Source organism: Engystomops pustulosus, chromosome 3 (genome assembly GCF_040894005.1).
Source record: "Engystomops pustulosus chromosome 3, aEngPut4.maternal, whole genome shotgun sequence".
Lineage (NCBI taxonomy): Eukaryota > Metazoa > Chordata > Amphibia > Anura > Leptodactylidae > Engystomops > Engystomops pustulosus.
In genome coordinates this window covers 173870379-174014557 of record NC_092413.1, presented here as the reverse complement: position 1 = coordinate 174014557, position 144179 = coordinate 173870379, and the positions used below count along the sequence as shown (strand labels likewise).

Here is a 144179-nt window from a genome sequence, read left to right as displayed (position 1 = left end):
GCTTTTCTTTTCCTCTCTGCACCTCTTGCACCTTAATTTATGAAGTCACGGCGTCACAATACTGGTGTTTTCCGACACTCGACTTGTTCTATTTTTTTTATGTAAAATTGTGGCGCCACTTCTGAATCCAACAGTTTTCTGGCACTTTTATTAGACCAACTTGTTTTTGGCGCAATTTGTGGCGCAAAAAGAGAGCAGCTAAAAGCTGGTCTAGGGAGTTCTAAACCTTTTAGTCCATGCACCAATTTATTAATCACTTGTGCCCCAAACTTACATCCCACTGAAAAATATAACAGGGTTCCAATGCCGACCTGCGCCATAATTAATAAATGAACCTCATAGTGTCTAAAAGGTTAGATATGAGAAAACGTATAGTCTATAGCAGTGATGGCTAACCTATGGCACTGGTGCCAGAGGTGGCACTCGGAGCCCTTTCTGTGGGCACTCAGGCCATCACCAGAGATGACTCCAGGTATAGTCCTGCAGTCCCAGACAGCCCAGGACTTGCTGTGCACAGAGGTATTTATAGTGACAGCTCTACCTGGGACTATTTTCTGCTTTATTGGTGTCCTCAGGTGCAGGTATCAATGAAAGCTGTTACAGAGAAGGGAGTATAAATCACAAATTAAATTTCTGTGTTGGCACTTTGCGATAAATAAGCGGGTCTTTGTTGTAGTTTGGGCACTCGGCCTCTAAAAAGTTTGCCATCACTGGTCTATAGTATGATCACAGCAGTTATCATCAGGTGTCTTCTGTATAGTGTTTTTGCACAATAGGGTAATGAGAAATGGTCTTTATAAAGTGTTTGACCCTAGCATAATGGTATCATTTGAAAACCATTATTTATTGTGCTGGAACAGGGAAGTATTTCGGCACTTGTTACAGCGTCATATGAATTGGCTGATCTGTAAGTACAGTCTTTCAGTATTAGAGACTCGTATCTCCAATTTACCCAGTTCCCCACTGTATCTAAAACCGGAGCTGACTACATATAGTACACAATTGATAAGCAGTCAATAAACAGTAGAAGGAATAAGGTACAATAAATCTGCCACCGGTGGTATATCTCTTTAAACAGTAATCTGTCATTGCTCGTGCAATACTCGGCATGTGGCACAGATTAATTATTTAAAGTGACGGCCCAGAATAGCACAGCTAAGACGAAACCCCGCAACACAACAACATAATTTGTCTGACTGGTTTAAATGAGGCAAAACATGAAAAATGAATTATCATAGAGCTTAGCCAGAAACTGGAAAAGTGCAGCAGGTTCAGAATCAAATCATGTCATGTTCTGCTAGGCAGAGATCAAAGGCCATGGGCAGCTGACAGCTGGCTTCAGGATTAATATGTTTATACACAACTATCCCTGGTTTTGTCCGGAGCAGTTTAGAAATGATACAAAATATTGTGAATCCAGAAAAAAGAATCTTCTAATATAATTCTTTATCTATACAACTTTGAAAATCCACAGCGACAAATTTTTTTTGCCTGAAACTACAATTATAAAATATACCAGTTCCGACTAAAATACAAATTCAACTTAAGTAAAAACCTAAAGAACCTATAATTGATGTAACCCAGGGACTGACTGTATACATACATAACACAACATGTCACCATCAGAATACATTCCTATCCATCCCTATCAACTAGTGCCGGCCCACTCCAGAAGGACACCCTCCCCCCTTTACGCTCCTGGCATGGCACAGAAGGTTTGATAAATATCCCCATGTGCCCCAAGCTGCAACTCAATACGCACATTGTACCAACATGGCAATTTAAGAGGTTACTGCTCAGATTATCAATGTAGCTTCTCTCCAGGAGGAATCAAAGGGACAAGGGCCGGCGCCAGCACTGGGCATGCCTGGGAAAGTGCCGAGCCCAGAGCTTCTGGGGCCACACATTTTTGGGCGCAACATTTTAGCACTGCTTGTGAATCCAACTGTTTTCTGGTGCTTCTATTTTTTTGGCTCGCTTTGTGTGGTACAAGAATATCCCAGCTAAAAGCAAGTCTAGGGAGTTCTGAACCTTCCAGTCCTTGCACCAATTCATTAATCCATTCTGCCACAAACATGGATCACTCTAAAAAATATAGAACGGCTCTAGCATCACTCTGCGCTAAAAATAATAAATGCCCCTCTCTGTGTCATGAGTGAAAGGCTAAAACTACTGAATCTATAACCTGAACTTCTTGCGATCTCCATAAGCAATAAGAAAGGACGGGCTTATGCTTAGCAGCTCTTTCATGTTCTCCTTTGTGTCCTGGTATGAGACAAGTGATTATGGTCACAATGTCTATTTTATTTGCTGCTCTCAACACAAAAAGTGGAATGCATTATAAAAATAGCTTTAAGCGTGAGGTCATGTGGTCTGCATCTCGACTGAAGCTACACCATGACATTTCCATTAGAAATATGATTAAAGACTTGGAGTGCAGCCAGGAAATCTCATTTTAAAGCTGGCCGCAGAAGCAAATCCATTTACATTTTTTAAACATTCAGATTCAATAAATACATTAAAATAATATATCGAATTTGGATAGGTGGGCCGCAGATTGTGTCTCCATATATCAGATGCTAATCCTGTAAAATGGCTGTACACACCAGCAATTAACATTGGACTAGACCTTTGCGTTACATCAGTTTATTTCAGGACACCGGGAAGTAATTCATTGTACAGTAGATGGATTTTTATTGTATCGCTGAGAGTCTTGATAAAATAATGTATTGGGACAAAAGAGCAGAAAAGAAACAAAAATAATGAATATTTCCGGTTTTGGTGAATTATTTCATACATTTAAGCTATAATTGTCTGACATAGCATACAGGCTACATAGCAAGATCTTCAGTATATGTTGCATGTTATCTCTCTGGAAATGTTTAAGGCTCAGTTCACATCTGTTAGGTCTTCAGTTATTATGAGCCAAAACCTGGAGTGGGGGAATACACAGGACAGGTGCACGTCTTTCCATTATACCATACCTTTGTATAGTCCCTGTAAAGACGTGCGCCTCTTCTGTGGGTTTTACCACACCTAGTTTTAGCTCACAATAACAAGAGATGTAGGTATGTGTATAACCTATCACAAAACAGCTATAAGACACCTTTTTACTAGTGGTCTGTATTGTATTGGTCTTGAATAAACTGACAATTGCATCTTATATAGAAATTTCCTTTGTCAATGGGGTGAAGAAATTATTCTGCAGATTTCATATACACATGCTAAGATTGTTGACAGGTCATCTTTAAAAGGATATTCTCCCTTAGAAAACGCCATGCTTACAGAACTACGCCTTCTGATACCTGCAGTTCGGCATATGTGACTCATGTCCATACCCTTGCCTTGACAACTGGGGGACTGAAATACTTGTTGTCCCGAGGATCCTTGAAAGATGTTGTATCCACTCAATATTCTGTGTTCCTTAATGAACATCTGCATATATCCCCCCCGTACAGCTATCAGCATTTCATAGGGAGATGGGGTCCTATATCAGACACCTAGTGTGGCTCCCTACTACGTACGGTGTATAAAACACCAGTGCTCCTGACTAAGGTTTGGGCTAGACTCCCATTGTCCGCACGGTAATCTCTGTGAGGCAGATTAAATGTGCATATTTTGGGTGTGCATTAAACTGGGAAACTTTTGGAATAAAGTACTAGGTCCTGTCTTCTAGGTGTACGGTATGCGGCTTGAGGCCTCATCGCAAATTCGTATCATGGGCCTACTGGGGGGACCTCCTCCCCACTAATATTGGCATTTCCCGGATTCTGTACCAAGCAGATTTGTTTGTGCTTTTGTTTCTGTATATAAAAATGGAAAATTTGTTGGTAGTGTTAAAGGGAACTAGGTGAATACTGGCAAGGTTGGCGGGGGAAGCTTGCAGTTCATATGGCACAAGTCATCTTCTCCTCAATGCTACCTCCCTTCTCCTCACTCATCACCCTTCCCCTCCCTCAGCCTTTCCCCTGCTCCCTCCCCCTCTTACATCAGCTCACTGCTGTAAGCAATTCTCATTTGAACTCACCACACGGTGCTGGCCGTGAGTCAGGTAATTTTAAAGAAACAATTAGAAAATGTTTTTCAGATGCACGACAAAGGTTTTTTTTAAAAATAAGGTATTCTCAACTGAGACATTTACAGTTATGTGCATGAGGCCTACTATATGTACTACTATATGGGTAACCCACATTGGGGTCTTATACTTACTCTGGTTTTGTATTAGTGGTCAACCCCTTTATCCTTTTAATGCTGCAGACCTTTTCCGTTTTTTGGTTTCCATTTTTAACCCCCCACCTTTTTTTCTATTAATAGAGTTCTGAAAAGGCTTGTTACCTGTTGGACATATGGTACTTCCTGGCACCATTTAATATTCTATGCAACCTACTGGTGTGCTGGAGAAACTATTCCAAAAAAATGGCTTTGTTTTTACAGCTGTACAACTTGTTATGGGTGATAGGCAAAAAGTGGCAATTTGGATGCTTTTTTCATGTTTGGGAACGGATGGTGATTTGAAATTTTAGTTTTTAACTATTTTTTCAGGCCTTCGAGCGTGTTTGAATGTACTGTTTCTATATTGCAACTTGCCTCCGGCTATCATAGTGGCTGATTGGAGCTCCCCAATGACTACCAACGTTCATATCAAAGATGGTGTTTGATGTTGTTTGGGTTTTATTACAAAATGTACGTCCTAATGGCACGTGTCAGCTATATAATACAGCAGTCACCCACCTTGTATGAAGAGGGCTCTACCCATGTACCCTCTGTACATAGCCGGAATGTTCTCTATTGTATAGTCAGTCGCACAACCTATTTTTCCCGTCTGCTTTATGATTACATGTTCCTACATCAAAGCCATCTTATGCTTGTCTCGTTGTAACAATGTTACCCAGGTTTTATGTGTTGAATTATTTATGTTGGAGAGCATATCCAATATTAAGTGTTTTTGGGTCAGACAGCAGTATTAGCTTCAAAGTAGACATTACTGAATTCCCTTTACACTACTGTATGTTAGCTGCGCCTTACTTTATAAGTGTTTTGTCTACTATACATAAAAATAGAATTTATTAAGTGCTTAGCTTTATTCTCTGTTATAATGGCTGGACCATTGTGTAAAGCAAGCTCTTTTATCTCATAGATTGTAAGCTCCTGTAGGACAAGGGCCACAGTCATGTTGTGTTGTGTTAATATTATTGTGTTAATATTATTGATGACCAAAGGATATAAAAATAGGTCATCAATATTGGATTGCTAATGTACCAACATTGTACACCCTGTCATATGTGCTGTATTCATCAGCCAATAAACATAGACGTAAACATGAAGCAAATAGCTCCATTCTCTGTGTAGTGGCCAGAGCAGGGTACCACAGTTCAGCTCTCTCCTCTCCTTTAGTGGACGATGCAGTGACTCAACTGTATTGAGAAATGAGCTGTCTGATTTATTTTCTATTCTTGGTTACTTAAAGGGGTTGTACATTTTCAGCAAATAATTGATATTGTTTGTGCAATAAAAACTTATACCATTTTCCAATATACTTTCTGTTCCAATTCCTCACGGTTTTCTAGATCTCTGCTTGCTTTCCTGCCATAGAAAGCTATGTTTTCTTCCAGTGCACAGAAATCTGTCCTCATGTGATGAACAAACATGTGCACGGCTCGTTATATCGCACGCCTCTGATTACTCTCAGTGAAATTAACAGTTCATGCACCCATGTGTCCATCACATGACCACGGACAGATTTATATATATATAAAAATGTGTGACCCAGTAGAGAAATAAGAATACCTTCAGTAAATGTAGCATCATGTTCATCTTTCATTTTATATTCCTTTATCAAGATGTCTCAGGCATGAAGATTTGTTGGAAAAGTTGTGTTTTCAATCCAAAAGTATACTTTTTATTTTTGTTCTTTCGGAAGGTAGAATATATTGCCTGTGGTCCTGTAGTAATGTGGAGAACGGTATCTGAAAGCATTTGCAAAGTTCTTGAGATACCAATGTACTCTGCAGTAATTTAATAAACCCAACCACAATTCTTTCAGGTTATTCATGAGCGAGAAGTATAAAAATTGCAAAACCTCAACCACTAGAAGAATGGAGATAAATGAATGAATACTATAGCACATTTCATGGTTGCTTTACTTGGCATCTTTATGATTGTTATTTATCTACAGGTTCACAAGGCATCCTTCTGAAGGTGTATATAGGATATCAGTGGGGATGATTTACCTGTGTAAGGACAAAATTTCTTGCCTTATACCGAACAATATTATACATTTAATAATTTATCTGGAAGTAAATTTTGTAACTTTTTTTTCTTCAGGAAATATTGTCTAGCCTATGCCACAATAATCAAGATGGTGACAACCCATCACATCTCACCTCATTAGTCCCGTTACAATACTGGCTTAAAGGTCATATAGTAACTGATAGAGTTGTTATCCCCAATATATGTCACTAGAGAGACAATCAGAGGCATTCATTATCATCTTCACAACAGTTTTTTGGTGGTCTTGGGTCCATACCTGGTGTTTGGAATGCCTGCTTCATATTTATGAACTGTCGGCCCCACAAAAAGCTGTTTTCCATGACTCTCACCCCATTTATTTTGGTTCCACTATTTTGGCACGGCTTTGGAATCCCAACATTCTTGCGCTTTTAGGTTCCCGACAATTCCCGGTGCAATTTTTGGCGCACATTTAGACTAACTAAAAGCTACCAAGTTCTATTTCACCTTCATGAAGTTGGAATTAGTTCAGACCATTTTTGGTTGTGCCAAAAACCCAATTCATTAATTCCTTGCACCACAATCTAACATCCCAGTGTTAATTAATGCACAGTTCGTGTGCCAAAAAAAACCAACGCTACACCACAATTGCCCTCTAATGCTCCTTTGTCCTGGAGGAGGGCTACTCTACATATAGTTGCCAATGTTTAAACATTTGAACAGTGGACACATTAATATTTGTCTTCTATATTTGACTTGTTTTTTTTTACTAGCATCAATCATCGTAACATAGGGAGTACAGGCAGATGATTCACTAAGATCATGTGCCCGATATCCTGCATCTGTCAATTCCCCGCTTAGTTCCACCGGAGTTCATCTTCTTCTTCCCGGTGTATGTAAGGGCTTGATCTTCCGACACAATTTTGAAGCTAAATCTCGCGCTCAGTCCGAATCCCTCAGATCGTCTGAAGGCCTGTCCCCCGGTTTCTGTTGGATGAAAGCTATCGTGATTGCGCCAAAATAGCGTGTGATACAATCCCCTTCTAAACACCTGTCCCAGCTGTGCAATCCCCAAAAACATTGAGAAGTCCGACAGAAATGCGATCCGCGGACCCTTAGAAAATAAGCACCTATCACTGTGCCTCCTATCCTGTGCTAGAGGGTACCATCATCAGCAATGGTCACAGGGTGCTACTCCAATTTGTGCATTCATGTATTAATAGTGGGGCTGCACCCTGCGTTGTCTGACAGACTATGGATAGAATGTATAGATGATGATATTGCGTTTCTATCTATATTTGTGCACCTATAAGTAGGTGAATGAGTATGCATAACCCAGGAAGCAGTTACATATACAAGTCATTTGTGCATCAGTCACTGCTCTAATAACAGATAATGGGATTCATTCTTTCCACTGAGTGCAGCCTCTTATGAGGATTAAAACCCAGCCCTGAACCAGCACTCTGCATGATATTCAGCTCTGCTGCATTAGCCCCCCTACGGAAAGTGCCTTCTAAAATAGGCTAATTGTGATTAGCTCAAGAAGGTGGCACCATAACCGTATAAAACAAATGAACGCGCTACTGCTCGCCCTCGGCCCATGCAGTTTTGGTAAAGAAAAATCTGGGTTTTCTTTCTCCATTTACTTTCCAAAAGTTACATCAAGTCTAAAATTCATGTATCATTTCCCAACAATATTAAGACGAGCAATATATTTACGGTAAATATAAATATGTATTCAGTAACATCATTATACTATTATTTAGCTACAACCATACAGCATTTAATGTATAAACAGCATAGAAGGTAGTTATAGGGTTGTGCCATTATAGATACTTCCCTGTATCCCCAATTCCAGGTTTAAAAACTGCTGGGACCCCCCGCTACATCAAAAATGATGGACTGAAAATCCTTTCTTAGGCTGGTTTCACATTGGCGTGTGCATACGTTGTGCTTTTATTGCGTTTTGTCTTTGTTTTGTTTCCATGATGCTTCTGTTTTGTCACTGCATCTGCAAAAAAAATGATGATTTGATGTTGGTTTGGAAACATAATACCTGGTTTCTCAGCCTCATCAGGGAAAAAAACTGACCTGTCATCAGTTTGTTTGGCGCACCAATAGCTTTCTATTGCCTTCCATGATCTGCATACGGAAAAATCTAAATTTTTTGTGAAAACAGCCATAGAAAACAATGGCTCTATGAGGCATCCGTGAAAATCACTGAACCATAGATGTGAAAAACGAGTCCTTATACTTAATGTCCTAGAGAGGCTACACATGTGCACTTAAGAATACATTTCTATACTGGCACAACCACTTTTAACACTTTAGTAATGGACATTTAAGTATTGTAATTGACACACATATTAGTTAATATGAAGCTTTGGAGAGGTCAAAGGCCCACAAATACCAAGCTCAAGTGCCAGTTTTCTATCGGACTTTGCACGTTCTTTCTAGTGTAAACTGCTTGCACAGATATTTAACTATTGTGGCGCACGCAACCCTTTTCTGGTGCAGCTTCACAACGCAAATTTCTGTACTGATGCTCATTCGAACCGTGCACCACATTTATCATGCCAAGTCCAACAGAATTGAGTTGTACACCCTATGTTAAAGGTACACCAAAAAAAAAAAAGTTTGTGCACCTGTGTGCCCCAATATCTTTTTAAATTTGCAGAAATGTATTTTGCACAGACTTACATAGCAAATTCCATGCTCCTATATTTCATATAAAATTATATAAAACACATTAAATGAAAATAAATTTGGGCTAACTACACATTTGTGTCCAGGGATTCTAGGGGAGCCTCTGTTAGAGATTTGTTCACATTTCATAGAACAATTATCCCTGCATTAACCACTTTTTTGATACAATGATTGAACCAAATGGACCTCATGAGAAGTATAAAATGTCTAAAAGGAACGGCAGCATGATTTTTCTGTATATTCCATTTGGCTTATTAATTGCCACAAATATTATAATATATTACTGCATTTAAATATCTGATGTTTTCAAACGTTCTTCTAATGTAGGTCTTAGAACAGTTACACTTACATTTTAACTAGATTATTCCTCCATATCCTGCTTCTAAGTATGAAGCATCAAACACACTCAAATCCAACATTGTCAGACTTTATTGTGATAGAAACTTTTGAGCATTTAAAAAAAAAATAAATGTTATATTGTATTCCTCTACAGAAAAATATTATCAGAATGGCACAATGTAATGTTTCACAATCAAATGGCAAACCACAATTACTAATATTGGGAGTAAGGGAAAATCATTACGATTGTAATCAATACGATGATTATTTCAGGAATATGAATGTCTGATACAAAACCCATAATGCTATAAATAAATGGATACAACTCAATGTCATTAATCACCGAACAGAGGCTTATGATTCACAACATTTTATGGGCTTTCTAAAGTAAGCGTAGTTATTTTAAAGATGTCCACCATCTACAACTACAACTCCCATGATCCCTCAGTTTTTAGTAACAGCTTCTTCCTCTTATGTTCTGCTCCCAGTGATGATCTAACAGACAGTCCTGCTCTTTTACCATAGTAATTATGTAACTGCTATCACTGCACACTGCATCACTGTTCCACTGAAATGATACCTCACCACGACTCTAGCCATCCTGGATGCACTGCAAGCAACTGACTACAGCCAAACAAAGTGATGATCACATGACCTGCCCAGACATGTGATGTGGACATGTGACTAGCAGCCAATCGTTCATTATAGTGTATGTGCACATAATGTTTTTTTGTTAAGTTGAGCAACATTTTAAATAACAACTAATTAAGTATTTTCTTTTATTTTAATGACCCAAACTTTACAATTAGACTGAGCTGGCCTTCTCTGTAACAACTACAGTCATGAGGAATGTAATATCTATCATGATATATCAACCTAATGTCGGAATTCCAACTCACTGCCTATGCTTGTGTAGCTCCAGTACTGGACTCCCAATTCACTGCCTACTCTACTGCGACTCCAGTGTGGACATCCAATGCAATTCCTACTTTTTTACAGCTCCAGTGTTGGACTTTCAACGCACTGCCTACATTACTACCTCTTCAGAGCTAGAGTTTCAACTGGCTGTCTAATGTATTGTAGCTCCAGTGCTGGACTTACAACCAACTGTCTACTCTGCTGCAGCTCCAATGCTGGACCAATCCACTGTCAATCCACAATGTTTTATGGGCTATCCAAGCTCCACCACTGAGGGTCATTATTCTCACACACTTATAAGTTTTATTGTTATTCACCTGTATGGTGTCCCCTAAATGAGTGTGGCAAACATGTAACTAAGACATGACCTACTACTAAGCTCCTGGAACCTACATCTAGACTTTGCCATACACCATGCAAAAGACAATAATATATTACAGATAACACACACAATATCAACTGTTACGTTTTCATTCATTATAGAACTGGTTAATTGTCGGACCTACTGGCTGCCGTAGAGGTAGTAGCAATCATTCTCATAGGTTGAGTAGTAGTGTAGTGGCAGCAAACATCTGCTACCAAGCTGCTCCTCAATTTCCCATATATTTCAGATTTCCCAAATCTATACAAGCAGATATTCCATTTACTGTACTGCTTATGAAATATTTTCCATATGCTACATATTGATGCCTTTACAAAGGCAATTCCCAGAATTTTAGCCCAGCCACAGTTTAGATACAATCAGGGTATGTATTTGCTTTGGCTTACAGTTTATATCTGCGTTCAATGAGAAACCCAATGTTATAATTGAGTTGATAGTAGTGAAGGTCCCTAGGGGCCCCCAGTGTCCCATGTCCCATCATAAGATATGAGCAGTGTGTCTACAGCCTTTTATCAGCTTAGTAACCATCAGCGGACAACCAGCATTGTGTATTATGGAATAATAGGAACACGGGGTCCTCCATCTGGAAGCAGAGAACTTGGTAGCGGCGGAGCAGTAACAATAACTCTCATATTGGAGTATTCAATCTTATAGCATTTATAGAAATCACACTGTGACATACTGTACTGCCAGCATTTCACACACAGTTTAATTCCACTGCTATTGTTAATGGTACATTATGACTGTTCTGTATTGTTATTGCCATAATACATTTGCATTGGATATTTTCCTAGTTTATGCTTTATCCATCTAGTCATTAACATTTAAAAAAATATATGTATACGAAATTGCTAACTAGTGATAATGAGGATGGAAAACGTGGAAAAATGGGGGCTGTAACATGTCCTTACTCTTTTCTATATCCTGGTTCTTACAGGGTAAATACACTGGCTAGTTTTTTTGTTCCACATGTCCAGGGGATTTTCCATTAAAGGGCTCTTCAGAGGTTAAGACTTTTACTTAAAGGGGTATTCCAGGAATAAGCATAATTCGTATACAAATGGGTACTCAATATATAAGCTAGGGTGTAATAAGTTGTTATTTAAAATTGTGCTCCCCTTAGCAGAAAATTAGAATTAGCAGAAGAAATAAAATACTACTGGCCCTTTAATCAGTCCGTTAATTTCCCCCGCGCGGTCCGTTGTGAATTAGACACAGAACAGAAGATGGCCGCTGGTCACATGTCCACATCACATGTCCTGCACCTGCCTGGGCAGGTCATGTGATCCACCACTATATTTGGCTGTAGTCGGTTGGTTGCAGTGCATCCAGTATGGCCGGTGTGTGGTGACGGCAGTTGCACATCATTACTATGGTAACAGAGCAAGAAAACCTGTTACATCATCACTGGGAGCAGAGCATAAGAGGGAGGAGGAGTTACTGAGAACTAAAGGATCATGGAACTTGTAGTTTCCAGTGGCAGCCATCTTAGTGATAACTCCACCTACTTTAGAGAGGCCATACATTTTGAAAATCATAAAATCAAACTATCTAAGCTCAGTTTTGTGACGAATGACATTGAGTATTGTTGTACTCATTTATTTATATCATCATGGGTTTTTGTGTCAGACGTTCATATTCCCGGAATACCCCTTTAAGAACCAACCTACAGAACCTATCTTGTACGTAACCCGGGGACTGCCTGTCTATATTGAAATCCATTTGTAATACAATTGAACCATGGACATTTACGGTTCCCAATAACGTGTAGTGCAGTCTCACCCAGCTTTGCGAAACACTATTTCTTCTTCATATTTTCTCGAGGAAAAACTGCAGACAACAATAATGTATTTACACCCCAGGACTTAACATCTCAAAGTAAGTCTGCAGCAATTGTCTACGCTATCCAGCCATGCAAAGCAGACGTCCAACAATCTCTTTGGAACAGCATTCTGTCAATGATATGTGTTTGATTAAATAACTCATTTTAGCAGATGGCCGTCATAGCCCAGCCATGAACCAGGCACAATAAGAGACACATTCAGAGCCCTATAATTTATAGCGTAATACACAGAAGGCAACATTTTTACTCCAATATTTGACTTTTTACTGCTTAATCTACTCCATGCTTGTTGATTTTTTTTTATCTCTGTGGATTCTGAAATAATTCATAGACATTATGCTTGGTGCCAACTATAGTTGTAGATAGGCTCTTACTAGATACGTTTAACTCCTTAAAGAAAAATTTGCAAAAAACCAAATAATCTTTCAGATTTAAATTTTTTTTGTTGCAGATATCCTGCAAAATAAGTCTTGCTAAATAATCTAAAAAAAAAAAAATATTATTTTTAAATAATATTTTCTATTACCAAATTTTCCTGATGAGGCTTAAAGAGAACCTTTTACCACCTCACACATGTGGATATTAGCATACCATGCTGTAGGGGTTGCTACACAGATTCAGAAGCACTTTGAATTTTCCTTCTAGCCCTCACGATCTAGTCTTGAATTCTGACCATTATAATCTACACTCACCGGCCACTTTATTAGGTACACCTGTCCAACTGCTCGTTAACACTTAATTTCTAATCAGCCAATCACATGGCGGCAACTCAGTGCATTTAGGCATGGAGACATTGTCAAGACAATCTCCTGCAGTTCAAACCGAGCATCAGTATGGGGAAGAAAGGTGATTTGAGTGCCTTTGAACGTGGCATGGTTGTTGGTGCCAGAAGGGCTGGTCTGAGTATTTCAGAAACTGCTGATCTACTGGGATTTTCACGCACAACCATCTAATAGGGTTTACAGAGAATGGTCCGAAAAAGAAAAAACATCCAGTGAGCAGCAGTTATGTGGGCGGAAATGCCTTGTTGATGCCAGAGGTCAGAGGAGAATGGGCAGACTGGTTCGAGCTGATAGAAAGGCAACAGTGACTCAAATCACCAACCGTTACAACCAAGGTAGGCAGAAGAGCATCTCTGAACACACAGTACGTCGAACTTTGAGGCAGATGGGCTACAGCAGCAGAAGACCACACCGGGTGCCACTCCTTTCAGCTAAGAACAGGAAGCTGAGGCTACAATTTGCACAAGCTCATCGAAATTGGACAGTAGAAGATTGTAAAAATGTTGCCTGGTCTGATGAGTCACGATTTCTGCTGCGACATTCGGATGGTAGGGTCAGAATTTGGCGTCAATAACATGAAAGCATGGATCCATCCTGCCTTGTATCAACGGTTCAGGCTGGTGGTGGTGGTGTCATGGTGTGGGGAATATTTTCTTGGCACTCTTTGGGCCCCTTGGTACCAATTGAGCATCGTTGCAATGCCACAGCCTACCTGAGTATTGTTGCTGACCATGTCCATCCCTTTATGACCACAATGTACCCTGTAACATCTGATGGCTACTTTCAGCAGGATAATGCGCCATGTCATAAAGCTGGAATCATCTCAGACTGGTTTCTTGAACATGACAATGAGTTCACTGTACTCAAATGGCCTCCACAGTCACCAGATCTCAATCCAATAGAGCATCTTTGGGATGTGGTGGAACGGGAGATTCGCATCATGCATGTGCAGCCGACAAATCAGCGGCAACTATGTGATGCCATCATGTCAATATGGACCAAAATCTCTGAGGAATGCTTCCAGGACCTTGATGAATCTATGCCACGAAGAATTGAGGCAGTTCTGAAGGCAAAAGGGGGTCCAACCCGTTACTAGCATGGTGTACCTAATAAAGTGTCCGGTGAGTGTATATTTGGTCAGAGAGGAGGAGCTGGGGCTCAAGGCATGTGTTATGTTAATCTTCTCTTGTACTGTCAAATTAGTGGCAAGCAATGTCAGAGAAGCTATGTTCAATGTTCATCTGAAGGCTGTGTTCACACACATTTCGCTAATATTCTGTTGACATTGGATTTACATCGGGATGCAAACACAGTGGAAACAAGAGCACACTGTAAACACAAACGCATTGTAAACACACATGCAATGTAAACGGAAATGCAATGTAAAAGCATATATGATGCAAGTGCAATATAAACAGAAGGTAAACGCCATGTAAATGTAAATGCATCAGGAAAAGCTTGTCTCGAATAACGAGCACTCGAGCATTTTAGTTTTCGCTCATCTCTAGTGCCAATAAAACCACCTTAAGATAAATGCTGATAAATGCCACCTTACGGTGGTGGACTTCTGTAAGGCCAGTTATCCTTTTCAATCAGTGGTCATCCAGGGTATGGACATTGAGGTAGTGAAGTCCTATAAGTACTTGGGTGTCCTCCTCAACAATTAACTGGAATGGGAAGAGAACATAAACACACTTCACAGGAAGGGTCAGAGCAGGCTATACCTGTTGAGGAGGCTGAGGGCATTTGGAGTGCAGCGGAATGGTCTTGCTGCGGCGGGAACCAAAAGGTTGTTTCATAGGTGCGACTAGCCCGCGGTGTCAGCCGAGGTCAAGGTACCTTAGCGGAAGACAGTCTCGTAGTCAGGTCCAGGTACAGGGTCAGGGCAGGCGGCAGAGATGCAATGTCAAGTCCACTCCAGGTTCAGCAACGGGAGGTCCAGGCAGATGGGGATGGGAACACAGACACACAGAAACGCAGGACACGGGAACTCAGGACCAGGAACACATGGGAACAGGAACGCAGGATACATGGGTACACAGAGGAATGGAGGAGACACAGGAACGCAGGAATATTGCTGGGAAGCTTTTTCTATCTTATCTTATTTCTAAAATTCTCTGATTTCTAAGTCTGGTGTGATCATAGTCAATCCTTACCCCGTTTCTCCCATATTAAACCTACATGGGTCAAGATGACAGAAAGATAGTAATTTCCCCCCCCTCCCCCTTAAACAGCAAATAGGGTTTTTGGATTCACAGCATTCACTCCTGATTGAACCAGTTCGGAAAGGCAAAACACAAAGAGGCTTATTTACTAAGTGTCCCGCAGATCGCACTTTCGTCAGCTTTTAGAAATTTTCAGGATTTGTGCTGCTGTGACAGCTATTTGGAAGAGGATTGTGTTGCTCGTGATTGGATTTTGCCGCAATCGCGCTGACTTCCATGCAACAGAAATTGGGGGGGGGACTGAGCGCAAGATTTAACTTTAAAATTCTGTTGCAAGACATGCACTGGGAACAAGAAGGGTGAACTCCGGCAGACCTGAGAGAGGCGGCAAACTTAATTCTCTTCGGACAACGCACAGCGGGGATCGCACAGGACGGGGTAAGTAAATGTGCCCCAAAATTTTTCATCTTTAACAGAGTTATTTTCTTTGCTGCTTTAAGAATTTTATTCTATTTTTTTATTCACAAATGTTGTAGAATGACGTTACTATGAAGAGTATAGTAATGTATTGAAAAGAACAAATATATGTTGGGGCATTTATCACGCAGGGTACGTGCTTTTGGTGCACAAATCATGCTGGGATGTTACATTGCGGTGTAAGGGGTGAATAAAGAGGTGCTGGATCAAAAAGGGTTGGAACTGCCTCCACATGCACGATGGTAATATGGATCTCCATAGACCAGCTTTTTGCAGGATTAAGTGTGTGCCAAAAATTGCGCCAAAAACAGTGTTGGGAGACTAAAAAATGTCACCGGCTCTTAGGAGGCAGAAAGTGAGGGTGGCAAGGCTGCCTGACGCAGCCTATGGGCGTGCATAATTATGCTAGCAGCGAATCGCTTAGCACCCTGTGTTCCAAACACAGGAGCACTGAAGACTCATAAGCATAATTTGAAAAAAAAAAAATTTTACACTGAAACTGCTAACTTCCTGACCTTCACAAGACCTGAATAAGCTTTACAACACTTGTCTAAAGGTACATTTGGCTAATAACTTCGGTTTCTAAGTGGCAGATTTTCTTTTAAGGCAATGTACCCTATGTATGTTATTCTCAAGTGTTCTTCTTTTTGGCTTTTCAGGGCTTTTCTTGAAGTACCGTATATATACTCGTGTATAAGCCGAGTTTTTCAGCACAAAAAATGTGCTGAAAAACGTCCCCTCGGCTTATACATGAGTCTATTGTGAAAAAAAAATTACCCAGTTAAAAAAAATAAACTTAAATACTCACCCTCCGACGTCAACGTGACTCTCCGACGTCGGCGCGGCTTACCGATGTCCCCGATGTCAGCGCGCCCCGTCTTCTTTCTTCTCCGCGGCTCCTCTTCTCTCTTCTTTCTCTCAGCATGGACGCGGCCATGTTTTCTTCATGGGCGCGCATACTATGACGTCAGCAGCGGCCGCGTCATAGTATGCGCATGCTAGAAGAAAACATGGCCGCGTGCATGCTGGAAGAAAGAAGAGGAGCCGCGGAGAAGAAAGAAGGCGGGGCGCGCTGACATCGGGGACATCGGTAAGTTGCGCCGACATCGGGGAGCCGCGCTGACAGGAGGGTGAGTATTTAAGTTTATTTTTTTAAGGTCCGTGGGGGTAGGCTGCTGTATACTACTAGGGGCTGCTGTATACTACTAGGGGCAGTGCTGTATACTACTAGGGGCTGCTGTATACTACTAGGGGCAGCTATATACTACTAGGGGCTTGCTGTATACTATTAGGGGCTGCTGTATACTACAAGGGGCTTGCTGTTTACTACTAGGGGCTGCTGTATACTACTAGGGGCTTGCTGTATACTACTAGAGGCTGCTGTATACTAATAGGGGCTTGCTGTATACTACTAGGGGCTTGCTGTATACTACTAGGGGCTACTGTATACTACTAGGGACTGCTGTATACTACTGGTGGCTGATGTATAGTACTAGGGGCTTGCTGTATACTACTAGGGGCTGCTGTATACTACTAGGGGCTGCTAAATACTACATGGGGGCTGGCAGGCTGTATTCTTCTGGGGGCTGGCAAGCTGTATACTACTGGGGGCTGGCAGGCTGTATACTATTGGGGGGGGGTTGACCAATTCATTTCCCACCCTCGGCTTATACTCGAGTCAGTAGTTTTTCCCAGTTTTGTTGGTAAAATTAGGGGTCTCGGCTTATACTCGGGTCGGCTTATACTCGAGTATATACGGTAAACCATCAGAAATTTTAGTAAAAGACATTAAAAAACATTTATTTTTCATATAAGTTTGAAGGCTTTATATACCCAGTGCATTGATTTCTGTATGTGTTTCCTATGCTCTTTACATAAAGTAGACGTTATGTATTCACACCTGCCTGCTCATTCCTCCTGCAGTACAGCTATAAATAAGGGTTACTGATATCCCTGAGGATCTTTTTAGTGAATTATTAAAATTAATTTTATAATTACTATTTCTGTGTGTACTGTTACTTAAGGACTTTTCCATTGTAGTCAAAGGAATATAATAAAGCTGGATCTGTAAAATCTTTAGAGGAGAGTGTACAGCCACTTTACACCCATTATTTCTTCTATTGCAAATACTGGACTTATTAAATATATTGCAGGCATGTTGGAAAACTGAGTCAATTTGGCAGTGTCCAGTGTATTACTAATCACAATTCATCATATCACTTTGCAGAAGCTTCTATCTGCAAAAGATCTGCAGCGAGAAATACTGCACCAAAATCAAATGTTTAAATCCACTTCATGGATGTTTCAGGTGTCCCTCGTCTGTCCACTTGGGGCTGATGTGAACAATACTGGCTCCGTGTGCCAGTCTTAAAGGAAATCTACCATCAAAAATCCATCATGATAAACCAGTGGCACTCACTCATAGATCCAGGCACTGACTAAATATATGACACCCTTGGCCTTCCTTCTAAAATCAAATATTCAGATTGTGCTACTGGGTCAGCAGTAGTCTGAGGGGTGTTACCAGAGCCTCTCCTTCCTCTGTAGTTACCATGCTCTGGCTACCATGATGAAGTCCTTTTGGACGAAACACTATGGTTTGCTGTGTTCATACCCATGAAGTGATGTTATATGTGGATTTTGAAATGGAACCAAGAAATTGAGAAGTGTTTTATGAGTCCAGTGGACGTGCTGGAGTATCCTTTCCATTGTATGCTGAGTGGTAGAAGTGACAACGTCTTCTTTGTGCACCTAGGGATTCATGACTGTAGCGGTAACTTTTTTTTTCTTATAATCATTTAAAGTTCTTACTACTTTTAGTGCTATTTTCCCTTGTGTTATTATAAAGCTCTTATATGCTGCTGTTATATTTGCATTAGGTTAGTATTAAACAAAACTTGAAAGAATATGGTACAAAAAAGCAATGATCGGGGACCTGGTCCATCTGAAGCAATTGGCCACTTATGACGTAGTATGACCATGATACAGAAAGCTGAAAAATCTCACCTCGGCTTATACATGAGTCAATTAAAAAAAATAAACTTACATACTCACCATCTGGCGTTTCTGATGCTCGACGCGGATTTTCGATGCTTGGCACGGCTCCTCTTCTGTCTTCTCTCCGCTGTAACAGCCAGCAGAGCCGTGGCCATGATGATGTCATAGTATGCGCCGGCCGTGTCTCTGTCGCCTGTTACAGTGGAGAGAAGACAGAAGAGGAGTCGTTACGAGCATTGAAAAGCCACTCCGAGCATCGGGGACTGACGGAAGGTGAGTATGTAAGTTTATTTTTTTAGTTCACTTTTTTATGTGCTTGGCAAACTGCGGGCTGGCAGGCTATATACTAAAGGGGGCTGGCTGGCTGTAGAGTAAAGGGGACTGGCTGGCTGTAGAGTAAAGGGGGCTAGCTGACTGACTGGCTGTAGAGTAAATGTGGCTGGATGGCTGTATACTTAAGGGGGCTGGCTGGCTGTATACTACAGCAGGCTGGGTGGCTATATACTACTGGGGGTTGGCTGACTATGTTCTACTGGAGGCTGGCTATGTACTACAGGGGGCTTGCTGGCTATATACTACTGGGGACTGGCTGGATAAATATTACAGGGAGCTGGCAGGCTATATACTGGGAGGCTGTGACCAATGCATTTCCCACCCTTGGCTTATACTCGAGTCAATAGGTTTTCCTAGTTTTGGGTGATAAAATTTGGTGTGGCGGCTTATACTCGATTATATACGGTACATTTATATTTGAGGAGTGTCTATCACATATGACACATTTCCTTTTTCTGTCTTTTTCAGGTATTGCACTTAAAGATTACTGATTTCTCTAATTCAAAAAGGTGTTGGCCATTGATCAAAGCCAAATTGTCTGTCTGCCTCTAAAGAGAAATAAGACTACCCTGTCTCCAATATATATTATTTTGGTGGAAGAGGGAGAAAATAAAATATCTTGGATCCTATGTAGAGATGAGCGAACATACTCGTCCGAGCTTGATGCTCGATCGAGCATTAGCGTACTCGTAACTGCTTGTTGCTCGGACGAGTATTTCGCCCGCTCGAGAAAATGGCAGCTCCCGCCGTTTTGCTTTTTGGCGGCCAGAAACAGAGCCAATCACAAGCCAGGAGACTCTGCACTCCACCCAGCATGACGTGGTACCCTTACACGTAGATAGCAGTGGTTGGCTGGCCAGATCAGGTGACCCTGGGATAGACTAGCCGCTGCCCGCGCTGCTCGGATCATTCTCTGTCTGGATGCCGCTAGGGAGAGAGCTGCTGCTGGTCAGGGAAAGCGTTAGGGTGTTCTATTAGCTTACTGTTAGGCAGGAGTGATTCTAAAAGAACCCAACAGCCCTTCTTAGGGCTACAATAACGTTATAATTTTTTTTTTTTTTATTTGCAGCTAGTACCATATTGTGAGGAATTAGCAGGGGGACTTGCTACCGTTGTGTTTAGCTCTTAGTGACACACATATCCACCTCAAACACCAAAGTGGGAAAATTTATTAGGGGTTTGAGTAGAATTAGGCACAGTCTGCCAGTTTCTTTTTATTTTACGTTTATTTTTTTCATAACTCAGCATCATCTCATCTGGCATAGTAGTGTGCTGTAATACTTGGCTAGAAAATAGCCATAGGAGAATACAAACGTCTTAATTACGCCTACAGTAGCGTTATATATATTTGATTTCTGGTTGATCTGCTGGTGGCTGTACTTGCTGCAGTGCATCTACTATCAAATTGGGAGCAATTTGGAGTCAGACTTGCGACCACTGTGTTTTAGTGACGCACATATCCATCGCAAAGACCGAAGTGGGAAAATTTATTAGGGCCCGGGGTTGTATTTCAATTAGGCACAGTCTGCCAGTTTCTTTTTATTTTACGTTTATTTTTTTCATAACTCAGCGTCATCTCATCTGGCATAGTAGTGTGCTGTAATACTTGGCTAGAAAATAGCCATAGGAGAATACAAACGTCTTAATTACGCCTGCAGTAGCGTTATATATATTTGATTTCTGGTTGATCTGCTGGTGGCTGTACTTGCTGCAGTGCATCTACTATCAAATTGGGAGCAATTTGGAGTCAGACTTGCGACCACTGTGTTTTAGTGACGCACATATCCATCGCAAAGACCGAAGTGGGAAAATTTATTAGGGCCCGGGGTTGTATTTCAATTAGGCACAGTCTGCCAGTTTCTTTTTATTTTACGTTTATTTTTTTCATAACTCAGCGTCATCTCATCTGGCATAGTAGTGTGCTGTAATACTTGGCTAGAAAATAGCCATAGGAGAATACAAACGTCTTAATTACGCCTGCAGTAGCGTTATATATATTTGATTTCTGGTTGATCTGCTGGTGGCTGTACTTGCTGCAGTGCATCTACTATCAAATTGGGAGCAATTTGGAGTCAGACTTGCGACCACTGTGTTTTAGTGACGCACATATCCATCGCAAAGACCGAAGTGGGAAAATTTATTAGGGCCCGGGGTTGTATTTCAATTAGGCACAGTCTGCCAGTTTCTTTTTATTTTACGTTTATTTTTTTCATAACTCAGCGTCATCTCATCTGGCATAGTAGTGTGCTGTAATACTCGGCTAGAAAATAGCCATAGGAGAATACAAACGTCTTAATTACGCCTACAGTAGCGTTATATATATTTGATTTCTGGTTGATCTGCTGGTGGCTGTACTTGCTGCAGTGCATCTACTATCAAATTGGGAACAATTTGGAGTCAGACTTGCGACCACTATGTTTTAGTGACGCACATATCCATCGCAAAGACCGAAGTAGGAAAATTTATTAGGGCCCGGGGTTGTATTTCAATTAGGCACAGTCTGCCAGTTTCTTTTTATTTTACGTTTATTTTTTTCATAACTCAGCGTCATCTCATCTGGCATAGTAGTGTGCTGTAATACTTGGCTAGAAAATAGCCATAGGAGAATACAAACGTCTTAATTACGCCTACAGTAGCGTTATATATATTTGATTTCTGGTTGATCTGCTGGTGGCTGTACTTGCTGCAGTGCATCTACTATCAAATTGGGAGCAATTTGGAGTCAGACTTGCGACCACTGTGTTTTAGTGACGCACATATCCATCGCAAAGACCGAAGTGGGAAAATTTATTAGGGCCCGGGGTTGTATTTCAATTAGGCACAGTCTGCCAGTTTCTTTTTATTTTACGTTTATTTTTTTCATAACTCAGCGTCATCTCATCTGGCATAGTAGTGTGCTGTAATACTTGGCTAGAAAATAGCCATAGGAGAATACAAACGTCTTAATTACGCCTGCAGTAGCGTTATATATATTTGATTTCTGGTTGATCTGCTGGTGGCTGTACTTGCTGCAGTGCATCTACTATCAAATTGGGAGCAATTTGGAGTCAGACTTGCGACCACTGTGTTTTAGTGACGCACATATCCATCGCAAAGACCGAAGTGGGAAAATTTATTAGGGCCCGGGGTTGTATTTCAATTAGGCACAGTCTGCCAGTTTCTTTTTATTTTACGTTTATTTTTTTCATAACTCAGCGTCATCTCATCTGGCATAGTAGTGTGCTGTAATACTTGGCTAGAAAATAGCCATAGGAGAATACAAACGTCTTAATTACGCCTACAGTAGCGTTATATATATTTGATTTCTGGTTGATCTGCTGGTGGCTGTACTTGCTGCAGTGCATCTACTATCAAATTGGGAGCAATTTGGAGTCAGACTTGCGACCACTGTGTTTTAGTGACGCACATATCCATCGCAAAGACCGAAGTGGGAAAATTTATTAGGGCCCGGGGTTGTATTTCAATTAGGCACAGTCTGCCAGTTTCTTTTTATTTTACGTTTATTTTTTTCATAACTCAGTGTCATCTCATCTGGCATAGTAGTGTGCTGTAATACTTGGCTAGAAAATAGCCATAGGAGAATACAAATGTCTTAATTACGCCTACAGTAGCGTTATATATATTTGATTTCTGGTTGATCTGCTGGTGGCTGTACTTGCTGCAGTGCATCTACTATCAAATTGGGAGCAATTTGGAGTCAGACTTGCGACCACTGTGTTTTAGTGACGCACATATCCATCGCAAAGACCGAAGTGGGAAAATTTATTAGGGCCCGGGGTTGTATTTCAATTAGGCACAGTCTGCCAGTTTCTTTTTATTTTACGTTTATTTTTTTCATAACTCAGCGTCATCTCATCTGGCATAGTAGTGTGCTGTAATACTTGGCTAGAAAATAGCCATAGGAGAATACAAACGTCTTAATTACGCCTGCAGTAGCGTTATATATATTTGATTTCTGGTTGATCTGCTGGTGGCTGTACTTGCTGCAGTGCATCTACTATCAAATTGGGAGCAATTTGGAGTCAGACTTGCGACCACTGTGTTTTAGTGACGCACATATCCATCGCAAAGACCGAAGTGGGAATATTTATTAGGGCCCGGGGTTGTATTTCAACTAGGCACAGTCTGCCATTTCCTTTTTTATTTTACGTTTATTTTTTTCATAACTCAGCGTCATCTCATCTGGCATAGTAGTGTGCTGTAATACTTGGCTAGAAAATAGCCATAGCAATAGGATAGCATCGTTTGGTTTTAAAAACTAAAAAACACAAAAAAAAAAAAAAACAAAAAAAAAAAAAGGTAAAAAAAAAATACAAGTTATAACTCTCATTTTCAAAATGTTTAACCCGAGGGCTAGGGGTAGAGGACGAGGGCGGGGACGTGGGCGTCCAACTACTGCAGGGGTCAGAGGCCGTGGTCCTGGGCGGGGTGAGACACCACCTGCTTATGAGGGAGCAGGGGAACGCCGCAGAGCTACACTCCCTAGGTTCATGTCTGAAGTTACTGGGAATCGTGGTAGAGCACTGTTGAGGCCAGAACAGTGCGAACAGGTGATGTCGTGGATTGCCGACAATGCTTCGAGCAATTTGTCCACCAGTCAGTCTTCCACGCAGTCCACCCATGTCACCGAAATCGGCATTCCTCCAGCTCCTGCACCTCAGCCTCCTCCCCCCCAGTCTGCCCCCTCCCAGCAAAATTTGCCATTTGAACCGGCATACTCTGAGGAACTGTTTTCTGGACCCTTCCCACAGTCACAAACCACTTGTCCGGTTGCTGATGAGCAATTTTCCGATGCCCAGGTTTTCCACCAGTCGCAGTCTGTGGGTGATGATGACCTTGTTGACGTAGTGGAAGAAGTGTGTAAAGAGGTGTCCGACGATGAGGAGACACGGTTGTCAGACAGTGGGGAAGTTGTTGTCAGGGCAGGAAGTCCGAGGGGGGAGCAGACTGAGGGATCGGAGGATGATGAGGTGACAGACCCAAGCTGGGTTGAGAGGCCGGGTGAACACAGTGCTTCTGAGACGGAGGAGAGTCCTCGACCAGAACAGGTTGGAAGAGGCAGTGGTGGGGCCAGACGGAGAGGCAGGGCCAGAGCTGGTGCATCAGCGCCAAATGTGTCAACTAGTGAAGCTCCCGTGGCGAGGGCTCCTGCGGCGAGGGCTAGATTTTCAGAAGTCTGGAGGTTCTTTAAGGAAACACCGGATGACCGACGGACTGTGGTGTGCCACATTTGCCAAACCAGGATCAGCAGGGGTTCCACCACTACTAGCTTAACTACCACCAGTATGCGCAGGCATATGAATGCTAAACACCCCACTCAGTGGCAACAAGCGCGTTCACCTCTGGCCGTGCACACCACTGCTCCTTCCCCTGTGTCAGCTGATAGTCAGCCCCCTGCCCAGGACCCTGCCACAAAAACCCCATCGTCACCTCCACGATCCTCCACAGCATCCACCAGCGTTCAGCTCTCCATACCCCAGACGCTGGAGCGGAAACGCAAATATAGTGCAACCCACCCGCACGCCCAAGCCCTTAATGTGCACATCTCCAGATTGCTAAGCCTGGAGATGCTGCCCTATAGGCTAGTAGAGACCGAGGCCTTTCGCAGCCTCATGGCGGCGGCCGCCCCTCGGTATTCGGTCCCCAGCCGCCACTACTTTTCCCGATGTGCCGTCCCAGCCCTGCACCAGCACGTGTCAGACAACATAATCCGTGCCCTGACCAACGCCGTTTCTGACAAGGTCCACCTGACCACGGACACGTGGACGAGTGCTGCCGGGCAGGGCCACTATATATCTCTGACGGCACATTGGGTTAACTTGGTGGAGGCTGGGACCGAGTGTGACCCTGCGGCTGGTCATATACTGCCGACGCCGAGGATTGCGGGGCCTACCTCGGTCCAGGTGTTTGAGGCCTACTATGCCTCCTCCTCCTCCCACCCCTCCTCCACCTCCTCCTCCGAACGACCATCCGTGGGCATGGCGCCATCAGTCGGTAGCTCTAGGCACAGCAGCAGTGCCGTCGCTAAGCGACAGCAGGCGGTGCTCAAACTGCTGAGCCTAGGCGATAAAAGGCACACCGCCCAAGAACTATTACAGGGCATCACGGCGCAGACTGATCTGTGGCTGGCACCGCTGAACCTGAAGCCAGGCATGGTTGTGTGTGACAACGGCCGTAACCTGGTGGCGGCTCTGCAACTCGGCAGACTGACACATGTGCCATGCCTGGCCCATGTGTTAAATCTGATAGTTCAGCGTTTCCTCAAGACATACCCCAATCTGTCTGATTTGCTCACGAAGGTGCGCCGCATCTGTACGCATTTCAGGAAGTCCAGCACAGATGCTGCCACTCTCAGGGCAGCGCAGCGCCGCCTCCAACTGCCCGCTCACCGACTGTTGTGCGACGTGCCCACGAGGTGGAATTCAACACTGACCATGTTATCCAGAGTTTACCAGCAGCGCAGAGCGATTGTAGACTGCCAGATGTCAACTTCCACCAGAACTGGTAGTCAGGTCAGTCAGCTTCCTCAAGTCTACAATGAGGAGTGGACGTGGATGTCTGATATCTGTCAGGTGCTGAGTAACTTTGAGGAGTCAACACAGATGGTCAGTGGCGATGCCGCCATCATCAGCCTCACCATCCCGCTGCTTGGCCTGTTGAAAAACTCTCTGGTCAGCATGAAGTCGGAAGCTTTGCGCTCCTCACAAGAGACAGGGGAAGAAGATTCCCTTGTTGATAGCCAAAGCACCCTTAGGTCTGTTTCTCAGCGCATATCGGAGGAGGTGGAGGTGGAGGAGGATGAGGAGGAAGAGGAGGAGAATGTTGGCGAGACACAAGAGGGGACCATTGTTGAGTCCTACACTGTTGAGCGTGTATGGGCAGAAGAAGAGGAGTTGGAGGAGTTGGAGGAGGAGGAAATGGACAGTCAGGCCAGTGAGGGGAGTGAATTCTTACGCGTTGGTACTCTGGCGCATATGGCAGATTTCATGCTAGGCTGCCTATCCCGTGACCCTCGCGTTCAAAGAATTTATTCCAGCACCGATTACTGGGTGTTCACTCTCCTGGACCCACGGTACAAGCAAAATCTTTCCACTCTCATCCCTGGAGAGGAAAGGAGTGTGAGAATGCATGAATACCAGCAGGCCCTGGTGCACAAGCTGAAACAGTATTTCCCTTCTGACAGCGCTAGCGGCAGAGTGCGTAGTTCTGCGGGACAAGTAGCGAGGGAGAGTAGGCGAGCAGGCAGCTTGTCCAGCACTGGCAAGGGTACGCTTTACAAGGCTTTTGCCAGCTTTATGTCACCCCAGCAAGACACTGTCACCTGTCCCCAGTCTCGGCAGAGTAGGGCTGATCTTTACAGAAAGATGGTGAGGGAGTACGTAGCTGACCATACCATCGTCCTAAATGATCACACAGCTCCCTACAACTACTGGGTTTCAAAGCTGGACATGTGGCACGAACTGGCGCTCTACGCCTTGGAGGTTCTTGCCTGCCCTGCCGCTAGCGTCTTGTCAGAGCGGGTTTTCAGTGCAGCTGGTGGCATCATCACCGATAAGCGTACACGCCTGTCGACTGACAGCTGACGCTGTGGCAGTCCAAAAAAGTTTTTAAACCAGAGGAGCAGGTAGGTGGCCCTCCAGAAAAATGGAATAGATTGAGTGCCTGTATGTGGCAGTCCAAAAAAGTTTTTAAACCAGAGGAGCAGGTAGGTGGCCCTCCAGAAAAATGGAATAGATTGAGTGCCTGTATGTGGCAGTCCCAAAAAATTGTTTAAAACAGAGGACCGGAAAGGTGGCCCTCCAGAAAAATTGAATAGATTGAGTGCCTGTATGTGGCACTCCCAAAAATTGTTTAAAACAGAGGACCGTGTCGGTGGCCCTCCAGAAAAATTAAATGCATAAAGTACTATACCTAGAGCCAGTGGGCCCTGTCAAAAAACAGCCAGTTTCCTCTGCTTTACTGTAGAAAGAGGAGGAGAAGGAGGAAAATGAGGAGGAGGAGGAGTGGATAAATTATTCAGGTTGAGCTTCCTTCACCTGCTGGAGATTTGAAATTAGGAGAAATCCATGCTTTATTCATCTTGATAAGCGTCAGCCTACTACACTTGATCTTATCCGAAAGGTTCTTAGAAGTGCTGTTTGGGGAGTAGCCTAGAGACAGGGGCTTGGATTGGCGAAAGCTCGCCTGGCAGCGGAGCGCCAGCTCCATGCCAAGAACCAACTAACATAGTTTTAACTGCAGCACCTTTAATCTACTACTAGTTCACTGCCTCCATACATCGTCCCCTTATCAAACGAGCTGTGTCAGGCAGAATTTTGGATTGTTTTCATGGCTTCCATGTTAACTTTGTCGCCACCCTGCTGTGTAATCCACAAAATATACTGGCAAACTTTTATCATGTACCAATATTATTTGAGCGCTTCTTGCTCACCTCCTTTGGTTCCTCTCTGCTACCCATTGGTTTGAAGCCTGAGTCCATTTAGGGTATGTCGCCATGCCACTCTCTAGCCTTCCGCTGCTGCCGCTGCCTCTGCATGCCGTCCCCTATAGTGTCAGGGTCAATTATTGGATGTTTTAGATGCTATCTAGCTTCATTCTGTCACTCTGTCATGGCCATGCTGTTGGCCATAATTTTGGCATAATGGTGCATTTAAGCAGCCTCAGAGGCATCCATGCATGCTGCCCCTGCTGTTTCCTGTCCATTTCCGTGGTGTTTCCATCCTTTTCTGAGGTTCCCAGGTGTTTGGCCAAGCTTCCCTGTGCAGAGCCTTGGTCCCCTTGAAAAATGCTCGAGTCTCCCATTGACTTCAATGGGGCTCGTTACTCGAAACGAGCACTCGAGCATCGGGAAAAGTTTGTCTCGAATAACGAGTACCCGAGCATTTTAGTGCTCGCTCATCTCTAATCCTATGCCTTTTGCTGTTTAGGATACCAGCAATGAACCTGACTGCGAGTTCTGCACGCATTCGTAGGTTATGTCACCTGCTTGGAGGCCATTGCTGACCGATGTGAGGTGGAGTGGTATAGGTGGACCATGCTTCGCACAAGTCATGTCCAAACCTTCCATCATCCTGCTTTTTCCATAGAGGAAGGCTGGGTAATACGTGAAGAGCTTCTTGGTTTGTATATTGTCCATACCTTCAACAACTCATATATTTGCTGTTTGATGCAAACATTATAGGATAGGTGACGGAGGTGTATTCCTTCAGTCTATCTATGATCGACACTACGCTCACAAGCTTGTGTGGGTTTTTTTGTGTCCAGAATAATGACTTTTCAGTATAAGAAACGTTATTATTCTGTTTGTGTGACAAAATTGCCATCTGTATGTGTTTTGTCTCTGTATATATAATGACTAAAGAATAGTAAAAAGAAGGATCCCTAATCCTCTGTGGTTTATAGAACAGCTGCGCTGACATACATTCTATAGAACAACTGTTCACTGCAGAGAGTAATTACTAAAATAATACAGGACATTATATAAGCTACTTAGTTCTTGGATTTTGGCACTATGAATGGGTTATGCGTTGTCTTTATTCTATGGAACTCAAATTTTAGAATCTAAATAGCATTTTCATACATAGATAACAGCTCTCTGAAATATGAAAAAGCATCACAACATTGCTACTTACAAAAGTGTGACAACAAGGCTCCTACATACAACTCATTGGCATGGATGCCTTAAGTCAGACCACTATGAACCCAATATTGACAGCTGTCAGTTTCTTAAACAGAAAAATGACCCCATAAGCTCACTGCTCTCTGTCAACTATAGCATGAAAATGACCATCTCAGTTTGCTGGCACATTCTCCACAGGAAGATGGTAGTAAGGTATTTTCCTTACTTAAAGGGAACCTGTAACCAGGGACCTCATTTTCTCTAAAGACAGGTTACAGAAGCCAATTACACCTGCATTGCTAATTTGCCTTTCTGCTTTCTCCAAGCATTTGCATTACAATATAATTGTGTGTTATAACCTAAATTGCATCCTGATAGAATCAACTGGTTAGTACTAAGGGTTGGGCTTTGGTATGGATCCATTTTAAAAAACAACATGTGACTTGTTTGTCCTGCAGACTCCTCAGCTCTTGGCCCCCACCTTTGTGCTCCTGTACAGCCCCTTCCTCCCCCACTGATGTTACCAGGCTGTGATCTCTGTGTAGGAGAAGGAGGGAGGGGCTGTACAGGAGCACAAATGTGGGGGCTGAGAGCTGAGGAGTCTGCAGCACAAACAAGTCAAATGTTGTATTTTTAAATGGATCTAAACCAAAGCCCAGCCCCTGGGATTACACAGAGGATTCTGTCAGGATGCAAGGTAAGTTATATCACACAATTATATTGTAATGCAAAGGCTTAGAGAAAGCAGAAAGACATATATGCAATGCAGTTATAATGGGCTTCTACAACCTGTCTATAGAGAAAATGAAAACTGGAGGCCATCTCGTTTTAACATTACAATGTGCAATTTGTACAGTATATGATAGGATTGATCAGACAACCTAGAGTTAAAGTACCCTAAAGGAAGTCTGATAAATAGTAAAAAAAACTATTAAAATTTTTTTTAAAAATTATAATAAAATAACTTAAAAATTCAAATCACCTCCCCCTTTTCCTAGAACTGATCTAAATATAAGTAAACAGTAAAAATCATAAACACTTTAGGTATCGCCGCATCTGAAAATGCCCGTTCTATCAAAATATAATAACAGTTTTCCACTGTGTTTAACCCCGTAACAGTAACCAAACTTGAAAATGGTACTTTTTACCATTTTGAAAATATTAAAAATTCTATAAAAAGTGATCAAAAGGTTGTACATTCCTAAACATGGTAGCTTTGAAAATGTAATCAAAAGTCGCACAAAATGACACCACCCACAGCTATGTACACCGAAGTATGAAAAACTTATGAGTGCAGAAGATGGCAAAATCAAAAAAGAAAATTTCGTACAGGTTTTAATCTTTGTAAATGTGTGAAAACATTATAAAACCTATACAAATTTGGTATCCACGTGATCACACGCACCCAAAGAATAAAGTAGAAATATAATTTGGGGCGCACAGTGAAAGGTGTAAAATCAAAGCCCAGAACAAAGTGACGCAAATGTGTTTTTTCACCTTTTTCACTGCATTCGGAATTTTTTTCTCGCTTCCCAGTACACGACATGGAATATTCAATGCTACATCTATGAAGTGTGATTTGTTATGCAGAAAACAAGCCATCACACAGCTTTTTATGTGTAAATATAAAAAAGTTATAGATTTTTGAAGGTGGAGAGTGAAAAATGGGAATCCTCTGCCTCTTCCTTGCAGATCCTGTTTCCTCAGGTTGGATGGTGAACGTCGGTGGACAGACATTTTCAAGCCTCTCAGATGCTCAATTGGGTTTAGGTCAGGGCTCTGGCTGGACCAGTCAAGATTTCTGGCACACATTTTTCATGAATCTGGCGCTCCCTGCACTGCTCAGACAGCACCTTTAACATGGTGCTTATGACCCAATTCTGCCTGACTTTGCATGATAAATCTGGCGCATGGTCCAACTGAGCACCGTAACGTCCCCTAATTTGCGCCACATGATGCCTAGAGCACAAATGTGGCGCAGGGACATCTTAAATACCTATGCAAGCAGTTTGCACCTAAAAGAATGTGCAAAATCTGCCAGAAAACTGGAGCACTGCCCTTAGTAAATGTGGCTTATTGTCTTCTTAGAAGGTGAACCTTTGGCACAGTCTGAGCCCCAGAGCTCTCTGGAAGAGGTGTTCATCCAGGATATCCTGTCTCTGCAGCTAAAAAACATCCCCATAGCATGATGCTGCCACCACCATGTGTCACTGTTGGGATTGTAATGAGCAATGCCTGGCTTTTTCTTTGGGGTTGTACTGGACTCTGACCTTTCCTTTGCACTGTATAGTCAAACTGTCGCTCACTCTTGCTGGATGCACATTAAAAGCATTTTTAGAAACCGACCATTTCTTACAACTGAAACCTCCCTACTACTTGGTCTTCCCCTTACTGAACTCTCTCCTCTACAATCCATTCCCAATGCAGCAGCTAGGTTCTTCCTTTAGACCAAACGCTGAATCTGAACAAGACAGGAAAAGGTTGCTTAGTTGGCTAACTCACTTTCCAAGTCAAGAAAAATACATCAAAAAATCGGTAAAAAATCCAGCAGAATGTACCAGTACCATAAATAAAATGTAACTTTTAACAATTACTGATAAAATAAGTTCACAGTGAACCACAATAATATGCACATCAACCATCTAGTCAGCAAAAACACATCAGAAAGGGAGCTCATTCAGACCTCCAATAAGTCTCGTCTGACAAAAGTCCCCATTAATACCTCGCCGTGTCTTAGTCCATTCCTGTATAGCATATGACATGGTGCATCATCTCAAAACCACGGACCAACATTAATCCAGACAGTGGGGGTCATTTACTAAGGTGTGTTACCAGAATATTTCCGATTTGCGCCGATTTTCCCTGAATTGCCCCGGGATTTTGGCGCACGGGATCGGATTGTGGTGCATCGTCGCTGGCATGCACGCGGCGGAAATCGGGGTGTGTGGCTGAACAAAAACCCGACGGATTCGGAAAAACCGCAGCATTTTAAAAAAAAGGGTTGCGGGCCTCGCGCTTACCTTCACTCGGTCCGGCTTGGTGAAGATCAGTGCATTCCTTGGAACTTCAGCGCAGCAGCGCCACCTGGTGGACATCGGGGGAACTACCTTAGTGAATCCTGTCCGGAACGGAATCCACCGTAGAGAACGCGCGCTGGATCGCGAATGGACCAGGTAAGTAAATCTGCCCCAGTATGTCCAAGCCCATGCCACCATACTTGGGTAACCTGTATTATGCGGGCCACTGCTCGTTTTTGATTCATATTAACCCCTTGATCTGGAACTTTTACAGCCATATTTAATATCAAGGCTGCACAGTCCACTATATTACTTTATTCCCCTGATGAGTGTTTCACACTACGTATGAAATATGTAGGGATTACATTTTAGGGACTAACAGGGTCTGTAAGGGACAGTACTGAGACTGTCCTTGTTAGGGTCGGAGCAATATTGCGGGGTCAGGATACTAACCGATTGTAGGGCTTAATAGGTCCTGTACCTCCGGACTATTACCCCTTAACCAGGAGACGGCGCATCGAAGACTGGTGAGATCCACCCTATTATTCCTTACTGTCCGGATTAATGTTGGTCCGTGGTTTTGAGATGATGCACCGTGTCATATGCTATACAGGAATGGAGTAAGACACGGTGAGGTATTAATGGGGGCCGTGTCAGATGAGACTTATTGGAGGTGTGAATGAGCTCCCTTTCTGAGTTGTTTTTGCTGACTAGATGGTTGATGTGCATACTATTGTGGTTCACTGTGAACTTATTTTATCAGTAATTATTAAAAGCTATGTTTTATTTATGGTACTGGTACATTCTGCTGGATTTCTTTCTTTTAGACCAAACACTGCATGAATTCCTCCAGTCTCCTTCTGAATACAGTTTAAATGAATAACCCTCATCCACAAAGCTCTGCTATAATGCTCCATCCCCTACCTCTCTATCTATCGCCCAATCTGTCTGTTATGCGTAAAATGCCACTGACTATGGACTTTCTATATAATATGGTGGATGATGGCTGGTTAAGCAGCAGCATTTTTAGATCTTAAATTATTTTTATTGCGTTCCATGAAAGTGGCTGGACCATTATACAAGCTTTTGTGTCACCCCTTCTTCTTCTAAGCTCTTGTGCACAGGGTGCTCCCTCCTTTTGTTTTACATGACTGTTTTTACTCTTTAATGTCTTTTTTTAATTTTTATATGTTCCCCAGAATCCGTAAAACACTACAGAATTTGATAGCGCAATATAAATAAAGATTATTATTAATGATTTGCAATAAATACAAATGAGTTATTTAGAACTCATACCATGTGATTTTCCTTTTTTTTGGAGAGTCCTTTTTTCCCAGTGCACACACACACTTATATATGAAGAGATAATCTATTTATAATTTAATTTGAGCTTATTCAGTGGGTTATGTTAGGATAAGTAAAAATATATCATGCTTTATTTGTCAAATTAAACTATATATATATATTCTCACTTATTGCAACATAAGCCCCTGAATAAGGTAGAATTCAATTATTTAACTTGGAAAGTGCCAAGTTAAACTTTGCTGCTGTAAATAGATGTATATTATCTGGGTGCTATGGAAACTATTTAAAGTATTCACACGGGAATAGTTCCTTGTAATAAAATGAAATACATTTTCTTTCATTTCACTGCTACTAATAGAAACAGACATATTAAGATATGCGTTTTAGAAAACTATACAGACCGTCCACTACTTAAGAACAACCGACTTACATACGACCCATAGTTACAAACGGACCTCTGGATATTGGTAATTTATTGTACTTTAGCCTTGGGCTACACTGATCAGCTGTAACAGTTATCAATGGTGCCTGTAATTAAGATTTATTGTTAATCTTGGTTCTTATGACAATCCAACATTTTTAAAATCCAATTGTCAAAAAATTCTGTCTGGGATTACAATTATAAAATATACAGTTCCTATTTACATACAAATTCAACTTAAAAACACACCTACAGAACCTATCTTCTGTGTAACCCGGGGACTGCCTGTATTATTCTGGAAAATGGGCTTTAAAGTCACAGTAACTGCATGAAGCATATCCAGTCACTGGTCACTTGTGTGAATAGTCACAGAAAGATGTCACTTGAAAGCTTGAAATCAGTGTCTGGCCTGAGAGCATTGATGTCTTTTTTGTCTACAGAAGTATCTCCACTATTTGTGTCTTTGTTATTGAGAAGTGTTTAGACCCCCGGGATAATCTATGCAGCTTTATTCTGTATTTATGCAGTGGGAGCAGGTGGTGGGGGGTTGTTTTGACGAGGTTAATGCGCTCCTCCCATCTCTACCCCAGCAGCAGCAGCAACCTGATATACGTCAGCATGAATTGTATGCATCTGACTGCTGTACAATGAGGAAGAGAGTGCAAAAGCTGTGCCAGGAAGGCCGGCGAGCGCTCTGAGCCTCAGACATGCTTCTCCCATCTCATGGCTGGCTTGTCTTCTATAGGAGCATCATGGGCTAAGGGTTTCGCTTGCACTGCAGTCTTTGTTCTACCTTACACATATTGTTCTGGGAGGGGGAATGAGAGAATCACTTGCCTTTTCTAATGTGTCTTCTGCGTTATTTGACCCCTAACTGAGCAGACGTGTGATCTGGGATGGCTTACTGAGGATGACGGGGAAAGGTGGAATGATGGTGCTCCGTTCAGTGGCTTATTTCTCCGCTTGCTTGTTCTGCACACATTTCCAATGGGCCTGACTAGCAGGAGCTGTCCAAGGTGCTGGAATGCTCACTGCTCTCTGTGGTGGAAGAGAACGGATTGCAAAGCGAAAGAAGAGACTGCTGAGAATTTTTTTGGGGAGGAAGGTAGGCACTCTCTTTGTTCCACTATCCCTGATTAATCTACACTACAAAAGCATCAACAGACTAAAGCAGCCAGAAAGGGAGAGGGAGTGCAAGTCTGCCGGCAGTCACAGGGGAGGGAGTACACCATGAGCCAGACTGCCTAAACCCATTGGTATATCTAAGCAGGAATGAAACACACATCATTTCCCCAGGAATAAGCCATTTTCAATGGATTACCAGCTCCGCTGTAACATTTTCTATGTATTTTTGCCTCCTCAGAGTACATTCAAATGAGGCACCGCAGACAGCCAAGTGTGATTGCATTTGATGGTGCTGCAATTTTCTGTGTAGTAAAGTGGAGCGATATTATCCACGCTCTCCTCTGTTGGACCACAGAACAGGGTGTCATTGGCACACACCCATTATCTATCTGCTCATATTTGTTGCATCCGGATTTAAAGAGGAAACATTCTTTTCTTTTGCTTTTATTTTTATGTCCACTCTAACCTTGTAGTCAACTTTAAAGGCCAAAGCCTGGATGGTGAAGATTAAACGGAGACTGAGGATGCAATATATAACACTGTGGACTACTTCATCATAAAATGCACTTTATCTGAAGAAAGACAGTCCAAATCCAAGTCTGTTTTATGGTGCTGAAATATCCTTTCAGATTGCACTGAGACCAAACCCTGAGGAAGGGCTTCTGCTACGAAAGTCCCATTATTCTGCGTTGTTTCTTGGGTATGTACATGGAATTTATATAAAACATATAATTCTACTGAGAAAGTCACATTATTTTGCGTTGTTTCTTGGGTATGTACATGGAATTTATATACTACATACAATTCTGCTGAGAAAGTCCCATTATTCTGTGTTGTTTCTTGGACGTGTACATGGAATGTATATACTATAAATACTTCAGCTGAGAAAGTCATATTATTCTTTGTTGTTTCTTGGGTATATACATGGAATAATATACTATATATATATAATTCTGCTGAGAAAGTCACATTATTCTGTGCTGTTTCTTGACATGTACATGGAATGTATTTACTATAAATACTTCAGCTGAGAAAGTCACATTATTCTATGTTGTTTCTTGGGTATGTACATGGCATTTATATACTATATATGTTTATAATTCTGCTGAGAAAGTCACATTATTCTGTGCTGTTTCTTGACATGTACATGGAATTTATATACTATAAATACTTCAGCTGAGAAAGTCACATTATTCTATGTTGTGTCTTGGGTATGTATATGGAATTTATATACTGTGTACTAATTATTTCTGTATATAATATAGGCTTCCATGCTACATATACATATATAAGTGTATGTCCCTTTAACAACTGCATTTCACTGACAAATTTCTTTTGGCACATAGAGAGTAATGCGCTTGATAAATTTAACTTAAAGCATAACTAAAGCAGAGTGATACCACTTGTCTATGCCCATAAAAGAGCCTAGTATTTCATCAAAGCTTTGCTATAAGATTTTCTCTTCTTCTATTACAGTAGCCAGCTGCTAAGTTGTTTAGCTTTGGGATATTATGAATAATAGATTGTGGAAACATATGTGTTCGCTTCAGTCCTGTATGACTCAGAGAATGGAACTTTTTAGGCAAATCTATATATATTTGTACATAATATCTACATACATAAACATATTATGAGATAGAAAAGAGACAGAGATTCTCCAGTGAACTGGGGGCTTGACATAAATGATGGTTTCAGAAGGAGCAACACTAATGTGAAGTCAGCACAGGTCAAGGATGAATTATTTACCCTTTATATTCATTGTGCACTTGTGGCTATGGACAAAAGCGGATGATCTGGCTGGTGAATGGTGGGATTGGCAAGGAAGGCTTTGATTTGGACTAACATGGTGTTGCAGATTTGTTTATGCTAATAAAAGGCATAACACATGTAACACAAATCTTAGTAACCATGGCACCCTGAGGCATCTTAGTATTTCGCTTCAGGTCTGCAAGTCTGGATGCAGAAACTATATATATTATGTGATGACTATATTTATATAATAAACATATGTCTATAAATAAGAGTCATTGTTTACTAGAAAATGTCCTAAAATAATATGGTAAAATTTGATATGTGCCTAACCATACTATGATATTTGGGTACATGGAGTTTTTAGGGTGATGACCTGCTCCCATTTTCCTGGGGGACATGGTCTCTTTTTCATCCCACTGACATTGTAATCATCATATTCTGACCAGCCCTTTTATTACTTTTCTCATTGGGTGGACCTTCTGGAAAAAGTGTCAATCCCAATACTTGTAGTGTGACAAATCTTTTGCCTGGTTGTGTATTATCTTTACATAGTAAATAGACAGAAAGCCTTTGCATTGCCCTGTTAGTTTTTATATATTTATTCTATAAAGGAAAGAGGGTGACAGCTAATGTTATCACCAATTAGGTTTTCTCAGAAGCTTTCACTAAGCACATGTTTACTTATCTTCTATCCACAAGATGTTACTGGTGATGACACTTCTATGGGACTTCTGACATCCACCACTATGTTATAGAAGTGAAAAATTTGCTGGTTGAGTATTCACATGAGACCTCCATATATATGGATCATCCCCTGGCAGACCTCCATTTATATGGAGCATCCCCTGGTAGACCTCCAAACAGTTGGGAGTCCCTGCTTTCAGACCCCTACCTCAGATCTATCTATTAAGGTAGATCCGGTGGTAGGTTCAGCTAATAAATGCCATCATAGCCCCTTTTAAGGCTAATATTTTAGTGGCCACTACAATGGCATTTATTAGCTGAAACTACCATCGGATCTACCTTAATAGATAGCTTGAAGAATGTGCCCCACATGGAAATTCTTTCCATGCACTGATAGATCCTTTGCTTTAGTTTCATTGACTGGCTAGTCAAATTTGGCATTATGAAGTCTATGGCCATATTCATCATTACCACCTAACTTTCACGTAGACAAGAGCTGAATGTAATTTTAAACAGTTCGATATGAGAAGCCTTATGGATTTACTTGGGAATTTCAATTTAGGGAAGTGCTCTTTAACGTGATTAAATCTCTCGGATGCTCAGGAGAAACCTTGCATTTTGCACGTTATGTGCCGCAGCTTTTTACAACTTTACCTTTCTACTTATGACTCTAGAAAGCCCCCGGCCGCTGTTCATCAGGAGCGTTATTTTACTGCAAACCTGGAGCAGAGACTCGGAGACAGGTGCACAGATGGGAATGCAGATGCATGACCTTAAAAAGGAAACACAATTGGGTCTGCACTGTTATTATTCTCAACTGTAAGTTATAGTATGTGTTTTGTGCTGCAGACATCCATTAGTGGAAGATCTTTGTATAAGCAGTGAGTAATATGGAAATATTTGGGAAATTACCACCAAATTACTACATTTTACAAGCTGTAGATGTGCAGAGGTCCATTAGCTCTATTCTGCCATATGACAAGACATTTTAAGATAACTTTTTCAAATATATTTGTAGTATTTTGAAAGACTCTATGATAATATAACCTATAAGGAAGGAAAGATACACATAACGGCCCACATTCATCAAAATCTATGTGCAGTTTGCCTATGCAGTGCACAGAGGGTGCAGATTTATGAATTATGGGGCATGTTCTTCATGAATCTGGCACCCCCTGCACTTCCCTGACAAAGTGCACCAAATTCTTATGGTGAACCTTTAACACTTCTGTTGGGCGCTGCATAATAAATGTGGCGCATGGTCCGACTGTGGCTCTTTGATAACACCTATGTTTTCATTGGCTTTATTGTGTGCATTATATGGGCCCCAAAAACATTATATATCAGATTTTGGCTTGCCTTTTTCTTCAATTTTTTTTAAAAGACTCTTCATGGTACTTGTTCTCATTTGTGACTTTTTTTGCGTCAATGTTTTCTGCAGTGTTCCCCGAGTTATTACCAGAATCCAGAAGTTGCAAATTTTGGAGCAAATCCATGGCTGCCCCTGGCCAGGAGTAGAAATTAGCTTAGAGTTGATTGTGACTTTTGAGGACTTTTTGCGACTTTTGTTGTAAAAAGACCACTAAAAACCAAATGCCACATGTACTAATAAGGAAAAAACTGCTAAGATACATCTGACAAGCAGACAGGCCAAGAAATGTCCCCAAAAAAAGATGGACAAAGCCAAACTTATGGTACATGTGCCCCAATGTTTATAGTAAAATAGTAAATATATAGAACAGTTTAGTTTATCTACTAGTTCCCGGGGACATTTTTCAGCATTCATGCGCCCATAGTGCAGCCAATTTCACAGTTATTTTGGAGAAAATATTATTTGCTCATATTTGGGAAGCACATGCCCCTTGTTAGCTATTACTTGCCCCTTGTGAGCTATTGTGATATCCTTGTTTAGTATCAAATCTACTTTAGAATGAACTTGTCATGTAAAAATAAAAACAGATGCAAATGAAAAATAACTCATACGCACTGTTTCTTTCCCTGGAGGTCCAGCACGGATGCTTAGGGACTCCGCTCAGTCTTTGTTTACTAGTGGAAGTATTTGATAGCTGAGTTCAAAGCGACATCAGTTATGTACTGTATTTCTGCCAAAATGGCTGCCATTGATGAGCATTGATGCTATTACAAGGTATATAACCCCACTGGTCACTGACACTGGTCATTTACCTTAGGCTCTTTTACTTTCTCTTTTAAATTTGTGAGTTTTTTTGGTGCATTTGCATATTTGCAACTTTCCCACTGGTCTAGCAAAGTTAGACGAACAAGAATTTTTCTTGCACCTGATATATCTTTAAAATCCAGATGTGTGCATATAAAAAGTCACAATTTTGGAATGGTAAAATAGTGCAAATAAACTCAAAATCAGCCAAATTTTACAAGTGGGTTATAGAAATAGTTGCCATTTGTTAAAAGCAGAAAAAAAATACATAAAACAGACACACATGCCTGATATATCACCCTTGAAAATGCAGTGCAACCTGTGAAAAAGTAGGGGAAGATGAACAGCTTGTACATAGTGGCCATTCTGCAGATGAGCTTCTAATAGAGCAGGAGGAGCTGAGCAGATTGAGCATAGTGTCCTATCTCCGGGCAGCATGTTATACAGCAAGAAGAGCTGAGAAGATTGTACTTAGTGTCCTGACAGTAGGCAGCATGTTATAGAGCAGGAGGAGTTGAGCAGATTTAGCACAGTGTCCTATCTCCAGGCAGCATGGTGGCTTAGTGGTTAGCATTACAGCCTTGCAGCGCTGAGGACCTTGGTTCAAGTCCCAGGGTCAACATCTGCAAAGAGTTTGTATGTTCTCTTCATGTTTGTGTGGGATTCGTCCGGGTTTCCTGCCACACTCCAAAACATACTGGTAGGCTGATTAGATTGTTAGCTCCATTGAGGACAGAGACTGATTTGGCAAGCACTGTGTCATTTGTGTGCGTTATTTAAATAAAAGAATGATTATTATTAGTGTCCTATCTCTAGGCAGCATGTTATAGAGCAGGAGCAATAGAGCAGACTGTAAAAAGTGTCCTGTCAGAAGGCAGCATGTTTTAGAGCAGAAGGAGCTGAGCAGATTGAGCATAGTGTCCTATCTCCAGGCAGCATGTAATAGAGCAGGAGGAGATGATAAGATTATACTTAGTTCCTGGTGGGTAGGCGGCATGTTATAGAGCAGGAGGAGTTAAGCAGACTGTAAATAGTGTCCTACTTACAGGCAGCATATTATAGAGCAGAAGTAGCCTTATATATTGTTGGTGAATTATTATGAATCCTCATTTATTATTATAGGAAGCTGAAACTACAACATAATGTAACTCTATGGACCAGTTTCCACTTGTGTATTGTAGACCAGACCACAAGCATTAGACTGCTTTCTACCTTGATTAGATTTTTTTTACCACTAATGAAGTTACATTTAAAGGGTTACACAGCGAGGGCCTGAAGATGTTATTGAATGATACATGTACAGTATATTGTATCTGGAGGCTCGTCTCCTGATGTATTTACATATATTTCTGTAGAGTCTGATTTGCATCTTATCTTTGACTGTGAAATCAGCAGCTGAACACTTGGAGATGGGGCCACAAGGGATGGACTACATGCTCTAACATGTAAAGATAGGACATGTCTCTAATGAGCAGCATCTGGGCCTCCTCCTCTAGTGCTCAGCATTGTGGCTAGACAGCTACTTCAGCCTGGGCATTTACTGCATGAGAACAGTCACACAAATAAAGCAAGACATAAGTATTCCCCTTGCTCTTCTCTCATTTTGGTTTAAAATATTGCAAAGAATGAACCATCTGTGTTCTGCTTTGGGTCAAGTATAAGATGCCAGAACCACACACACATCTATTGCCTTTGTTGTACATCGGATGCACTCATCAGGAAGGATTGCTTGGTTTCTTGACTTTTTTTTATAAGACTTTTTGTCTCAGTTGAGACAAATAAGTCTCAAAAAGTAGCAAAAAGAAACCAGACAATGGGGGCACATGTATCATCGTTTTTCGGTTGTCACTTTTTCAAGTTTCCTGAAGTCGGCCTACTTAATCATTGCAATGTTTCGTAAGTATTTCCCCTTTGTGATCCATGTGATGAGTTGCCTGTTTAGTCTCACTTTTGCAGCTTTGATTCGGTGTGCAATGTTTTAGTCCCAAATAGTAACTACAAAAGTAAGTCTGGATCTAGCATGATCTGTTTTGAAACTTATTGGGCACAAGAATGGGACAATTACAAGCCCCAAAGTTGCACATGTTGAACAATAATCTGGTCCACAAAGATTAATATGGTACACCCCATTAACCCCTTAAGGTCTAAGCCTATTGTGACCTTATGGACACGGCCCCATTTGTCAAATCTGACATTTGTCAATTTAAAACACTTTAACATTCCAGGTTGATTTTGGGATTGTGTTTTTGTGACTCAATGTTAGTTGAAACATATGAGTGATATTTTTTAAATTTACTTATTAAATAAACTGGCAAAAATTGGTAAAAAACATCTCTATTTTGAACTGTTTTGAAATGACTTAATAACATTCACTATGGGGAAGATTTACTTACCCGTCCATGCACGATCCCTGATTTCATAGTATAGTATATCATAGTATCATAGTATATAAGGCTGGAAGGAGACGCAAGTCCATCAAGTCCAACCTTTAAGAATTAAATAAATGTTTTATCCCCATAACCCGTGATATTTTTTCTCTCCAGAAAGTCATCCAGGCCCCTCTTGAACATGTACATAGAGTCCGCCATAACAACCTCCTTCGGCAGAGAGTTCCACAGTCTCACTGCTCTTACAGTAAAGAACCTTTGTCTATGTTCATGGTAGAATCGCCTCTCCTCTAGGCGTAGAGGATGCCCCCTTGTCCTGGTCACAGGCCGAGGTATAAAAAGATCTTTGGAGAGATCCTTGTACTGTCCGTTCAGGTATTTGTACATTGTAATATGGTCTCCCCTCAGTCGTCTTTTTTCTAAACTGAATAATCACAAATTTTTTAATCTGTCAGTGTATTCTAGTCCCCCCATTCCCCTAATAATCCTGGTTGCTCTCCTCTGCACCCGTTCCAGCTCTACTATATCCTTTTTATACACTGGTGCCCAAAACTGTACACAATATTCCATGTGTAGTCTGACCAGGGATGTGTATAAGGGCAAAACTATGTCTTTATCATGAGAATCTATTCCTCTCTTGATACATCCCTTTATTTTATTTGCATTAGCAGCAGCCGCCTGGCTCTGGTCACTAAAATTAAGTTTACCATCCACCAATACCCCCAAGTCCTTTTCAGCTTCAGTTTTACTAAGTAATTGACCGTTTAGAACATAATTATACTTTTTGTTTCCATGACCCAAGTGCATAACTTTACATTTATCTACATTAAACCTCATCAGCCATTTCTCTGCCCATCCCTCAAGCTTCCACAAATCCCTCTGTAATGCTAAACTATCGACCTCAGTATTTATTACTTTACACAGCTTAGTATCATCTGCAAATATTGAAACTTGACTGTGTAAACCCACTACAAGGTCATTAATAAAAATATTAAAAAGAAGTGGCCCCAATACTGACCCCTGTGGCCCTCCACTGGTAACATCAACCCAATCTGAGAATGTGCCATTAATGACCACCCTCTGTTTTCTATCACTAAGCCAATTACTTACCCAAATACACAGATTTTCTCCTATTCCCAGCAGTCTCATTTTATATACCAACCTTTTATGTGGCACGGTGTCAAATGCCTTTGAGAAGTCCAGATATACAACATCCACAGTGTCCCCCAGATCCAGTCTTGAACTTACCTCCTCGTAGAAAACAATCAGATTAGTCTGACAGGACCGATCTCTCATAAACCCATGCTGACGCTGGGTTATAAGGTTGTGGACAGTGAGATACTCCAGGATAGCATCTCTAATAAACCCCTCAAATATTTTCCCCACCACAGCAGTTAGACTCACGGGTCTGTAGTTTCCAGGATCGCTATTTGATCCTTTTTTGTATATTGGTACCACATTTGCTATGCGCCATTCCTGTGGAACATAACCAGTCCTCAGTGAATCTTCAAATATTAAAAATAACGGTCTATCACCGTACATAATTCATGCAGAACCCGGGGGTGTATGCCATCTGGTCCAGGTGATTTATCCATCTTAGTGGTTGCGAGGCGGCGCCGTACCTCTTCCTGGGTTAAACTGTTAACATTATAAAAAGAATTAACATTATTCCTCATTGTGTCTTCCACCAGGGGATTTTCCTGGGTAAAGACAGTTGAGAAGGCGACATTCAGTAGATTGGCCCTTTCCTCATCTCCTTCCACCATGACCCCCATGTTATTTCTAAGGGGACCCACACTCTCTGTTTTTAGTTTCTTATCATTTATATACTTGAAAAATAATTTGGGATTATTTTTGCTCTCCCTGGCAATATTTCTCTCAGTCTCTATTTTTGCGGCCTTTATCTGCTTTTTACAGGATTTATTTTTCTCTCTATAATCCTGTAATGCCTCATCGCTACCTTCACGTTTTAGCACCTTAAACGCTTTATCTTTCCCGCTTATTGCTTTCCTTACAAGACTAGTTAGCCACATAGGGTTTTTCTTGTTCCTTTTATGCTTTTTCCCATAAGGTATGTGTTTCTCACAGGACCTTTTCAGAATATATGAGAAAAAGTCCCATTTTTGGGGGGGGCTTTTGTCCTTGAGAGCATTATCCCAGTCTATGCCTTTAAGGTCTTCCATTAGTTGCTGAAAATTTGCCCTCCTGAAGTTTAGAGTGTTGGTTGCCCCTTCACTAACGCTCTTAGTAAAGCGTAATACAAAATCAATGATATTATGATCACTATTCCCCAGGTTCCCCCCAACCTGTAGTTTTGATACCCTATCAGGTCTGTTGGTCAGGATAAGGTCCAGCAGTGCCCCCCCTCTTGTTGGCTCCAGGACTAGTTGCGACAGGTAATTGTCTTTTGTTGTTGACAAGAACCTGCTGCCTTTGAAGGACCTGCAGGTTTCTGACCCCCAGTCAATATCTGGGTAATTGAAGTCCCCCATGATAAGTACTTCACCTTGCTTTGAAGCCGCATCCATTTCACTTATCAGCATTTCCTCTGCTGCCTCCATTATATTTGGAGCCTTATAACAAACCCCTAGTAATATTTTATTATTCTTTTTCCCTCCTCTTATCTCAACCCATAGGGACTCCACATTTGCGTTACTGATGTCATCTCGCAGGACGGGCTTGAGGCAAGAATTCACATATAAACAAACCCCTCCACCTTTTTTATTTATACGATCCTTTCTAAAAAGACTATAACCATCTATAGTAACAGCCCAGTCATAGCTACTGTCCAGCCATGTCTCGCTGATACCCACTATATCATATTTCCTCTCCAACATCAAGAGTTCCAGTTCTTCCATTTTGTTTGTGAGGCTTCTGGCATTTGTGTACATACACTTTATATGGTTTTCCCTTTCCGTATTCCTTTTGTCCTTATTCCCCAATCTCATTCCAGCCCCCCTTCCTTCCCCAATTGCGTTCCCCAATGAGAATGCACAGCTGCCGCGATTCACTAAGATTGTGCCCCCGATATCCTGCATGTGTCGCTTCCCCGCTCAGCTCCACCGGAGTTCACCTTCTTCTTCCCGATGCATGTAAGTGCTTGGCTTGTGCCACAACTTAAATGTTAAATCCCGCGGTTTATCCAAATCCATCGGATCCTCTGACAGCCCTTCCCCCCATTTCTGTTGCATGAAAGCCGGCTTGATTGCGTCAAAATCCGATCGTGTGTGCCAAAAACCCCTCTTAAATCCCTGTCTTGGTGGTGTGATCCCCGAAAAGTCGGAAAACCCGACGGAAATGGGATCCTTAGTAGATAAGCTTTCAGGAGCTTTATTAACCATTAAGATTTTCTTCAAAGTTAAATCAAAATGGAGAATAGAGTACAGAGGGGAGAATTATGCATCTGGGCAGTGAATGGGTTAATTGTATGTCATGTGGTGTGATTTATGGTGCTCATCTTTCTCTGTGAAGGAGAATGAGCAGATTGCATACTGATACTGGGAGTTTAGCCAGGGAAAGCTGCTTTCTGCCCTGATTTGTCAGTCTGTACTAACTGACCAATCACAACAATCGCATGGGGGCGGGAATTCAATTCCTGGAGAGCCTTGGCTCTCAGAAACCACTGGATCTTTGTGGCTTTGTGGATCTTTGTGGCTGTGGAATGTCACGACTTCTGTCTGTCATCCTGACAAAAAGCAGGGTGACAGACAGAAGCCATGACGTTCCACAACATCATGGTGTCTTCATGCACTGCTGCCCATGACGTTGGGGAACGTGGAATGTCATGGTGGCTTCACCTTTTTCACAATCCGTGACATAATAGCACATCACGGGTCAGCTGCGGATGCATGGAGAGGACTCACAGGCTGATCCCTCTCCATATCCGGCAAGTCTTTGCTGCATATCGCAGCAAAGACTTACTGATAACACCAGCGATCGGTGCTAGCCTCAATTTGCAGGACTTCTATGTTGTGTTTTAAGACAGAACCTGCCCTTTCATCAGGTCCAACGACATTAGTGGTGTAACTTCAAGCCCAGTGCAAAGTCTGTGCCAGCACCTAACTATAATGTATGGTTAATAGTACTTGGTTTCTCATATGGGAAAGTTACAACTTATGAGCCCCCAAGGACTCTTGGGCCCAGTTGCAACCACACCCTCTGCACCCCCACAAGTTATGCTCCTGAATGACATTACAGGTATTTTTGTGTTACGTAGATTTGAATTTTTACTCCTCCTTTGCTAAAATACTATAAAAAGTAGAATATTTTTGCTCTTAATAGACCTCTGCTCCAAAGCTCTTTTATTGATATATGTACAATCCCTTCTTTGAGAAACTAGATGGATTTATTTTGTCTTCTAGTCATTCCCCAAAATGTCAGGACTGTAAGGCTTTATTGACAGATCCATTTGGCATCTTATTGGCCTGAAGTGCAGTAAAGCAATTCATGATAGTGTTTACTGTTAACTTCACTCTCCAGATGAAATGTCATACATTACTTCCTAAACTCTCATGAGAAAGCTCCTAATTTCCCTCTCACATATTGTTTTCTAACAGGTGGAGACTTCCTTTAAGGTTTAGAGTTTTGACCTTTCCAATTCACATCATGTTCAGTTAAGAAGTCCCATGAGTGTCCTTTGGATATTGCACTGACTCTAAGGAGTGCACCTGTGCCCATCCGGCTAATTGGACTGAGTGCTCCAGTGCTTTGCATCCAGATGGATTATACCTAGGAGTTTTATACTTTAAAATAAACTGCTTCCCTTTAGGGAAAATGCCCCAATTCTTAATATCAACTAGAAATTGAAAGTGTTTTATAGACATACCTGCCTATTCCTGAAAACGAAAGCATCCGGCGCTTCTACCAATACTAAGATGCAAATTCTATAGATCGACCTAGAGGGAAAAAGTATTCACAGGGAATGTCTTATCATTAAAGAGTTAAACTATCCCTTTCCTGACTTAGCTTGTGTATTCAGGTCTTGGCTGTGAAAATCATGATCTTGTTTTGTCCTTGTCACAAGACAATGACACTTCCCAAACAGCGGTAAAGCATCACAGGATTGTCTAGAAAATGACAACGATTGTTTATGTTGTCAAACAATGTCAGATCTGTACACTTCACTTTTTCTTATGGTGAAATGCAGAAAAAGTTGAAAACTTTGTGCTCAGTTTCGTAAACAGAATTAAAGTCGTGTATAGTTAATAATAGGTGGATAAAGAATGCACTCAAAAACATAGTTCCTTGCTGGTGATAGAGACTATGCTGTACATCCACCCTGTTATTTCTGTGTATTTGCTGTATTTGCTGTATTTCAGGTACGGCTGATGATACAGATGTGTCCAACGTTATCTAAGATCAAATTTGGTCTTTGACTCCAATTTCTTATGAATCCATTTTTTTTCAATATGTTCCAAAACCTTTTAAGGGCTTCAATACACCTTACGAACACTGTGGGGGCCATTCATCACTACCTTTCAAATGGAAACTGGCGGTGCAGTTTGCTCCTTATTTATGAAGTGTTGGTGCCATAATTTTGGTGGTTTTCCAACACTCATGACATGTGTCACAATTCTGTTGCTGTATGTGAATCCGACAATTTTCTGGTGCTTTTATTTTTTTGTGAAAATAAATGGATACCAGCTCACCTCCTATTCAAGTGTGTTGAGTGAGGCATGGACCACCCCTCTGCAAGGGTAGAGCATGCTGAAGTCCATTTATGCTTCAATAAAGAAACTATCCTATTTGGAGCCTTGATGGACCGTGCACCTAAAAGCCAGACTAGGGAGTTCTATTTCACTTTCATGAATGTGGAGACAGTTTTTAATATTTTAGTTTTAATAATTAATCCCTTGTGCCAGAAAATTTGAACCACACTGAAAATTAAGGCACACTTCCAGCGCCACCCTTAACCCAAATTAATAGATGCCCCATAATGTGCAAACACATAGATAACAGACAATAGAATAGACATCTTCAGACAGAGTATCACACAATAATATTCCTTTGCTAGTTATGCTGTAATATGCATATCTGCAAATGACAGACCTTGCGCTAAGAAAGCAGTAAAAGAAAAGGTATCATAGCCAGTATAATCATGTATGACCCAACACCATTTTATTAATTGGGGAAAAAATTTCCATATGCAGCTGTCTACAGTAAATGCCCTTTATATACTTGTGAATCTTCTTTCACATCAATACTATAATATCCTGTGTACAATAAGTATTGTATTTCTCAGTCTAGACAAAGCTGCAACAGTTTAATAAGAAATTGACTTATTCTGCTCTCGGTAGATAAATCTATTCAAGGATTATTGGGCCTGGAAATGTGAGTAGCGCTACATATACGACATACAGAGGACATACATTCACACTACATCTACAAATATTTTGCATATGAAAACATGGAAGATCTCGCTGATCCAGAAATTCTTATTTTCATATAAGAAAATATTATATGTGACAGCCCTAATCCTCTTGAAAATGTAATTTCCCTATCCGTACTCAGGTGCTGGTTGCAGGTGTCTATAAACATATCAACTATGTCAAGAAAAGCCCCTGCGACCCATATCCCGGGTCGCAGGCACACCAGTGTGCCTTCCTGTGCCCTCAGAGCCTGCCTGCACGAGAACTCACATCTCCTTGCTCCAGCGGTGTTCTCTGCGGCTCCCATGGTCCAACGCATGCTTCCCCATCTCCTAGGTTTTAAGGGCCAGCCGCCTTCCCTGAAGAATTCCCAGCCCCTTCCTTTGTCATCTGTCGGAACTTTGTGCTTCTATGCCTGAGAGAAAGCTTTGTTCCATGCCCTTTGTGATTATCCTGATTTCCAGTTGTGACCTCTATTCCATTCCTGACCCGTGCTGCCTGTCCTGACCTACCGCTGTGTCCCCAACTCTGATCCTGTGCTGCCTGTCTCTGCCTCCTGGCTGTCCCCGACCATGAGTTTGTCCGGCGATTCTGTAATACGTCTTGTACCACCACCACAACCTGGTGGTATCACGCCACAGCAAGTCCAACCTGCTTTGCGGCAGGTTCTGGTGAAAATCGGGTGCCACTTAGACTCCGGTCCTAGGTGTTGGCTTACATCAGGAGTACCATGGGTACTCCTGGTTCCTGACAAAATAGGTTTCATATTACCTGAAGATTTATGATGCAGAATTTCTTTGCAGGAAATCTTTTGCGTAATACAGTAGAATTGTATTGTATGGGATTGACAATCCCAAACACATGTTATTAGCAGCTAATACAGTAAGTGACCTGACACCTAATGTTTGGGATATCAGTGTGAAAATCAACCTTTGCAATGCCTCCACATCATAACAGGATTGCGCCATTATCTGTAGAATGGCGGTAGGATTCTCACTGGGATAAATCCCATAACCATCTGGTTACACTAACAGTGTCTACTGGGTTTGAACCCTCAGACAAACTTCTAATTAATGGTGCTACATTTTATTTTTTCTATATATTTGTTCAGTCATTAAGTACAATAAATATAAGAGTTTAATATTATATTCATATTACTCTTGTATTACTATTATTATGACTAATCTAGGTCACACCAACAAATACGGAATATCTCGTACTACCAACATGGCTGCTGTAGTGGTGACTCATAAGCCATAAAACAGACAGGGATGGATACATCCTGACAGCCGGCTTATTTGCACATCTATGCTTGAAATCACAAGCGCTGCATTTCATACACTGAACAGTATATTCACATTATGACTAGAACATGCTTTGCATAAATGTGACCCATGTGAATGAACTCTTGTGTTTCCTAAATCCCAGAAGGCCTTTTACAATTGTAGCGGGAACGTTCATGTGTCCCTGTGGTGCAGTACAATGTGGAATGGTGCAATAGCCTGAAAATCTTTGATGCGCATTAATAGATGGTTACTAAGGTAGGTGTTTGGACCACAATTTAAAGCATATACGTCTAGTAAAATAAAATCCAAAGCTTTTCTCTTCTCAAATAGTATTGGAAAATGTCTAAAACCATGAATGAATGCGATGCAGAGTAGGACAGATTTTCATTGGGAATTACTAAAAACTTTGACCTATGATTTGGCCCAATGATACTGAATCATTAACAACCAATCACAAATTAATAAATCTCTACATCTCTCATTATTCATGCAGCCACCAGATAAAGTATAATATATACAGGCTTGACCACCAGAATCTACAGTGTGTCATACACATTCTATATGGTATCCTGTAAACATGGAGTAGTCACCACAAAGAAGCAATAATAGGAGACATCTGGCAAGTACTTTTTCATATCACTCTACTCATAAGAGGGTTTTGTTCTTAATTTCTATCAAATGCTCTTAAACTTCTACTGTAGCATATGGTCCACCCAAGCGTTTTTCCAGAACCGTGGATTTGACTAAATTAAGCGACTATGGAGGCTGAGTGCATAAACACACCAGAAATGACTACACGCTAACAGAAGAGATGCCAGTAGGAATGTTGGCACATTGTCATAGTCAGTTCTTATGAAATGTTACACATTATGTAATATGTGGCATTACAGTTCTGTCTCATTCATTTCAATGAAGCTGAGCTGAAGTACCAGTACCTAACTATGGATGAGTGTGGCACTGTTCTACCTCTGGACGACCATTTAACTATTATTCAAGTGTTTGTAATAGCTTATTATGGTCATTACAACTTACAGGTTGAGATCTCAGGTTAAAAGTTTTCTATAAGTAGTAAAGGACTGCACGTCACTCATGTAGAATACCAGTCCGTTAAGTATAATAATAAAAAACCACTTGGCACTTCTGAGTCTTTTCTCCTCGGCAGTACTTGCTACCTTTTCTATTGCCTCTCGTCACACAGCGGCTCATCATTATCCTCTTCCATACTTTGCAATCCATGTCTGAAGAAGATCTATTGTTAAGACCAAAACGTTACATGACTTTGGATTGTCATACTTTGTACACCAGTAAAATTCCAGTTTTTGCATCATCAAACGGAGTACCAAGTGTTTTTTTTTATTATTAAAAGTGTTTTCTATAAGACAGCATAGACATACGTATGTATTAAAGAAAGCAGAAAGCTCCTTTCATGCCAAAGGGGGTTATTTATCATAGATTTTGCTGAGTCTTTTTGGCTTAAAAAGATCTCTAAAAAGCTACATGGAGGTTTTTGGGGCATTTCACTGCTAATAAGTCTCACAGGACTATTTCCACCTCTTCATTAATCAGGCAAAAACATAGAACTACCGGTAGTGCAAAGCCGTGCAACAACGTGCAAAGCCAGATTCATGATTGGGACTTTTGCAAAAAGTCCCATAAAGGTCTCATAGTTACTCCAGTCCCTTGCTTTTTGTCCAGACTTGTTTTTTGTTGGTCTAATTATGAGCCAAAAAAGCATCGGGAAACTAGAAGAGCAGGAAAATGGTCCGGATTCAAAAGCTCGACCCAAACTGAGCAACAAAAAAAGGGTTGTGAGTGCAGGAAAAGAAGTTAAGTCTAATAAATATGGCGCACATGGCACAACAACAAAAGAAAAAACTTCTACCAAGGAAGAAGGGGTGTAAAGAAATCTTTATAGTATCTGTCCATAAATTCAATAGAAAATAGTAATATAACCCAATTCAATCTCCTTATTTTGTAAACTGGAGGAACTTGTGAAAATCAGCTGTGTAGATGCTAATGAGAATTTAGAGACTGGCAAGGTTGGAAGAAAGCAAAAAAAGATTACGTAATAATGTAAACCTAATAAAATAATATAATATACTAATACCAGTTATTACAGGGCCATGACGCTGTAACCACATGAGGATTTATATGACCCTTTCTTCTTGATTCCCAGGGCCACCTACCTGCTTTTAGATTCTCTTCTGCAAGATGATGAGTACAAACCAGGAGGACGATACTTTGGGCACATTTCTCCAATATATTGAAGATATGGGGCTTAAGGCCTATGATGGTCTGGTAATACAGAATGCTTCAGACATTGCTCGAGAAAATGACCGTCTAAGGAATGAAACAAATTTGGCTTATTTGAAAGAAAAAAATGAAAAACGACGGAAGCAAGAAGTCATTAAACGGTAAATGCCATGTTTAATGATCAGATTGTGCGGTCCCAAGTTTTTATGCCTGAATGTTTTGTATACATGTTACAGGGAATATTTGTTTCTATGAATAATATGCTTTCTATTCACACCACAGCAGATACTGGAAGACAGCCAAGCAGCTATTATCACTCAGCGCTTCCAATGCTTTTACATGATGGAACACTTTTAACTCTTCACTCTCTGATTGCCCATCTACCAATCCATCTGTCTGTCTATCTATGGTATCCATAAATATTATCTTTCCATCTACCAACCATTGGATCTTGTATTGAATCACTTATTGTTCCAAGCAACTAAAACTGCTTAAACTTTTGTCCACATTTTAAATAGCAGCAGTTGACATTGCAGCACATGAGTCACAGGTATATTTAGTACAGACAATGTGATATGTTCACCTTTGAGTCAGCTCCTTGTTACATCTGCTCATTTTATCAAGATACTGAAATAACACTGATGACACAGAGTAACTAGGATTGTACAACACATATATGTCCACAGTTTCTGCTGCTTTATTCCCATACTTACAAATATACCCAAGCAAAGCCCTTCATAGCATACAATTCAAAACATAACCACCAAGTGAACATACAGATACAACATGTTGTTACTTTAAAGGGAGCCTGTCATCAGGGTCCTTTTTCTGGCTCCCCAGTGTCCACACAGAGAATAGTGTACACTTTGCCAAATAGTTTTTATAGTAAAACTGTCTGTTAACCTTTCTGTATGCAGAGTTGTGTTCCTAGTCCCATGGGAGTGGCCAGTGAGGAGTGGGGCAATGGGGAAGTATGATGTTCTGAGGGGGGAAGCGACAAGGGGGTGGAGTTATGGGGCACATGGGAGATCATTTTTTGTTAAAAAACTAAACTTGCAGGAGCGATTTTCTAAGGGTTGGGGGAAACCGCTCCTCACTGGACTGGACTGCATATGGAAAAGTAAACTTTGATCTTATTTGGAAAAAAAGCCATTTTTTACTATAAAAACTCTTTGACAGTGTGTACACTATTCTCTGTGGGGACATTGGAGAGCTAGCAAAAGGGATCAAGATGACAGGTTCTCTTTAGTGTGTAGATTCATACAACTTATAGGTGTACTCTGAAAATCCCACTGATGTAAAATTTGCAACTAGCCCTCTACCTACCACCTGCCCAGGGTTCTCTCAACTAGTTTTGCCCTTTGTAGGTGCAGAATTCACCTATGTACAGCGCTATAACTTTACTACTGATCTACTGATACAACCATTAATGAATTGATGAATGTCTCACATGTATATCAATGCTTGCAACATCAATGTGATTGTTCGTGTAAATCTGCTCTTGATGTATCTTAGTTAAGCCTCATGTACCAGCTGTGAATACACAGTGTGCTCCTAGGGAAGCTTGTTCTCCTGCCATGCTTCCTCCTGGGCTTCCACCATTTTTCGGTTACCTATTATCAATATGTGTTCAACCAAACAACATAACCTGGATGTCCTTTTCTTAGATGTAACTCAATCGTGATTTCAGGACACTTTGTTGGCCAACATAGGAGAAAAAATAATGTTACACATTATTTATGTAATTGGTCCACCATTATAATGTCAGATTCCCTTAGAAATCAGGAATCTTATGGGTAAAATTGTGATGGGGATGTGAAATTGTCTATTCAGGCATTCAAAGCAAATGCTGGAAAATGTGGTTCCACCACAGGTGGCGAGACAGAGGGTACATAGAGTTATTCTACATCTCGCCTCAATTAGAAAATTGTAATTTAGTGTCTCTATTGTTTTTATGGCCTTTTTCAATGGTTGTCTCTATGTCCTAGTCTTCAGTTAAATAAATCTTGTGAAGCCAAATGCTCGGTACAATTAGTGAACAATTGTTGCCTGACAACTCCCTCTTATATGCTAAGTGACTTTCCTTTCAAAGTTGTTTTACATTTGTTGAATATTGAATTATACCAAGGACGTTCCTCACAGGACTGCTGCTGGGTTTTATTACTTTGTTCTTTCGGTAATATCCAAGAGAAAAGAGAGCACTTATTCCTTTTATTTCATTTACTGTGTATTTTATTCTCTTTCTGAGGCCTATGGGAGATGTGTTATTTATTATAGATAGTAATCCCGTCACTTGATTGTATTATAAGTTTTCCTAAAATTAAAGCTGATGTTACAGTACAACCTGCTAGTCTTCAGAATAGAAGAAGGGCTGATGTGTAGTAGTAGATACAAAGGTAATGAAAAGGAATAACACTACTAAACCAAACTCATGGATCAGTCTAATAAGAATTTAATTGCAAGAGGTTTATGACCTTTGCTTAACATTTACCTTACAATTTACTGGCCATGCATTTATCTCAAGGCACGTCACTAGGCTTCTTGAAATTTGGACATTGATCGGTCAGGAGCTGCTTTTTTAAGGCACTGGAGGCATGGTTTCCTTTTCGTATCTTGGAAAACCTATTTTCCTTCCCTTATTGAACAGTGTGTGTCAGGCTCAGGTTTTTCTATAGTACATCCAATGCAACTACATAGGGCCCAGGGGTCCTCACACAGTAGTGGGATGCAAGTTCACGGGCTCAGCGGGTAAGATATCAGATAAAGACCCACATCCTGCCTGTCTACCCCTTGGTGCAATGTGGTGTACTATATTCTTCCCTCTGGTTTAATCAAAGAGGGAGAAAAGAGGAGAAGGTGGATGACACCAATAATCACCACATAGCACCAATTATTTATGTAATTAGTCCCTTTTTATAATATCAAATTCCGTAAGAAATCAGGAATTTTTAGGGTAAAAAGAGGTTATGTACAGATGAACTCACCAAGGGGTTGAGTTCAGGATTAGGGGCTCCTATTCATACCACAACAAATGCCAAATCCACCCCTGGTCTGTGAGGGATTACACTTTTGAGGTCATTATGTGACATGTCTAGATTTCTGTCCTCTCTGTGATGGTGGATGGAAACCTAGCTGCTGTAACTCAATGCTCCCCCATGCACAGCGTCTCTATGAAATCTGATCATCTCTTTTGGTTTCTGTCTTGTTGCTAGCAAGAAAGAACTCAGCAAAACTGAAAAACTATTACATTTTGTTAATTGTGGCCTTTATATACTAAAGACATTTTAACCCATAGGTCTTTTTCAAGCACGATTGCCACTATGGAACTACAAACAAGAAAAAAAGATGCCAAGACCACATGGTGTATCCAGGTCCTTTTTTGGATTAGCTATAGCAATGTGAGACATAGTTAGGGTAACTACACAACGATTAATTAATAACCCAATCTGCAATTAAAGAGGAGCATTCACCGCCTTACACACATGGAGATGAACATACCATTCCGTAGGGACTGCTACACTGATTCAGGGGCACTTTGAATTTTCTTTCTAGTCCCCACAGTTGCTGAGATATCAGACAATCATAATCCTCTCCACTGTTAGAGAGGGTGTGTGCTATGATTATGTTCACTGACAAGTAGAAAATTATCATAACACATGCCCCCTCTCCTGCTCCAGCTCCTCCTCTCTGACCGTGGAGAGGATTATAATGGTCAGGTATCCAGACTGATATCTCAACAACCGTGGGGGGTAGAATGAAAATTCAAAGTGCCCCTGAAACTGTGTAGCAGACCCTTCATAATGCTCCTCCTCTCTGACCGTGGAGAGGATTATAATGGTCAGGTATCCAGACTGATATCTTAACAACCGTGGGGGGTAGAATGAAAATTCAAAGTGCTCCTGAAACTGTGTAGCAGCCCCTACATAATGTTGTGTTCATATTTATGTGTGTGAGGTGGTGAAAGGTCCTCTTTAAATCCAAATCTGGAATTTACTATAGATTCAACTGAAGATTATTTGCATCGCCCTTTAAGGGGAGAAATGTCCTCTAAATCCATGGATTTGTAGGATTTACAGACTTTTGGAATTTAATATTTGCAGTTCATTTGGAAACATTTAGCCCCATTACAAAGCTACTGCATTTTATAGGACATCAGCCATTCAAAGTCACCATTTGAAAAATTGGGTATCCTTTGGATTAGACTTGGATCTCCGGGGACATGTTCAAAATAATAAAGAAAAAATGTTGATCCTTTTAACAAAATAGCAAATTGTATAATGTTGGGGATAATTTTATTCTAATTTAAAACTAGAACTTTACAGGACTAGCGTTGTTATATATCAATTTCCAGGAAATCGGAACATTAATTCAGACAGATTTTATAACTTTTATTTAACAAAGCTTCTATCAATCCAATGCTCTTCTCAAATTGAATCTAAATATTGTCAGTAAATAATCTATAAGTCTTCAGTCAATGCATATAACATTTTCTTCTCCCTTCTTCTGCTTCTGCACAAGCCATTGCTTGTATCACAGCTATTTCAGAATGGGAAAAAGGGACATATATCAGGCTAGAGATAATTTTCTAAGCTTAATAGATCATAACCGCTATAGGACCAGTAATGGTATTCCTTCTTGTTGTGACACAACGACGCCAAATACAATGGCATTACATATTGACACTTTAGCAAATGAGAAAAACTCAAGGGGGAGGATTTATCATGGCTTGTATCAGGGTGCAAGTCATCAAAAAGTCAAAACTCCTGGTTGTGTGCAATTCCATGGTTTCTACCTCAAACCTTAGGCCACCTCCACACCAAGTGGCGGGGGAGGGACATAGAGCTAGACGTGTTGGGGTGCACGGTGGACAGGGATGCTTCATGGTGGTGCATTAGTTATTACCTGCACTAGTTCCTAGTGTAGATTTAATCTCGCTGTACAGAGTAGGGCCTCATACACATGACCACAATGGGGGCCATGATCTGGCTGCATAAATAGTGGCAAGATCACAGCCTCTCTAGGCAACCGATGATGGTGATGTGAGCACACCATGTCTCACCGTACCCTAAGGAAGCCATGTGGCCTCTCATCTTCCTATGAAAAGGGGAGGGGTGAGGAGCCTTCACCCCTCCTCCCTTCTTCACCTGGCCCAGTGCTCGCCCAGGTTACAGCTATGTGAATGTTTTGGACTTATATTTACTCCAGAGAACTAAGAGACTTAACCTTTTATGCATGTACTGTAGATTATAATAGTTTGCATCATGCTAAATAGATGGGATCTACTGAAGTTAGCAAAAAGCTATTCCATATTCTATATACTGTACTAAAGATGGGAAATACAGAAGCAGATATATGGCATCCTTGTAGTTAACACATTAGCTCGTAGTTCAGTAACCAGAGAGCACAATGATGTATTTTCCCATCTCCTGGGATTATATTCTGTTACCTAACTGCTATGTTAGAGCTTTTCTTCGCTCCAAAATGGCTTTTGTCCATTTTTTCCTTTTTCATATTTCATATGTTCTTGCAGATTGCTCCCCCTCCCCCTTACTACAAATGAAATGCCAAATTGAAAGCCTTGTGCTTGCTCATTATTTGTAGTAAACAGCCAGATGCTCTGGGGGTGGCACATGGAGTGACAGCGCTGCACGAATAACACTGGAGACGGAGAGGGTTTTCTCTAACCCTCACTTACAATACCCAGATAGATAAAACCCCATTCTCAGTGCATCCACATGTTATATGTGTGAGAAAATGCATTGCTCTCAGGTATGTGCAGATTTATTCCTGTTGATTTATTTACTGTATTTTGCTTAAAAAAGTAGAAATAAAAATAGAAATGTAACTGCTTCTTTACAATCGCAAAATATAAAGGGAACTAAAACATAAGTACATGATATAAAATTACACAAAGTATTTTGAGCAATAAATAATAACATAAACAATATGTACATTACTCTAATTTTCCTGTATATCTAATGTTAAAAAATTGTCAGTAAAACAACTTTCTAGACCTATCCATTCAGTTTTAACTGGGTAGATCAATAATCTAAGATAGGCCCCAACAGCAGATGTGAACGTGTCACTAGATGCCCTGGACATTAAAGTATTGCAGGTCCTGCTGAATTATTTGCACTTCTTTACTACAGAGACAATGGAGCACATTTTTTGTCAGACTTTGCACATCCTTTTCAATGCAAACTGCTTGCAAAGGTATTAATGGAGAGCAATCTCATGTAGTTTTCCGTCCCCCGACCCCCTCCGTAAGCTCTGGGATGAAGGACAGCAGTAGTTAGCTGCCAAGTAGAAAAGATCCAGATTCGCTTCTGTGCAAGAAAATTGCCAGATTGGTACCAAATGTCAACTAATAGGTTTTTATGATGTTTTTAGCATAGCATTTTAGCATAAAAACACATATTGATAGCCTGTGATTGTCTGTACTGTATGTGCAGTTTGCCCGTGTAGTGTGCAGTGGGCACCAGATTCAGGATTTCTGACACACGTTCTTCATGAATCTGGCACTCCCTGCACTGCTCCGAAATAGTGCACCATTTATAGTGGACAAGAGAGGACAAGAATAGACGGAGTTCTGCATCATAAACTGTATACAGCATATACCAGAGTCATGCAATGTGACCAGGAATAGATTGTTAGGTTTTAGAGAGGACAATGGTTCAGGATCAGAGGAGACCGATCAATACAGAAAAGATCAGAACCAAGAGTGTGAAGGGAACAGCTACCAAATAAAGGTTATTGTCAACTAAAAGAAATTACTAGTGTATTATAAAACTTTTTTCTCTTAGGCTTGTAAATCCTGTAGTAATGATAAGTGGTATTTATGGGACACTTGATATGAACATTCCTATGAAGTACAGTCAATTTAAAGCTTAATTAAACTTTTGGCACTTTTTTAAAATCAATAGTGAGAGTAATAATAGTAAACTTTGTAATATACTTTATTAGAGAAATATGTTCCTGTTTTCCTTTTTGTTATACCTTTATCATGCACCCATATTTAAGCACACAATAGCCCCTCCATCCTGCAGTGAATATTGCTCAGGGGTCCATTTTTGCTGACTTAGTCAATAGTTAGACAATATTGTATATTTTAATCATTGTTCTCCCTCACAGAATGTTAAAGACATCCACAGCAGCATAATAATTTATTTCTAGATTTATTTTATGCTCTTCTCGTCCCTATAAGGTTTAGTTGGGATTCATCTTGAAGCTTGATGTCTAAAACTAGAAATATCTAGAATATTTTATTACAATGAGGACTGATAATTTATGCCCCAACTATTTATGTCAATCATGGTGTTTTCTTTTATTGCAGAAAGATGAAAATCAATATTGTTTTATCTGATTGTCAAAGCTTAAGTTTTATTTATATTGCATCGTATACTGTGTACATGTATAGTACTACAGGACATCATAAAATCAGCAATGCGATATAAATATCCCAACAAACAGTACTAGAGAAAATATTATTTGAGCCATCTAATAAAAATAAAATATACTATGTTATGTCAAAAGTATATGCTGGTAGGTAGAAATGGATTAGAAATAAATAGGCAATAACCTTACGTTCCCTCCAATATAGTGAATGTATATTGTAAGTGCATTGTATGAAATCGAAATCCCTAGACACACATAAATACATGCATTTGTGATTTAAATTATATTGCGTTATACAAAAGCATTGATAGCAAAGTAAAGTCGCAAAGTAAAGTGTTCCCATAAGTGATTTACAGCGAGCATGGAAAATATTCAGAACCCTTTAAATATTTCATTCATTTTTTCATTGCAGCCAATTGGTAAGATCAAAAAAGTTCCTTTTTTTGCTCATTAATGTACACTCAGCACCTCATATTTACAGAACAAAAACAGAAATGTAGATATTTTTGCTAATTTATTAATTATTTAAGAAAAGATGAAATCTCACAAGGTCATAAGTATTCAGACCCTTTGCTCAGTATTAAGTAGAAGCAGCTTCTGAGCTAGTACAGCCATGAGTTCTTGGGAATGAGGCAACAAATTTTCACCCTGCCTCTTCCTTGCAGATCCCCTTTCAGTTCCCTGGATTGTGAACATTGCTGGAGACCATTTTGAAGTCTCTCCAGAGATGCTCAGTCGGGTTTAGGTCAGGGCTCTGGCTGGGCCAGTCAAGAATGGTCACAAAGTTGTTCTGAAGCCACTGCTGTGTTATTTTAGCTGTGTGTTCAGGGTCATTGTCTTGTCGGAAGGCAAACCTTCGGCCCATTCTGAGGTCCAGAGCTCTCTGGAACTGCTCTTAGGAACCTTGAGTGCTGCAGAAATTCTTTTGCAACCTTGGCCGGATCTGCGCCTTACCACAATTCTGTCTGAGCTCCTTAGGCAATTCCTTAGACCGCGTAATTCTCATGTGCTCTGACATGCACTGTGAGCTGTAAGGTCTTATATAGACAGGTGTGTCCCTTTCCTAATCAAGTCTAAATAGTTTAATTGAACACAGCTGGACTCTAATGAAGGAGTAGAACCATCTCAAGGAGGATCATAAGGAAATGCACGGCATGTGAGTTGAATATAAGTGTCATTGCAAAGGGTCTGAATACTTATGACTGATATTTCAGTTTTTCTTGTTTAATAAAATAGCAAAAATATCTACATTTCAGTTTTGTTCTGTCAAGATGGCATATGGGTGTAGATTAACGAGCAAAAAAAAAAATGTTTCGATCTTACCAATTGGCTGAATTAAAGCAAAGAGTGAAAAATTTAAAGCGGTCAGAATAATTTCTGTAACCACTGTACATGATCTATTTATTGGGAGAGACAACAAGTGAAAATAGGTTACTTCTTTATATCTAGTTCATATCCAGCTCTTAAAATCCAAGACTAACCCCGAAAAAGCAAATGCGCAATGAAAGCGACAAAAAATGATTAGCAAACAAGTAGGAGTGAAACTAGAAAATGGAATGTTCCACCAGTATTTATACTAATCAAAGAGTTAGACTACAGTCACATCCCACTTTTTTGATACGCCATGTGTATGTATCGGCAAAACTTCCTGTGTATACGCTGAACAAACCCCTGAACTTACGCTGGCAAGGGAAGGCGTAGTTTTTGTCTTAGTCTGCACAGTATACATCGCACATCACTGTGCAAAACACGGGATGGGAAGATGCAGCAAACTGTTGTAAGGAAATGTCGGGAATCAGCCTAACACGTCCTTACAAATTACGAGAAAAAAGAATAGAATCCGGCCTAAAAATTTTGTTAACTGTTCAATTACACTTTAAAGCAAATCAAACACTTGACCAGTCTGAGTCTATTGTATTATTTTACCAGAAAATGTTCACACATATTTTAGAATATACCACAAACTGAGCACAGATCTTTCTAAGCTGACGACACACCGGGTGTTATCGCTGTGGGTTAGATGCTGTGAAATCCCTGGCAACCAACCTATGGCAAATTACAGTCACGGCAAGGTGGATGGGATTTATACGAAATCAGTTCACATGCAGCATAAATTTTAAAGGAAACCTTCCATCAGAAATCTGCCTATTAAGCTAGATCTGATGGTAGGTGAGTAGTAACATGCCAAGTCCTAATCAGTTTTTACCTAATCCTAAAATACTTTCTAATCTAAACTATACCTTATGTAGCTTATATACAAATAACTGACAGAGGCTACAGGGGTGTGGAGAAGCCTTCCGGGCAATAAGAGTCACTACACACCCCAGTAGCGTCTGGCGATAATTAGCATATTATTTAGATATAGTATAGTTTAGTTTAGGAAATATTTTAGGATTAGGGAAAAATAGATTAGGCCTTAGCATGTAACTAGCAACCTACCATCAGATCTAGCTTTATAGGTAGATTTCTGTATCCTCTAAGCAGTGCAAAATGATTGTTTGTGACATGGGCACATGGTCAAGATAAAAAGGAATGTGTATTAGGTTACTTTCACATCTTGTTTTTATGAAACCTGGAGGGGTGTAGAATGAAATACATGTCCAGCGGAGGCCTTAATAGCCTATGGAGAACAGACACAAAATATTGCATCTGACCAGGCCTCCGCTGAGTGCATGATCTGGGAGACGTCCGGTGATGTAACTGTCCATATAAGATGGCTGCTGCCAGACGACTTTTCCCACTATATGAGCATACAGTCTGGTACATCCTAGGACACGTTAAGAATAATAATAATAATTCCTTTATAAATATAGCGCACACAGAGCTTGCCAAATGGGTCCATTTCCCCAATGGAGCTCACAATCTAATCAACCTACTAGTATGTTTTGGAGTGTGGGAGGAAACCCACGCTAAAACACACAAACTCCTTGTAGTTGTTAAGTGACCCTTGGACTTGAACCCAGACCCCCAGCGCTGCAAGGCTGTAATGCTAACCACTAGCCACCTACTGCCTTTTGGAACCTGCTTGACGCACCCTTACAACAGAAGGCTTCAACTAGATGTGAGTGTACCCTTAGCAGTAAGGGGCAAGGCTTGAATTGCAACATTTTGTTACACAGTTTTTGTTTTTATGAAAAGGGTCAAAGGTTTTTTTTTTGTTCATTTTTAACCAATTTTCCCCTAATGCTAATCCCAATGAAAAAAAAGATCCCCGTAAATTAATTAAACAAGGTAGGAGCTTTTTTTTCACACCTACATAAAATCTTTTGAAAAATTTGATGAAGCTTAAACGTATCGAATCTTGAATGAATCGCTTATCTCTAGTATTAGATTTATTAGATATTCTAGAATAAGGAGTAATGAATTTCTAGCTCCAGTGTCGGGGCAGGGAGCAGTGTGAAGGGAGCAGTGTGTATAGAGGGATCGGTTATGTCAATGATTTACCCGCTTGAATGGAACATAACAATGACAGAGTCATCTCAATGAGGACTGTATGAAAACAAGCCGGTGTCCTTTACAATCCCACTCCACCCCTTCATCCACATCACTGAATCCAGTATAAAGGACTGTGTCAGGAGAAGCCACTATACAGTGCATTGTGCCCTTTAATGTCACGTCTGACAACAGGTAAACAGCTTTATAAGTTATATAAAGTCTGTCGCTTGTATATCACCAATGATGGACGCTAAACAATGGCTCTCTGTTAGACATCTTAAATAGACATATACTGTGGCAAACCCCTCGAGGGCATTTCATGCATCACTCAACAGCTTAATCAATAGGCCATTCTGCTGTCTGTTACAATTTCCTCTTACAACCCGCAGCACCTACCTGATCACCAGCTGTCGGTGCTTAGTAATTCTGCCAGAACAGCACAGAACTAATAGATTTCATCTACAATTATGTTTATAATTTTGTAAATATATTACTGAGATTTCTACGGGAGAGTAGTAGAATTAAAGGAAACACATGTAGTTTGATCTGCGGTAAGTATGACAGAATGGGCTATGCAAATTGTACGTAGTACAGGCAGAGGGTTATAGAACAGGAAAAGCCGAACATCTTGTATATAATATCTTTTCTTCAGAGAGCTTGTTATAGGGCAAGAGGAGCAAGCAGATTGTAAATAGTGTTCTATTTGCAGGCAGCATGTTATAGAGAAGGAGGAGCTGTGCAGATTGTACATAGCATCCTATCTGCATTCAGGATGTTATAGAGCAGGAGGAGCTGTGCCGATTGTACATAGCTACCTATCTGCAGACAGCATTTTATAGAGCAGGAGGAGCTGTGCAGATTGTTCATAGCATGCAGGCAGCATGTTATAGTGTAGGAGGAGCTGTGCAGATTTTACATAGGGGCTTATTTACTAAAGGTCCTGTGGCCGCATTTCCGTTGGGTTTTCCAACGTTTTCAGGGATCAGAAAAGCCAACAGGGTTTTAGAAGGGGATGGTGTCGCACGTGATTTTGGTGCATTGGTGCCAGCTTTCATGCTTTTCTATAAAAATAAAATGTATTGTCTAGCTACTTTGGTGAGTGAACCCTTCTTCAGGACTGCTCATACTGAAAGAGTTTTACTGTTTTATGAGTATAGAGATGACAATGATTTTCATCAGAAGTGAAACGTATAGGGGCAATTATTATATTTTTGGTGTTATGAGTAATGACGTCTTGACCCCATTAATTGGAGTGATGTTGATGCTTATTGCTTTATTTTTAGTCTTTGTATAATGATAATCACGAGCTGCAGTCCGACCACATAGGAGACTTAATGGTGGGATTGTCACTTATCACCTATCCTCTGTGATAACCTATTTATGGGACATGCATTGCACTTTTGTCCAGTAATATATACATTTCATTTTACATGCTTTTTATTGCTTTTACGATGCAGTATGTTTATCCATCCGCATATTATTTAGACAGTATAACCTTTCTGTACAATGAGTGCTGATTCCAGTTATCCTGCCCCCTATATTTAGACATATCATAGAACACTCATCATTTTTAATACATTCAATACTTTCCCCAAAAATCAATCGCCTGGAGTGAAGCTTGGTGTAGGTTGTCAGGAAGCTAAGCTCCAAATTTTGTTGCGTATTAACATTAATGATTGGGTCTGGGACTAATGTCTGGCTGTTAATAAATCAGCATATTCATTACACTAAATACTTGGGGAGAGGAAGGGTGAGATCCCTTTATGTACATTCAATAGGTTAAATGCCATGTCCTTCGGAGGCCAATATTTATTAGACATCTTGGAGTTTCCCAAAGAATTTCAGTGATTGACTCTGAGACTGATCTGGTCTTATAAAGATATAAGTTCTTCTATACATATTATAGAGATGTGCCCATTTTTCCAACTTGGTTACAAACTCCAATTACTTATTAAATCTATTCAATAAATATTATTACTTGTTAACAAAACCCTACTGAGGTTGTAATTCCCGTAGACACATTGTAGAATCTGCTCGGTTTTAGGGTGCCAGTTAGTATTAAAGTATATCTACCATTAGATTTACTCATGGTAGGTAGATGTCCCAAACTTACATGCTTATTCTTTCTTCTAGGGATGGCATCCCTTTTTTTCCTATGTCTGGGAATGGACAGATTTTCCTACTATATACATTTTTAAAATTTTAAATGAGGTGCTCCGGCCTCTTAGCTCCGCCATCTGATAACATAGCCCCCATCTGTGTTCTCTGCAGTATGGTCACTCCACAGACATCATTAATGGGTGAGACCAGGCTGCAATGAACACAGACAGGGAATATATTATCAGAGTCTTTTTTTAGAAAAATATGTCCGCTCCCGGACATAGGAAAAACAATGTCATCCCCTAGAGAAAAGAATGAGCAAGTAAGTTTGGGACATCTATCATTAGTAAATCTGATGGTAGATGTCCTTAAAATTGACAATAACTAATGGATCTCTAAAGGAGATCCAGGGAAATATAAATAAAGGCTAAACTAAGGAACAAACACAAAGTGAGTGTACAGTATAGGGAAGGATGTGCCTTACTAATTATCTATGTATAATCTCATATACATACCAGACACGCACATAACCCCCACAGTGCCCGTACCACCTCCACTGATGTCTTAGCCAATCCAGCAATGGTGTCATTTGAGTTTTCTTCCCTGACAGATTTGGGAGAATACACCTGCCTTCTACAAGCTATCATTTTTTTTTTTATTTTCTGTCACTATAACTGTATGTTTTGTTTCCAAAACAAAATGTAGGTTTTAATAGTATAATTTTTTGTTTTGTATCGCCTACTGGCAATTTTTTATTGACCGTTTCTGTGTAACATGTTTAAAAAAGACTTTTTAAAAAAAAAAAAATTCTGAAATTATCTTAAAACTAAAGAAACATAAAACAAAAAATCTCTGGGTCACAAGCCATACCAAATTTATAGGGGTTTTCCTTCCTTTGACTACTAAAATACTTTTGGGGAAAAAAAAACTTTTTTCATTGCTTCTATCCAAGCACCATAACTTTTAAAATCTTTTGTAAATTTTGCTTGTGAGGGCTTATTTTTTTGTGAAAAGACTTTTATTTGTACACACTTGTGGTTCATAACGTTTTTTGATCGTGATTAATACAACATTTTGTGTGCTGGATGATTAAAAAATTTGAATTTGGGCATAGTTTTCCTGTAAATTTTTTTGTTGCACGGGAAAATACTATTATAGTTTTGTAGCCTAGGTTTCAACAGGTGTGGAGCAGGGGCTCTATGTTCAAGCCACTATTTCTGAGTGGCGGTAAAAATCCCTTGTGATTTTTTTGTCTTCGTACGATGCTTCCTTGGAAAACCTTCAGGGAAGCAAATCTTGCACAAATCACTCATCTCTATACTTAATGGATTTGGTTTGGTCATACCCATGTAGAAACCAACATGTAGTTACATAGAAATATGATTTTTTTTATAGATTTAAATGGGATGTCCTGGATGATCTTTATTTAGGAAAGGCACCAAACATATCCCTGGGGTGTGTATGGTGTTTCAACGGAAATTCACAAAATAAATTGGGCTTTCATAGAAATATGAACATACGGACATGCCTTGAAATCCACCAAAGGTCATCAGGTCATTGTACACATTTCAATTAGGGATCCTCATTGTAAGCATCCACTAACTTCACTAATGTGTTAAGGAAGCCACCACTCGCCACTTGCAACAAGCAAATGAAAGCCTCTTTGTTTCCCTACAGCCGTTACAAAGGATTATGTGCTCTCCACAAATTGCTGCACTATAGGGATTACCGGAGGATTGTAGTAGTGACCGTCATTGCAATCATTCTCACTAATGCTCTTGTAGACTGGGCACCGTGCCTTGTCCTAGAAACTCACCACGGTCAGCCTTGGCTATCAAAGTCCGTCTTGATTACAAGTACGTATTTACAGTCTGGTCAGGCTGAAATTCACATTCTACAGTAATACACAATTTCAATGTATCTTCTGCGGATATGAAAACGCTAAAGTCAGACTTTTATCGCTCCCATTCATGTAATAGGAGGTTGGGATCTCACATGACTAGGAATTATCAAGACTTCATCTGATTGAGGGCAGAATGTGAAGCGGAGCCTAGGTTTGCAGCAGCATTTGTCTCGTCTGGCGCTCTGCTGACAGCAGACTGAGCTCTGTAAGGGGAATGATTGCTTTTTGCAGCTTTGCCTGCCTCAATGCATGTTATTTACAGCGTGAGGAAGAAAATCTGTTGGAAGGAATGATTGAATGTTTTAGCACTTTGGGTAATGACCTTTTTTGAATAAAGAGTAAAACATCACTCCGAACCACTGAGGATGCGCCGAGCAGTCATTTTCTTGGAGACAACCCATCCATAATTTAACACAAGTGGCAATCATGTTAACTCCAACAAAGCTACAATTCCCTTGTCTGTTTCATGAAAACTGATTGACTCCTCCTGACCTACAATAGATATAGATTTTAAAAAATGTCTATTGTGAGACTGATGATGCGGCAATGTCACAGCTGGCTACTTGATGGCTGTGTAGTAAAGTTATACATAACCTACTCTCTATATTTCTCTCTTGTGAACTTAGATTATATTGTATATTTTTCTAACGCCACTCAAAACTAAGGCCTGTTCTCAAATAAATGTCAGTAGGTATTTGTCCCCCAAGCTTTATGAGACAGTGAATTTTTTTGGTTTGTTTTGTATTTTTTGCCTCTCAAAGGGAAAGGGAAGGGGATGTTTTGGTAATTGTAATTGCTGTAAATATTTAGATATTTTATATACTGTGTATACAATACCTGCTACCTGCATACAGTTGGGATGCCATTGCCAGGGACGTGGAGTCGGTAAGACAAACTTCCGAGTCTGATTCCTCAATTTCTCTAACTCCAACTCCACTAAAATGGTCACTTACTCCTTCTCCATGACCCCGACTCCAGAGTTTTGTTTTCGCGGTCGTTCTAGCAGTGCTAGAGATGAGATAATGCGTTCCTTCCCAGTGAGTTATTCCTCTAATCTGTAGCAGAGGAGCTTCACTGCTGAGCATGTACATAAAGTGCAGCACATATTCATCTCAACTAAAAGCCTATATCTGGGGTGCACAACCCGCAGCATGTCAAGCCTTGTTTTTCAAGCTGCACCCTACGAACAATCAAGAGTCCAATGAATAAATTCTTCTGAAAAAATACTCAGCACATCAAACTTACTAATTTATTATATGTGGAGTCAAAGTCAATCAATTTTCTCACTACTCTGACTCCACCAAAATGATCACTGATTGCACGACTCGACTCCAGAGCCCTGGCTGGATATAGCCCTTGTGTCATCGAAAAAGCCAACAATGGCATTGACAGTAGAAAAGACTGGAATACAATTTTTGGATCAGCTAGTCGACTTATACAAGGGGCTGTGGAAACCACAGCCATGTTTGTAAGGCCATTCAAAGTAATTTGTCCATCTGTTGAATTAATGGATAGAACATGGACATCTTTGTTGTTTGTGTGCATGTTTCCTGAGACTGTGTAGGGAAACTACCCCATCTGGAAACACCTACATTTTAAAAAAACTCAGTGTTATAACTGTGCAATGTAACAATGCAGAGTAGTGAAAAGATGCTGCTGATTATTATAATCGTAACCTTTTATCCCATGCTCAGAAAATAATGTAAAGCTTTAAAATAAACCTTAAATACAATAAAAAACACATTGAAAAGCGACTTTGTGTATAATTATTAAACACCAGTGCAGATGTTAATGTCTAGTTATTATTTATGTTCTTATGGATGTGAGCTATTTGTAGCACTAACTCCACAATTAGAGATCTCTTCTCCTCCTTCTACTTCTTGGCAGTGGATTGTCAGAGCACAGAAATAAAGATTGCCTTCCCTTATTTCTAACGCTTTTAGTTAGGACTTAATCACTCACATTCATCCACAATAAATAGTTCTGTTCCAGAATCCAGGATTCCCTGCTGGAATTATTACATCTAAAATAATACTCAATGCATTGTTTCAGTAGTGTCATTGGTGATATGAGTGTCCCTGAGTCCCCCTGTGTACACATATTTTCATTGAATTATTAAGTTGTAATGTAATAGGATATATAATTGAATGTAAACATTTCTTTCTCAATATGAATTAAAATATAAACTGGTTTTCCATATTAAGGGACAGTAAGGAAAAGACACATCCCATATCTTAGGAGGCATCTTAATATATGAAGCAGGTCCCATGACCCCACAGAACTTCCAATATAAAAGTATTACAGTGTATTATACAAGCAATCATATGATCACTAGAGATGAGCGAACATACTCGTCCGAGCTTGATGCTCGATCGAGCATTAGCGTACTCGTAACTGCTCGTTGCTCGGACGAGTATTTCGCCCGCTCGAGAAAATGGCAGCTCCCGCCGTTTTGCTTTTTGGCGGCCAGAAACAGAGCCAATCACAAGCCAGGAGACTCTGCACTCCACCCAGCATGACGTGGTACCCTTACACGTAGATAGCAGTGGTTGGCTGGCCAGATCAGGTGACCCTGGGATAGACTAGCCACTGCCCGCGCTGCTCGGATCATTCTCTGTCTGGATGCCGCTAGGGAGAGAGCTGCTGCTGCTCAGGGAAAGCGTTAGGGTGTTCTATTAGCTTACTGTTAGGCAGGAGTGATTCTAAAAGAACCCAACAGCCCTTCTTAGGGCTACAATAACGTTATAATTTTTTTTTTTTTTTATTTGCAGCTAGTACCATATTGTGAGGAATTAGCAGGGGGACTTGCTACCGTTGTGTTTAGCTCTTAGTGACACACATATCCACCTCAAACACCAAAGTGGGAAAATTTATTAGGGGTTTGAGTAGAATTAGGCACAGTCTGCCAGTTTCTTTTTATTTTACGTTTATTTTTTTCATAACTCAGCGTCATCTCATCTGGCATAGTAGTGTGCTGTAATACTTGGCTAGAAAATAGCCATAGGAGAATACAAACGTCTTAATTACGCCTACAGTAGCGTTATATATATTTGATTTCTGGTTGATCTGCTGGTGGCTGTACTTGCTGCAGTGCATCTACTATCAAATTGGGAGCAATTTGGAGTCAGACTTGCGACCACTGTGTTTTAGTGACGCACATATCCATCGCAAAGACCGAAGTGGGAAAATTTATTAGGGCCCGGGGTTGTATTTCAATTAGGCACAGTCTGCCAGTTTCTTTTTATTTTACGTTTATTTTTTTCATAACTCAGCGTCATCTCATCTGGCATAGTAGTGTGCTGTAATACTTGGCTAGAAAATAGCCATAGGAGAATACAAACGTCTTAATTACGCCTACAGTAGCGTTATATATATTTGATTTCTGGTTGATCTGCTGGTGGCTGTACTTGCTGCAGTGCATCTACTATCAAATTGGGAGCAATTTGGAGTCAGACTTGCGACCACTGTGTTTTAGTGACGCACATATCCATCGCAAAGACCGAAGTGGGAAAATTTATTAGGGCCCGGGGTTGTATTTCAATTAGGCACAGTCTGCCAGTTTCTTTTTATTTTACGTTTATTTTTTTCATAACTCAGCGTCATCTCATCTGGCATAGTAGTGTGCTGTAATACTTGGCTAGAAAATAGCCATAGGAGAATACAAACGTCTTAATTACGCCTACAGTAGCGTTATATATATTTGATTTCTGGTTGATCTGCTGGTGGCTGTACTTGCTGCAGTGCATCTACTATCAAATTGGGAGCAATTTGGAGTCAGACTTGCGACCACTGTGTTTTAGTGACGCACATATCCATCGCAAAGACCGAAGTGGGAAAATTTATTAGGGCCCGGGGTTGTATTTCAATTAGGCACAGTCTGCCAGTTTCTTTTTATTTTACGTTTATTTTTTTCATAACTCAGCGTCATCTCATCTGGCATAGTAGTGTGCTGTAATACTTGGCTAGAAAATAGCCATAGGAGAATACAAACGTCTTAATTACGCCTACAGTAGCGTTATATATATTTGATTTCTGGTTGATCTGCTGGTGGCTGTACTTGCTGCAGTGCATCTACTATCAAATTGGGAGCAATTTGGAGTCAGACTTGCGACCACTGTGTTTTAGTGACGCACATATCCATCGCAAAGACCGAAGTGGGAAAATTTATTAGGGCCCGGGGTTGTATTTCAATTAGGCACAGTCTGCCAGTTTCTTTTTATTTTACGTTTATTTTTTTCATAACTCAGCGTCATCTCATCTGGCATAGTAGTGTGCTGTAATACTTGGCTAGAAAATAGCCATAGGAGAATACAAACGTCTTAATTACGCCTACAGTAGCGTTATATATATTTGATTTCTGGTTGATCTGCTGGTGGCTGTACTTGCTGCAGTGCATCTACTATCAAATTGGGAGCAATTTGGAGTCAGACTTGCGACCACTGTGTTTTAGTGACGCACATATCCATCGCAAAGACCGAAGTGGGAAAATTTATTAGGGCCCGGGGTTGTATTTCAACTAGGCACAGTCTGCCATTTCCTTTTTTATTTTACGTTTATTTTTTTCATAACTCAGCGTCATCTCATCTGGCATAGTAGTGTGCTGTAATACTTGGCTAGAAAATAGCCATAGCAATAGGATAGCATCTTTTGGTTTTAAAAACTAAAAAACACAAAAAAAAAAACAAAACAAACAAAAAAAAAAAATTAAAAAAAAAAATACAAGTTATAACTCTCATTTTCAAAATGTTTAACCCGAGGGCTAGGGGTAGAGGACGAGGGCGGGGACGTGGGCGTCCAACTACTGCAGGGGTCAGAGGCCGTGGTCCTGGGCGGGGTGAGACACCACCTGCTTATGAGGGAGCAGGGGAACGCCGCAGAGCTACACTCCCTAGGTTCATGTCTGAAGTTACTGGGAATCGTGGTAGAGCACTGTTGAGGCCAGAACAGTGTGAACAGGTGATGTCGTGGATTGCCGACAATGCTTCGAGCAATTTGTCCACCAGTCAGTCTTCCACGCAGTCCACCCATGTCACCGAAATCGGCACTCCTCCAGCTCCTGCACCTCAGCCTCCTCCCCCCCAGTCTGCCCCCTCCCAGCAAAATTTGCCATTTGAACCGGCATACTCTGAGGAACTGTTTTCTGGACCCTTCCCACAGTCACAAACCACTTGTCCGGTTGCTGATGAGCAATTTTCCGATGCCCAGGTTTTCCACCAGTCGCAGTCTGTGGGTGATGATGACCTTGTTGACGTAGTGGAAGAAGTGTGTAAAGAGGTGTCCGACGATGAGGAGACACGGTTGTCAGACAGTGGGGAAGTTGTTGTCAGGGCAGGAAGTCCGAGGGGGGAGCAGACTGAGGGATCGGAGGATGATGAGGTGACAGACCCAAGCTGGGTTGAGAGGCCGGGTGAACACAGTGCTTCTGAGACGGAGGAGAGTCCTCGACCAGAACAGGTTGGAAGAGGCAGTGGTGGGGCCAGACGGAGAGGCAGGGCCAGAGCTGGTGCATCAGCGCCAAATGTGTCAACTAGTGAAGCTCCCGTGGCGAGGGCTCCTGCGGCGAGGGCTAGATTTTCAGAAGTCTGGAGGTTCTTTAAGGAAACACCGGATGACCGACGGACTGTGGTGTGCCACATTTGCCAAACCAGGATCAGCAGGGGTTCCACCACTACTAGCTTAACTACCACCAGTATGCGCAGGCATATGAATGCTAAACACCCCACTCAGTGGCAACAAGCGCGTTCACCTCTGGCCGTGCACACCACTGCTCCTTCCCCTGTGTCAGCTGATAGTCAGCCCCCTGCCCAGGACCCTGCCACAAAAACCCCATCGTCACCTCCACGATCCTCCACAGCATCCACCAGCGTTCAGCTCTCCATACCCCAGACGCTGGAGCGGAAACGCAAATATAGTGCAACCCACCCGCACGCCCAAGCCCTTAATGTGCACATCTCCAGATTGCTAAGCCTGGAGATGCTGCCCTATAGGCTAGTAGAGACCGAGGCCTTTCGCAGCCTCATGGCGGCGGCCGCCCCTCGGTATTCGGTCCCCAGCCGCCACTACTTTTCCCGATGTGCCGTCCCAGCCCTGCACCAGCACGTGTCAGACAACATAATCCGTGCCCTGACCAACGCCGTTTCTGACAAGGTCCACCTGACCACGGACACGTGGACGAGTGCTGCCGGGCAGGGCCACTATATATCTCTGACGGCACATTGGGTTAACTTGGTGGAGGCTGGGACCGAGTGTGACCCTGCAGCTGGTCATATACTGCCGACGCCGAGGATTGCGGGGCCTACCTCGGTCCAGGTGTTTGAGGCCTACTATGCCTCCTCCTCCTCCCACCCCTCCTCCACCTCCTCCTCCGAACGACCATCCGTGGGCATGGCGCCATCAGTCGGTAGCTCTAGGCACAGCAGCAGTGCCGTCGCTAAGCGACAGCAGGCGGTGCTCAAACTGCTGAGCCTAGGCGATAAAAGGCACACCGCCCAAGAACTATTACAGGGCATCACGGCGCAGACTGATCTGTGGCTGGCACCGCTGAACCTGAAGCCAGGCATGGTTGTGTGTGACAACGGCCGTAACCTGGTGGCGGCTCTGCAACTCGGCAGACTGACACATGTGCCATGCCTGGCCCATGTGTTAAATCTGATAGTTCAGCGTTTCCTCAAGACATACCCCAATCTGTCTGATTTGCTCACGAAGGTGCGCCGCATCTGTGCGCATTTCAGGAAGTCCAGCACAGATGCTGCCACTCTCAGGGCAGCGCAGCGCCGCCTCCAACTGCCCGCTCACCGACTGTTGTGCGACGTGCCCACGAGGTGGAATTCAACACTGACCATGTTATCCAGAGTTTACCAGCAGCGCCGAGCGATTGTAGACTGCCAGATGTCAACTTCCACCAGAACTGGTAGTCAGGTCAGTCAGCTTCCTCAAGTCTACAATGAGGAGTGGACGTGGATGTCTGATATCTGTCAGGTGCTGAGTAACTTTGATGAGTCAACACAGATGGTCAGTGGCGATGCCGCCATCATCAGCCTCACCATCCCGCTGCTTGGCCTGTTGAAAAACTCTCTGGTCAGCATGAAGTCGGAAGCTTTGCGCTCCTCACAAGAGACAGGGGAAGAAGATTCCCTTGTTGATAGCCAAAGCACCCTTAGGTCTGTTTCTCAGCGCATATCGGAGGAGGTGGAGGAGGATGAGGAGGAAGAGGAGGAGAATGTTGGCGAGACACAAGAGGGGACCATTGTTGAGTCCTACACTGTTGAGCGTGTATGGGCAGAAGAAGAGGAGTTGGAGGAGTTGGAGGAGGAGGAAATGGACAGTCAGGCCAGTGAGGGGAGTGAATTCTTACGCGTTGGTACTCTGGCGCATATGGCAGATTTCATGCTAGGCTGCCTATCCCGTGACCCTCGCGTTCAAAGAATTTATTCCAGCACCGATTACTGGGTGTTCACTCTCCTGGACCCACGGTACAAGCAAAATCTTTCCACTCTCATCCCTGGAGAGGAAAGGAGTGTGAGAATGCATGAATACCAGCAGGCCCTGGTGCACAAGCTGAAACAGTATTTCCCTTCTGACAGCGCTAGCGGCAGAGTGCGTAGTTCTGCGGGACAAGTAGCGAGGGAGAGTAGGCGAGCAGGCAGCTTGTCCAGCACTGGCAAGGGTACGCTTTACAAGGCTTTTGCCAGCTTTATGTCACCCCAGCAAGACACTGTCACCTGTCCCCAGTCTCGGCAGAGTAGGGCTGATCTTTACAGAAAGATGGTGAGGGAGTACGTAGCTGACCATACCATCGTCCTAAATGATCACACAGCTCCCTACAACTACTGGGTTTCAAAGCTGGACATGTGGCACGAACTGGCGCTCTACGCCTTGGAGGTTCTTGCCTGCCCTGCCGCTAGCGTCTTGTCAGAGCGGGTTTTCAGTGCAGCTGGTGGCATCATCACCGATAAGCGTACACGCCTGTCGACTGACAGCGCTGACAGGCTGACGCTTATCAAGATGAATAAAGCATGGATTTCTCCTAATTTCAAATCTCCAGCAGGTGAAGGAAGCTCAACCTGAATAATTTATCCACTCCTCCTCCTCCTCATTTTCCTCCTTCTCCTCCTCTTTCTACAGTAAAGCAGAGGAAACTGGCTGTTTTTTGACAGGGCCCACTGGCTCTAGGTATAGTACTTTATGCATTAAATTTTTCTGGAGGGCCACCGACACGGTCCTCTGTTTTAAACAATTTTTGGGAGTGCCACATACAGGCACTCAATCTATTCCATTTTTCTGGAGGGCCACCTTTCCGGTCCTCTGTTTTAAACAATTTTTTGGGACTGCCACATACAGGCACTCAATCTATTCCATTTTTCTGGAGGGCCACCTACCTGCTCCTCTGGTTTAAAAACTTTTTTGGACTGCCACATACAGGCACTCAATCTATTCCATTTTTCTGGAGGGCCACCTACCTGCTCCTCTGGTTTAAAAACTTTTTTGGACTGCCACATACAGGCACTCAATCTATTCCATTTTTATGGAGGGCCACCTACCTGCTCCTCTGGTTTGAAAACTTTTTTGGACTGCCACATACAGGCACTCAATCTATTCCATTTTTATGGAGGGCCACCTACCTGCTCCTCTGGTTTGAAAAATTTTTTGGACTGCCACATACAGGCACTCAATCTATTCCATTTTTCTGGAGGGCCACCTACCTGCTCCTCTGGTTTGAAACATTTTTTGGACTGCCACATACAGGCACTATCCAAATTGAATTGTCTCCATAGCAGCCTCCACACGTTGTCTCCATTGCTACCTCCAAAAGTCGTCCATATAGCTGCCTCCATACATCGTCCCTTTATCAAACGAGGTTTGTCAGGCCGAAATTTGGGTTGTTTTCATGGATTCCACATCAAAGTTGTTAACTTTGTCGCCACCCTGCTGTGTTATCCACAAAATACACTGGCAAACTTTTACCATTTACGGATATTATTTCAGCGCTTCTTGCGCATCTGTTTACATTCCCCTCACCCGCCATATCCTAAACTTATAAGAACGCTACTACACTTGATCTTATACAAAAGGTTCTTAGAAGTGCTGTTTGGGGAGTAGCCTAGAGACAGGGGCTTGGATTGGCGAAAGCTCGCCTAGCAGCGGAGCGCCAGCTCCATGCACATCATGCGCTTCTTGCGCATCTGTTTACATTCCCCTCACCCGCCATATCCCAAACTTATAAGAACGCTACTACACTTAACTTGGTGCAGGCTGGGACCGAGTCTGACCCTGGGGCTGGTCATATACTGCCGACGCAGAGGATTGCGGGGCCTACCTCGGTCCAGGTCTCAAAGGCCTACTATACCTCCAAATCCTCCCACCCCTCCTCCACCTCCTCCTCCTCCGAATTACCATCCGTGGGCATGGCGCCATCAGTCGGTAGCTCTAGGCACAGCAGCAGTGCCGTCGCTAAGCGACAGCAGGCGGTGCTCAAACTGCTGAGCCTAGGTGATAAAAGGCACACCGCCCAAGAGCTATTGCAGGGCATTCCACATCAAACTTGTTAACTTTGTCGCCACCCTGCTGTGTAAGCCACAAAATATACTGGAAAACTTTTTTCATTTACGGATATTATTTCAGCGCTTCTTGCGCAGATGTTTACATTCCCCTCACCCGCCATATCCCAAACTTATAAGAACGCTTCACTGCCTCCATACATCGTCCCCTTATCAAACGAGCTGTGTCAGGCAGAATTTTGCATTGTTTTCATGGCTTCCATGTTAACTTTGTCGCCACCCTGCTGTGTAATCCACAAAATATACTGGCAAACTTTTATCATGTACCAATATTATTTGAGCGCTTCTTGCTCACCTCCTTTGGTTCCTCTCTGCTACCCATTGGTTTGAAGCCTGAGTCCATTTAGGGTATGTCGCCATGCCACTCTCTAGCCTTCCGCTGCTGCCGCTGCCTCTGCATGCCGTCCCCTATAGTGTCAGGGTCAATTATTGGATGTTTTAGATGCTATCTAGCTTCATTCTGTCACTCTGTCATGGCCATGCTGTTGGCCATAATTTTGGCATAATGGTGCATTTAAGCAGCCTCAGAGGCATCCATGCATGCTGCCCCTGCTGTTTCCTGTCCATTTCCGTGGTGTTTCCATCCTTTTCTGAGGTTCCCAGGTGTTTGGCCAAGCTTCCCTGTGCAGTGCCTTGGTCCCCTTGAAAAATGCATCGGGAAAAGTTCGTCTCGAATAACGAGTACCCGAGCATTTTAGTGCTCGCTCATCTCTAATGATCACCTATTGAAGTGCCATAGTGGGAATAAAAAATGTAGTAAAACGATAAAGTGAATAAATCAAATCATAATGGGAAATAATATTGAATGACGACTAACCTCAATTCTAAAAGGCTGGTGATGGAAATTATTTTTATACTGTCAATTTTTTTGGGGGGGGTGGGGGGGTTGTATAATTTACCAGTATGTAGCTTGGATACAGTCTAAGGCCCCTTTCACACTTTTTCACACGTGTGTCCTGCGCGTGACGTCCAGAACTTGCATTGCACTCTGACCCATTGTAGTAAATGCTTTTTTTTCATGCACACATGCACATTTTTTTTTAACGTGTGTGTTTAAATCTCAGTATACTCTACTTTTGCAAGTCTATGGAGATGCATCAAAAACGCATTGAAATAGCCGAAAAAATGCTCATGAAAAACTAAAATACTGAACAAACTCTGAAAACTGATCGAACTCTGATGAAAAATGTCAGTTTTTCACTGACCAAACCCTGAGCGGAGCGCACCCTGATCAGACTCTGTCATGATCTGCAACGCAGGTGTGAAAGAGGCCTTAAAGACTTGTCGTTAAGGTCAAATGGGTTACTAAACCCATTGGGGCACATCTACTTGCTCGTCCGAGCTGCGATCCCTGATCCACGTAGATCGTGCGCCCGATATCCTGCATGTGTCGCTCCTCGCTCAGGTCCACCGGAGTTCACCATCTTCTTCCTGGTGTACATAAGTGCATGTCTTGCAATTTAAGTGCTTAGTCCGAATCAATTGTTTCGTCCGCCGGCCCGCGGACCCTTAGTAAATGAGCACCATTGATTTCTACTATTCTCCTGATCAGCTCAGTGTAGAAAAAAACCATTCAATACACAACTCCATTCCATCTTTTAATAAATGTAGGGATTATTAACGACAACACAACTTGTGTTTAGAAATTCCAAAAATCCAATCTTTTCAGTCTAGAAGAATGAGGTATAGTTCAATTTTCAACTAGAATAGATTGATTAAATTAACAAGAGAACACAAAGCCTCATATTGCCTGAAGTAATAAGGGCTGAATGATAGTTACTGTACTTCTATCCAAGCCAAAAATCACTGTATGTGTAGATTTAATACGAAACTTGATATAATATAATATTACGCATTAAAATCAGCTTTAATCAGCGATAATTGCAGCTCTATAAAATTGTAAATAATTAATACAATATCACTTCAGCATAATATGGGATTGAATAGAAAATTATTGTAATTAATTTCAGTTGGTAGAGATGAAGAAACACTTAATTATTTATATATCAGACACTGCCTTAAGCGGCCATTGTAAAAGTTTATGATACATGGGAATGTGGTTATACTATATAAACAGTCTGCAAGGGTTGTAGATGAGAAATCGGCCATGTTTGTCATAAAAACACCATTTTTTTCATGGTGCATTAATTTATCTTTTACATTGTGCAATGCCAGATTCTGCATCAGGGACAAAATAATATTTTTGTAAAATGTGAACATTTGTCATTTCTCTTGCAACAGCAATGTCAGCAGCAATGTTGGTAAGATATGATGTCCCTTAGCTGGGTATATGCATGTAATTTACTGGCATTGCCCTTTTGACGTAGCTGTACATGAGCACATAGAAAATAATCAATGTCATTGAAATATTTTTGGGCTTTTTGGCAAGAAAGTATTTTTCCTTAGTGAAATTGTAAATTTGTTAGCAGCCAGTGCCTACATTACAAGCTAATCCTTCATCCTACCAATGTCACTCAATTGTGAATACTTCTCATGGCCTTGGAGAATTAATGTCTAGAAGTTAATTCGGGTTTGTATGGGTCCTTAATTTGTGCATTCACAGACTAGACGGACAGTAACTTTGTATGTCAATATAGGTATAGACTGCCACTGAATAAAGTAGGTAGGTGATGCACAACAATATGTAAGATTAGGTCTTTGTAATGGCATTTGGACAACATTACTGAAGCAACTTGCACCATTACTGAAGAAGATAAAAACAACTAAATGACCAAACACAGAGAAACCAAAATTGGAAGTCAATGAGATAGAAAAAATCAATCTTTACACTCTAAGTTAATGGTTGCCTTTAAGTTTATTTTTGAGAAAAATCTATTTAAATATTGTATGAGTTTAGGTTTATTTGTTGTTAATGTGGTCAATGAAGCTTTTTATTAGGTTTCCTATTCATCTGTTCCACTTGAGTGGTATGTCTACAAAGAAGCAGAAACATACACATGATGGCTGTGCTCTTCTTCTATCTACAGCAGTATGTGGTGATGGACCATAGAGAATTAGGTAACTTGTCTGAATTATTCTTCAGGCCTGGCTGGAAAGACTTGCTCTATAATGTGGCCTGTTTTAATCTCCTCACTTCTGTGTTTGCAAGTTATTACATGTGTGAATAAAGGGCTTCACAACAGTCAGATAGAGTTGGGTCCTCCAGGAACAGGTAGGATTAAATAAGGAATCTTTGATCTTGATGTTAAAGGCTTCCTGAATTCAATATTGGAAATATTTGTTCATCTTGGGTTAGTGATAGGTGAATTCCATAAGTTACAGGAATTACCAAACATAGACACGTTTCAGTGACTTTTTGTTCTGCAATTTATCAGTTTTACTTTCAGTGAGAAGTGTAGATGCAAATATCTCAAAAATATAACATGCTTCATATTTCCGTAAAACAAAATACTCCTGACAATGACACTGAAAAGTTTCACCAGGTAAGTGAAATCTGCTAAGAATATGATACTTAAGTACAGTAGTATAGCCAATAAGACCGACACACATTAAACTCATCTCCTTTAGGCTACATGATCTTGGGCTGTAAACAACTTACTCATGTTCCAGTGTTTGTGACCCATGTATGTGGTGTGCCCACACAGAGATTACAGTAGAAAAGACTGTCTGAGCCATAGACATGGGCAGGAATAGGACCTCCTCTTAGTTCTGCTACTCGGGAGTTGGCTAACACACAGAAACCAAAGCCATGTGCATGATCCCATTGAAGTGCATGGGACCGGGTGCTATCTGTGGAGTTGATGGAGAGCACCTGGTCAAAACAATGGTTGTGCGTGTGAGGACTTACGTGACCTATAAATGTCTACTGGTTGGTCAAAGTTTACAAGAGAAGAAGTTAATGTGTTGGCAATCTCTTAAATAATCCTTTAGTAAATCTCTTTTACCTTTGGCAGCACGCAAATTAGATTTATCAGGGTACTTGTCATTTCAGCAGATGGTATAAGTTTTATGTATAGCAATTTCATGACTGTAAAATCACGACAATAACAAGCTCATTAGTTGTATTAAATTTATGATGCACATGAAGAAAAGAACAAAATCTTTGCAAACTGGAGCAGAATGAATAGACTCAGAATAGCTGTGTACTGAATTTATTAAAGCAGCTCTGTAGGGTCATCTTTTATATTACGGTATATTAGTATTTCAATTCCCAATTACAGCGGGGATGCGTGATTCATGCTACATCTTACTTCATTGTACAGCATTGTTATGTTCAGAGCATGTGTGACTGTCTATCTGAATAAGGGCGGTTAAGGGAGACTTCTGTTATGCTACTTCTGTCAGGGACTACCAGCAGATCCAGAAATTGATGCAGAAATTAAAAAAAAAAAAATATATATATATATATATTAGTACTGATTTTCCTCAATGCAGATGGTAGCCCTGGACTTGTAGATTTTCTTTTGGGAATTTGAAATTGATGGCATATCCATAGCATCAAACAGAAATCTTATAAAAAATCACAAAACGATGACTAGTAATATGGCAAAACATACATTAAAAACTTTATTGAGCGCACAAAGAAATTAAAGGACACCTGTCATCAGGTCTGTGTCACTTGTCCTGTCACCACTACCTGTTGGAGCAGCTCACAAGGACCCCATCCCAGCCTTTATCTAGTTATTTCATCCATTAATCATTATAAAATCATCTATTCTTTATTATGTAAATGAGGCAGGTCACATGGTCAGAGGCAGTGATGTTCCCCCTGTTACCCCTCCCCTCTCCTCCTCCTGCTGTCTGTGTGCAATGTATAGTAAAGCATAGTTAGTATGTGTGCTGCATCTGCTGACATGCTGCATCCTCCCATACATGTGTGACACAGACATCAGCTACACTAGTACCTGACCTGTGCTGCTGTAACATGGCTGCATCCTGGAGCTGTTGTATCTTTCACATACACATACACACACACACATGCACACAGAGGCTGCAGGAGGCGTGGCCACCAGCAAGCACATGGAGCAGCCATTACATGGAGCAGCTGTCAGTCAAGCACTGGGGGTGTGGCTGTGCCTCCCACTCATGAATAAGCTGGACAGCTTGAATATGCTAATGACTCATTGGACGTTTAACAGGTCATTTGCATACAGCTTTAGGACCTCATTGCTTAAGTTTACAGGCATGTAGAGGGACAATGAAGGGATAGAGGCAATGCTCTCTAATGGCAGTTTATGAAAATATATTTAGTTTATTAGGTTATTTTGCATGACGGGTTCTCTTTAAAAACATTTGAAAAGCACCAAAGTACATGCAAAACCAAAAAGGAGAGGAAAATAATACCGATTCCCACAGACTCCCCAACAAATCGCAGATATATGTATGTGGTGAACACATACAGACACAAAATAGATATATGATAAAATGCCAAATACTCTAATAGTAAAGTGAAAAATAATATAACCCCACTGAAGATAATATATGAACTTGAGGTGATAGTCTTGGGAATAAAAAACAACCATAGTATGACTAAGAAGGAATCAGATAAGATTAATATAAATATATTGCTGTATAAAGAGCCATGCTGCAAAATGTACAGGTAACATCCTACATCATCCTACATGATGGAACACCACATGGCAGAATACCCCAAGAAAAAGAGCAAAAAAAGTTTCTTTTTGGTCTTGTGTGTACATTAGTACTTTTAGATTGTTTTTATATTTGTTTGTTCTTTTCAGAGATTTTTGTTTGTGTCTTTTTAGAAATGACCAAATCAAATCCAAATATTTTCTCATTTGTTTCTGATGATTCTTTTAAAATGGTGGCTAGCTAATGTTGTCATCCATCCCAGGGCTTCAGGACAGGTAAAGGGGCATGTAAAAATTAACAAATTTGTAATTTTTCTACAAAACTAGAACAGAAGTTCTCATTACATGAATTAATTCCTATTGTGAAAGTTAGACAAAACCAGTTGTCACCGGCCGGTCCTATGTTAAAGGGACTTGGCTTTAGTCTACGTTTGCTTGTCACACTAAAACATTGCCACAAATAGAGCAAAAAGGAAATAATACATCACTTCCTTTGTTTTATAGGACTACAGGGAGTTATATACCCATTTCCAGGACAAGTGGAACAACATCAGTTCCTACAAATTTAATTCAGACCCTAACCAAATCTTATGAAGCTTTTTGAAATTGAGTCTTAGATTTACATATCTTTAGTCCTTGTAAATGAAATGTCCTGATTCTATGCATGTTTTTTTGGGAAAATCTGTAGGTTGCATGCAGAGGATCTTTATTTTTAAGAGACTTTTGGTATACCATAGGGGTATAGTGCACTGGAGCAATGCTCTGTCAATATACAGTAAGGCCTTGCCTGGGTGGTGTAACAAGGCAAGAAAGGGTGTACTGGACCACGTGGCCACCTATTTAGTGAACTGAAATTCTCATCCAGAAACTAGGCAAGAGAGGGTGTACCAGACCATGAGGCCCACCATATGATGGGCTGAAATTCTTATCCACATATAAATCAAAATTTAATCAACTGATTTTCCCAAGAAAGCCAAGCTATGATGCAGGACACCTCACATACAAGGAGTATGTGTAGTTTATATGTTACCTGGAATGTGGAAGTGTTCATTTAAGACAATCTAGTAGCGTAGCAGTAACCCAATTGTTAGTGGGAGACAATGGTGACACTGACTAATCTACTCCTAGTATACAGCAATTCTACCCTTTATAGTAATAGGCCTAATACACCATGTTTAATTGTATTACAACACTGGGAAAATCAGATGGCAACAATATCTAGCATATAACCTACTGAATAAAGGAATGCAACAGATGTGGCATAAATGATGACATTCAGAAAACTGGCATGCAGACCTTGATATATACCCACCACACTATATATATGGTAAATGCCATCTCATTTTTTCATAATACGTGTTATTGCTCTGTGTTGTATAAGCATAATCCACTTTTCTTCCTAATCCAGTTGTTAGTGTTGAGCTAGCCTAGATTGATGTAACCTGGGAAATATCAAGGGCATTGCTGGGGTTGCGGATTGCTTAGTGCTTACTGGAATAAGGCCATTTCCACTGTTGATGAATGAATTATGAAGCAGAATATAATACCACTACTAATGAATTACATTATGTGACCCGTTGACCAGCTTTATTGCTGCTTGATAAGTAAATTTTAAGGATGATACTTAAAAATCACATTAAAAATTCAAGAATCTTTGAAGGAGAGATATTTTGGCAAAGTGTTACGGTGAGTGCATGCCAATTTTTTGCGTGAGCAAATTCTACACTGCAAAAAAAAAAGGAAGTACCATATATAGATTTCTATAACTCTTTATTAACCTCTAGTAACCATGGATACAGGCAGTGTTCTGCACCAAGAGGCAAAGAGGTCAACGTAATCTGGGCATATGGATAGGAAATCTGAATAATCTAGAATTGTAAGCTGTAGATGTAAGAGGACATTATAGAAAGAAGCTCAGTGGATACAACTAAGTCACTAATATTATTTCAATTAAGAAGGTCAGAGGACGGGCAATAAAGCAATCATTTTTATACATATCTCAAATCAATATTAAAGGAGTTCTATGGGGTCACCAGAGAAATCCATGGGATGCACGTGTAGAGGGATCTCTGGGAACCATTGACTGGCCACTACAATTGTGAGATCCTCTGCAGTTCCGGCCAGAACATAAACAGGTGGCGTTGTCCTTTAGAGTAGGGTAAATGTATATTTCCCTCACCTCGGGTCCCACAGGGCTCTTCTAGTGAGTCTAGAGAACTCCTAATATTAAAAACAGTAATGAAAAGGTCTTTTTTCTTTCTAAACCACTGAGGATGTTATAACATTATTTTAAAATGACCCCCACTTCTCCCCCTCCCACGCTTCCCAGGTCCCTGACCTCCAGCCATGATGTCCTGTCAGGGATAATATTTGTGAATGCCAATCACTGGTAACCACAGTGACTCCAGTAGTGTTGACATATGGCTGATGGTAATTGACTGCAATGGTCACAAGTCCTCATCCATATGTCCATACTGGAGACAAATAGGCCCACATTTATTAAAGTGTTTACGCCAGTTTTCTGCCTGACTCTGCATTGATAAGAATGTGCAAACTGCTGGCACATGTATTTCTGAAGTGTTTGCACCAGTTTTGTGTCCACATTGCACTGTGTCCGCCATGCCACAAAACACGCCACGGGCGTTCTGGTGCAGAGTTACTGCGACTTGAGTGAATAGTGTCATATGCTGTATGTTAAAGGTACACCAAAAAAACCTGGTGCACACTGCCCGAGCAGTACAGGGTGCACCATAGTAATGAAGACCGTGCATCAGTGAGGCAAACTGCACAGAGCATGGAATGGGTTGAAAATTATTGACTTGATAATATTTTTTTACTTTTATTACCTTATAGCATATTTAGATTTTCAATAAATATTTAGATAGATGGCTTGATAACGATCTTAAACAAATCCCTCTGTGAAACGAAATACATAGTATAGCTTCTTTCCACATCTTATAGCGGGAGTTTTCAGTGAGAGAACTTCCCTCGATGTTAAAGATATGGGAAAAAAGTGTTTAAAAATAATTTTACAACATTAAAATCTAAAATAAATCTTGCTTAACCAGTTCTCACCTGCGTTGTGGGTGTCAGTTACTCTAAATTTTAAAAGAAGGTAAAGGAAATAAAATACAACAGTGGAGTCGAAGCTCTTCCATTCTCCACAGAGCTCACTGTAAAGAAGAATATACAGGCAGTCCCCGGGTTACATACAAGATAGGGTCTGTAGGTTTGTTCTTAAGTTGAATTTGTATGTAAGTCGGAACTGTATATTTTATCATTGTAATCCCAGCCAGAACTTTTTTGGTCTCTGGGACAATTGGATTTTAAAAATGTTGGGTTGGTATAAGAACCAGGATTAACACTAAAGCTTCATTACAGACACCTGTGATAACTGTTATAGCTGATTATTGTAGCCTAGGACAAAAGTACAATAAATTACCAACATCCAGAGGTCCGTTTGTAACTAGGGGTCGTATGTAAGTTGAGTGTTCTTAAGTAGGGGACCGCCTGTAGTAGTTTTAGTTAGGGATAGGTGGAAAAGTAACACAGGCTGATGAATAATGTAAGGGCATAAGGGAAATTACTACAGATTGTGAATGTAATCTCTAAAGCTGGACTAATTAGTTAATGGTGAGAATAAGTAAATGAGTGACGTACACTATACAGTAGTTGTAGCAGAGGCAGCCTGTTTCTATTGTTGTGGCAGTTGCAAGGATGGTAACAGACAAGTCCATGTCCCTTCTTCTCTCTCTTTCTTTAAAATTATATTGCAATATCATTCATCATTCATATGTTTTATTGTCCATTTTTGCCTTTCCCCAGCAAATGTTCCAATAGATATGATTCACTGAACATGTGAACAGATGCTGTATGCGTGAAGGAGCACAGGAAGGTTATTTACACAGTCTGGGGAAATTTTTTTTTTAAAGTTGTCATGTATTTTTAAAGGAACAGAATATGGTAGCAAACTGCATAGAGCCATGGAAAAGTCATGGAAGAAGTAAAGGTTTGCTGAAACGGTTAACTAACTCATTGAGGCAGAATTATCAGGGCTTGTATGCAAGTTTTTTTTTGTAAAGTCTTGCAAAAGTCGCAATTCCTGGCACACAGCCAAGAATTTTGACTATTTACCCACTTACACCAAATAGGCATAGAGGGGCATGCAGTAGTGCACCATGCGGTGGAGTGCACCAGTGTTCCCATCCCACACCTGCAAACTACCTATAGCCTGCATCAGGGATAGGTGTTGTAAATGGAAAAAACCCCTTTAAGAAAATGTCTCCTGTAAATGCACTGCATAATTTGCATGGAAAACAGGTGGATTTTGCCTCATATTTGGTGTGGATTTTTGCAATTTCCAGTTTAGGAGAAACTTGTTAACCATATGTAAAAAAACAAACTTCCAACCCTGTAATGTCCCTATTTTATTTAGCAATTAATGATTTGCAATTCTAATGCTCTATCCAAATCTTGTATTGACTTTGACTTAAAGATCATTTCTCATGCAAAAGACATCAAATACAAAGTGTAAAACTCTTAAGAACAAGGGATTAAGGAAGAAGCTAAAATTTGCTAAAGTGCAGGAATTTGGTAGCAGAGGTGGTGGGAGGCGCTATTTCCATGCCCTGAACAGTTCCAGTTTCTCAAAAATAAAGAATCTTTTTGTTCCCAGGCAATAAGTTCAGAAAATTATTAAATGTTCCAGGCAGTATGTTAAGAAAAGAATTAAAAGTTAGAAAAATGATTAGCGCTGCTTTCTAGGTTTAGGGGTGTAGTTGACCCCCTCCTCTTGTTTGTAACTACGTTATTATGAAGCCACTACAATTCTATCTGGCATGGACAGAGCTTTTGCTATATGTTGAATGACATCTGTAGAATTAAAGAGCCTGAGAGTTATAACACATCGGGGCACATTTACTAAGGGTCCACAGCCGCGAATCCGTCGGGTTTTTCCTGAATATTTCTGCTTTGCGCTGTATTTCACGGGATTGTGGCGCACGCGATCGATTTTTGGCGCAATCGCGCCAATTTTCACGCGACAGAAATTGGGGGGCGTGGCCACCGGACAACCCGAAGGATTCGGAAAAATCGCGGAATTTAAAAAGCCATTTGTGTCGCAAGATCAAGCACTCACATACACCAGAAAAAAGCAGGTGAACTCCGGCGGACCTCGGCGCAGCAGCGACACCTGGTGAATATCGGCGCACGGACCTTAGTGAATCCCGGCAGAACCCGAATCAGCGACGGAGAACCCGCCGCTGGATCGCGACTGGACCGGGTAAGTAAATGTGCCCCATCATGTTTTTTTCTCTTTTAATAATGAATGAGTTCATTTCTTAGAATGAAATCATTGCTGAATATATCAGTTGTATATACAGATGGGACCTCCCTTATCTTCCGTCTTGGCTGGATGCATCCAGATGATATAATATTACTGAGAAATATGCCATATGGGGGGAATTTATCAAGAGCTCGCTCATTGTGCGCCAGTCATGATGTTCCCTATCCAAAGTGCAAATCGCTCCAGATGTACTAGAAAGCACTGGCGGGCATCAAGATTAATTCGACTCCAGGTTCTTCCTGGCGTATAATTGCACTATAACCTTTGTCAAAAAACTAGGGGAGAAAAAATTGAAATTAAGTTGCGTTTTTGTTCCCCGTGAGTTGTACTTCGTAAAACGAGCCATGATAAATTTCCCCTATCTGTCCATTTGTGAGTATCCAGTGGTTGTGCTGTGATTTTCAGCCTCCTAAGGGTCTTGTGTGCTTGTAATGATATTGTATTGCAGTTGAGGGGGGCACATCCACATATCTTTCTTCACTTCTATGTTGTACTGTACATAGAAGCAGCTTACCTCTACATTGAAGCAAAATACTGTATGGACACAAGGTCAAGCACTTAGAGCAAAAGTGCATGTTCTCTCCTCTCTATTCGGTACCAATATAACTGATTATGACCATAAGGTACTGAAACGTATGGTTTTAACTGGAGATAAAAGCCAAAGAACAGCTTAATTTCCATCACCGCCTTCACAAATGAATGTAAGTGAAGGGCTCATCATATACCTACCTTCCTGTCAAGGTCAGGTACATCTTAAGATGCTGTATTCCATTTTATCTCTCAGTTTCTCTTTTGAGCCTGCAGCTCATTTTTGCAAATACTGCCACAAGTCTTTTCTAGTAATCATGGCTGAAGGTTAGTTGTCAATAACTACTTACCTGATGAACATTTCCTAAAGTACACTGAGCATTTACTCATAGCAAGTGCATGACATGTTGTTTTACAGATGGAAAAGTGTAACATGAACCGCTCAGGAGTTTTGTGCTGCCCTATTACAGCACAGGATATGATAGATGGAGAGAAGGTTCATTAGTAGAATCTCTGAGTAAGAAGAAGAGTAATTACTGACAGGACTCCTAGGAGAGACACTGAGAGTCCTGCTTATATATATATATATATATATATATATACATATATATTCATATCTATGCCATCAGCAGTGCTGAGCAGTGCCAGTGATGTACTGTAATGATTTGATAACATGTTGCATAGTTAATAATTCTATCAGTCTCACTTTTGTAACATTATGTACAATCTGCTTAGCTCCTCCTGCTCTATAACATACCGTCTCCAGATAGGACACTGTATACAATCTGCTCAGCTCCTCTTGCTCTATCTCATGCTGGATGCAGATAGGACACCATGAACAATCTCCTCAGTTATTGCTTCCTGCAGATAAAACACTGGTCCACATTTCTTAAAGTGTTTGCACCAGTTTTCTGTCCGACTTTGCACTAGAAAGAACATGCAGACTACTTGCACATGTACTTATAAAGTGTCTGCGCCAGTTTTGCGTCGCAGTTGCTCTATGTCCGACAAGACAGAAAAAATGTGCACCTAAAGGGAGCAGTAGAGGGGGCACCAGATTCATGAAGACCGTGCACCACAATTCATGAATCAGGCGCCCACTGATTCACACTAAACAGTCAAGCTACACCTAGTACAGACTGTATTGTTTTTGATAATTGTGGGCCACTCTGCACAATCCTCCTGATCTATAACATATCTACAGATAGGAACCTATCTTTTCCTCTATAAAAAGTTGTTTGCGGGTAGGACAGATTGTGCACTAGTATTCAATGATGCACATGGTACATTTTGCATCACTATTTATAAATCTAGCCCTACGGTTTTTCTCAACAGCTAAAATTGTTCTTTATAAGAGATTGTGGGGCAGATTTACTTACCTGGCCCATTCGCGATCCAGCGGCGTGTTCTCTGAGGTCTGCGGAGGATTCGGGTCTTCTGGCGATTCACTAAGGCAGTTCCTTCGACGTCCACCAGGTGTCGCTGCTGCACTGAAGTCCGCTGAGGCCCGCCAGAGTTCATGATCCTATTCTTGGTGAAGGTAAGCGCGTGTCCAGCGACACTTTTTTTTTTTTAAATGCGGCGGTTTCTACGAATCTGCCAGGTTTTTGTACAGCCAGGCCCCCGATTTCCGTTGCGTGCATGCCGGCACTGATGCGCCACAATCCAATCGCGTGCGCCAAAAACCCAGGGCAATACAGGGAAAATCGGCTCAAATCAGAAATATTCGGGTAACGCGTTGGGAAAACGCGAATCTGGCCCTTAGTAAATGACCCCCTGTATTTCTTACTAGAATTTTTCTTTGTTGTGTAAATGAGGATATTTCTTCATTATTTGCCATCCATTGCATCTTTATTATCTATATACATATAGTACAGTATATGAATTTGTGAAAGTATGTTTTTATCGGAATTTTAAACCATTAGGTTGCATAATGGTAACTGCAGATGAAATAACAGAAACATAATAAAAGTATAGTGTAATAAAACAATCCATAGAGCATGATATAAGACAACAGTGATAAGCGACACTTTCTTTTTTAAAATACGGCGGTTTTTCTGAATGCGCCGGGTTTTCTGACAGCCACGCCCCCCGATGCGCCACAATCCAATCGCGTGCGACAAAAACCCCGGGCAATTCAGGGAAAATCGGCGAAAAATGGTAATATTCGGGTAACCCCACAGAAAAACACGATTCGGGCCCTTAGTAAATGACCCCCAATGTGTTTATTAAGACAATGAACAGAAATTTTACTTTTCAATTTCTCCAGAATTTAAATTTTTTTCTTATGTTGTCTATTAAATTCTATTCTAGCAAACCTCATAAGTCGTAATTATTGTAAATGGGTCTGGGAGAAATCACACAAATATGCATCCTATACACTCAAAGCCAATATCAACGAGTAGCGCTACACATCGCGAAAGATGAAAGAGACAACATAATCCATAGGAATGGTGAACTGTTGACTGCAACAAGCTCTTCTCCATCTGAATGACTGAATTATGTAGCATTCTGTTATGATATTACAGCTGGTGCTGCAAATATCAACGAGACTCAGACTCATAATTATCAGAATTTTTTTACATAATGTCCTTCCATACTGTGAAACCCAAATAGACAAAGACCTCTAATGATAACTTGGATCCAAACCCTACTAAACACAGAGAGTATGATTAATCTGAACACAATCTGCAATCAGATTCTCTTCACTTCTATTGTTCCCTCTCAATAGGCACAGAAACCAGAATCTATCAAATTTCATTTTTTACACATTTTGTGTATGATGTTGCGTATAATTATATTGTTGTAAAGTCAACTTTTTCACTCTTAAATTCAATATTCCTTAATCCCAAGGTAAATAAATGTCCACATTAGGTGATTAATGCAGAGTTTTATTTTTAATTGTGGAGTCGTCTGAAAGAAGTTCCTCGGAATATTCTCATAGTCTGAAAATTGGCAAAAGGTTGTGCAAGCACTGAACAAACCAGACAACCAAAATAACAACTAAAATATCCTTGATATATTTTGAGTGGGTAGAATGGCTGGGTAGATGGCACATGAATGGCTAGATAGCACAGTTTTTTATTAGTTGCATTTGTTTATTTGCAGGACCTGTGCTCCAGACAGATTATTGGTCACTTAGAAGATCAAGATATAAATCAACGTATTCACACTTATGTATCTCTCATTTTCTTTGTGTGGAGAGCTGACACAATGAGGTATCATACACAGGAACGTTGTTTGGGGATATATCCTAGCCATTGTTTCAATGAATAGCACATGTTCTGGTGTGTTTTTATGGACATACGAACATGGGAGAAGTTTCCAAGGCACCATATGTGAGCCAACTCCTTCAGCCTCCGACAGTCATTTCTGCTGTGATTGAGTGGAATGGTCCATTGTCTGTAGCCTGTTAATGCACATGTTCGTATGTATAAGGTCCTACATTGCACAGCTTAGAATAAATCACGTATGGATATTCTTGGCTGGAGTGATGTAGATTCTATAACAGTGATGGTGAACCTTTTAGCCACTGAGTGCCAAAACTCCAACCAAAAATTAAAGCATTAACTTATTGCTCCCTGCTCTTCAACAACTTTTAATCATATTGTCCTCCTGAGGACAGCAATGCAGTAGAAAAAAAGATGAAAAATTAGCATCATTTTAGCTTTCCAGTGTACCTCTGTACACAGAGAATCATGGGGCCAGCAGGACATTATGGGTCTGTTTTTAACAACTTTTAGAGATAAATGATAATTCACAAGATTGATTTGCAAATCTGTGTCTCATAGGGAGTTCTTTGGCTTCCCTGCTTAGAAGTAATGTGCTAGACGTGGCTCCACTATAATGGGCTACAGATATACATTTAACCCATTACAGTAAGGTTTTATGGAGTCGCTGACTATGAATACTGCAAGATCAGAAGTAAAGTAGATATAGCTTTAAAGCGATAGTTATAAGTGGCACATGCAACTAAAAACCTAAACTTTATAAGGGAAAAATAATAACTTTTTATAATGGAGCTAACAGTAAAAGGCAGATGTTCATTAATGGGTGTATTACCCATGTATCATTTACTTTTAGGTAAGAAATAAAGCATAAAAATGACTACTTAATAAATATTCCTATAATGTATTAATCATGCTAACACCATCTGCTATAATATCTATATTTAGGCCGTAGAAAGATCATATGCAAAGTGATATGTTAAGTATATGTATATCTATATATGGAGGGAACTATGGAAGGAGAGCATCTTTGTGAATGGATAGAAAGGGTCTGAAGGATGCGACCAGGGGCCAGCCATATTTGTATGAGCAGTGGACAGTCGTCCTTGTGATGTTGGATGAGACAAGACCTATGAATTACATGTTGCTAGGTGCTGGGAGAAAGACAGCGGCAGGAACTGATTATTTATAAGCAGCCTTGAGAGGCTAATTTTCCCAAAGATGAATTTGGAGACATGCCAAATTTGATCAGAGTACCTGATACATATGAGATGGGTTTAGTTATTTCCTTCCAAAAGCAAATCAATATATGGCACATTAAGGATTATAGCTCGCTACACACATTATATCATATGTGTGCGGTGCTGACAGCTTAGATCCCTTTTGTCACATTAAAAGGGAATCTGTCAGCAAATTTTGATCATGAGAAATTGCAGACAGGGTTAGTTATTGGTCTGGAAGATTTGTCAAACCTTTGTGTGTACTGTTAGTAGCAGCAGGACTGTGTAAAATATATTTAAATTCCAGGATTGTAGCTGGATTCGGAGCACTAGGGTGTGTGAGATCTCGTCACTGAAGACAGCAGTAACTGTTGGGCCCGTTTCACATGAACGTATAATTTCTCCAGTCCTATATTTCTGTGCTGTATGAATCTGTATATATTTATATTTTTGGGTTGGCTGGCTGACAGAATGCACCTCCCACTGGTTCTTGTCTCCATGGATGTATGTACGGTGCGCAACCCCATGTAGTACGTATTCAATGTGTATTTTAAATGTTCCCATAGACTTATGGGAATGGAAGTACGCAATGGAAATACTGGAGAAAATGGGACATGCTCTATATTTTGTTTTACGTTTACGTTTTTTTTTACGTTTTTACAATGCGGCCATGTAAATGGTTGGATGTATTGCCCATTGAAATGAATATGGTTGTATGCTACCCGTATGAAAAGGGTACAGTACGGCTAGTAAATGGCCTTTTTTTATACATTCTTATGAAAGAGGCCTAATAGTATTCAAACAGAAACCTACCGCAGCAGTGACTCATAGCAGAGGGGAGGGGCTGTGCTATGTGCAGTGAAGAGACTAATGGATCAGAGTGCTCCAAATGCAGCTACAATCCCAAAATATAAATGCATTTTTTAGAGGCCTGCTGCTACCGTCAACACAAACAGAGGTATGGTTACACAGATCTCCAGGGCCAATGAATAACACTAGATACATCTTGGTGTGGTCAAAATTACAGATTCCCTTTAAATGCCATAACTATATTAATACTTTGGACCAAACTAATGGGTAGAATGTACCAGACTATTATTTGTGCTGGAATTAGCAGGATTAGACATCGATGGTCTATTATAAGTGGGGTTTCCATTCTTGTTCCCTCATCAATGAGCACAATGAAGGGAAAAATGCTTGCATGCCCCTTTACTGCGGTATCTGAGAGTGTATGGCAGTCTGTCACTTGAGTGAACCTTATTAATAGATTTCACAGGTATCTGGCAGCAGTTTATTTCTCTCTGCTAATTGGGAATACATGCATGCTTGGCTGAGCATGCATGTCTATGGGAGAATGGGGAGTTGCTCGGAATATAGTATCTCTCAGCCAAGATCTAAGGTGTATGACCAGTTTTATCTTATTTCATCCCTTTTCTATGTACATTATGTACATATGATTGCTGAGGAAAAAACAAAACTGACTTGACCTTATTCAGTCAGTTAATTCAACCATATTTAAGAAGTCAACCCCTTAAAACATAAAATTATTAAAATAATCCTATAATTAACAAGATCGCTGTGACCCCATTATCTTGATGAACTGTAGATAACAGGCATGGTGACCCCTCTAATTGCTTCTGTGACCGCTGGTATCAGAGATGCTTACATAGAGAAGGCGATTGTCATTTTGGAGCTTGAGATGAATAATACAGCTTTACTTTGATGTGGAGCACAGGAGAGCCGCGTGATGACAGTAGATGCAGAACTGCCGACATGTTGCTAACAGGTGACTTCTCTGTGACCTCTGCTGAATTAATCTTGAGTGCTTTCCGCATTGACCCAATTTCCTTAAAGGCCCTTGATTTATATGATTTAGTGAATATCTTTCAGAAGGTCCAAAGATATAGCCAGGAGCTGGAAATCACAGCGAATGTTCTTGTCCTGATGTCTACAAACACTGACATTGTTAATATGTAATTTCCTAAAATAGCCGAACTCTGGATTCTGTGTCATCTGAAACAAAACATGAAGGCAAGAACTTCACAGGCCGCCTTAGGATAATGGAGATAAAGGAACACAATGACTTAGTTCATGCATATATAATTATGGATAATACTACATATTCAGAATGACCCATCTTTCTGCTATTGGATTAAGACATGAATTGTTGCAACAGAGAATTGTACATAAAATAGTTTTTTTGGATTCAGTCCATTACACTTTATATTCCAAAGGAGTTTTGTCACTTCTTCGGTCGCTTAGCTACGGTATAACTCACGTTACAGGTCATTTCTTTCTTGGTCTGACATGTAGGTTTTTTAAGCTAGATTGCCCAGTAATCCAAGGCTTCTGCTATAGAATACCTGATATATTGTTGCTGACCTAGGTCATGCAAACTTTTTTTAAGATCCACAAAATATAAATATTTGCTAACCATTGGCAATTAATGTCTTATTGTGGGTTTCCTGTCCAAAACTATTCATAGGAAATGTCATTCATTGAGCAGTTAGTGTGTGCAAGATGTATCTAATGGTCCTACCTCTAAGAGCATTTATCCCAAGCATGGTAGTTCCTTGACCTCTGCCTTACGACTTGGTAGAAAGGACAGTGGGTGTGCATGACTCATATCTATGGACATGCTTACATAATTATAATGTTCCTTGTATCATATATCACTATGATGCACATAGTCCTGTCCTCCACACTATGGCTGGTCCATAAAATCGGTAGTGCATGGCTCAATTTTCATGGACCACCCATGGTCTTGTTCTGCCGGCCTTACTAGTCTTAGACTTGCCATACACATTAGATAGCTGTTATCTGAACCCCCATTGAGCCAACAACTATTCCACAGGACCACCTCTTAATATGTATGCTACGCTCATCCTAGAGTCCATGGGGGTCATTTATCTTATCTCTGTTTTTTTTGGCTAGTTTCTGCCATCTGCTACTTTGGTAATTTATCAATCTCACCCCCTCCTCCTCTCCCAGGCACCGCCGTCTATCTTTAAATAGAAATATGCTGGCACATAGTCAGGGGGCCTCAAGAGTTACCAAAGCTGTATAGGTATGAGTATATGTGACAATGGTCACAAGAGTTTACAATCTATGAGGAGGAGGGGGACAGAGGAGGTGACAGTGCTTGTACAATGGTCACAAGAGCTTACAATCTATGAGGACGAGGAGGGGACACAGGAGATGACTGCGCTTGTACAATGGCCACAGGAGCTTACATTCTATGAGCAGGAGGAGGACACAGAAGGTGACACTACAATGTACAATGGTCACAAGAGATTACAATCTACGAGGGGGCGGACACAGGAGGTGACAGTGCTTGTACAATGGTCACAACAGCTTAAAATCTATGAGGAGGAGGACACAGGAGATGGCAGTGCTTGTACAATGGTCACAGGAGTTTACAATCTATGAGGAGGAGGACACAGAAGGTGACAGTGCTTGTACAATGCTCACAGGAGCTTACAATCTATGAGGAGGAGAGGACACAGAAGGTGACATTGCTTGTACAATGCTCACAAGAGCTTACAATCTACCAGGGGGTCAGCAGCCACTACATACCAGGCAACAAGTGGTTAAGAGTGTGAGAGCAGAGACCCGGGGCAAGGGAGCAGTATCACTTATCTGATCATGTGCTGGGAGAGAAGTTACAGGTCAGACAGTGCAGTGCTGTACAAGCTCCTCTTCTCACACAGTACAGCAGCCTTCATCTTTTGTCTTCACTCTGAGCCTCCTGGGCTACCAATCAGGGATTGGCCAGAGTCAGTGCCTTTCTCCTCCCCCTCTCTCTCCACTGCTGCTGGGCTGCTGCTCAAAGCTTTGTATCGGCGCCCTGAGGATTGCAGAGCTGGCAGAGTGCAGCCGGATGCCCTCCATTCCCTCCTGCAGCTACATCCGGACTATAAGACGCACCACTGTTTTTTTCCCCATTTTCTGGGGAAAATAAGTGCGTCTTATAGTCCAGAAAATACGGTAGCACATCTGGAATAGAAGATAAATGTGACTAAATTGATAAAAAACAAACGTCCTACGGACAATATAAAAGTGTCCCCATAAAGGCTCAAAAATTGCATTGTGCCCAAAAAAGTCGTAGACCCCCCCCTCCCAAGGAAAACAGGAAAAAAAAATAAATGACCCACCCCCATGTGTTTTCTATAAGAAGTTATTTTTCTGGTATAGGAAGAATCAGGGATGCTTAACACCAACAGCCCCTCCCAAAGCGACAGCTTCCAAAAGTCAGGAGGACTAAATACATTCAAGAATGTTGGTTGGCAGTTATGAATGACATTACTATAATGTGTATAGGCAGGAAACCACATCAGTGTCTATGAGAAAATACAAATGAATGTGTCTGGGTGCTATCCATGAAATAACACAAAGACAAAAACATAAGCATGAGGGCTAAGTCCAGGGTATACATTTATATACTGTAACTGCTTTACATGATAATAAACTAATATGACCCTTGCTGTATTTCATACTATTACTGGTTAGAGTAGCAAAAAGGTTCCTTGGAACCTCTACAATTATATGATCAATCCCTATTCTCTAAGAAAGTGACTTCATCAATGCTTCCCTATTTTGTAGTCTTGTAACATATAATAATCACCCTGGGAGACATGTGCCATTACTATGCTAAATTTTCACATTTGCTGATTGCACATTTCACAGTAGATGTCAGTTTAAAATGCAAATACAAGAGCAAATTTATTTCAACTGCATTCCCATTAAAATGCCCATTGGAATGAGGAGACAGAAGGAAAAAATCTTATCTGAGTAGCTGTGTCATTGTTAGTGACTGCATTATCAGGCTATAAGAGACACATAAAAAACTGATTTTGCCCAAGTGACTTTTCATGGTGCTCTTTACTATTTGGATCAGCTTTATAGGAAAGAGTCACAAAAAGTCTGGTTTGGAGCAATATACCAGGTACATTTAAAGTGGTTATGTAAGTTTGCATGTTATCTCTCGCAGGATAGGTGATAATGAGCTGATTGGCAAGGATCTGAATATTGGGTCTCCCACTGATGATGAGAACAGGACCCCCATTTATGCAGAGAATGGGAGTCTCAATATCAGTAATGGTTAAAGCATTAGATTGAGCATTCGTCCTGCAACTCCATTCAATAGTATTGGGGTGTCGAAATTGTACTAAAGATATATGAGTGCTGTGCTTTATGGGAGCACAACTTCCGTTCTCCGTATTCCTTGGGCTCCAGCTCTTGTTAGTCCAGTGCGTCCCCTTATCGATCAGCTTGTTATTCTCTATCTTATGGATAGGGAATAACTTGCAAAAACCATAGAACCCTTTTAATTGCTAAAGCTAAGAAGATAGGACACAATTCAGACTTTCTCCATCTATCGATTTTGCCCCACCCCCCAAAGAAGTTGCAAATCTGTTCTAGGAATTAAACCTTTACCTAGGGAAATAATTAAAGACACCACATAGTGTAGACAAGTTACAAATTCACTAAATTATAAAATGTCATCAGTTTTAAAATAATATAGACACAACAGGTACAATCAGCTTTGTACATGCCCCGCCAGTGGTTTCACCTATCGGCCTATTCCGGGACAGATGATTCAGAAGACATGTATAACAATTATAAGGCTATAGTTCTAATACTTGTCCTTAGATTTGGGGGAATAGCTATAGGAAGGGTGGGGGTGGGGGGCATGCACACGTATGCCCAGGTGTCTGAGAGGACCTCTTAGACATTTAAAGGGGTTGTCCGAGTTTTTGAAAAAAAGTTAAAAGTGGCCGGGACAGGGCTGCTTAAAAAAAATAAAGATGTACTTACCTCCCGGTGCCCTCCCGTATCCAGCGCTGCTGTCACTCCGGTCCGGGCGCCATGTAAACAAACATGGCCGCCGGAACAGCGCTGGATTCAGCTTCCGGCCGGCCGTGGCCGGGTACGCCTATCCGTCCCTATACACAGCATTGTGTATGGGGGCCGGAAGGTTGTCGGGTCCGGCCGGAACTGAGTCCAGCGCTGCTCCGGCGGCCATGTTTGTTTACATGGCGCCCGGACCGGAGTGACAGCAGCGCTGGATACGGGAGGGCACCGGGAGGTAAGTACAGCTTTATTTTTTTTAAGCAGCCCTGTCCCGGCCACTTTTAGCTTTTTTTTTCAAAAACTCGGACAACCCCTTTAAGGAATGTTTGTTGTTCAAAAGGTTGAAATCATGTGTTTAGCTACATATGAGAAGAATTTACAGCTACACAGAAAACCGTGATCTTCTTAGAAGTAATAATAATAAGAGAATGAATATTCTCCACTTTCTATATTTGTAATATTTATACCGCCATCATATTACAATGTCGTAGTATTGCTTGTAGTAGTATTGCTAGGAGCTAATTAAAGCAATATCCCTACATTTGCCATTGTGTTCTATGTATGGAGGAGCTGACAGTAGTAATTGTGCAGAGTATTTAATTACTATTTACTCATTTCTATTCTCAGACAGGACATCTTTTACATTGCTGAGGCTTTTTTTATGCTTAAAGCTTTCACAATATTTAGTCATTGTGTCTTCTTAGTTTGTAGGATACAGTGATTGTAGCCCATATAATAACTTTATGCCTAATGTTACTGGCTTGTTCATTCAAATACATTAATGATCAAAACAAGAAATAACATATTCTTGTACATTGCATTGTTGCCATGGGGCTCCTGGAAATAGGGGTTCCATCCAATTTGGATTTTTTTTCGCTAATGTAATTGGTAATAGATATCCATTGTCCACCCCACTTCCTTTTCTACTAAACCAAACTTAGATCTTAATAGGGTTCTAGGGATGTCAGGCTATACATACACACTCAATGAAAGTCAAAGAGAAGAATTTAGCTTATTCAGCTGACCATCTTTTGAACGACCATTCACAATGTCTGAAACATTACAATTCATTTTACTGCGCCTTGCCAAAACTATGTGTATATTATGATAAGATTGAGATCACAAACATTCTGAACTTTTTAATCAATAATAATTAGACAGGTTAACACTATATAAACAAAAAAATAATACTTCTCAACTTTTAAATTGCAACACAAGTAAAAGTAATGGAATTAAAAAAAAACACAGAATTATTAGACATATTAATGTAATGCAAATCGTGAACAAATGAAAACAAAATAATCAAAATGTCTCCCAACCAACCTCAGACCAATCTCCAGACAACCCTCATGCTATCATTGGGTCCAAAGCAAAAGTAGAACTCATTCCTAAGGAGGATAGTCCTATACTGGGTTCACTCATGGCAAATGACTCAATGGAACACATGTAGCTGGACATCTATATGTAACCAAATGTCAAATCTTTCAAGCTGATTACTTGTGCAAACGCTACTGCCCCAGGCTATGTTTATTTCACTTTCTGGCTTTTATGTCACATCACATGCCATAGTTTGGAACTAGGTTCTTGACATTTGCAAATATTACCAAGATCTTATACTTCTTTAATTTCTATAACCTCATGGGTTGTCCTTATGGGGATGTGTTGCAATTACAATGTTGATAAGTGTATCCGGGATGGCTTTTAAAGAAGTCCTTTCACTGTCTCCACCTATGTCAGTGATGGCGAACCTTTTAGAGACCGAGTGCCCAAACTACAACCAAGACCACTTATTTATCGCAAAGTGCCAACACAGAAATTTAATTTGTGATTTATACTCCCTTTTTTGTCACAGCTTTCATTGATACCAGCACCTGAGGACACCAATAAAGCAGAAAATAGTCCCAGGTAGCACTGTCACTTTAAAATAGCTCTGTGCACAGCAAGTCCTGGGCTGTCTGGGACTGCAGGAAGATACCTGGAGTCATCTCTGGTGATGTCCTGAGTGCCCACAGAAAGGGCTTCGAGTGCCACCTCTGGCACCAGTGCCATAGGTTAGCCATCACTGACCTATGTCAACTTTTTGTATCTTTCCACAGCTGTTACTCCATTGATTATTGTAAATCACAATTGAAATAGTTTCTTTAGGACCGGAAATTCCAGAGCAATTACTGCTGTTATTTGTAGACCTTAATATTCTAATAAGACTCCCTACTGCCATGTGGCTAGTCCTGGACTGGAGCAGAAAGCCTGGCAACATTTTCTGAACAATGTCGAGCTTATCATCTTAAAGGGGTTTGCCCATGAAAGAAAGTTCTCAAATTTGAATCCCATAGTAATGTTTACTCAAATAATCTCATTTTAACCCCTTACTTTAGAACTCAGTTTTTATGCTGTTTTATCTCCTATCACTCAGTGACTGTCAGTGCAAAAATCCCAGAGTGGGCTAGGGCTCTCTAAGCAGGCCCCTTAGCAGGATCCCTGTAGTGCTGTGAGATACAGTGTGCTGACAATGTGCCTAGAGTATCAGACTATAGGTTTATCTACAATTTTATTTAGCTCCTGAACAGTTTACTTGCATCTGGCACATAGTAAAAGAGAGATGAGACAGATCAGAGATGAGAGATGCTGAGATCCATGAAATGGATATAAAACACAATGACACACTTCAGCACTGCTACCGCTCTGCTACATCTAAGCTATAACAAACACTGTCAGCCCTGCTATATCTGAGCTATAACACACACTCTCACCACCCCCTATAATCTGTAGCTGGTAGAGTAAGTCTCTGAAAACTTCTGCTTGTTGGCAGTAAGTGTCTGTGTGTGAGCTGGTCTTGTAATGCAGGGGGGAGGTGCAGGAGGCAGAGAGGAGAAGCAGACAGGAGAAGCTATTCTTTAGAAGAATCTGTCATGCCCTACCATCAGAAGATTTACAGCGGCGTCCTGGGGCGATTGAAATTATATACACTGGGACTGATAGAGACAGGTTGGAATTATATCTGTGAAATGCTGTATTTTTGTTAAATACATTGAATTAGAGAATTGTTATTTTGTGATCCTGAGTATATTTAAAAATATTGTCCTTGTGGGAATACTCCTTTAAGCTAACAATACTGATCAATAGGGAACTATGAGGGTTAGAATAGAAATTCCAACTTCTCCGGAATCAGTGGAGTGGCTCATACTATAACATATAAAGAATTCGTGATGAGTGAATCTATTGGTTTTTACATGAAGAAAGAAAAATTCCTTAAAATGCATTTTCAATAAAAAGTTTTTTTGAACCATGTTTTGGAAACTAGAAGGGATTACCATATATACTCGAGCACAAAAAAATGTGCTGAAAACCCAAACTCGGCTTATACTCGAGTAAAAAAAATAGGTTTTACCAGGTTTTTGTGGAAAAATTAGGGGCCTCAGCTTATACTTGGGTTGGCTTATACTCGAGTATATACGGAATATACCAATTTACTGGACAACATTGGTTGGGACCAAATAGATTCAGGATTGGATATTTTGAAAAATTCAGCAAAGCTGAATCTGGGTGATTCGCTCACCTCTACTAAGTTGGTGATGTTGGGGAAAAGTGCTCCTTAATGTTATTAAGATATAGTATGAACTGAGATCAATGTAATTCTTTCTGAAAGGCTGAAATCAAATTTATTTGACACTTTGACATCCAGCATTCATATTCATTTACCATTACCATATGAGATAATTAACTTTTCTCTTTAACAATCATCTAAATTGATGTTGTGCTTTATAATGCATGCAGCCTATTAGAGATGCAAGTTTCCTTCCTGTCACATGTAATGAAATGGGATCAACACCTACAATTATTTCAGCTAACAGCCTATGGTGTCCTTTATTTCAAAGAGTGCTTATAAATCTGGATGTGTCAGACTTTGTGCCATGTAAATAGAAAGAAACAAGGGGAATGATGGTTTGCAGTCAAGAGAGTCAGGGACATGTTCTTAGATTAATACAATTTAATCCATTTAACAACCTTGTAGGATAGAATCAGAACTTGGCATAAAGTAATCCAATACCATTAACAAATGCGCTGCAGAGTTTATTGAACCATTGATGATTAGTCTGGGTATCTAAGGCAATCTTTATTATTGACAATAGTTTAAGGTCACTTATGTAAATGTAAAAATGCTTCCTTGTAGCACAATACATATTAATGGGGCTAGACTGATAATTGACGCTACAAATTTGTAGACTGTAATGTAAAGCCTCATAGACACATTGGGGGAAATTTATAGTGCGCCTGCATCTGATAGGGGCCACATGCCCCCTGTGTCCCACTGGATACATAAAGGGGCTTCGTCCATTGGGGCTTAGGCCTCTGGAGGTATCTTTCAGGTGGCGGAGAGTAGAACTATGCTAGATCCGACTAGGTTTTTAAAAAGTTTGTAGGCAGGAATGTCCAATGGCCACTCACACTTCCGGTGGCCGCACCCATCTATGCCTACTTCACTCCCTGGTGGAGTAGAGGTGGCATAGTTGCTATTAGATTTTCAGCGTGCAAGAATTTGGGATCATGTCAACACTTGTACTCCAAAAACTGGCATAGAAGCGTCGATAAATCCCCCATATTTTTTATATGTGTTCTAGCTATGGTTTTAAGGACTAGCATACATGCATATTCATTTCTATGGGGTCATACAAATGGCTGTGGATTCATCAGTCATGGACGTAAAGTCATCCATGATGACATACAGGCTGCAGACAACAGACGAAGGGCCTGAGGGTACAACCGAGAGGCCTTAACAAATTTAGAAAATATCCCATCATAGCATTGACTCATGCCCACAAGCTTAGGCTGTATTCACACAGCTGTTGGGGGATGTATATACACGTGCGGCACCGTACATGTCCTATCTTTCCTCGTAATACGGCGCTGTGCGCCATATTTCTCTATGGAGAGGGGCGGGGTTGAGCGGGGGGTAAATATACCTAACTTTGTACTTTATAGTCTATACTTTATATGGCATTTGAAATTCATGAAATTATCATCAACCATAAGCTTGTATGTTATACGGTAAAATGAAACGTATTGACTGCTTGGTAAATAAAGGACAAGTTTCTTATGGTTAAATATTTTTTCTTGTTATTAAATTCTATGTTAGTGAAAGGTCACATTCATATCCTGAGCACGGTCAAATGTCAAAATGTGTTTGATCTGGTTTCACTTATATATGCACCATCCTGATGTACTATAATGAATTTTGGTTCCTTTGAAATTTTCATTTCTTTTTCATTGAATGAGTAAATACCTTATGTACAACTTTGTTAAATAAATTTTACTGTATTGTGTTGTATTATATAAAAAATGACATCTGCAAATGTAGTTTCCCAAAATCAGATAAATTCTGATTAACAAATGTATAAAATTTTGAATCAAAACTGAAATATGTTGATGGCTTATCCATATGATCACTAATCTGGTTCTAGAAAAATCAGCTCCGATTTGTGTGTAATGGCTGGATCACAGGTAGATTTAGACATCCAAGGGCCCAAGGCTGTAGGAAGATTGTGAGCACTGTACAAGTTTAATTTTTATGATGATTTACTGCCTACATATGATCCCAGAACCAACTTGAAAAATGAGAGGGAGTCCTCTCTTTCTGCTTTCAGTTCTGCAGTTTAAAGAACTTTGATGCCCCTTCAAAGGTCCTGGTCACAAGCCATGGGCCCTAAGCTGCCTGAAAGTTATGGGTCCCATACAAGTTTTATTTCTTCTAGCATGCTTACATTTAATGCCTACATTCAGTACCAGAAAAGGAGTCTCATCTTCTGGCTTCCTGCTGTTTAAGTACCTTTAGGTCCTGAAAGAGCTCTTGCATAAATGTTTGTTGATAGCCTGCATACATGTATGTGGATTTCTGGACTAGAGGTCCTTCTACTTTTTAGCTCTATAGGGCAGTATCAAATTTGGTGGGAGTTTTGAGTGGCCATGGGACCCCTAGAAGCCCTGGGCCCCAGTTAAGCGCTCAGACCTTCCATGTTATAATCTACTACTTCTGGTTGGCGGACCTTTAGCTCAGATCCCGTTTAGTTCCAAAGCCAATGTTAGGAGCTGAGAAAAATATATAGAACTTTAAGAACTGGATGAGCAGATAGCTATTGATTAAACACTCATTTGATAGTAGATATCTCATTATTTCTTTAATACACATTCATACTTGGCTATAAGCAGCTTATTGGTGGCGGTGCTAGATGTCTCTACCCCCTTCCATCGGATATTGAAAAATAGGTGCTCACTCTCTAATTCTGGAATTATATGGAGGTCGGAATAGTTCTGGAATACTTCTTTGATGAATGAGTTGTTGTCAAGTCATATTGTTGATTACATTAGAAATGACTATACAGAAAATTATAATATTTTTTTTTCTTTGTATTATACAGCATTGGCGGAGAAGTGGCAAGAGGAAATGAAGGGAACTATGTCAATAAACATTTCCGCATGGGATTTATGACAATGCCTGCACCTCAAGACAGGCTACCACATCCATGTTCTAGTGGATTTGCTGTGCGCTCACAGTCCCTCCATTCAGTAGGTGGCGCTGATGATGACAGTAGTGGTTGCTCCCGGAAACAACCACCTCCTAAGCCAAAACGAGACCCAAACACTAAGCTAAGCATTTCTTCAGAGACTGTCAACTTCGGAACACTAGGCAAGAGTCCAAAGTTCACAGACAGGACAGATGGTAAGCTATCTGGGAACATGTCTCCTTTCCAGGACACATTATAATTAATGAAACAATCTTCTCATTTCTAAACCACATTCTGGGGGCTCCTATTATGTTGTTAGAAACAATGAAAATATTTACAAGGAGTTTACAAACATGAACGATTTGTTCTTTTCGCTGGTGCTTGGGAATGAGGAAAGGGATGTGTTAAAAATGCCTTAAGCTGAGTTTACACACATCAGATCTGGCCAGTAATTTGCCTTTTTTAAACGTTTACATAAATGGAAAAATTTCGACCTCTTTTTATGCACTTTTAGTTTTGGCTTAAAAATATAGATGTAAAGAATAGTTGAAATCTGTACTGTGTGAAATCAGTCCTGGACCGATTAAACTAGGGCGACCTGAAAATAAATGTCCCGAGTGCTGTGCTGTGAAAAATTTACCTCTTCTTCCATTCTTTTTTTAACCCCAGTGCATTAGTCTGGCATCATATTTTCACTGTGGTTAATAAACTAAAATAAATGGGGGTCATTTATCTTAGTCTTTCTTTTTTAGTTGCATCTTTTTGGTGCATTACGGCTTTTTTGATCCTGCTCCATTGGTTACTCCTAGAAATATTAGATCACATTTCCAACTTGTGTATTTCAGAGCAATTTCTATGATGATTTTGACAATGATTTTTTTTTTAGTCCGTAACAGCCTTGTTTACCAACATGGCAATGAATTATCATTTATAGAGAGATATGTTCTACTGTATATCGTGTTTAGTTCTATAAATGTCAAAAAAACATAATAACCATTTTCTCGCAGCATTAGAGGTAGTCAGGGTCGCCATCTAGTGGGACTGTGTTCAAGGGCCCCCCGTTTTCCTCTCAAAAGGGGGGCCTGAGGGGCTCAAAGTACCAATTAAACCCCCCATTCACGGGCCCTATCTGAAAAAAAAAACTATACTCACATTTAGGCTTCTTCACCCTGGCCCCGCGGCTCTGTCTACCGGCTCGGGTGCATGACTATAACGCAGCGGTGTCGCACTTGTGTGACATCATATTGTTTCTTTAAATGGGGCATCTGGCAGGATATTGCATTAAAGGGGGGCATCTGGCAGGACATTTTATTAAAGGGGGCATCTGGCAGGACATTTTATTAAAGGGGGGCGTCAGGGGTGGACATTTCATTAAAGGGCACATCTGGGGTGGACATTTCAGTAAGAGGGGCATCTGGTTTGGACCTTTCATTAAAGGGGGGCATCTGCTGTGAACTGAGAGGCTGACTGTGAACTGGGGGGTTATCTATAGACTGAGTGGGCACTTGCAGGGGCTGTCTATATACTGAGTGGGTACGTGCAGGGGTTATCTATCTACTGAGAGGGCATACAAAGGGTTTATCTATATACCGAGTGTAGGGAGTCTAGCTTGTCATGGCTCAAAAATGTTTGGGTGAAATAAAAATTGTGCATAATGTTATGTATCAATGTGGGAATGGACGCCGGTGGGGAGGGGGGCCCACAAAAATCTTCCAGACATGGGTCCCAAAATTCCTAGTGGCAGCCCTGGAAGTAGTATTTGTAATATGGGAGTGATGTTACTACATAGAACCGGCAAATAATCAGGTCAGTGCATTTCTATTCAGTAGGAGGATCTGAATAATATAAATAAAATATAAAGAGTCTATTAATATAGATGTTTAACTACCAGACTGCCATTTACATCGAAGAATGTATTTAATCTGGGGTTAAAATATATTCTCTGTGGATATAAAACTTTAACATTTACATGTACGGTGATCTATCTAAATATTATCCAATACAATATATTTGTTAGAGAAATGGCTGTGACTGTCCTATGTATTGTAATAAGACCTGAATAAAGACTTAGGGCAGTGATGGCGAACCTTTTAGAGACCAAGTGCCCAAATTTCAACCAAAACCCAATGATTTATCACAAAGTGCCATCAAAGCAGTTTGAGTAGTAAGTTATTACTAACTGTTCTGCCACAACTTTCGATCGTTTCGGCCTCTTTATGGCACCAATACAGTTTAAAGAAGAAAGGCATATTTGAACTATCATTGTAGCTTTCTTTAGGGTCCCCATGTACAAAGAAGAAATGTGGGGCCAGCACGAGGAAAAAATAAATGCAGCCCTTTAGACAACTCTCACTATTCCTGCAGTCCCAAGTAGACAATTATGGGTAGTGCTGACAGCAGCTTGAGTCTCCAGAGACTGCAGGAGTGATTCTTTGGTGAACTCTGTGCTGGGTAAATGGTTTGGGTGCCCACAGAGAGGGCTTTGAGTGCCACCTCTGGCACCAGTGCCGTAGGTTTGCCACCACTGACTTAGGGAAATGGTCTGCACTGCAGTATGGCAGCGGGATTTAACCCAGTGGTTGGTTTCTAATGTATATGACACTACTGTAAGGCCACTGCTACTGTATTACACTGCAGATTTGTGGAAATGCTGCTTGGCAAATCCAGGCACAATACACATGCAGATACTTTTTATGCTTCCTAAAGAACAAAATCTTTGGGGCATCTTTGCTTTTGTTGTGTATTTCCTCTCTTTTTATCCTTTTGAAGAAACTGCCAACAAAATGTGCCCAGTAGAGGATGTGTCCCTGTATGCCCTGTGTGCCACAGAAACTGGCCTAGCAGCACTGATAAATGCCCCCCCCCCATATTGCACATGCTGACACTTGTGCCCATGGTTTAAATGTATATACACATTACATCTACACACACACATAAATACAGTTACTTAACTATCCAGCTGTAGATGGACCTAGTTCATGTCATATTACAGACCCAGGTACTTCCTCCATTCTCTGCGGTGCTGCCAGGGCCAGCATGGTATCGCAGCACACAGCAGGCACCTCCACAGAAGGCCCCAGCTGCACGGAACTCCACACAGGAAGCCGGGGCTGGTGGGCGGGGCCTCTGATCTGAGCGGAGGAAAGAGCTTCCTCCTCAGAAGCTGCTGGAGTGCGAGACTGACAAGGGACCCGTAGTTTCTCATAGTTCACTATCATAACATCTTCCCCTGCACTGAGCTTTTCTCTTTCTGTGCAGAGCATCGGAAGATGTTCTTATAGTAATACACAGTGACAGCTGTGAGCCCACCCCTCCCGACGGGCCCAGTCATGGTCGCATCCCCTGCGACTGTTACACCACTGATTATCAACCTTTATATATCCACATAACAGAAACCACTCATTCCACTGCATTCCATGGGACTGACCCATGTGTGTAGTCGCCTACTGCAGTTTTACTCCATAGTTTTGCAAGTCGAAAAATCTTTTAGTTTGGCTATTTTTTGGTGCAGAATACAAGACAAAATTCATGTAAAGAAAAAAAATTTCTAAATATCTAAACACACAAATCCTAAATATCAAAAATAAAACTACTTTACACTGCATAAAGGGGTATTTCCAAAAAAACAAGTTTCTTATAAATACTCAGGATAACAAAATAATACATTCTCTAATTCCCTGTTACTAACAAAAATGCAGCATTTCAGATATAATTCCAACCTGTCTCTATCAGTCCTGGTGTACACATTTTTGGTTGCCCCTAGACCCAATCCTGGATCTTCTGAGTTTAGGGTCAGCAGCCATCTTGTTCTCCTGTCTATTGCTGTGCTGAGTTTCTCTCTGCCTCTAGCCCCCACCCTGCATTTCAGGAGGAGCTCACACAGACACACACTGACTTCCTGCTGACAAACAACAAATCACATCATGAGGAGAGTAAAGCTACAAGCTACAGACAGATAAGATCTTTATCCAGGGGAGGGCGTATACATATAGTGCTGTGTATGTTATGGCTTTGATAGTAGAGCTGAGATTGTCATGTGTAATATGCATTCCATGGATCTCATCATCTCATTTCAGATCTGTTCCATCTCTCTTTTTGTGTGTCAGATACTAATAAAATGTTCAGAAGCAAAATAAAAGTGGATATAAACCTGTACCCTGATAACCTAACCATATTGTCAGCACACAGCACTAGAGGAATAATGAAGGGTCTGCTTAGAGAGTTCCCACGCACACCCTAAAATCTTACACTGACGGAGCTAAAACAGCAATAAAACTTAGTAAAATTGTAAAGTAAGGGGTTAAAAATTATCTTTATTGTATAAACATCGCTAGGGGATTGATATTTGAGAATTATTTTTCATGGGCAAACCCCTTAAAGCATAGTTTCCCTTCTATATTTTATGTTGTGTCTTGAGAGCACTTCAGTTCTTGTGTACAGTATATTACATATCATATAATATGATTTACAACCCCTGTAATATGTTCCAATCAATATCCAGGTTACTTAATGTAACCTAATAGTGTGTTGTATAGTGAGATAGACTGGACCATCACACATATAGTAAATCATTGCCTGCGAGTCTTGTGTCCTACAATAACCTTAGTATTGTCCTTTCTTATAGGAAATGACAAACAATTTATTATGGCGTCCAATTTTTATTACGTCTAATAAAGAGAAGTGTTTTGTAGACTAGAATGACAGCCTATGGCACTTGTGGCTGAAAATAAACCTGTGACTTATATTTTATTACAATTGACTATTATGGAAAAGATCATTTTGAGCCCTCGCAAAATGTTCTTAAAATTAGAGCACGGAGAGTATAATGTATTCTGTTACATCCCACACTTATTATGCCTTTCCCTCTTGTGCAGCATTTTTCAAATGCAATTTTGATAAAACCTCTCAAAATAAAATTCTCTGAAACAACAGTAATTGTGAAATAGCTATTATTATACGGTGAAGGTAATGGAGAAGTTGACACAAGCTCTTTAAAACAGGGAAAAACATTTCTCTTTGCAGTATGTTTTCCTAGTAAAAGGGTCGGGCACAGTAATATGCTGTTATTTGTCATTGTACTTTTGGCATGTTTCCTCCATTGTACAACACCACTCAGACCTTGTGTTACGCTATTACACTTAAATCTCCATTCCATTTGTATTCCCATCCACATAATATGCCATTGGTGCCTGGAGGATGCAGATCTCCTCTACAACCCACATCTATCTTGAGATTGAGACTTTGGGGGATATTTATCATACGCTGGTGCTCGTGCGCCAGCGTATGATCGCCCCGCCGCTGCAAATTTGCAACCCGATACATCAAGAGGCTTCTGCCTCTTGATTTATCGTGCTGCCAGCAGTGCAGCGTTTATCCTACGCCAGGCAGGCCCTGGCGTAGAAAAAAACGCAGCCGGCGACTTTTCACATATGAAAAGTCCCCGGCATCAGCGAGTGTGCAGGCGCGGAGACATTAACGCCCTGCGCCGGCCCACTCCCGTCCGGCCGCGCCCCCCGCTTGGCCGGCCGCGCCCCCCCCCCCTTCACGCCCCTTCACGCCCCACTGATGTGAAGGTGGCGGATTGGGGAAAATAATCGCAAAAGCTAGCAATAAGCGGTGCGCAGAGGTCCTGATAAATATGCCCCTTTCTATCTATCTATCTATCTATGTGTGTGTATGTGTGTGTGTCTATGTGTGTGTATGTATGTGTATGGGAGGGTGCATTAACCATTTTTATAGCTCCCAAACAAGTGAATGAAGAAACTCGCACATGCATCAAGGTAAATATAAAAAGATGCGGCACACACCGTTCTGGCCCGATGATATTCCTTTATGCGTTCATGAAGTTTATGGTAACAGTATGCCGGAAGCGACTGGGCGATGGGCTGTTTCCCATAAATAACCCTCTCTTATTCTCTTACAGTTTCAAATGGGACCCTGCTCTAGAGATGAATGCAGGTTCCAGACTCTACAGGGCATTCATACCATATCCTATGATACATCCGTCAGCACACTATGACTGCACTGTTTTGCTCCCTCACCTCGTGTCTCCATCTTCCCTCCCATATAGAGTGTGAGCCCTCAAAGCAGGGTCCTCCTTCCACTTGTCTCCTGATCACTGTAGTTCTGTATTTTGTACTTGCATTTGTGTAATGTATGTGAACCCCTTGTACAGCACCATGGAATTACTGGTGCTCAATAAATAAATAAATAATAATAATAATAGATAAATCCATAAATGCTGAGATGAGAATAACTCTTTATGTGTATTTTGTATTTGTTTTCAAAGAATCATACAGAATTAGCAATCAAAGCCTTCCTTAGTCTCCCACAATAGATGCAGCTGCATTAGCAGCCTCTATGGTTCATACACATCAGAATCAAAACATACACCTTGCCCAAGTCAGGGTGTTTAAATGCAGGTTGAAAGCCGCAATGTGCTCCTCTCTGTTGATGTTGCTTGGAAGGAATTTGTTAGAAAAAGCCAATCACTTGCTTCTCAGACATCCCAATATTGAAACTTAACATTTACTTATTACATTATAAAATCTGCATATACATAACATATACGTCAAAGGTCTGTGTGCTAATTCCCTCCTGTGCACAGAAAAAAATCGATAGATCTTATCATAGACTGTACAATAACCACTGGATCAGTAGTCTCAGGAGAGCCGAATGCACCAGGGAGCAAAGTCTCTATCCCTGCTTTGTGTCTGTGCCCTTACATCCCCCAGTGACTCCTGTCCGAACAAGGATAGTACCCAGAATCTGTATCTGTTGGTGGATATTCTGGCCCTTACATGACCTATAGCTACACTCCCTAACACATTTCGTCAATATCTTTGCCTGCCCATTAGTTAATCTAACCAAGGACTTAGCAGCTGGCATTAAGGCCCCACTAGTTTCTCATATGGGGGAGGAACAAATCTATTGAGCCACATCTTGAATTTGTCCCTACTATACGTCATTAGCGTTGTAGGTTTTCTTTTACTTCATCTGGATCAACAGTTTACAATAATAGGTTGGATTTAATGGACCAACATCTTTGTTTAGCCAAATCTACTATTATACGCCACACATTGTCCCAAGGTATAATTTATAATACATAATATACTGTCAAGTGGATGGTCATCTGCTGGAGTAGACACCTTTGGACAGCCCACCAAGTCTGTACATACCCTCCTGCCATAACCAGATTTGGACAATATCATGAAATCAAAAAAATGATGTGCAGATAGCTACTGTAGAAGGGAGTTTAAAATGATCTTAAACATATCTGTGTATAATGTCAATATGTACAATAAAAGATATTATTGGTTAATTTTTGCATAATTGCTAATAATGAGGCTCCAAAAAGATTTTTTTTGCAGTAAAACAAGAACAAAAACAAAATGGTAACAGCGGGGAATGGTATTATGGAAGGATGATCCATGATTTTATGATGCTTAGTTGAGTAGACATATCATGGGAGATGATGGGGGTTTTCTTAAAAAAATTTTCATGTTTAAAAGTAGAAAGCCCATTGAATAGATAACGTGTCTTGACGCGCTGACAATTCTGGTCTTGTACAGATAAGATGCGCTCATTACATGTCGATGCCGATGACCCACAAGATTCCTGCAATTAGCTGTGGTCTCTTAAGTAGTTGTTAAATTGGAATCTCGGTTTGACTCCTGCCGCACAATTATTTTCTTATAATCTTCCTCCATTCAGAGTGATCCAATCTCTTGTAAACAATTTCACTTGTTTGAGAACAGCTAATGTCAGGATTATAATTCCTATTACAATCCACAAAATTATCATTATCCCGTGGAGAGATGTTAATAGAGGATATTTAGGAAACCGGATGCTATTAACTAGAGGAATGGGTGTTGTGGGGCTTTACTGTGAAGTAGATGTTCATATTTCACAGGCTAACTAAAACTTTAAGAACCCTGCATGCTTATTGACAGCATTATGTGTCTCAGCCTTGATGTGCTGTCCATGATCTGTGAATTTTCTGATAGATGTATACAGTACATATGATGTATATTCTCTTTGTCACACCTTGACCATTCAAGTCAATGGTTTGATGAAAAATGGTGAGAATGGGGCTGTGTCTGCTTGGTGCACCACTTTTCTTTGTCTGCATTGGCCACTGCCACTTAATATCTCCCCTTCACAATTACGGAAATCTCCAATAAAAAGGTGTGAAACACAGACACAGGTGCACTGGTAGGCCAAGACAACTGGTGTGCAGCTAGAAACTAATTTGCATAAACATAAATGCAGAATATGACAGATCGTGGTAAACAGGAATAGTACCTCTAGAAAGTTTATAGAGATCTACCTAAAGTTGTTTTGTGTAGACTTTTTTTTTTAAAGCTAAAGTCCAAAATCCCAAGGCTGAGATCTAAACTTCTTCAGTCCCCTAAGTCTGTATCCTGCTCAAAGTGTTAAATATAAATCTAAAGCTGGTGTATCTTTACTGGATCTTTTCTTTTCTATCCATCGCTGTAGTAAAGTTGTTTTTTTTTATTCTCCATCTAAGGATGACACCTTGCAAGAGAAAACCTCCCATAGTCAATGGGGGAGATTTATTAAGACAGCTGCATTTTGACATCCTTATAAATGACTGCAAAAAACTCCTGCGCCAGAATGAAATGTCAGGTCCAAAGTGGCGCAGATTTCAGCTATAACATGTGTAAAACCTACAAAAAGAAGTGATATCCTGTACGCAAAAAAATTGGTGTACAAGGTGTACACTACATTTAATATAACCCCTGCACTTGTTTTCTGTCTTACTTTGCACATTCATTTCAGTGCAAACTGCTTGCACATGTATTTATAAAGAGTCCACGACTCTATACCCGACAAAACACAAAATTCTGCAATAAAAGGGACGTTCCGATGCTCAGTTGGACCGTGCGCCACATTTATCATGCAGCATCTGTTAATGTTGCGCTATGTTAAAGGTGCACTTGAAAAAAGTTGGTGCATTTCTCGGAGCACTGTAGGGGGCGCCAGATTCATGAAAAACGGGGTTGTCACAATTCATGAATCTGGTGCGCCTTGCACAATACACAGGTAAAGAGCTCTTAGTGCAGTTTGCACAATTTTTGATAAATGTGGGCCATTGAGGCACATTTACTTACCCGGTCCGGAGGAGATCCCAAAACGCATTGTCTGACAACAATGCACTGTGCCACGATTAGTGCCTTAGTAATTAAGCCCTATTGTGTTCTGTAGGGTGTACATCAATTAATTTATGGATGGGTTGAATCCCAAACAGCTCTGCACAGGGGCTTGGATCTGGTATTATAAGCAACGTTTTACTACCAAATTTCCACATCACACCAGGATGTTTAAGATTAGTGCACCAATCTTACACTAAAAGGTGACACAGGGTAAGTCACTTAGAGGACAATCCTCTAATATGGGAAGTGGCCAAACAACTACAAATGCAGGATCCCTGTCCAATGACATGACTACTGGTGCAGTAAATCATAGTCCAGATTAATTAAAGCTTTGTGTATCTCATAATACACTGTAATCATCACGCTAGTGGCCATGTGAACAGAGCTTTATACGTAGCCTCTGCATAATCTCTTCTCAACTGTAAAGTATATTATATGTGATATATTGGTGCTATATGAGCAACAAAAATATTCTGTAACCTCCGGGTGAGGACTGTAATGCCAGTGTTTATCTACCACATACTATGTAGACATTTCTTAGAAATTAGTCAGATTGGAACAATTATGCCAAGTAAATTGTAACACTTGCATATAATTGAGCAAAACAATATCAGAAACACTTCAGAATGATCATGGAGAGCTCAAGCATTTGTAAAATACAGAAAAACCTCTCCAATCAAGAACTCGAGGTATGCAGCGAAACCACCCAGCTGGAAAGAAGAGGCAATATCCCAGCATCATAGATGCTACATGTACTGGTTGTTTTTAAAAATGAGAAGAAAATTATATGTTATTTCTTTCTGTCAAACACAAGACAAAGAGCTTCATTATTCCCCTCTATTAGAAGTGTAAACACAACTTATTGTTTGGGAAGTAATTATCTTTTCAGACGTTGTTGTACTTCATTTGACTTTGTTACATAGACTTTTACTATAAAAGCTATGACACATTAGTGTCACTAAAGAGTAACTAAACAAAATTGTGTAACTAATTATTTGCAGGTTGTAATAGTAAGCTTTGTTGTGTATTTTTCTTTTACACTTTAAGAAGTTTGTGTAAATCAGCTTTCTGTCTTGTATCCACTTACATCTACGAGATAAAGGACCTGATAAAGTGTTTAATGACTTAAATAAAATAACAAACAATCACTAGTCTCATCTCGTTACAAAACTGAGTCATTAATGACATGTACTCTAGGTGTGGAAAGAGTTAATAATAAGCCTCCTTATCTGCCTCAAGTGGAGTAGCCTCAGAATACTATCAGATAAATTGCTCACTATTGGAGCAGAAACAAGACAAAGATGTACATTTCCTGTATTGATGAGGAACAACAACTCAGAAACTCAGTGCTGTCTAGTGATAGGAGTCTCTAATTTTGCTGATATGCCCAGTCATGTTACTGGGTTTAATGATGGATTAAACCTTAACATACAAGGCATCTATCTATGGCACTCCATAAATGGTTTAATTCTAGAGACTAGTTACTGTAATTATGTTAGATTGACTTACATACTTTCCAATTTATAGTACAAGGGAATGTGACTGAGTTATGTATCTGTTAGGGATTATTATACCTTAACAGAATTTTAGAGTTTCCCGATAAGCATATAGTTGACTTTTTAACATGCAAATTGGTGGAGGGGAGAACTGAATGCAATTTTCTCAAGATTTAGGCCACTCCTGTATTATTTCTTCCCCATATATAGCCTCAGTCCATGGTAAGAATATTGGAGTAAGTCTTCAAGTGATTTACAAAACTCCTTTTTGCTGGAAGGGTGTGAAGTTATAAAATCTACTTTATGTAGACAAATTATTTTAAGACATGTCAAACAAACTTTTGATTTCATTTGTCTTCATTTATTCCTCAGCGGCAGCAAAACAAAGACCTCACAGTGATGAATATACTAAGAAGATTCCTCCACCCAAGCCTAAACGAAATCCAACTACTCATCTTAGCACATCATTTGATGAGACATACATTAAAAAGCATGGTCCAATGAAGAGTACTTTGTTCCGAGAAGCATCCTCATCTCACATCAGCTGTGGTACAGGAGATCGAGAGGACGATGAACCTGTTTATATTGAGATGGTTGGAAACATTATAAGAGACTTTAAAAGAGATGAGGAAGACCAATGTGAGGCAGTATATGAAGAAATGAAATACCCAATATTTGATGATGTAGGACATGACTCCAGGTGTCTATATGACTTGGATCACGTTAGTTGCTCTTCTCAGTGTGCTACTCCCACAGTGCCTGACTTAGAATTCACCAAGTCATCAGTGCCATCAACTCCCAAGGGCCAGGTTTGTGACATTCCCGCTCCATTTCCAAATCTATTATCTCAAAGGCCTCCATTATTGGTGTTTCCACCAGCACCTGCACAATGTTCACCAAATTCTGACGAATCTCCTTTAACTCCCCTTGAAGTAACAAAGCTACCAGTATTGGAAAATGTGTCTTACATCAAACAAGGTTCTGGTTCTGCGTCACCATCACCAGTTCCAACACACATTCCTGGACACCAGAAAGTAGACAAAGACCAAACCATTGTTTCCCATGGACTTCCTTCATCTGGTCATTCATGTTCACCACCACATGCTTCAGCCAACTATAGAACACAGTCTCCACATGGCTATCCTAAAAGTCATTCAGCTTCTCCCTCTCCAGTTAGTATGGGTAGATCACTGACTCCTCTAAGCCTCAAAAGACCTCCACCTTATGATTCTGTGCATTCAGGAAGTCTATCAAGAAGTTCTCCATCAGTGCCTCATTCTAGAAACACACCAGAAGGGAAATCAGTCAGTGCATCTACCAGCACCTATTGTACATCACAGAGCAGCTCACGATCCAGGACACCAACAAGTCCCCTTGAAGAATTATCAAGCCTCTTTACCTCAGGAAGGAGTTTGCTGAGAAGGCCATCAAGTGGAAGACGGTCTAAAGAACCTACTGAGAGTAAGTGCTTTTCAAAATTGTCAACCTCTGTTACAAAATAATTCTACCTCATGACTATCTAGGTTTCTATAGTTTGGAGCTATGATAATTGCTAGCAGGGATTTTCCACTATATTGATGGTCTGTAGATAGGATATGCATCATTTTTGTTTATTAGTGGGGTGTGACAGCCAGGAACCCCTCTGATACTCACACTGAAGGGGCCACAGTATGATAAAAACTTGTTCTACTTGTGTAAAAAATTAGAGCACATGGATATAATTTATGTCTTGGTTATTTCTTCTTTATTTGTGACTTTTGATGAAGCATGAGCTGGTATTCTTATGCTTACATTGTGATTGAAGTTGTATCCCCCTGTGGTTTTGTTAAAAAGTTTGAAAAATCTGGTAAAAAGAGATTTGAAAAGAAAAATCTTGGATTGGAATGGGTTTCGGAAGTTGGACTTCTATCAATCAGCATGTTAGTCCCTGTTCCAAAGAAGAAACAGACATAATTGTGCAAGAGAAATCAAAACAAAATAATGTTCCACACAGTTTTCACATCTTCTTTCCATGTTTCACTATGGAACATGCAGTCAACTCAGTCTGGACATCTGCGTTGATACTCCAATGAAGAAAGTTTTCTCCTGGCCCTGGAATAAAACTTCTTTCTTTATTTATACATCTTTAAAACATCCTCAAAATTTCACCAAGACTCTGACATCAAGTGCTCTCAGTCATAGAGCACTAAAAGCACTTGATGCTTGAAACGCGTCATTAGTGCTATTTTTTTTTAGAATGTTTTTAAAATGTTCAAATAAAGAAAGAAGTGTTATCACAACTGTGAGACAATTTTCTTAGCTGGTATACTCGGAAGAAGCCACCAGGATAAATAAAATGTAGTTTCTCTTTATTTTAGTCTCAGGAACAGCTCTAGTGCATAGTATCAACGCGTTTTGGCGCAGCGTGTCTTAGTCATAATCGAGTATACCAGTTAAGAAAATTGCCTCACAGTTGTGATAATGCTTCTTTCTTTATTTGAACATTTTAAAAACATTCTAAAAAAATTGCACCAATGACGCGTTTCAAGCATCAAGTGCTTTTAGTGCTCTATGACTGAGAGCACTTGATGTCAGAGTCTTGGTGAAATTTTGAGGATGTTTTAAAGATGTATAAATAAAGAAAGAAGTTTTATTCCAGGGCCAGGAGAAAACTTTCTTCATTGGAGTATCAACGCAGATGTCCAGACTGAGTTGACTGCATGCAGGAAGAAGCCACAAGGATAAATAAAATGTAGCTTCTCTTTATTTTAGTCTCAGGAACATAACAGCTTTAGTGCATACGATCAACGCGTTTTGACACAGCGCATCTTAGTCATGATCTAGATCATGATTAAGACACGCTGCGTCGAAACGCATTGATCATATGCACTAAAGCTGTTATGTTCCTGAGACTAAAATAAAGAGAACCTACATTTTATTTATCCTGGTGGCTTCTTCCGAGTGCTGAACCTTTTGCTTACCTTTTGCATTTCAAGATTACACGATGGACTTCAAGCATGTCAGTCTTGAACAGTGTCCAACTTGCCCATCACAGCATCAGAGAATCCTCTGGTGGGTCCCAGGTTCTAACAGTTTGTATTGGGCTCATTTGGAAGGAATGGAGTAATAATTTCATATTATGATCTATCCAATATAGGATGATTCCAATACTATAGATCAGTGATGGCGAACGTTTTGGGGTCAGAGTGCCCAAGCTACAACCAAAACCCACTTGTATCCCGCAAAGTGCCAACATGACAATTAAAGCAGTAACTTATTGATCCCTGCTGTATCACAGGTTTTAAACGTATCAGTGTCCTGTGTTCACCAATACATTAGAAAGATGGAGAAATTTGGATTGTAGCTTCCCCCCCCCCCCCCCAGGGTCCCCTGAAGAGGAAGAATCAGGGGACCCAGAGCAGGAGCTCAAATGACAATCCATCTCTATCTACACCTTATGGCTCCTCCTGTAGTCCTGGCAGCCAAGGATGTTGCTTTAAATAGCTCAGAGCATGGTGCGTCCTGGGCTGTACTGGATCACAGGGGAAAGCCTTGAGTCGTATCTGGCAAATTTTGTGTTGGGGTGAGGGCTGGGGTGCCCACAGAAAGGGCTGTGAGTGCCACCTCTGGCACCCGTGCCATAGGTTCGCCACCACTACTATAGATTATGATTTTTTTTATGGTTGAAGGGTGGGCCCTCAAGATCACCTCATCTGGTAGGTCAGATGTCAGTCCGACACTTGTCAACAAGATAATTTATTATGTGAATTCTATTTTTCTCTCTGTATTGAGTGTTGGATGCAAAGAATGCATTTGGGGTTAAACTAAAACTTTTGACTCATGATGCCATACACTTGTTTGATCTCTTTTGGTTTTCTGCTGCTGATGATCATTATCAGCAACAAACAGTGACCTACACAGCGATCACAGCATTGTACTGCAGGATATTACTGTCTGATCCCATCACTTGTTCATTTTTGGTGTTATTGCTTTTGCTATGGCAGAGCATAAACCATCAGATGAAATGCATCAGTGAAAGTGTTGATGATAATGAAATCTAAAAGTATCTAAGTTTTATTAATAAGTAATCTCTCCCGTGGTTTTGTGCTCTGTTAACTTCTCTTACAGTATTAAAACATTGTAGAATTGTATCCATCAGTTCTCCAACAGAAACTATCATTTGGCAATGATAAGAGCTCATTCATGGAGAGCATTTGTTGTACAGATAGATTTGTTATTTTTTACATATATATATATATATATATACAGCTTGTTTTATATGCACAACCAAGAGATACTTATCTTAATAAATGTATAGGCATGCACTGGATAGGATAATAGTTATTAAACTAGCAACCAATGCAAGCGTAGGGGACCCATTGTCTGTTGTGTAGGCCAGGGTTAAAGGAAATCTTCTTTGAAAATGAAGATAAACCAAGGGCACTAAAATTAACTTTTTCAATTATGCTAATGAGTCTGAAAGGCTCTGGGGATTGTTTTCAGAGCCCCTCAGTGCTGAAGCTTCACAGGCTGTAACAATGAGCAGGGCAGGTCTCCCCTCCCCCTGCACCTCCTGCTGCTGCTAGGCAGAGGGAGGGAGCAGAGAGAGGGTGAGATATGTACTGCTCATTGTAAGAGCCTGTATAGCTGCAGCACCGAGGGTCTTCAGGCCCATTAGCAGAATTGTAAAAATTGATTTTCAAAGGAAAAAGGTCATGATTAATAAATATGAAAAGATTACCACAATCACAGTGCCTGTATCTCTGAGTAAGTGTCCCTGCTTTATTGTGCTTGATTTATTTTAATGGCTCTCTACCACTAGCTTTTATCCCATTTAACTACTACTCCTGTAAGGTAAGGTATTAAATAGTCTATTGTTCCCTCTTTTATATTAAGTAATTTAACAAATAAAATAATCGGCTCAATAGTCAAAAGTAAATGGTCTGAGAAGAGTCACTTTTTGCTTGAGATGTGTCACATTTCAAAGCTGCAGGGACAGATTTACTTTCTCGTTTCTCAAGCTCATTACTTAGTATAGGTATCTGCAAGTCAAAATCAAGAGTAGATTCTACAGAAAGAACTGATATTGGAAAGATTTGTAAATCATCTTTGCTCAGGTCCATTTCATTTTGGCTTACAAATACTGATACAAAATACTGATCAATATACTGATGTGTGAAGGTAGATAGCTGAATTCACAAATGACACCAAATGCTTGTGAAAAGCACGACTGGATTAAGTGTGGGGACACCTATTAAAAAGATGGTGGTGAAAGACCACCTTTAATTGGGTTGTAATAGACTTTTAAAAAGGCTTTCATGTATATCTATGAGCTGAGAGAATCGTTTTTTAGTTTCATCTATTTTCACCACTTTCCACTGCTGCTATTTTATCTGTGGTTATATAATCTTTATTAGGACTATGTATAGAAACCCATCCTTTCTTCATTAATCACTAAAATGTAATTACTTAGGTAAATGAGCCTTCTAAAGACTGAATGATTTTACCAGATGAGCAGAACAATTTATTTTACAAAAGGCAACTGTGATGCAAGTCAGTGTTACATTGAACGTTTCTCTGAGCAGCCCTTCTCGAAGGAATAAATACTTTTGTCTTTTTTTGGCAGTGCTGGGTTAAGAGCTACATGGGGTAAAATCTTGAGTGGTTTAGCTCACCTGCCTCTCAGTCTGCTTATTAGTCAGCTATAAAGCTTCCTCGGGGCTGGGATTCCCTGCCAGCTATTTGGTTTCCGACCTGCGTGTTTGATCTACCTGACCTGCAATAGAGTTGATTACCTTCTGCCTAATTTTTTACGTATCCCCTTGTTTCCGGATTTTGTACTACATTGTCTTGTTATCATGTCTGTAGTTTGTACCTCACATTATTCTCTATTGATTATGATTTCATTTATTTTGGTTTGCGTTACTTTTGTTATTGACCCTCACTTTAATATTCCCTTTTCAAATTACCCATTTGGGGGGTTTTCATCTAGGAAAATCTTCATGTAGGTAGGGACAATGAAGAATATGCTGAAGGAAATCCTACACAAGTCACTAGATGAACACCACAACTTCAGGGGTATACTGGACTATATAACAAGCTACTTCACATATGACTAATACACTTTTTGGACAATATTCTCCCATTTATCGGGCTCATTTTTAAAAGACAAGGGGGACATTTTTCAGGGCTAGTGCAATAGTTTTCGGGGGTGCAAGCCATAAAATAATTGCAATGTCTAGCGATCCAACAGGAATTGTGATTGTTTCCCCGTTTCCCCAAACACGAAGTGGGCTTTGGAGGGACACAAGGAGTGATGTGGTCAGTGATGGATTGGGGCCAGATCCCTTTTTCGTTTTTTGAGAATAACTTTTTCATACTTCATACTAGTGTACGGAGCTGTGGGTGGTCTAATTTTTTTTGCAAGATGAGATGACGTTTTCATTGATACCATTTTGAAGACTATACAGACTTTTGATCACTTTTTATAAAAATTTTTTAACATTTTGCAAAATGGTAAAAAAGTGTCATTTTTCGACTTTGGGCGCTATTTTCTGTTGTGGGGTTAAACACCGGAAATAATCGTTATTATATTTTTTATTTATATTATATTTGGAACTTTGTATTAGGAAAGCAAAGCTCACACTGCTATTAAGATATGTTAAAAAACAATAAAAAAATGTTTGATCTCATAACTATGTATGTTAAAGGGATCTGTCACTATGAAATGCTATGCTATGCAATGCACCACCATTATATTATAGCGCTGGAGGAGCTTATCAGACAGATATTTAGCTTTGTGGGGCACTTGTGCACTGACTAATGCAGTGTACAGGCAGTCACCAGGTTATATACATACAAGATAGGTTCTGCATGTTTGTTCTCAACTTGAATTTGTATGTAAGTCGGAACTGTATATTTTATCATTGTGTTTTTTGGTCTCTATGACTATTGGATTTTAAAAATGTTGGATTGTTATAAGAAACAGAATTAACTGTAAATCTTAATTGAAGACACCTGTGATAACTGTTGTCAGTTATCAGTTATCAAGAGGTCTGTTTGTAACTAGGGGTCATCTGTAAGTCGGGTGTTCTTATGTAGGGGATCGCCTGTAGATGGTTTGTCTATTCAGTTCTTAGAGTGTAAATCTGTACATTTAATAAGACGTTATTGCTGAGAGCAGCCATTCTAGAGACAGATGTTGCTTCATAAGTAGTAGCATACAGTATAACATCCTTTGTGTGGACTGGAGCACAGCTATGTAGATGATTCTATCAATAATTGGCCGTCATTTGAGGTTATCTTCTCCATGATGTCAGATTCCATGTTGGCTAATGCAGAAATACTAAATGATCTCATCAGTCCAGATGAACATCCTACAGTCTACCTGCAGATAATGTGGCTCTCGACAGCAATGCGGAAACCTAGCAGGAAATCATGTGACCACCCTGCCCTCCAACACCCCGTCCTTCATCTAAATTATTCACATCTGCATTAGGCTGAAATAAATTCACCTGCAATTAACGACAGACTGAGGCTCCGACATAAATGTGATGTTACAGCTCATCTGCACGGTCCTGCCATGAGACTGTGGGGAAGACACAGGAATTTGTGTTCTTGTTACAATGTATAAACCTCCATTTAAGTGAGTGAGCACAAGGCGAAAATTGATTTTAATCATATACAGTGCTGAAGACCACAGAGATCCTCCTGTCATCACTAGATTCAAGACTCAGGATGTATGTACATATAGGAAAACATGTTTCATGTATATATATAGATAGATGCACATGTATACAGCACAGTGGAACCTTGGACTACAAGTAACTTGGTCTGCAAGTGTTTAGCAAGACAAGATTGCAAATGCATTTTACAAAAATGTAAACATAGTTTACAAGCAAAAGTTTAAAATACAGTACAAGCATTATGTGAGCCTTCCCAAATCCTCTACTGTACCGTACCTCACTCCTTACAAAACTGCATAACACAATATTGAAGAAGTAGAAGTTGTCCAGACATTATACTGCGCATGACTAAATATTTTTGGGATGTGGAACGATCTCTCTCTCCCTCATAACAAAGTCTGACAATGGCCTTTTGTTCCTTTCCTATCACTTCCAGTATTTATCAATCTGTAATGACTTATACATATTTTTATGATAAAAAAAAGTAATCTATAATATACACACAAAATACCCTGGATTTAAAAAATGCATTTTAGATTATATTGTGCTATATAGGAGAATATAGTATCTTATATACCGTACCCTTATGTAGAGTTCATATCCCCACTAATTGTATACAACATTTCAGGAAAATTGATTCTGAGGTTAATTACATTTTAATGTGTTATTTATCTGCCTCAGGATTTCACTATAAGGAGGAGATTTATCAGAAGTGTCTTAGAGCATGACTGTTCTAGTTGTCCATGGCAACCAATAAAAGCTCAGCTTTGGTTTTCTTACAGGTTTTTGTAAAATTAAAGATGAGCTCTGATTTGGCCTTACTCTTTACTTCTGCTACATATGATCTTCACATTAAAGTATACTAAATAAACATTTTTCTAAGAAGAACCCCCCCCCCCCAATCCAGACCAGATTTTCTGTTACCAGAGAGGAGGAACAAGTTTGTAGTCACAAAGTCTCATCCCCATATGAAGAACCAATACACTATAATACAATTGTGGGCCTGGTACAGGTTTTGTATATGCAATATATAAATATTTATACGATGCATATACTTGCCATCTTCTTTGAAAAGACAGCCCCTCTATAACAATAATGTCCTGTGAAACTTCCCTGTGTAAGCCTCGGGAGGGGGGGGGGGACAATGCCCCCTCCAATAGTCATAGATCAGGCTGATTTTATTAGCATGTGGATTCTCCATGCAGTGTCTCACACACATGCTGACATAAGGTGTGAAAAGACATTGGGGTTTATTTATCATTAGGAGGCTCCTGGGGACAGTTCTATGTCTATTTTTGGAGCTCTGCTGCCCATCAGATTCATTAAAGTGGCTGTGACCGTTTAATATATGGTCTGGGATTTTTTTTTCAAAAATTTTCCAAAAAGTCTCAAAATCCATAAAAAGTCTCAGCATATAGACCAGTAGGGGACTTGAGTAAGTTTGAGACTTTTTATGAGACTTTTTGTCTCAAGTCATGAATCTGGCTTTGCCCTAGCAGTAGTTCTATGTTTAGGCCAGATTAATGAAGAGGTGTATAGAGTCCTGTGAGACTTTTTAGCAGTTAAAAGTCTCAAAAACCATCAATGTGACTACTTTGAGACTTTTTTACACCACAAAAAAACCCAGGAAAACCACTGATAAATAACCCCCATTGGGTCACATTCACTTAAATCAGTGCAAACTGTAGTTTCTCTGTGTAGTGTGCAGAGGGCGCGAGATTCAGGATTTCTGGCGGACATTCTTCATGAATCTGGCACCTCCTGCATGATAAATGAGTGCACCATATTTTTTTTGGTTCACCTTTAACATAGGGCTTGCGACATAATTCTGTTGGACACTGCATGATAAATGTGACGCACAGTTCGACTAGGCACCGGGACGCCCCTTTTAGTGCATACATTTGTGTTGCGTTGTGTATAACCAAAAATGTGTCCTGGACACTTCTTAAATAGATGTGCACACTTATTTTTAAGAGTCAAGCTTTTCTTTGTAGCAGGTGACTGCATCCCTGATTACTGCAGTCAGTTTTGCCTGAGGCAAGAGACTCAACTCACCTCGCGGCTGGTGCACCCCTAGTATCATAATGCATCTTTGTATATTACGGATTCATTATATTTTATTGAGTTTTAGTGCATCTATTCCTTACATGGATACTTAGTTGTGTTCTCAGATCAGTCACACAAATATTTCAAGATTAGATGCTGAATTATCTGATAGTGTTATAGATAAGAGCACGGCTTAAAGGTCCTAAAGACTTCTCACCAGAATCCTGTAGTTTGCTACATTTCTGGCCTACATACAGTAAATTAGCTGGTAGATTACAGACATCCACACAGGGTCAGGCGAGATGAGGAGCTTGTGTGTCTTCACTTTAGATCTATGTTCCCACAAGCCTTAAGAGGCTGCGTGCTGTAAGGGCATTTCATTTAGAAAGATACAAAGAGAGAGCAGGCGCTGTAAGGCTGGCACCGTGCCAGGCAACCTCAAATGATCCCAGTAGAAGTTAAGCGACTAAAGCTTCCTCATCTGGATCCCGGTGCCACAAACAACAGACAGTCACAGTACACAAAGAAATGTCGCGAGTTCAGCGCTGCACTGATACCGTGCCAGGGTGATACAAGGCGATCATGATCACAGCAATTGAAGTCACTTGCCAGGTGTTCTTCACTTCAGTAACAAGTTAATAGTGTTGAGAAGGTCAGATGATAACTTTGATCCCGTTCTCGTGAGGTTGTGTTCACACGTTGAGGTTTTTATGAAGTTTTTAAACAAAAAGTGTAAAAGGGGTTAACACATAAACACAAATGACAAATGTTAGGTGTTCTTCATATCCATGTCCATGTAAATTCTGCTATCATCTGTATTTTTTCACATATGCTACCTATGCACTTTGATGAGTCTTGTCTGAAAAATATATCTCTTGTGTCACATCCTCATAAATTGTAAGCTCTTGTGATCAGGGCCCTCACTCCTATTGTTCCATATGACTGTTTGTACTCTCTAATATAGTATTTTATTCATATATGTCCCCCATAATCGGTAAAGTGCTACAAAAAGCTGCGTGCATCTTCTGATATAAAAGATGCAGGCAGCTGTTGATCCTGGTGTATGGGATCCAAATACTCACAAAATAAGGAAAGGCCACAGCATCCAATGCAGTTGAAAGAAGGCTGGACGCCTTTATTCACATGGGCATGAAAAAAGCAGCAACGTTTCGATTCACCATGAATATTTGTCAATGATTCATGGTGAATCGAAACGTTGCTGCTTTTTTCATGCCCATGTGAATAAATAATACTAATTCATTTTTATTTCTATAGCACCATCAGTCTGCAGCACTTTACAAATCATGAGGGAACATGTACACAGAATACATTACAGAGCTATAATATGAAACAATAGGCATGAGACCCTGCTTATACCCTGCATATAAGAGCTTACAATCTAGGAGGTATAAGGGGTGACCATTTAAAGGGTAACACATTTTTAACCATAAAAGTAGTATTGATGATTGGGTTGTTGCTGCTGAACATTTCAGGTTTGGGTCTCTAAGCGGACATCATACCCTACCATTACTACCTGCAACCAGTGCTGACTTCTGGCTTTGCCATTTAAAGGGTTACAACTGCAATCGTTGCCAGCACCAATCGCGGCTGTTACTAGTGGAAGTGAGCACATCCCTAATGACAAGCCGTGTTCTCTTGTCTAGTCAGCTGCAGAAATTGTAGAAAATACAGTTAATGCGCTGCTCAGTACAAGCAAAACAAATACTTTTTATTTCTGTTGCTATTTTCTTAGTGTCCTTATATTGAATATTGAGCAGGCAGAGGCGTAACTTGAGGGGGTGCAGAGGTTGCGATTGCACCCGGGGGCCCTTATTTTGTCACTTTCCCATATGAGAAGACAATTACAATAAACAATACATAATAGATAGGGGCCTGGCACAGACTTTGCACTGAGGCCCATCAGCTTCTAGTTACGCCACTGTGAGCAGGCATTGAAGGGTCAGGGCAGAGCTGGCATAGTGGACATGGACATTTGTCTTAAATGTTAGTTCTGATCAGAACTGACACTACGAGGCTGTCAAGAACCGTTTCAGGCTAGAAATAATCACTTGCATGTTCAGGATGTGGGAAGAAGTATGCTGTCCTGAAAAAGGAAACATACCTCCACTTATACATGACGTCTACTTGTATGGTACCTTACATATGATCCAAGACTATATGAGGGGAACTTATCATACACCTGCGCTCTGTATAATAGTGCTCACGCCCTCTCAATAGGCTTAGGTCTCTTAATGTATCTGGTGGGCAGCGCGGGCACCAGACAAAACTTCACCTGGCTTTTCAAAATTACTCAGGCCCGGGGCAGAAACGCCCCATACCCACACCAATCCGCTGGCTGCCGCTCCCGTCTACATCCCCTCCACTCCCATATGCCGTGGAGGTGGCGTACTCACTGTAAGAATCGCTAATTCTTGGACTGCGTAAGAATATATATGTGTATACATAAGTGGAGATAGATATATAGCAGGTAATACAAAATGTTAACAGTTTTATTTTTTACTTATTCTGTCAATTTTGTTTCATAATGTTTGGCTCCCATCTGACTTCTTCCTGCGCAACTTGATTGACATATTTCTCCCATCAACTAAAATCTTCATTAACACATTACATTCTGTTGATTGTAGATGGGTGCATATTTTATTCTTCTTGTTTCTCTTTTTTAGAACCATCTGATGAAATTAAAGTGCGAAGTCACAGTACAGAACCTTTACCAAAGTTGGAAAACAAAGAGCGATCCGGTCACCACCATTCATCACCATCCTCCAGAGAGTCATTTAAATCTCAGGAATGGGATGGAACTCCGGGTCCGACACATGTTTCCAGTAGACTTGGAAGATCATCTGTGAGCCCAACAATGTTAGCAGGAAACAACAGCTCAGGTACGAGAGTTTCATACACCAGTGTGGCCTTTTTATATATCAAATATTGGCAAATGTTCAGTGCTACTTATGAATGTGTATGGGTAAAGTGTCTCCTTCAAGTCTTGCTACGCGTTACATTTTGAAAAGACTTGTCACCTTTTCTAAAATTTCAAAATTAAAAAATACCAGCACTTTATCATAAATTAACAATTTCTGAATATTTTTGAATAAGTTTGCAACAGTGTTGAAGTCAATATATGTGCTGGAGTCTTCAAATTTAACATACTTTAACAAAAAGTAAATTAACTAAGCTTGAGTGAAATGCAAATGGATCCCACTGTATTCAATAGAACCTTTTAGGGCCATGTTGGGTGTCCATTATGTAATCCATCGGGAGCTATAATTTTGACCTATCCCACCTAGTTCCAGAGGGAAGGTGTGGGCTTTATAACAAAGTATAACAATTTCCATTGTCCCATGGTTGTATCTCTATAAGGTCTAGTTCTGTCAGCACTGTTTGGACAGCATCAGAGTGTCTGGTGTTGCATCTCACGGACCTAACAGCTATATGGGGCTGTCAAGCCATTGTTTGATTAGAATATTGCATTGATTTGAATTGCTTAAATAATTATTTATTTTTCAGAAATGAAAATAAGCTGCAAATTAGGTCGATCTGCTTCCACATCAGGTGTGCCTCCTCCTTCAGTTACTCCCCTCAGGCAAGCCAATGAGCAACTACACAGCCAGGTACCACCGTTACCCAATAGTGAATGACATCATGTGATTCAACATGCCAAATACTTTCCACTTCTGTGTCTGTCATCTGTTGCCGTCAGCTCTGTGTGTCTGTCTTCGTATGGTCCACTCTCTGTCTGCCATTAGTCAACAAAGTCATCCGGCGCTCTGTTCACGGAGGAGCTTTGTGTTTATCTTTCCTATCGTTCTACGTTGATCCAGGTTTTCCTCATTCTGTAATTTTATTGTAACATTTTTCTATTTGAACTTTTACTTATATTCTTAATTTTCTACACTTTGTGCACATTTTTACTGTCGTAGTTTGATAAATTTCACAGCCTTGTTTATGTGTATAGATGACTGTCTTGTCTTTGGCGACGAATCCATTGTTAATAATTTGTACATGCATTTTAACATTCTTCCTTCTGTATTGTAAGATATGTGACCGTTTTTTGCATTTATAGTTATTTGGTCTTGGTGCATGTTTAGAATACAACCTGAAGTGTCACTGTCTATACACAATACTATTGCAGCCATTGTTCTCATCGAAATGGCAGCTACACGATTGATTCCAGCCCTGTTACATATCAAATATACTAGAAGTAATACAATGGAAAATATTGTTGTATATTGTATATTAGATACTTCCCCCTTTGTTTGCCAGAGAGCTCTGGAAATCACCCTGGATTGCAGATCTCCCTGGCAGATGTGGGGGCTATACTGAGCCCATTCTATTGCCAAAAACATAAGAATTACATGTAAGTGTCTGTGCATGAAAATCCATATCTATATTATCTTGAAAAGATAAATAAAAGCTACATCAAAAGACTTTCTCACACTTGTGTTGTGCCGATATCTTTTAATGCATGTGTCTGTGTGTCACTACTGTCTTACTTTACCAAACTAACCATAAGAGTTAGTAGCTGGTAAATACTCTCATCAGATCTGTCGTTTTGTCCTTCACTGTCTACATGGTTCAGATACATCTGTCCAGAACATGCCAGTGACCCATATGTAATTGACATAAGTTTGTTCAAGTCTTTATTCATAAATCATTTTCCAGTAGTAATGAGGCCAAAGAAACATTAGTTACTACTACATACGTCAAGTTATTTCTATGTCTTTTTTTTGTAAAATTGGGTTATAGGCAATAGGACCACATTACCATTGCAATAAGGGATATATCGAGATTGCTTAGGCTACAGTGAATATAGCAAACTACAATTATCCACTGCACAAGTACACCCCCATCTTTACCACCCCCCCCATTGACTAATGAAGATATGGTGGGAGCGAGTGTTGACTAGGATGGAGTAGTCTAAACTGGCAACATTATTACGCATACAGAAACAAGAATAAGTTAATAAGGGTAATACTTTAATGTTCCCGCAGATGGTTACACTTATAGTTACATTCTTTATGCTTGTCCCATAATATTTGGGTATGAATTTCAAAGTCTAGAGACATTATAAGCAAGGGCTCCAAACACTGACATGGTTAAAATGTACAATGACAATATTATGGATTTATAAGTTAACACAAAAAGACAGGATGTCCATATACAAAATAGTGATATCAAATCATTTTTCAAAAAGTCAGTATAAAACCAATTAAAAGGACCGCATGTGCACTTAAAGGAAACCTACCATTTGATTTGATGCATTATGAAGCAAACATACATTGGGAATGCTGTAGCTACACTGATGCAGAAACATATCTTGGTTAATCCCTGAGTTGAGTGGTTTTACTGAAAAAACAATTATAAAATTCAGGACCTTGGAAAAGCTGGGTCAGGCTGGCTGCCTACATAAACACATTACACATGGAGCTTGCCATTACACATGGAGCTTAGTCATGAGTTAGTCAAGACATGACTAATCAACCTGAGCTGGATCACTCATACACAGCAGCTGGGGGATGATTATTCGGCCTTCAGGCATAACCCAGGGATTACATCATCCTGTGAGCCAGTGAATAACCAATGTGCTAGGGGAAGCGCTGAACCAGGCATAGAAGCGACAGAGCTTCATTATCACGATTTTATAATTGTTTAATCAGCTAAACCATCCAGCACAGGGATTAAACAAGATATGTTTCTGCATCAGTGTAGCTACAGCATTCTCAAGGTATGTTTGCTTCATAATGCATCAAATCAAATGGTAGGTTTCCTTTAAAAAAAACCTACAGCCCCCATTTCAAATACAGCAACACATACATGTATAAATAAGTAATACTATCCTGGGGAGATGCAAATAGGAGGTCAAAAATGTATATAGACTATTACATATAAATATTATAAAGACTCTTATTATTGCATCAGCCCAGTGAAAATCAACATTAAATCTTAGTATGTATAGTATGTATAGTATAGTATAACACATATAAGAGTACCACAGTCTTGGTGCCTGGATCTATGAGTAAGTGTCCCTGGTTTGTCATGATAGATTTGTATGTTAGAATTCCATTAAGAGTGCATCCTAAGGATAGAGCAATAAAGGGATTGGCCATAAATAATAAAGTTTACCCGGGTAAGGACAATCACCCTATGGTCAACAATATTATACTTAGGAAAACTTCCCGTTCTGCCTGTAAGAACCTCGGGACATGAGACCTGCAAGCAGCCACTTCCGTGACTTTCAGTGATCTCCCATTTCTTGCGACAATTCCAGCAGGTAAAGTGGCTATTCTTTCATTATTGTATACTTTCCCCTCCATGAACACCACACTCATGTCTCCGATTGGAAGGGCATGTGGAAGTCCTTGGCATCCCTCTAACCAGTCCTATGGGAGTGGTGTGTAAACAGCAATGATAGCATGGCCACCTGACCAACCAGAAGGGTCCCCGGTCAAGGCATACCACTGGAAGGGGGACCAGTGGACCAGTGGCTCCTCCTGACGGAAGAGGAACGTTCACCAAGGAAAGTACAATATAAGTTTCCATATTACAAAACTGTACTGACCCTGGTAAACTTTATAATTGTGGTCAACCACTTTAATATCTTGATCCTAGAAAGCATTTTAAGTCTATGTACACATGCAATTGAGCAACAGATTACTCCAAAAATCCACAGCAAAGCCATCAGAAAATCTTAAGGATTACTGAAGAAAGCAAATACAAATGTATTATTTTGTCATTTGTCCTTAATTTGACATATCTCACACTAGCCTTACTAGTTCTACCATATGTTAGAAAAGACACTTTGCAGTTCCGTTCTGTGTTCCAGCAGATAACTGGTTCAAATAAGTTTTGTCAAGTAAAATGGACAGAAGTAATTTCTTTCTGCTCGATTTACATTCAATGGCTATTACAAGTAAATCCACAATAGAGAAGCTCTGAAACTGCTGCTTCCATTATCCCCAGCCAGTCAGCTGTCAATGATCTAATGATGGGCAGCATGATGGGTACGGTAGTTTTTCGGAACCTTGATGGCAGAAGCTCAGCTACACTACAGCTATAGGACGGAAGAGATGATATACCTAGTTACATCTATTAATATGTAGTGTATTGCACACTATTGCTATAATTTAATTTATTGCTAGTATCGGTGTGTAAAGTCCAGTTCCTTGCCATGTTGTTTGCCTTTACATACAATATCAAAGAATTCAAGAGCTGCTTTCTTATAAGATGCCCCTATGCAAAAGGTCCAGTTGTGGAATTTCTTCCCTTCTAGATAATCTAACCGTTAATTGTTATTATTGAAAGGTGTAAGCATTTAGAAAAGACAACATCTCAGCCATGAGTGGGATCCACAGGTTCAGAGGAGCACAGTGCATTCAACTGTGAACTCCACGGCGTAGCTGAGCATCTGCATAAAAGCCTTACATCAGCAAACACAATGCCACACCTTAGCTGGAGAAGTGTAACGCACAATGTCCATATTGGGCTATTGGAGATATGGTAACATGGTCTATGGAGTCATGAATCACCCTCTCTAGTGGGCATCCTGATGGATGAGTCTGGGCGTGGTAAATGCCCACAGGACTTTATCTGCCCAACAGAATTTTGCGCACTGTAAAGTGTGCTAGAGGAGGGATATGGCAATGGGGTTGTTTGCCAGGAGCTGGACGAGGCCCCTTAGTTTCGTAACGCCATTTTTTGTAAATGTCATAACATTGTTATGCTTACAAGTAACTCTTATGGAAGACCCACAAATGCCCTTCAAAAATTGCTAAGAAAGCCTCTACTGAAGAGTCGAAGAATGGGATGTTATAAACGGTTCTGTAGATGTAATATGTAGGTGTCTCTATATATATATGTCCATATATTATATAATGTATCAGAGTGGCTACTTTATTTCAAGGAGAATTCATTTTCAAAACAGAATCCTTCCATTTCCATCTTCATCAAAAAAATTGTATTGGAGGAATGTTAGGATGGATGACTCACAGAATTACGTATGTACCTCTGTAGGTCCATGAAGTACATACATCTACAGGTCTATGAGCTATGCTCCTATAGAGGCTCAAAATCACATGCCTCTACAGGCCAGGTCCACAAGTACTCTGCTCTACATGTCTATCAAGTACACTCCAATAGAGGCTCAAAATCACACTCCTCTACAAGACAGGTCCAGAAGTACTTACCTCTACAGGTCCATTAAGTACACTCTGACACAGGCTCAAAATCACACTCCTCTACAGGACAGGTCCATAAGTACTTACCTCTACAGGTCCATTAAGTACACTCCAATAGAGGCTCAAAATCCCATGCCTCTACATGACAGGTCCATAAGTACTTACCTCTACAGGTCCATTAAGTACACTCCTATAGAGGCTCAAAATCACATGCCTCTAAAAGGACAGGTCAACAAGTACTGTCCTTTACGTGTCTATCAAGGACACTCCGATACAGGCTCAAAATCACATGCCTCTACAGGACAGGTCCACGAGTAATCTCCTCTACCTGTCTATTAAGTACACTCCTATGGAGACTCAAAATCACATACCTCTACAGGACAGGTCCATAAGTACTTACCTCTACAGGTCCATTAAGAACACTCCTATAGAGGCTCAAAATCACATGCCTCTACAGGACAGGTCCATAAGTACTTACCTCTACAGGTCCATTAAGAACACTCCTATAGAGGCTCAAAATCACATGCCTCTACAGGACAGGTCCACAAGTACTCTCCTCTACAGGTCCATTAAGTACACTCTGATTGAGGAAAAAATCACATGCCTCTACATGACAGGTCCATAAGTACTCTCCTCTACAGGTCTATGAGGTATGCGCTTATAAAGGCTAAAAATCACACTCCTCTACAGGTCAATTAAGTATAACCCTCTAGGGGCTCAAACCACAAACCTCTCTGATACAGATTCATAAGTACAGAAGTCCTTTAAGTACACATCTCTAAGGACTCATAAGTACATACCGCTACAGGTCCATTAGGAATACACCTCAAGGGACTAATAAGTACACACCACTACAGGTTTAGTATACATCTCTAGGGGTTCATATATACTCACCTCTATATGTCCATTAGGACATCTAGCTTAATGGATTCATAAGTACAAAGCTGCACTGAATCACTACAGAGCTATAAGTAATTAAAGGGAATTTATCATCAGCTTTTACCTTACTAAATTACCAGCACCCTTAGGTAGGTTATAAATATCATTTATAGAGTTCAATCTCATATGTTAGAAATCACCTATTTGCCAATAAAAATCTCTTGCAAAGCAATTTGCACATGAGCATAGAAGAGTAATTTTTTTGCCTCTGAGTCAATTTTGGAAGCTAGAAGGGGTGCATCACTACAGAAATCCCTATTTTGGACTCCATATCACTTAAAACCATGTTTGATTTCACACTAAAGATAATAATCTCTCAAATCTTTTGAAATATACAACGGCATTGAATCTTTATCCGAGGCACTAATTTCCAAGTATGTCGTTAACTGGAATTTAAAAGCATGGATCTAGGTGCAACCCAGCCCAAGATAGGAGTTCCTGAAGTAACACTCCAGTGCAAAAATCTAAATGTGACTCATTTCTTCTCTGCTCATTTGTATATGAACTTGAAGGTGATTTTTTTTATAGGTTAACAGGAGAGTTAAAGATAAAAGAGGTAAATCCGAAAAGTACATTTCATACCCTACTTAAGGGGGCTATTAGTTTAGTGGTGTAAAGGATGAGGACTTTACTGGTAAATGGCTCCAAAGAATCTTGATGACATAGATAAGTTCTTAAATCCACAGACAGAGGGGCACATTTACTTACAATGTCACTCGAGTTCACTAATAGTGCATTGTCCATCTATAATGCTGTGTGCGGCGATTCACTAAGATTGTGCACCAGAAATCATGAATCTGTCGCTTCCCCGCACTGGTCCGACAGAGTTCACCATCTTTTTTGTGGTGCACTTTTAACATAGGGCGTGCAACACAATTTGAAAGTTAAATACAGCGCTCAGTCCGAATCAGTCGGATCCCCAGGCGGCATGACACCTAATTTGTGTCGCATGGAAGCCAGGGCAGCTGCGCCACAAAAGGGCTGCGTGCACCACAATCCCAGCGCAGACACTTCTTAAATACCTGTGCAAGCCGTTTTAGCCATGAAGAACAGGAACAGTCCGACTAAAGTGCAGCGCGACCCTTAGTAACTGTGTCCCAGAGACTCCAAGGTGGGCATTCAATATTGACTTTCAGACGGAAATGCGGCATATATTTTACACTCACAAATTAGTCTTTTTTTGGCGTATAATCTGTGTGCCAGATTGGAAACCAATACTTTTCCTACGCCTCTAGTTTTCCCACAACTTTTTTGGCGCACACTAAGAGCTGCAAAAAGCTGGTCTACGGAGTTCTAATTCACCAACATGAATATGGAGACAGTTCTAACCCTTTTGGGTCCAGTGCCACTTCATTGTGCCACAATCTACCATCCCAGTAGAAATTAAAGCAGGAACCGTGTGCCAAAAACATGGACCCTCCATTAAAATTGATAAATTCCCCACGTAGTTCTTTAGACACATAAGCCAAGGTAATACATCAAGTACATCTTTAATATTCAACACTAATTATTTCTAACACTATTAGTTTTCATCAGATGTGGAAAGCTGAGTGAATAGTATATACATGGGTATATGTCCAAGCTGCGGAGGATCCCAGAAGTGCCATGAGGACCACTGAGTTCTCATTATTCTACCGTATCCCATGATAATGGCAGCAGATAAATCCTTTTGATCTTTTACTAGAAAAAAAATACAACAAAACCTACAGTAGAAAATAGTGGCAAAAACAGCATTGAGTACATATGAATGGGAAATATCAGGCACATAAAGGGTGCTTATAGGGGGGTTACATGGAGTGTTACACCTGGATGCCCAAATGTAGCACAGCCAACAACAAAAGCATCCTTAGGAACAGATGCCATTACTGTAGCTGTATTCATAGCCTTTGATGTAACCAATTTTTCTCTTCAGATGTAAGTGCATCTATGGATTGTAAGCAGTTTCATTTCACATTCTCCCACTGGGAGGGTATTCCGGTAAACAGGTGACACATAGTTCAGTCAATGAATCTTCTTCTCGATATGGACAGTATGGGTCATCTCTAGTTGTAGAATCTGCACAATTCTCATTTTATATCACTCAGCTGTGAAGGCCATTACTTAAGACCAGTGAAAAAGGAGCATGGCTTCATGACCTTGTAACAGTATAACCTAAGATGGATATACAAGTGCCTATAATATACACTCTATTAGTATTAGTAGAGCTGGAGGCTGTCAATGTGCTACAATTTATACAATGTCCTTTTCTAAAATGAGACTAGAGTGCCATCTTGTGGCCATAATTGTAACTGCAGTGAACATGAACCACTATAGCCACTGAATACCTATAGAGACATTATGGAAATTCATTCTTTTTCTTTGCTAGTTTAATGATATACAGTGCCACCATTAGCCCCCCTGCTATGTAATGTATAAATATTCACAGAATGTGCCCTCAGGTTTAATTTGGATATTAATTGTAAGAAGAATTGGTTTAATTCAGCATTACCCTGTCTACACTGGGGGGATCAGGTTTTATGGGCACTTTGTCCAATCATATAGAGAACTATTTATCTGTCGTAAATCCACTTTTCTGTCCTTTACAGATAATACATAGGAGTGGGCATTGGGTATTGAGTAATGTCAGAAGTTTTGATTAGTGGGAACCAAGTGCTGAGATTGAATCTAGTCAAAGCCCCTTGGTCTCGATACATATAACACTTGTGCCTTTGATGCAATTGATAGAAATCAAAAGTTTCCATCATGCCACTACATTATTTAACACCTAAAGTTAGTTTTTCACTATCCAAGTTGAATTTCGTCTTGCTAGCAAGATGGACAGCAGCTCACTGTAGTCTCAGTTCACATAGAAGTTCTATGGAAAGACAATTGGGAGTGATAAGTCACAGCAATAAGATCTTCAACGGGACCTGTGATGCTACATTAGAGGGATTGCTTGTAGCCATATCAGCTTTATCTTACTGTTCTCCTGTCTATAGTCTAAAACTGCAATTTAAAGGGGTTGTCCACTTTACCTCTTTTTTTGCAATGTGTGTGTAAGTATGGGTGACAGGACATTAGGTAATTTACCAATATACATCCATCAAAGGGTTTTAACTGCTTTCTTTATATGTAGAGTGAAGCCTCCTGTCTTTTACCATCAAGGTCCTGGTAGGACGATTGTTCATGAACAGTTAGAAATAAAATGACCCTCCACCTGCAGCCATTTTATGGTCAGGAATCTTTGGCTGATGAGGTAAAAGACAGGAGGCTTCACTTTACATATCAAGAAAGAGGAGCAGAACCGCTAATAGATTGATATTCATAAGTTACCTAATACCCCCCCCTCCCCTAAACTTACCTGGCCAACCCCTTAAATTGCTCATATAGACTGTAGAAATAGCTAGAAAAAGACTAAATGGCTGGAGACATTTACTCAGAGAGGTACAAATTGCACTAAAAGTGGGTTTTCCTGTGTATAATTCAGATTATATTGCGCCAGATTCATGAAGAATGTGCGTCAGAAATCATAAATCTGGTGCTACCCAGCACTGCCCTGACAATGTTCACTAACTTTTTCGTGTGCACCTGTAACATAGGGCTTGCAACACACTTTTGTCTGACTTTACATAATAAATCTGGCGCACAGTCAAACTGAGCTCCGGAACGCTCCTTGATTTGTGTTGTATGATGCCTGTTGCAGCTGCGCCACAAAATGGTTGCGTGCAACACAAAATTATCGCAGACACTTCTTAAATACCCATGCAAGCAGTTTGCACTAGAAAGAATGTGCAAAGTCCGACAGAAAACTGGGGCAAGAGCCTAAGTAAATGTGCCCCAATGTTACTCTCCAATGGACTAGTCATGTCTGAAAAGCTGATTAAAGGATAAGTACACTTTAAATAGAAATATAGAGTTTCCCAGTGTTTCCTTTGCTTTTGAGTTTCAGTATTAAACAATATTTTATGTGACTCTGTTTGACAGATAGCACCTATGCAGTGGCTTTATGGTGACCACACAATGATGGAGATGATTGAGAAAAAACGTACTCTGTGCCAAGAGATTAAAGCAAGACAAAAAACGGAGAAGGGACTTTGTAAGCAAGAAAGTATGCCTATCCTGCCCAGCTGGAAGAGGAGCAATGGTTCAAAGAAGTACAGCCCTCCGCCCTATTCCAAACAGCAAACTGTCTTCTGGGACACAGCTATATGACACAGGCGCAGCCAAAAGATTTCTTCACATGATAAAAAGGTTTGAATTGCACAGGTAGTAATGTTCGCCTAGAACAGCAGATGCATTCCAAGTGTAGGGGACATCCAAGTACTTGATGCCCATGTTCGTCTTTTGCAAATCAAAGAAGATTGATCTACCTACTTCATGACGCAGATATTTATGGAGATTTTTTTTAAGGATGTATACAATAATATTTAATGTAAATAACGAATCAGTTTATGATGAAAAGGCAAATACATTGTTAGAAAACAAATATGAAAATTTACAACTAATTTTGATATTTTGTGTAACGTACTGACTGTACTGTTGGTTTATTACTTATTTTATGTAATATTTTATTGTTGCTTTGGGATTTTTACTAAGGCATGCATTTTCTTTAACTAAGATGTTTATATTCGCCACTATAATTCGATTTATTTGTTACAGAACGAGAAGTGGACCAGAGGATGAAATATCCACTCGTGCGTAGATTCCCCACGTTATATTTTCAAGGTCACTATTAGTGAAAGATAATCTTAAAGGGCAAGCTACCTATATAATGTCACTTTGTGTTTTTCTCAGTCAAGTTCATGTTTTTATCTGGTGTGTGCTAACACTCCTAACATTCAGTGTCATTTGTCTGTGCTTTGCTAATACCAATAGCCACAACTTCACCCTTTACCCAGCAGTGCTAGGGATGATGACCTCATTATAATCCTTGGTTGTTGGAGAAAAATGTTGTAGTTTACATCTATATATAATCTACATAAAAGTACAATAACTTTGCAAATATTTGGTATACATACTGTGTCTTCATATTCTGACAGATGTCGTAATTTGGACAAAGTGCCCTATGCTATTTTGACTGTTTAAAAAAATTCTAAATGGAACAGCATCATATCACAGGAGCTTAGATTTTTTAGGATAAATGTCCTCAACTGTAATTGTGATAAGCAGAACTATAAATTCAGCTCCATACTGTAGTCAATTCTGTAATTTGGGGTTATTGATATTAGTAAATTCATTTAGAGAATGACATTTTTTTTGTGTAGATTATATCTAGGTGTAAAGATAAACCTGCTCTGTAGTGTATTGAGCCAGAGACTGACATATAGCATGCACAACCTGTTCAAATACACAAGAGGCAATGCAGCTCGAGGGACTGACTCTAACCCTAAGGACGCTCTCATAGATGCATCTCACCAGGGATGTTCCTAGGAACTACTTTACAGTGTTTTCTAATTAATCCACTCATCACTACTAGGTTTGAGCAGACCTAAGCCGCAATGTTCGGGTCTGTGCCTGACTTCAGTCGGCATTTGGGCTCACCCTAAACAGTGCCAGCACCGATCGAGGTGTTATCAGTGAGTGTTCATGTTCAGGTTTGGGTACCTGAATCGTTAAGCTCAGGGGCGTAACTTGAGGGGGTGCAGAGGTTGCGGTCGCACCCGAGCCCATGAGGTTTAGGGGGCCCTTATGGTGTCACTTTCCCATATGAAAAGACTATTACTATAAACCATACATTATAGTCGGGGCCTGGCACAGACTTTGCACTGGGGCCCATCAGCTTCTAGTTATGCCACTGGTTATGCTCATCACTAATCAATACTAATTCAAAAAATTGTTACTTGTTAATACAGTAAATGCTTTATGTAATGTTATAAATGGGATGTCCTCATTCATATTCCATATTTACCTTTCAGAGCAGATGGAGATGCTGCCTAATATTGATTCTGGATATATGAGTATACTGATGGCAGGGGGCCCATATGCTGCACTTGCACAGGCCCCTCAGTCGCCTGTGTCTGTCCCTGGTATAAAAAGTAAATACAGCAAGTTGGATTCAGTTCATTACAGTAGGAGACCCTTCACTGTGAATACATTTAGCACTCCACAGTAAAAGGGTGTGATGCACCTAACAATGCAATGCCATCTATGGAGATGTGCACAGAACCAGTATGGATCCAAAGTTCTATCTTTATTTTGAGTTTTTCCCTATTGTATGTGATGATTTGTTTTTATGGCCAGTACCTTGCCCAATAATACTTAATACTTTGCCCATCGATTGCCAGAGAATGCAACTTTTACAATCATGCTGATATAGACATACTAAAAATATTACAAATCCTTATGACTATATCTTTCATAAAGAGCGTTACGCCTGCCTACAGGTTGTGTTTGATATTGCAATTCAACACCGTTCACTTTAATGGAACTGATTTGCAATACTGAAGGCAAGTTCTGAACAAAGGGTATAAGAATAGGATGTAAGGGTGTAAGAATAATTCTGTACATGTGTCTGTACCTCATTTTCCAAAACCTGTTTCATGAAAGTGAATGTGCAATATAAGCAGATTAGATTGTTCCTCAGTTTTATAAAGCACTTACATTGTGTGGGAGAGATTTATCAGAAGTGTCTGAGAGCAGAACTGTTCTAGTTGGCCATTGCAACCAATTAAAGCTCAGCTTTCATTTTCCCACATCTGTTTATAAAATTACAGCTGATCTCTGATTGGTTTCCATGAACAACTAGAACCGTTTTACCTCAGACACTTCTGATAAATCTCCTCTTATGTGTGTAGACTTCTTATTATTTATTAATAGAACCCCCTGTGTAACCCACTTTCTTCGGATATGGTCTCTTGGCTCTAGAAATGTCTTAGTAGAAGTATGGAACAGAGATAAAGCTTCACCTCTGCACACCAAATGGATACATTGTTACTTTTCTTTTATTTCAATTTCCTTTTATTCTTATGCTTCACAAAGTAATAACTTACTCTATTAACTAAAACCATACAAAGTAAGGACTCATACAAGGACTGGAAGAACTTCTCGTCTGCCACTGGACTGCACTGTATTAACTATTACAGTGCTGTTGTTGCAGTCCGGAAGACAAGTAGTTCTTCCATTATATTTTGATATACAGTAATGCAAGGACTTCCATCCTTTGTACTATGTGCAGTCCATGGAGCCAGGTTGACATACGGATCGTATTAACAGACTCCACACTTTTGTGTGCATGAGCCCTAAGGCTAAGTTCGTACCACTTCTTTTGAATATGGCTGAAAAGCTTCCAGCGTATATATATATTCTAAGTATACATAGAAATATATTGTCAGAGCCTTCCTTTTTAACTTCTATCTACACACAGGATAACAAGATACAGCAAGCTATGCCTCTCCATCCTGCTACCTACTGCTGAGCAACATATACTATATATATATATATATATATATATATATATATATATATATATATACATAGGCAATGGGGACAGATTGCATCCACATCCATATCTGGCCTTTAATTTAAGAAGATCACCAGTCACCTTGTGGATACATTGCATACATTGTCAGCAACCAATTTAAACGGAACCTGTAAGGTGTTTTTTCCACCATGAACTCATCTTGTACAACATGGTCATGATTTTCCCTATTTTTGCTCACCAGCTTTCTCTCGCTGAAAAGCCAATTTACACACTTTAAAAAATGTAATTGGCATATGCTAATTTACCTCTACTAGTCAGGGGGCAGGGGGAACATTCATTTAGTCATGTAGCCATTGCACTAATTTGTGCAAGATTTGGCTGTATGTTAACATATTGGAGTCATGTCACAGTGAGCTGCTACCCTTCCCATGGTTACTTTGCATTCTTAGGTTGCAGTTGCAAAAGATTGGTTATAGCCATCATTGGATAGATCCTTACCTTATACTGCACATGTTGGGGTCAGTATAAGGCTATGTTCAGAACTCATTTTACCTATAAGCTGTTTAGATACATCAGAAACACTCCCAAGATACCCTTACAATGGAGGGTTAGGATAAATGCGCATCTTGTCATCCTGTTCCTCCTCTTCTATTTCACAGCTGGAAAAGTGAACATGATGTTCAGGATGTTTCCCCCAGTGATGTCACTGTCCTTTATATAGACAGCAGGAGCGTAACTTGAGGGGGTGGTTGCGGTCGCACCCGGGCCCAAGCGGTTTAGGGGGCCCTTGTGGTGTCACTTTCCCATAGGAGTAGAATATTAACCATACATTATAGTCAGGGGACTGGCACAGACTTTGCACAGGGGCCCATTAGCTTCCAGTTACACCACTTATAGACAGTGAAATCACTGGGGAAGTACCCAGTGTATGTTCAGCAGAGCCCTTGAATGGATGCAATACTTTGCAACCATCCCCCATATGCTCGAAATAACCACTATTGAGAGTATACTTTGCTCAGCAGGAGGAAGGAGAAATATTCGATGCATCTTTCCATACTGTGTTTCCCACAGGATGCCCCCCACCTGCCAGTATATGTCTATGGATGCGATCAGTGAAGGAATGTAGTCCAAGGTAAAAAAATAAAGGTTCCCTTCGAGAAGGATATGCATCATGTATATTAACTGTCTGGGATTTTATCAAGACACAGACAAAAGGCTCCTCCAGACAAACCTATTATGGCTGGGGCTACTTTTCCTCCGTATGTCTCTGATTTCATAAGTTTAAGTCAATATACAGCACATATAGCAGTACATACACATGGCAGCATACATGTCCTAAGAGTACCAACCTAGCTAACTGCATAGAAGCCTTACACAATCCAGTCTGTAATGTATACAATATGGACCTTCAGGCGTAAGGGCCATAGAACAATTATCAGCTGCTTTCACTCAACTATGATCTTTCATTTATTGGGTCTCTGGACTGGGAATTAGTCAATAGAAATGACTTTTTTAAATTTGAAACTAAAATTATACCCCAATAACTTGTTTTATTCCAGTTTAGTATAGGTTTATTCTCCTGTAGAGAGTACAGTGCACATGTAAATGAAGAAATAGACATTTTCCTATCATCTCTAAGTACAGGGAGAGGTACAAGGTATTGAATGCTTATTTTTTAAAATATATGTTTGATAGTAAATCTATTTTACAACTTCTTTGAGATGTACATTTTTTTGTAGTTTCGTATAAATATATTAACAAGATGTTGGTGTTTTTAAAGAGGATTGTTTTAGACTACAGTATTTCAGATACTCTTCTGATTATAGGGGAAGATAAATTCTATACAGATGTCTCCTTCTTTATCTGTTTCCCCGGCTGGGTAGTTCTTATGTCTCACCAGATTCATCAGAATTCTCTAAAAAAATCCTGAAAAATCATCAGATTTCTGCCCTTTTTGTCCCCATGTGTGACCTGCTGCCTGACACATTTTTCCTTAGCATATTGTGATATTCTATTGTTTTGTTTTCTTCTTTATGAGCTTTTCATAAAATTCACTCTGAGATCTGACATTTGCAAGGCTCTGTAGATTGAAATCTTCTAAGGCAGTGATGGCGAACCTTTTAGCGGCCGAGTGCCCAAACTGTAACCCAAACCCCCTTTTATTTATCGCAAGGTGCCACCAAAAATTAAAGAAGTATAGATACCTGTTTTTCAACAACTTTCAATCATATTGGCCTCCTGAGGACATCAACACAGTAGAAAGATGGAAAATGTGCATTATTCTAGCTTCTTTCCAGTGTCCCTCTGCACACAGAGAATCGTGGGGCCAGCAGGAGGTCCTCCAAAGATAATTTGGCACAGTCTACTCATTCTCCCTCTTCCTACAGTCCCAAGTAGCGAAGTAAGTATCACTTTAAGATTCTTTGAGTCCTGTCTGGTATGCTGGGGCGATGGCCTGGGTGCCCACAGAAAGGGCTCAGAGTGCCGCCTCTGGCACCCGTGCCATAGGTTCGCCACCACTGTTCTAAGGTATTTGGAGATACCCATATGACGCAAATTCTGTCATCTGAAAGAAACAGGGTAGTAAAGACTGCATTGTTTGATACCTTCATTGCTAATACCGTAATCTTCTTAAAATGAAAGGACATCATAGTTGCAGTGCTTTCCCCCAAAGATATTATCGGAGGTAGTGGAGGTGTGTGGCTTCCTTCTGTCAGAAATAAGCAGTGATACAATGTTAACTTTTTCTTTTATTTGTGTATCAATCACTCACAGTAGTGTCAGATTGGCCTCCGGTTGGATGATAATAGGGTCTATTTCCTGAGCACCCATAATAAAGTCATCTGGCAAGCCCAATGACCCCCAGTCTGACACTGACACAACCAAAGCAATTCCACTAACACATTCCAGCATTTCTGAAGGTTTGATCGTTGCAAAGCTTTAAGCCATCTACTTTTAGCTTCTTGGTCCATGCACCTGGACTTTTTGTTTGCTCCTTAGATTTTTAAGGTTGCATTGTAAAGATGTGTTACAGGGGGTCCTGATCCCACCACTATGTTATACTGCTGGTGGGGTTTAGTTTTCTTTCTAATG

General features: G+C 40.5%; 1 protein-coding gene across 2 annotated transcripts; it reads left to right on the top strand.

Moving 5' to 3' along the window:
- Positions 1-34144: 34144 nt before the first annotated feature.
- On the top strand, positions 34145-139949 carry NYAP2 (neuronal tyrosine-phosphorylated phosphoinositide-3-kinase adaptor 2). 2 transcript variants are annotated; one of them, XM_072143051.1, is made up of 7 exons: positions 34145-35357; positions 51487-51724; positions 104088-104389; positions 115219-116307; positions 127241-127456; positions 128082-128185; positions 137651-139949. In XM_072143051.1, the coding sequence occupies exons 2-7, from the start codon at positions 51522-51524 to the stop codon at positions 137876-137878; spliced, it is 2142 nt and encodes a 713-aa protein (XP_071999152.1). In that variant the 5' UTR covers positions 34145-35357; positions 51487-51521; the 3' UTR covers positions 137879-139949. The 2 variants fall into 2 exon arrangements, with proteins under 2 accessions (XP_071999152.1, XP_071999153.1); XM_072143052.1 differs by lacking the exon at positions 34145-35357 and adding an exon at positions 35359-35429.
- Positions 139950-144179: the final 4230 nt, after the last annotated feature.

Coding starts and splice junctions, on each gene's coding strand:
- NYAP2 (XM_072143051.1), top strand. CDS start 51,522: ATGATGAGTACAAACCAGGAGGACGATACTTTGGGCACATTTCTCCAA. Junction 51,725..104,087: donor AAGCAAGAAGTCATTAAACG/GTAAATGCCATG, acceptor TGTATTATACAG/CATTGGCGGAGAAGTGGCAA. Junction 116,308..127,240: donor GTCTAAAGAACCTACTGAGA/GTAAGTGCTTTT, acceptor TCTCTTTTTTAG/AACCATCTGATGAAATTAAA.